General features: G+C 46.3%; 1 protein-coding gene across 1 annotated transcript; it reads right to left on the bottom strand.

Annotated features, from left to right (window-relative positions):
• Nucleotides 1-44,956: 44,956 nt before the first annotated feature.
• Nucleotides 44,957-108,455, bottom strand: GCA (grancalcin). The gene is made up of 8 exons (XM_069224260.1): nt 107,924-108,455; nt 101,496-101,654; nt 85,153-85,222; nt 76,984-77,027; nt 72,412-72,559; nt 70,523-70,636; nt 53,029-53,087; nt 44,957-46,173 (listed from the first exon to the last, which is right to left on the bottom strand). Exons 1-8 carry the CDS (start codon nt 107,945-107,947, stop codon nt 46,147-46,149), a joined length of 645 nt encoding a protein of 214 aa, XP_069080361.1. The 5' UTR covers nt 107,948-108,455; the 3' UTR covers nt 44,957-46,146.
• Nucleotides 108,456-144,179: the final 35,724 nt, after the last annotated feature.

Raw genomic sequence — 144,179 nt, 5'->3', positions numbered from 1 at the left:
GGAAGCATAATTTCACACTGTTGTGTATGTGACAAATAAATGTCTGCATGACCGTGTGTGGGATATGGGATGTGGGGGAATGAATTTGGCAATGGGCTACTGTTGTATGACAACAGGTAACTGAGGTATGCGACAAAGCATTGAAGGTGAAGTGGTATCCTCCTTGTTAAATGGTTACTGTGATTGCACAACTTCAGTCATGCAATTGTAGTCGTACAAGATCCAGATATTTCTGTGGGCAACTGTTGACAGTTCAGATGGCATGCATGCATGCATATGGTATGGTACATGTAGGGGCCACTATGATGGAGTTTGTTTCTGGGGCATATATGTTATTATGGTAATGTTTGGTAATCAGAGCTGTTTTTCAAGTGTGATCAGGAACATGTGGTGATCCTTTTTCTCTTTGTATTTTCAGCATCAGCCCAGGCAAACAAAGGAAACAGGGCACAAACAAGTGGGGAAGCATTTGGCAATGGGACCTCTGCCCAAGATACCACACAACAAGGGACCCAGTGGCCTGAATGGTAAGGGGAGTTCCACAAAGGAGACTGGTTCTACATCCTCATCATCGGATCCAGTGGCCACTCCCTAGTGGTGGCAGAATCATCAGGACGTACTCCTGTACTATCTTTATCTGCCACCCCCAGTTCTATCATCACCTTTCCTGTTGCTCTCCACCCAGTTGGCAATGGCCACTCACCCAAGAGGGTGGGAATCTCCTTTGCCTCTGGCACCTCCGCACAAGCCCATTACTCCTGATGCCCTGAGTGAGGAGACTATTGACCTCCTGAGGGACAGCTCTGTGCATCAAACTGCCAGTGTGGATGCCATCCCAGGGTTGGCGAGCCACCTTCAGCAGACAAATGCTTTCCTGGAAGGCATTCATAGTGCCATGTCTGGCCTCCTCACCAAAGGCAGCCAGTCACCCCCCACATTCCACCCCCCACCTCTCTCTTTCCAATCCTAATCCCCATTCCCCTACCTATCCCAAGCACACAGACACATCCACACACATCCACCTCAACACACAAAATCAGCACATACAAACACAAATGCCACAAGACACAACGGCATGCAGGCACTCACCATACACCTACAAACACAAAATCCGCCACCACTTCAGCAGACATCCCAACCACTCTCACACCACAACAAGGATACCCACAGGCATCACCACAACAGCCAGTGACACATACACTATACCCGCAGACAGTGCCACAACAGACACACAGACATCCACCATCATCCATCATACCCGCAGACACCACCCCAAAAGACACACATTAGGCCACCACTACCAGCATATCTGCAGACACCACCCCAGCAGACACAGATCTCCACCTCCCAGCCCCCAAGACACGCAAATGCTCACAATCACATGCACAACAGACACCACCAATACAGAAGCATACCTCACACATGCACACACCTAAGACATCTACACCAAACACACAAGACAACCACTCCCTCAACCTTCAGATCCCCAGGTCGTTCTGATGACCATCCCCGTGTTCTGAAGGAAAGTTGCCTTTTTGACATTGCCCTTTCCCCTGTGACCTCCAAACCCCCTCCCAACCCCAAGAGGCCTTGACCCACATCCCAACCCATCCCTTTGACGTCCAAGTCCTCCCCGTCACACCTGCCCCCCTGCGAGCACCCAAACCCCTACCCCAAGAAGACACCCACCCCTCCTAAGAAACAGTCCAGCCCTCCAAACCCAAACCCAGCTGTCCCAAATCTGCCCACTCCCTAAGGATGATTCCTGAGGTGCCTGCCTGACCACTTGATATCCCTTCCTGTGGAGGTTCCCTGGCAGAAATAGGAGTCAAGTGTGGGCACAGTACTGTCAGAGACTTTCAGATGGACTAGCCAATGGAGTTGGAGTATCATTTTTCTGCCTTTAATAAACCCAAGTTGTTCTTTGGGTACACATTTGTCCTGCAATTCCTGTTGTATGCCTACAGGTATGTGTGTTCCAGTCTGATTGCTGATCCAATTGCTGTTGTTATGAAAATCTTTGTGGCATTTTTGGTGTGACCCAGGACAAGGGTAAATGTTGACTGTATGGATATGTGTTTGTTCAAGCAAATGGGTTCTCACTGCAGTGTGTTCTGTTTAGTATGGTAAGTATTTCATCTAGTGTGGTCCAATGTCAGTATTTATAGTGTTAGTCTTGTCCCCCTGATATGGATTGTATATCGGTCCCATGTGTGTCAGCTTGAGTTTTGCTTGGGCAGACATGGAGGGTGGTTAGTTGTGCTAGCTTTCTTTGCATTTGCCCGTGTATGTTTTCATTACGCTGTGTGTACCTCACATCTACCTCATCTGGATGTATGTCCCATGCAGTTGCAGATGTATGTGCTTTCTTGACTTTCATTTCCACATTCTGCAGATAGGCGTATCTCTTGGCTTTAATATTATTTATCCATGAGATACACGTAGGGTGAGTTCCTTTGCAAATGTTATTTTAGGGGCATGTGCAAAATTATATGCACCCCAGTGCAGCATCCTTTCATGAGGGCTTGTGATGCCCCCATCCCTACTGTGCAGGTATTGTTGGCATAGTGAGCTTTGGATAATTGTATCTCTGACTATTGTGCATCCCATTGTCTTTCCATTGTGTTGCAATGTGGGTGATGTGTGGGTCCATTACAGGGCTTTTTAATGGGGGTGGTGTTTGTGCTCTATAACACATCCAAACATATGTGTGTTGAATCTGATGACAGTCTGTGGCATGTGTGCAATGTGAGGGTGCCAGTTGTATTGATAGATGTGATTTTGCTGTGTTGTTGGTGTTGTGTGACACAATGATGTGTACACTTCACCGTCCCAAAGATCTGCAGATGTGTTTTTTTGTGTAGGGTGGCAGTGTAATGTGAGTGACCTGCTCAAAGGGGGTGTTTCATGGCTGTGAATGTGCCCTTCTGTTTGAATGACTCCAACTGTGGACACAATGACACATGTACTTTGTGCCTGTAGCGTGAGCCCCATATCATGTGGATGACAGTGTGACAATCTGTTGTTGATCGTAATGGCACAGGTAGGTGTGTTTTCTTACTGTCAGCTGTGTCCATTGTGGCGTGGATTTTGGACACCATCGATGAGCAGCAGCAGTGGCAGGACGTGTGTGATGGGCTCCATGGCGGCACAACATGTGAGTTGCTTCCTTTATACTCTCCATTTCTGCCTGCTGGGACGTGGTGGTTGGACTGCCATGCTCACGTTGGCGGTGTGCAACCTCATAATGTGTGAGGAGGAAACACAAGCTCCGCCAGCCTGTTTGTCCAGCCTCGTGACCACAGCGGTCTGCGCTGCCTGGTGGTGCTGGCGGAACTGTGGCGGTCTTTGCTCCGTACTCCTGCATGTCTCATAATACAGTGGTCCGATCACCAAAGCAATGACGGTCAGACCTCCACTGCCACTACGGCAGTGCACAGACCGCCAAACTCGTAATGAGGCCCTTAGTGCCTGATTTAGATCTTGACGTTTTTACCTCCAATCCACTTGGCCGGTGGTACCACTGCCGTAGTTGGAGCTGACTTTTGAACCACCATCCACCTCAACTGAGTGTTCTCCGTTGCACAAGCTGTACCCCACAGCGAATGCCACAGACGCCAATGCTGACGAGTATTACTCCATCCCCAGACAGCGGCATTGCACCAACCATAGTTAGATAACATAGTCGTGCTGGTGGTGTACAGCAGCGCCATGATGGCAGGAGTCAGTCGCGGACCCACTCAGCTTTGAATTATGGCTGTGACTATTGAATTGATGCCAGCAGCCCACACCTGATGTATATTTGACGATTGTTAACACATACAAAACACACTATAAAACATACTCCATTTTAGATCATGATCCTTTGCCATTCCACTGCTGACCACCAATCTGAGGATGACCTTGCCACTGAACAGGCAGGTAATTTTCTTTTTTCCATGATTTTTCAAATCACTTTAGGAGTACCAGTACATTTTTTTTATCACTATGGCAGGGAGGAGGAGCCCACGTTTCACAGAGGGAGAATTAACATTCACAGTGGATGAAATTATTAGAGTAGAGCCACAATTGTTTGGAGCACAGGTACAAAATACTACCATATCTCAGAAAAGGCAAATGTGGGACGGAATAGTCAACTGAGTGAATGCTGTAGCTAACAATCTTTGCACACAGGAGGAAATTAGGAAGAGGTGGAACAGATTGCGGGGGAGACTCCATTCCCTGGCCTCCCAGGATCATCTGGAGGCCCAGAGGACTGTTGGTGGTTCTCCCAGCCCCCCATTACAACTCTTTCAGTGGGAGGAGGAGGTCTTGCAGATTCTACATCCCAAAGGCCTGATAAGAATCCCTGGTGAAGTGGAGACTGGTATGTTACAAATATGCATGTCTCACTGATCACATATGGAATACTTGCCCTTAACTTAAATATTCAGAATGTTTCTAGGCACCTAGCAAAACATATATTTAAACTTCAATTTCAAAAATATCTTGTGTTATCCACATTAGTAGCATCATGGCTATTTCTTCCTATTTAACAATAAACAATATGTATTGTCGGACTGTGTGTTGTTCTCCATGGATCAGCCATTACATTTGCCTAGTCTCTTGCTTTATCTCAATGTAGGTTGCTGTACTTCAAAAACAGGTTCCAAACTCCACCCATATGCACATGAAGGTATAGTGCTTATAAGTGGCATCATAACCTATTGACATTACACACATATGTGTGTGTGTGTGTGTGTACATATCGTAAATGTGTGTTCATGTCTCTGTAGTAGTTTATATAGGTGTTTTATTCAGTTTTTCACAAGTATTAGCAATAGTGTTTACAAATGACTACAACTTCCATGATGCCCTGCTTTCGTGTCTGCAAAACAATAGTGCAATACAATGTAGCTCAACCTCTCTTTTCTCCCACATATGCACAAAAGTCAAAGCTTTATGAAGTTGCCATTCAACATTTTGTGGTATGTAATAAATTGCCATCTACTGTGTTGTTCCAGTATGGTGTCACCTTCTTGTTACTCCACTGAATTGATCTACTTGCTTGCAAAATTCATAGTTTGTGTATTCAAAGGTTTCCAATCATGTTCTGTGACATGCTGATTATAAGTAGGATTGATACACAATTTAGTTTGCAGTGTTCATATGATGACCGACGCAATTAAATCCAATAACTGACACCATAGATTGTTTTTCAGGCAGTGGGCCATGAAATGGTTCAGCTCTCAAACCTTCTCTATACTGGGTTGAGTTGCATGTCTGTTACATGTAATGTACACTTTCTAAATAACATTTTACATTTCAGGACATCTCTCCATCATTGGTACTGAAGTCTGCATCTATGTACATTAACCTGCATGAGTTAAAAGTAAAAAAATCACACAAAGGCCTAAACGTCATTAATTATGTTTCTATTTTTTAGGTTGCTTCATGTGTGGCTAAAGACGCATTTGTGGTACTATACAGTCCTTTGATGTCTTTTAATGAAATTCATATTAGGGACAACACCCAGGGAAAGTAGGCCACCGTCTGCAACTGAAGACACCTCCACTCCAGGCCAGGATCAAGCCTACAGTGCGAGCACCACTCCCACAAGTCCGGATGATGAGGGGATGCCTGGCCATCTGGTCTGTCTGGGCAGATAACCCGTCAGTCACACTAGGCCCACACCTACACTTCTCACCCCAGCTGCTGCACCAACTCAGCATATGGATACCTCTACTTCCTGTGTTAAGAGGAACACAACTACTATCTTGTGCCCCCCCTAGTCCTAGCCACCTTTGAGTAACCACTACCATCTCCAATTGTGCCAGGACCCAGTGGGATGGGCCACACCACCTCAAGGGCACAGGGCATTAGGGGTACGGGTCATAGGAGGCAATCAGTGGGCCAGCAATGTGAGGCCACTGGCATCACTGTCACCTAGACCACCATTGACCAAGTCTTGGGAACACTACAACAGTCCCAAGACAGGATGGGGTAGGAGATCCTTTAATTTAAGCAGGTGCAGAGGGAGCCCATGGGAAACATCCAAAACCCCAACTCCAGAAGAACGAAGTAGTGAACAATGAAGCGGAACAACTCTTTCGTTAACCACAACTTCGTTCTTCTGTGCCTTAACCACGCATGTGCTAAACAACGCACATGCGTGCTTAAGGCACAGAAGAAGTGAGTCAGCTTCTGAGGAAGAGGCAGTCAGGTGAGTGGGGCTGGGCCGTTTTAGGGGCGGGATGGGTAGGGGCGGTATTTTAAGTTTTTAGAGGTGGGGTGGGGGTCGGGTACTTTACGTTTTAGGGGGTGGAGGGTCGCGGTAGCTTTAGGGGTGGGGTGGGGGGTCTGCAAAGTTTAGGTTTCAGAGGGGCAGGGGGATTTGCTGTAGTTTTAGGGTTGGGGTGGGTGGATCGGGTTGTTTAGGTTTTAGGTGGTGGGGACTCATGGTAGTTTTAGGGGCAGGGGTGAAGGTCAGGGTACTTTTAGTTTTAGGGGGTAGTTTTAGGGTTGGGGGTCGGAGTAATTTAGATTTTAGGGGGTGGGGGTCATAGAAGTTTTAGGGGTGGGGGGTCTGGATATTTTTTGTGTTTAAGGATAGTTTTAGGGGTGGGGTAGTTTAGGTTTTAGGGGGGTGGGAGGTCATGGTAGATTTAGGGGTGTGGTGGGGATCAGGGTATTTTTAGTTTTTAGGGGTGGGAGTTGGGGTAGTTTAGGTTTTAGGGGGTGGAAGGTTGCGGTAGTTTTAGAGGGTGGGGTGGTGGGTTGGGGTATTTTTAGTTTTAAGGGGTCGTTTTAGGGACAGGGTGGAGGGTCGGGTAGTTTAGGTTTTAGGGGGCGGGGTCATGATAGTTTAAGGGGTAGAGGGGGTGGGTCGGGTAGTTTACGTTTCAGGGGGTGGGGGTAGTGAGGTAGGGGTACAACTGTTTTTAGGGGTGGGGGTGGGGGTGGGGGTGGGGGAGTTGCGGTACAATTGTTTTAGAGATGGGGGGCAGGGAACGTCACATTGTGGAACCATGCATACTGTTCCAGGCATGCCTTTACAAGGAATGCCTTTACAAAAAAAATCATTGTTAAGGCATTCGTGGTAACAACACGGTTGTTGTTCCGACCGTGTTGTTTAGGCATGCGTGGTTCTAGCAGTCATGGTTCCGACATATATTCGGAGCCCATTCTTGAGCTGCAGAATCACAACTCCAATTTTGCGACTGGGGTGAAGTTTGACATTTATCTTCACCATCATTTTTAAACCAGTGAAACAATATGATATTACAGCAAATAATAGATACCAACTTGGTAATGTGTTTCCCATTTAAAGATATGGAAAAAGAAACAGTGAAATCACAATGTATTGGTGTCATAATTTTTATAGGTAATAGGTCTGTGACATGATAAAATATGCTTTTCACAAACGATGCAGAAGCCAAACACTCTGTGCCATGTAGAAGCTGACACTCCACAACCTTGACACCATGAAAGAAAAGGAATATTTCTTAAACTCAAATTAAATAGACAAACTATAAATGATTCATGACCACATCGAGAGCCAGACATCCAGCCCTCATAATAGGAATTCTACATCAATAACACCAATAGTGTACATCATGGCAGTGACAAACATGGAGGCCACATGACTATTTCAGGACACAGTGGCAGTATCTGGTGCAATGTCACAACCACCATTAACTGGTGTGCTAAAAAAGTTTTTTTCAACTATGAAGAGACACATCAACAGCTTCCTACACTGTACACAAGTTGAAGATTCAGCCAATGTGAAGGGAGACCAGTATGCTATGGCTCTGAAATACACATGTGGTTAGAGCAAGTTAAGCAGCACATATTGCCTTGGTGGCAACTTCCAACAGAAAACAGGTCTGATAAAATCTCAAGAACGTCCATTCAATCACAGTGCAAGTGGTCTCTGTACAAGATCTGTCCAACCAAAGAGGGTGTCTTTTCTAGGATCAACCCGTTATTTTGTATTTCCAACAGCAACATATCACTGCAAATGATACAACCTGAAATGTCCAAATGAAGATGACATCATGAAGGACCCTAAAAACAAATAACAAGGGAAAAATATTGATTTCACATATTAATTCTGACTCAAATGATAAGTTAGGAGGAGACATATACTTAGCACAAGCAAAGTTAATCTAAGTCAACAATCTCAGTAGTCAATGTAGGAATACCTTGATCTACAAAGATCTTTGACTTGGACTTTTCTGAACTGACAATTCCTACCAAATTACCATCACAGACTGATATGTTCAGTATGTCACAAGTGTTTCTGATTTTGGATGTTACAATATGTAAGGGTGCATTTAAACTTAGGTGAAGAATTAGTCAATGACATCTTCAAGTAGGTAAATTCCTCCCTCTTTACCACTGACATCTTCATTGGGCATTTTGACATCCTCACTCAGTGGCTCTTCGTGGTTTCCATCTTCTGCGATGATTGGGATGTTCTGTCACATGGCGATATTCTGCAGCATGCAACAGGCAACAGTGATTTGGCACAGCTTATTAGGTGAGTAGAGGAGGGCTCCACCGGTCTTGTCCAGACACCAGGAGCCCAAACACCTACTCCACTGGACTCTGTGTTCTTCCATGGGCCTCATTGAAGTAGACTTCCCCTGGCACTGTTGGATTCCTCAGCGATGCCAACAACCATGGTCGATTAGAATACTCTGAGTCTCCTACATGGAAGCAATAAATTGATAGATTAAAATCATATCAAGCCATTGCACAAACCTAACCTAGGATTACAGCAAATTATTCTCAAGTCATATTCTACTTACCAAGAAACCAGGCCTTCTCAGGTCCACGTAGTGACATTTGCAGGAGTGTGGTGCTCTTCCGCAGTACAAATGAATCATGTGTTGACCCTGGAAAGCGGGCACACACACACTTGATTTGTATAAATCCAGTAAGCAGACAACGTGCACATTGATTGAATGGAAGTTCTTCCAATTGTAGTAGACCTGTTCCTTGGAGCGTGGTGGCACCACGGTAATATGTGTGCCATCAATTGCTCCAACCACATGTGGTAGGCCATCCAAATCAAAAAAATATCTCTTCACATTGGCCAAGTACTGAGCTCTTGGAAACTGGATGAAACTGTTGATATGTCTCATCATTGAAGCAAGGACTTCTTGTAGCATACAACTGAACGTTGGCTGTGACATGCCTCCAGATCCTGCCAAGGGGAATTGAAAAGATGAAATGGCCACAAAATGAAGTACTGCCATGAGTTTTATTATTGATGTTATTGCTGATGTAGTCCTATTTCGAGGTAGCAGATGAGGTTCCAGCTGCTGACACAGACAAATCCAGTATAGTTTGCCCATTTAATCTGATTTTTTTAATATGTCCCTTTCCTCCTTAGTGGCAAGATCTGAAATGGTCTGAAGACTTGAGGACGTCTTCTTCTATCCATCCCTGGCTTCATATGTCTGCATGTAAGGAAATCAAGCTATCACAAAAAATTGTTACAGACAACTTTCACAATCAACACACATCTTATGTCTTGGTTAGATTAGTGATCTTATTGTGTCATACATGTACACATAATTTTAAAACATTTTTGCAACTTTAACTCCAAGGCCCTCATTGTAAACCTGGCGGTCGGTGATAAAGTGGCGGTAATACCACCTACAGGCCAGCGGTAATTACCGCCAAATTATGACCATGGCGGGAAGATCTCAGATAGACAGCCATTTTACCACACCGACCGACAGGGCGGAAACAACAGCCACCACGGCAGTAGCCACCTACAGCCAGCCGGAAGACAATGTTCCGCCCACCGTATTATGACAGCCTAATCTACCACCTTATCCGGGATGGTATCAACGACATCAAAAGCCTGGCAGAAACACTGCACAGAAGGGAAAGGAATCACCATTGGAGACACAGACAACAACCACACAGCCATAGAGCCAGAGTTGCAAATATTTCCGATGATCTTTTACGTCCTGCTCCACCACGAACACCAACGAAGGCGTAGACGACCACGGTGAGAACAGCACAATCAGATGCAGTAAGAAAACATATTTACCCCGTACGCCTCAGGAGTAATACAAGGACAACACCAATAGGTGAAAGTGAGTGTAATAATATAAATACAGTAGAAATACGCACATCCACTCTAAAAGTATATACATATGTACAATTCAAGGGACACTGCCCAGTCCTCAATGTGCGTGGGCCACAGGGCCACATGACAAAGTCCAAGACCCCACTTGTCTCCTGCCACAACACGGAGAGAACACTGGAGGGGCATCATTTGGAAAATAGGCAGGCACCTCAGGGTGACGGGGAACAGGTGGGGGGGCACATCAGCCAGCAGATGGAATAACACCACTGGTCTTGGAGTGGGCAACATGCCTATTGCTCTGTCCTGGGGAGTGCAAGGCCACAGTCTCTCAAGTGGGTGACTTGCCCACATGCTCTGGAGGGGCAACATGCCCTGTGATCTTTATCCTGGGGAGGATGGGGGTGAGTGGGTGGCTTCCCCACTGGTTCTGGAGGGGGCATTGTGCCCTGTGATCTTCATCCTGGGGAGGATGGGGTGAGTGGATGGCTTTCCCACTGGTTCTGGAGGGGGCAACATGCCCTGTGATGCAGACCTTGGGGAGGACAAGGTCACAGTCTCTCAAGTGGGTGTCATTCCCACAGGATTTGCAGGGGGCATGCCGCACAACAGCCCATGGAAGCAACTCTACAGAATGTCCACCAGCGGTGATGGCTGCTCAGTGTTGGTAGTGGTGTTACTGCTGCTGGTCGTGGTGGCAGTTGTGGGTGGAAGCTCCTGCCCATCCTCTGAAGCCCCGGGTGGCTGCCCACTGCTGGTGGTGGTGCTGCTGCTGCTGGCGGTGGTTGTGGGGGGAAGCTCCTGCCCATCCCGTGCAACCTCTGATGGCTGCCCACTGCTGGTGGTGGTGCTGCTGCTGGTTCTGGGAGGAAGCTCCTGCCCATCCCCTGCAGCCTCGGATGGCTGCATAACCATGGTTGGTGGTGGGGGCTCCGACTGAGTCCCAGCACCAGGCACCTTCTACTTCCTGCCTGCTGGTGCAAACCTCTTGCCCTTACTGGCAGCAGCTGGGGATGGCTCCTTGCTCTTTCTGTCAGCAACCGGGGTTGGCTCCTTGCCCTTCCTGGCAGCAGCTGGGGATGGCTCCTTGCCCTTCCTGGCAGGCACCCTTTCCGTGAGGCAGCCTGGTGTCCTGGATCCTTTCCCACCACAAATGAGTGTGGACAATACTGTGCCCGTGGACTGGCAGGCAGAGGTGCTTGCCTGGGTTTTGGCCACCCTGGCCAGACGTGAAGGACAGGGGGGAGAGGTGGGTAATAGGTCAATGGTGGAGAGGAAAAGCTGTTTAGGGACATTGGGGTGGGGAGAGGGAGAAGGTATGGGAGGGGAGGAAGAGGGAGTGGGTGTGGGAGGTGCCTTTCTGCTGTGTTTGGTTGCAGGTGCATGGGCTGGATCTGTTGTGAGGTGGATGGCTGTTGGGTGTCTCAGTGCTTGCATTTGTGTACATCAGGAGGGGAACAGACACAGTGGAAGAGGACACAGGGGTCGTGTGTATGGCTGTTGTAGAGGTGTCTGCCAGTGAGGTGTGTGTTCTGATAGGTGTGCTGGTGGTGGCAGTAGTGGATGTGGATGTAGTGCATGCAGGTGTGAATGTAGACACACCTCGGAGGGTGGAGGAGGAGGAGGAGGAGGAGGAGGAGGAGGAGGAGGACGGGGACACAGTGGAGGCAGTGGATGTTGGTATGTCTGCATCTGGATGGTGTTTGTGTGAATGCCTGTCGAAGGGTGTGTGGTGCTTGTGTTTGCCTGTGCCACTCTTGTGTGTTGTCTTGTGTGCATGCTCGTCTGCCTGTGTGCTTGGGCTAGGTTGGAGTTGAGGGGAATGAGATTGGGAAGAGAAAGTAGGAGGGGAGAGGGTGGAAACAGGGACAATGGCTGCCATCACAGAGGAGGCCAGAGCCTAGATTGATCTCTGTTGGGCCGCCAAGCCAGAGTGAATGCCCTCCAGAAAAGCATTGCTCTGTTGCATTTGGGCTGCCAGCCCCTGGATGACATTCACAATGGTTGACTGCCTAACAGAGATGGATCTCAGGAGGTCAATAGCCTACTCACTCAGGGCAGCAGGGCTCATGGGCCAGGGCCTGAGGGGCCTGGGGCGAAGGAGATGCCCACCCTCCTGGGTGAGCAGGCACGGGCAACTCAATGAGGGGCTGCTGGGAGGGCGGTGCTGGTATGGGGGTGGCGGCTGTACCTGTAGCTGGGGTGGGCACAGAGGTGTCCGCAATCACGAGTGAGCTTCCGTTGGAGGAGGTATCTGTGTCCGAACTGTCCCCTCCAGTCTACGCCATGGTGCTCCCCTCACCCTCTGTCCCACTGGTGCCCTCATCATTGCAGGTCCTGAGATGCCTGGTGCGAAGAAGATGTCCACCCTCCTGGGTGAGCGGGGAAAGGCAACTCGATGAGGGGATGCTGGGAGGGCAGTGCTGGTACAGGGGTGGCAGATGTACCTGTGGCTGGGGTTGGCACAGAGGTGTCCGCCACCACCAGGGAGCTTCCATCGGAGGAGGTATCTGTGTCTGCACTGTCCCCTCCAGTCTCTGCTGTGGTGCTCCCCTCATCCTCATCTCAGGTCCTCCCATCGTTTCCGACAGTGGGGGCTCCGCCTGCCGTAGGGTCCGCATGTCCTTGACGATGCCACACCATATACCCTTCTTTTGATGGGCTGCAGAGAAAATACACACAGGGAAAGGTATTAGTCAGACCGTCCTGCCTGTTACACTCATGGCCCACCACAATCCTTCCCATCACCATTTGCACAGACCTTGCACAGGACACAAGCAGCACGCCACCCAGGGGAGTTCCACCAACCCCCCCTACACGAGGCCTTCACACACACCACTCCATGCATCGTGCTCACAGTGTACTCACCTGTTAGTCTGGAGGCCCATACAGCAGTCCGTACTGGGGTAGGACCCCATCCACCAGTCGCTCCAACTCTGCCGAGGTGAAGGCAGGGGCCCTTTCCCCAGTCACACGCGCCATGGTAGGTTCCAGACACAGGTGTAGGTCCTCTCCTGTTGAAGGTCAGGTAGCAAGTGAGTGAACAAATAGAAAATGGCAGTGACGTCCACGGCGGTGCATACCGTCACTGCTAGCGTACATCACCATTGGCCACTGTACCCCATGGGGCCCAATATTATCCAATGAGGCGTTGCACGGCGGCTCCCGCGTGCCTCCCGCAACGGCGCACAACGTCAGCAGAATTACCTCACTTCCACCTGTCCCTCCACACAGGACAAGCGGACACCATTTCGGGGGGGCAGGCTCTGTATTATAACTGTGTCACAGTTCACAATTGTACATACAGGACAGATGCCACTTATACATTTAAAATTAACTTCATGCATTGTATGGTTGTGGCTACAATGTACAGTTTGTGACCGGCTCCTCACTCTCTTTCCCCATAGATTGCTACCACTGTGGATGAATAGGAGATGGAGACATACCCCGTGTACAGACCCCTGGTGGACTTGGCAACAATGGAGAACAGGCACATTATCCTCACCTATAGACTTGACACGGCCAGAATCACAGAGCTTTGTGCCCAACTGGAACCTGACCTGATATCTGCTATCCGTCACCCCACTGGGATCCCCCCTCTTGTGCAAGTCCTATCTGTGCTCCATTTCTTGGCCACTGTCACTTTCCAAGTGACAGTGGGCTTGGCAGCAGGAATGTCACAGCCAATGTTCTCAATAGTGCTGACAAGTGTGCTGGATGCCCTGATTAAACACGTGCAGCTACATTGTTTACCCCCAAGTGGAGGATTTGGCCACAGTGAAAGCTGACTTCTATGCAATGGGACATATCCCCAACATCATTGGGGCAATTGCTGGCACACATATTGCATTTGTTACCCGACGGCAAAATGAACAGGTGTTCAGAAATCGCAAGAGTTTTCTCTCAATGAATGTCCAGATGGTGTGCCTGGCGGACCAGTACATCTCCCATGTCAATGCTAAGTGTCCTGGGTCGGTGCATGATGCCTTTATCCTGAGGAATAGCAGCATCCCAAATGTGATGGCCCAAATGCAGAGGCACAGGGTGTGGCTAATAGGTGACCCCTGGTTCCCACCCAGTGGATGTTGGTGTACGGGTATGGTGTGGGCCATATGGAATAGTGTGTGGCTAAATGTTGTCCCTCAATATTTGCAGGTGACTCAGGTTACCCCAACCTATCATGGCTACTGACCCCTGTGAGGAATGCCAGAACAAGGGCAGAAGAACGTTACAATGAGGCACATGGGATTGTACAAGAAGGATTATAGAACGTACATTTGGCCTCCTGAAGGCCAGGATTTGGTGCCTCCATCTAACAGGTGGATCCCTGTGCTACTCACCAAAGAAGGTCTGCCAGATAATTCGTGGCATGCTGCATGTTGCATAACCTTGCCTTGAGACGCCATGTGCCTTTTCTGCAGGAGGAGGAGGCCGAGGATGGCCGTGTGGCAGCAGTGGACTCTGTGGACAGTGAGGATGAGGAGGCAGAGGATAAGGATGATGACAACAGACCTGCAGTGATTCAACAATACTTCCAATAACACACAGGTACAACATTGTAACTTCACATTTCAATGTAATTTGTTTGTTTCACATTGTCACTGGCAGGCTGTGATTTCCCACTTCTATGCCCTCTCGCTCTACCCTTTTTAATGCTCTTTTTGCAGATGTTGGTGCCACACTATCGCTTCTGGTGTGTTCACTGCAGCCAACTACAGGTCTATCATATGTGCACATTACTGTACAGTTGATTTGCAATGTTTGAACCTTGTTAAACGAAAACATACTTAAATCATTTGACATACTCCATACTTTTTTCAAAGTGTGTTTATTGAAGTGCTATGAAGAAAAGGGGGTAGTGCAATGGGCTGGGGTGATGATGGAGGAAAGTCCAGGGTATTGTTCCAGTCTATTTGTAGCACAGGTGCATTGCCCAAGGGGACATAGGAAGGGGAGCAATGGCAGTTCAAGGTGGGCAGGGTGACAGAGTGGGACACAAGGGTGACAATCAGGAGAGTCTTATTTCCTGGCGGGGTTCTTGGCAATAGTCTCTGGCTTCTGCCTGTATCGCAGGGAACGTTTGCATGGTGGTTTTCCTTCTGCAGGGGGAGGGGTGCTGGTGGCATGTTGGTCCTGTGGCAGGGCCTACTGGCCACTAGTGGCAGCGGAGGGCAGTTCAGAAGTCTGGCTAGTGGCAGGGGCCCGCTGTTGTACGACTGCCTCCCTCATAATGTTGGCCATGTCTGCCAGCACCCCTGATATGGAGACCAGGGTGGTGTTGATGGCCTTCAACCCCTCCCTGATCCCCTGGTAATGTTCCTCCTGCAGCCGCGTGTTCTCCTGCACATTGGCCAGGATCTGGTCCAGTGTATCCTGGGAATGTTGGTATGCTCCCAGGATCTCGGTGAGTGCCTCCTGGAGAATCGGTTCCCTGGGCCTGTCCTCCCCATGGCACACAGCACTCCTCCCAGTTTCCCTGTTGTCCTGTGCCTCTGTCCCCTGAACCTTGTGCCCACTGCCACTGACCCCAGGTCCCTGATTGTCTTGGGTGCGAGGTGTGCCCTGGGTTCACTGTAGTGGTGAACTCACTGCTGATTGACGTGTCCTGGGGACAGAGGCATGGGTACGCTGGGTGGGTGGTCTTTCCTGAGGGAGGAGTAGGGGAGGCTATGTGGTGGTGTGTGACTGTGGCTAGGTAACTGACTGTCCAGAGGTCCCTTATGGGCCAGGTTGGTGATCCAGATCCAGGCGACCAGAGTTGCTATCACCTCTGTGGGCTTCTTCTGTGGGGGGACTGGAGATTGCTGGCACCTCTTCTCCAGTGACATTGGCTGGGATACCTGTGGGGATATAAATGTAGTGTTATTGTTTCTGTGTGTGACATATGGTGCATGGGTGGCTGCCGTCTTTGGTTTTATTTGCCCTGGCAGCTTTCACTTGTGTGAGTTGTTATGTGGTGGGCTAGCTGATTCTCTCTAGTGTGCATGCTTTAGTGACAGGTGTCCATGAAGGTCTGTGAGTGGTGTTCATGCATTGGTATGGCATGCAGGGCTTGGCACTGGGATGAGTGAGATGTGATGGTTGGGGTGTGGGACTTGGTGATGTGATGGGAGCCTGATGTGCGCTGTTTTTTAACACCTGGGTGAGGGCAGGCGTTAAGGGACCTGTGGGCTCACTTCCATGGTCTCCGACCATGGAAGCAGTCCAGAGGTGCCCTTCCCCCAGGGACACCCTCTGCCACCCTTGCCCACCCCAGGAGGACACCCATCGATGGGGGGACTCATTGCAGGTAAGTACAGGTAAGTTGAGGTAAGTATTATTTTTTTGTTTTTTAAAGTGGCATAAGGGGGCCTAATTTGGGCCCCCCTACATGCCACTGTGCCCAATGGCCATGCCCAGGGGACAGAAGTCCCGTGGGCATGGCCACTGGGCAAGGAGGCATGACTCCTGTCTTTGTTAAGGGGTTGCGCATCAGAAAATGGCGCAAGTCTGGTTTGAGCCATGATTTTTGACTCAAACCTGACTTGCACCATTTTTTGACGCACAACCCCCCTTTTCCCCTACAGAGGTGCTGCCTGGTTTGAGTAGTTTTTTTTTACTCTGACCAGCCCGCAGCGCCGGCTAACGTCATTCCTTAAATAAAGCGCCCGCATGGCACGTAGGAATGGCGTTAGCCGGCGGTAAAGTTTTGGACGCAAACCAGCGCTTGCGCTGGTTTGCGACAAAAAGTACAAACATGGGCCAGTGTCTCTATCAGATAATGTGTTACTCAACATAAGTAACTTGTTCATTTGATAGAGACTTCTAGCTGCAGATTCCTTACCTTTGAATAGATACCCAAGCCATAACCTCCTGGTGGTGGGCTGTTGATACTACTTCTTACACTAAGAAATGATGTAGGACTGAACAGGCGAAGTGCCCGTCTCTTCCAACATGATTGTTCAGGCAGTAATGTTTTGAAAACGTGTGCAAAGATACCCACATTGCCGCCTGAATGATGTCCAGGACTGGTACGTCTCGAGCTAGCGCAGTGGTAGCATCTTTGCCCCTGGCAGAATGAGCTCGCAAGCCCTCAAGAGTCTGCTTCTTGGATAATGCATAGCAGATCTTGATGTAGAGAACAACCCAGGGTGAAATGGTTCACTTCTGCACTGCCGGACACTTCTTTGCTCCAACGTACCCCACAAAGAGTTGGTCATCCACCCAGAACTCTTTTGTGCTGTCAAGGTATAACAACAACATTCTTTTTGAGTCCAGTTGATAGAGTCACTCCTCTTCTTTAGAGGGATGCGGTGGAGCAAAGAAGGTGGGCAAACTGATGTTCTGACCCAGATGAAATGAGGTCACCACCTTGGGAAGGAAAGAGGCACGAGATCTGAGTCCCACTTTGTCTGCATAGATCGTGAGATACGGTGGCTTTGAGGACAGGGCATGCATCTCACACATCCTCCTGGCAGAAGTTATTGCCACTAGGAAGACTGTCTTGATGGTCAGCAGCCGGAGGGGACAATTGTGCAAAGGCTCGAAGGAAGTACACATCATAAATGTGAGGACCAGATTTAGGTTCCATTGGGGCATAACTAAGGGCGAAGGGGAAACATATGTGCAAGCCCTTTGAGGAATCTATGTACAATGGGGGATTTAAACAGAGAAGGTTGATCAGGCAGCCAAAGAAATGCCTATGAGGCAGAAACTTGAGAGTCCCCAAGGCAGAATCCTGCTTGGCAAGGGAAAGAATGAAGAGATGAATACCAGAAAGGAAGCAGAAGGAGAATCAATAGACCTTTCGGTACAATAATATACAAAGCGTTTCCAACGGCAGGCGTATACCATTGTAGTGGAGGGACTCCTGGCTGCCAAAATTACCTTACAGACTTTGGGAAGAAGGTCAAAAGCCGTCAACTGCAACCGCTCAATCTCCATGCATGAAGGCACAGAGTTGACAGGTTCGGGTGGAGAACCCACCCCTGCTGCTGTGACAGAAGATCCTCTCGAAGGGGCAGCCTGATTAGAGGATTGATGCTCATTTCGAGAAGCTCAGGATACCAGACACTCCATGCCTAATCCAGAGCCACTAGGATGACTTGGGCCCGGTCGTTTCTGATCTTCTTGAGAACTCTGGGCAGAAATGGTATGGACAGAAAAGCGTACAGGAGGCCTGACCTCCACTCACGTCAAAAAGCATCACCAAGCGTTTGCTACCTTGGAAACTCCAACGCGCAATACTGCTGACATTGAGTGTTCTCTGCAGAGGTGAACAGATCTAACCAAGGCTCTCCCCACTGCTGAAAGAGTCCTTACGCCACCTCCGGGTGGAGATACCACTCATGATCCACTAGGCATTGACGGCTGAGTTTGTCCGCCCTGGCATTCAGAGAACCCGCCAGGTGTTGAACCGCCAGGGTTATGCCCTGCTGTTCCAGCCATGTCCAGAGTCACAAAGCCTCTTGACAAAGGGTCCACGACCTCACACCACCCTGCCTGTTGCAGTACCACATTACGGTGGTGTTGTCCATGAACACCTCCACTATCTTACCTTTCACAACAGGAAGAAATGCTTTCAATGTCAGTCGGATCGTCCGGAGCGCCAACAAGTTGATATGGAGTCCAGATTCTACCTTTTCCAGGTGGCAGCCCCACCCCAGAAGTGATGCATTTGTCACTACTGCGAAATCTGGTTGGAGAAGGGAGAGGAGTCCCAACAGCCTCACAGTGTGTCTCACCGAAACCAAAGATAGAGGCCGAAACATCGGAATCATAACCTGAATATCCTGGACTCGCTGCTCGGGAGGATAAACCTGAAACTGCACTGTATCCAGAACAGCTCCGATGAAAGGGAGCTTCTGAGAGGGAGTCAGGAGTGACTTTGGCACGTTTGTAGTGAACCCTAGCAAATGCAGAAAGTCCACCGTAGTCTGAAGGTGGGTGACAAGAGCCTGGTGCCTGGGAGCCTTCAACAGACAGTCATTGAGGTAGGGGAAGACTGAAATCCCTAACCTGTGCAGATGAGCTGCTACCACCGACATCACCTTGGTGAATACCCAAGGCGCACTGGTCAGACCGAAAGGGAGCACAATAAACTGAAAGCGCTCGTGGCCCCCCTTGAACCGCAAGTAAAGTTTGTGGGTGGGCAGGATGGGGATGTGAAAATACTCATCCTGCAAGTCCAACGCTACTCTCTCGTTGGTCTAGGGCAGACAAGACCTGAGCCAGTGTGAGCATCTTGAATTTCTCCTTTTTGAGGAAGAGATTGATGCCCCTTAAATCCAAGATAGGGCGAAGATCCTTGTTCTTCTTTGGAATCAGAAAGTAGCTTAATAACAACCACTGCCTACTTGTGATATCGGGACCCTTTCTGTGGCTCCTTTGGCCAAGGGAGCTACCCCACCCATCTCTAAACCTCGAAAGAAGCAAAAGGCAGACTGCTGGTGAGTGGGCACCGAGAGGCCCAAGGATCTGGCCGTGGCTCGAGAGTTCTTGAACCACTCAAGCGCCGAGTCTGCCTTCTCTCCAAAAAGGCGTGAGCCATTGAAGGGCATGTCCATCAGATTTGCCTGGACATCCCTCGAAAAGCCAGAGGTACGCAGCCAGACGTGGTGACAAAGGGCCACGGTCAAAGAAATCGCCCTGCCCAGCGAGCCAGTCGTGTCCAAGCCACATTGAATGGTAAACTTGGCTGCATCTCTCCCATCCTTGACAGCTTGGATGAGAGTGTCCTGTATACCCTCCGGGACCTGGGGCAGCACCTGTGTCACCGCATCTCATAAAGTATGGGAAAAACGGCCCAATATGCATGAGGTGTTTACGGACCTTAATGGCAGGCTGGAGGAGGAAAACATCTGCTTCCCAAGTTAGACCAGCCTTTTGGATTCCCTATCTGGGGGAGAGGAAGGGAAGGCACCACAGGATGTGGCGGCTTGGACCACCAAGCTCTCCTGGGTGGGGTGTTGGGTGAGGAGCCTAGGGTCGTAGGAGCTGGTCGATGGCCGCGGACAATTGTCCTATTCACAGAAGACCCTGTGCTGGGTTTGGACTACGTCCCCAGTAGGAGATCAGTAAGGGTATATGTAGCAACCCTCGGCTGAAGCAAATCTGTCAGGATGTTAGCCCTGACAGGCACCGTAGACAACTCCAGGTCCACGACCTAAGCTGCTCTACGCACCATGCACCATGGCATATGATGCTCCCTTCTCTGTAGGTACAGAAGGAGGTGAGAGTATACCAGCATCTGGAGAAGTATCCAGTCCACTGGCTTCCACAGATCTCATACAACTCCTGCTCCTATAATCCATATTCCGAAGGGTTCTCAGACCCCTTCCACTCCTCACCTGTGTCTGGCTTATCAAAATAAGCCTCAGGCACTGATTTGGGCTGAGTCAGCGCCGAAGTCAGAATCAGTATCGCGCGATGTCGTTCCGGTTCTGGATCATCAGGTATGAGGATGGGGCTTCCACTATCAGTGGGCGGTGGTGGCGAGGGGGAGGGGGATAGTCGACGTTGGGTCCGGAGGAGTCCGACAGTGTGGAACCAGTGCCGGTCCAATAATGATCCTGGGGGCCCTGGTGGCGTCGAGGTTGAAGCCGCCAGTGTTGAACCCGATGGGGCCCCTGCTGACCCCGTGGGGTCTGAAGTCCCACCCACGGACACAGCCCGCTCAAAAACAAGGCACATGGCTTCGTAAAAGTCTTTTATTTGAGCGGGGTCGCTCTGGCTCCCAGATAAGGGGGGGGGAGACGCGAAGTCGGCCCTGGCAACGGCTCTGTGGAACCGTGCGTGGAACGTCAGTGTTCCTGAGACGCCTCATCGGCCGGCGGGCGTGAAAAAGTCGAAGTCCACTTGGACTTCTTCTTGTGCCTCTTCCCCGAGTGCCACGAGGACTTCGAGTGGGAAGAAGAGGATTAAGGGCTCCTGAAGCTGTCCCGCGACCTCCTCCTTGAGCGAGACTGTGACCTCCGAGGAGTCATGCGGACCGAAGTCGACTGCCAGACCGCCATGAGCTTTAGAGACCGGTCTCTCAAAGCCTTCGTGGCCATGGCCCAGCAGTCGAAGCACGACTTTGAGTCGTGGTCCCTGTTGAGGCACCATAGACATACCTGGTGGGGGTCCGTCACGTACATGGCGCAATGACAGGCGCCACACGGCTTGAACCCAGTCTTCCTGGATGACATCTTCCTTGCACAGATGAAAAAAAAAATAGACATAGGGTTGAAAAAAGGCTTGCCAAAAAAGGCAAAGGGAAACTCGATCCCAGACCTTCACTTAACTGGAACGGAAGGAAAATAACTGATCTACCCGTGCCAGGGTGGTGCCTTTATAGGTGACCATGACATCACAGACGGCTCCAACGACACTGACAAAGCTAAGCGGAGCCCGACAATGGACGCGGATCCGAACGATGCCACCCGACGGTGCGTGCTGGATATTGCTCAGCAAAAAGATTCAGGATTCAAAGCTGACTCCAGGGAATTCGAAGGTAAGGAATCTGGAGCTGGAAGTCTCTATCTGATCTAAGTGATACTTGAAAGGACATTTGCAGATGGAAGGTTACATCACAGATGTTGGAGTATCCCATCTTGATAAGTCAATACTAGGACCAAAAGATGACACTTTTGGAAATGTGGGCAGGTTTTTGGTCTGTACTGAAGTGGGTTAGGAATGTATCCTGGCATAATTTTTTACTCATATTGTCAAAGCCATTTGTCATACAGAGAAATGCAAGTAGATGAGACAAAGGGTATACGTGATATGAGAGCTAGCATGCTGAATTTCAGGACTGTGAGCAAAATGTTTGTAGAATTTTTTCCTACATCCATGAGATACTGATGATAAAGAAGCCACGTTTGAGAGCCTTTGCGCTAGTTTAATATGCAGACTTGGCAAATGTTTTGTGAGCAAAGTTCATGTTCAATTCTATTTACCCAGATACACTCAAACTGTTGCATCTGTCTTTTCAGCATCATCAGGCACATCGAAGGTGACAGCAGCCATGTCGGCAGGGAAGAAGCTGGGCACTGTGCTTCCAGTGCAGACACCACCGAAACCAAGGGATCTAGTGCCACGGAGGGTGAGGGGATTGACACGGAGGCCACCAGTGACTCTACATCTTTTTCGGAGGCCTTCACAGAAGATCAGTCCCTAGTGGTGACAGTCCCTAGTGTGTGACAATTCAACCTGCATTGTTGTCCGCCACCCATATTTCGATCTCCACCCTCCCTCTTGCTCTCCCCCACCCCAAGCTGGCCATAGCCACCCCCCTTAAATGGGTGGCATCACCTTTGCAGCAGGCACCAATCCTCCTAACCCTGTCTCGCAGGCAGCACTCAATGAGGAGGCTACTGACCTATTGCAGACTATCTCTGTTGGCCAGACTGCACTACTGAATTCCATTCAGGGGATTAGTGGGCAGATGACACAGATGCTAGCTTACCTAGATGGCATTCACAGTGCCATCTTTGGACTATAGAGGTCATTCCAGGGCCTGGCCTCCTCAGTGACCACAGACTCCGACCCATCCCTACCTCCTGCCCTTACTCCCACCCCTTACCCATACCAAATCTTTCTTCCCAGCCCTATCTAGGGCACTCCTATGCCTGAACCCACTCAAACATACACAAGCAGCACATCCACACATGGATAAAAACACAGCAAGAGGCACACACACAAACATACAGACACCATACCCCCACCACCAACTCAAGCATACCCACAGACACCACACCCACCATGACAGAAACATGCACAACCACCACCATACTTGCAGATGCCATACCCACCATGACACAAACATTTACACCCACTAACACCACACATGCAGACACCACACCCACCATGACACAAACATCCACATCTACCACCACCATATCTGCAGACACCACACCCACCACCACAGATGCAGACACCACAGCCACCAAAACACAAACATTCACACCCACTAACACAAAAATGCATCAGCACATTCACAGGCACCACAACCATACAAAGCATCTCCACAGCACACCCATCCACACACACAGCACGTTACACACACTGTACACAAACACCTAAACAACAGACACCCAGTAAGAGATGCATACCACGTACACCATAGGCACTAGTACCATCAACAGACACATGCACACCAGATATTACGACTCCATGTATCTCCTAAGCCCAAATCCCTGCCACCCATCCTACGCCTTTTCCCCAAGATGACCTTTCCTTTGGCCTAGCCCTGACGCCTTTCACATCCCAAACCACCCCTCCCAAATGTAAATCCACCCATACCAAATGTCTTGCTCCCATACCACACCCCAACCCACCCATTCCACATCCCAACTCAGCCCTCTCAAATCCAATCCCATCCAAATCCAAACCCATCCATCCCAAACCCAAAGACCCCTGCACCCTCTAAAGTAAGATCATTGAGGTGCCTTCTCTCTGCACAATAGATGTCCCTTCCAAAGGAGGTTGATTTGGCAGTGCAAATAGGAGCTAAGTTCTGGGCATGCAAACCAGGTTTGGGACATATGGGCTTTGACACTTTGTTGTTACATTTCTTATGAAAGTTAATTTTGAGAGACATCTCATTTTCATAAAAAAATCTTTGACAATACATTTGTCCTGGCATTATTTTCTGATTGTTACTAATTGTTTGCTGATGATGTTGTTTATGCTAATGTGGGTGCCATGCACTTACTCTCATTTGAGACAGTGACAAGCACAGGTTTTATTTTTTAGATCTTTTTAGAATACATACATTAGTGTTGTATATTTGTGGAGGACATTTTAATTTTGGTGCAAACATCCATCACGTTACTGGACACTTACACAAAAATGATATGCATTTTTGTTTCTATGACTGGAGAGTGGGATGTGGAATGGGTGGGTTGGGGTGTGGTATGGGAGCAAGACGTTTGGTATGGGTGGATTTACATTTGGGAGGGGTGGTTTGGGATGTGGAAGGGGTCAGGGTTAGGCCACTGGAGAGTGCATGTGTGTTTATGTTAACATTATGGATCAATAATATACACGTATGCATTACACAGGGAACCTGACACTTCAAAGTTAAACATCATTGAATATTTTCCATAAATTGGTTGGATGTGACCTTCATACATCTTTGACATGTTTTCAGTTTAGAGGTAAAATTGGTTGTACATTCTGTGTACACCCACTTGTAGCATTTTGTAGTGTAATTTCTACACTATCATGGATTTATGTAGCCACTATTGGGTATGCTGTTTATGTTTATACAATATGATAGATTAGGGAAAATTATTGCACACACCTGTATGGACACATTTTGAGTTGGCATTGATGTGACTTTTATGGAGGTGCTCATTGACATGAAGGCAGTTAGTACCAGATTGGTGTATATTGAGGTGTGTTTATACATTTTTCACAGTATAACATTACAGGCATATGCATTGCACTACTGCTTGCAAGTATTTGATAAACAAGCACAAGTCCAATGCTAATGTGCACCGACAATTCCGAGGATCACAGGTAAAACTGCGACTTACCTTCTGTTCTGGCGACAATGGGGTTGATTTTAGTCTTGGCCCAGTAGCAGCAGCAAAGGTAGTACTTGTACGAATGCATTCATGGCAGAAGGCAATGGGAAAAGGAGGAAGAAGGTAAGGTTTGCGCCTATATCACCAACCCAGGCTTGGCCATCCACTTAGGTTGGCAGGAAGGCAGGTTGTGATTGGCTCAGCAGTAAAAGGGGCTAGAGTCCTGCCACCAGCCACTTTTCCCTATGGCGGCGTCAACGTGGGCGGTCTTTTGTCTATGGAATCGCTCACATTTAAATAAGGTGGGTGGATGGCAAAGTCGACAGACAGGAAATCAACAGCGGGACCATTATCTGCCAAGATCTAAATCAGACCCTTCATTGCAGTGCTTCAAAACCGACTTACATTGTTTCAGCGGTTTTCCTTTCTAATACATGAGGGTGGTTTCCAACCTTTTAATCATTCTATACCTACCTCCGGAGGTGCCCTAAACAAGTAGTTTGTGACTCTATGGACATGCTCCACCCACTCTACCCCCAATGGTAGGACAGTTACCGTAAGAAAGTTAAGTGATGACATTCAGCATGATTTTTTTTTAAAAAACACTCAACCTTATGTTTACGCTTAATATTTTCTCACATTTGACGCATGGTGTACAACAATGGCATGAGAAACAAGGACCACAAATTGTGTGTATAATTGGCATTGAAAATCACGTAGTGTTAATGCACGGGGTGCTCAAGTGAAGTGGGTGGCTTGGCATCAAAAACGCATAGATATGGATGGTGTGGCACTTATAAGAATATGATCATTAACACCTTCATTTGTGTGCCTTGGAAATCAATCAGTCAGTGAGTCTTGTAAATCATGGCTTGTCACACTGGAGGGTCTCCAGGCACTGGTGGGATTTGCGAGCCTTGGTTGGAAGGCAGTGGTGGTTGAAAAGCCAAGTCTTGAGCTGCTTCCTGAAGTCCTTCAGAGATGAGGAGGTGTGCAGATGAAGGGGGTGGTTGTTCCAGGACTTGGTGGTGAGGTGGGAGGAGTGACCTCCGAGGCAGTCATGATGGATGCGGGGGATGTGAGCCAGGGCAAGGGTGGAGGACCAGAGCTCTCTAGTCAGTTGGTGGAATGTTAGGCTGTCTTTGATGTAGGTGGGTCTGAATTTGTGGAGGGCTTTGTAGGCATGCATGAGGAGTCTTTCCTGGATGGGGAGCCAGTGGAGAGATCTGAAGAGAGGGGCAATGCTGGTTCTTCTGGGGAGGTCGAGGATTAGTCTTGTAGCTAAGTTCTCAATGGTTTGGAGGCAGATCAAGAGCTGTTTGGTGGTGGTAGAGTACATTGGCGTAGTCGAGTTGGCTGGAGATGAGGGCCTGGGTGAATGTCTTCCAGGTTGAGATGGGGATCATCAGAAGATCTTGTAGTGCATGTTTAGTGTCTGGAAGCAGGCAGAGGAGATAGCGTTGACCTGTTACTTCCTGGTCAGTTGGGTGTCCAGGATGATTCCGAGGTTGCGTGCGTGGCCGAGTGCAGAGGGTCATCAAGTTTTATCCCAAGGGGAGGGCTTGTTCCTGAAGATGAGGACCTTTGTTTTGTCCGAGTTAAGTTTCAGGCAGTTGTTCTTCATCCAGGTGGCGATGTTGGTCATGGGGTTTTGGAATTTGGCTCTTGTGGTGACGGCATCATCTGTGAGGGATAAGGGTGTTGTCAGCGCAGGAGACTGTGTTGAGTCCGTGGGTACAAGCGATGTCTGCCGGTGGAGTCATGTAGGTGTTGAAGAGTGTGCGGGTGAAGGAGGAGCCCTAGAGGGCACCACAGAATGTTGTCTTTGGGTGTGGAGGCAAAGGGTGGTAGGTGGATCCTGTGTTCGGCCAGGGAGAAAGGAGGAGATCCATTTAAGTGAGTTGTCTTGGATGCTACTGAGGTGGAGTCTGGCGGCGAGAGTGTGGTGCAAGACTTTTTTTTAAGGCTGCCAATAAGTTGAGGACGATTAGGGTAGCTGTTCCAATTAGGTCGAGGAGGAGTCTGATGTTGTCCATTGCTGCGATCAAGGCAGTCTCTGTGTTGTAATCGAGCAGAAAGCCAGATTGGGATTGATCGAGCAGGTTGTATTCTTATAGGTAGTCCAGCAGCTAGGGCTTGATGGCTTTATCCAAGACTTTGGCGGGGAAGGGGAGAAGCGAAATGGGGAGTAGTTTTTGAGTTTGTTGGGGTTAGCTGAGGGTTTCTTCAGAAGGGGCTGGACCTCTGCGTGCTCCCAAGCGCCCAGGACAGTGGCTGTGGTGATAGAGGTGTTGAAGATTTCTGCAAGGGAGCATCTGATTACTTCCCTTCCTAGGTTGTAGATGTGGTGCGAGAAGGGCTCTGTCAGGGAACTAGAGTGGATAGAGCTCATGATGGAGATGGTATCTTCAGTAGAAAGCTGCTTCCCGTTGGTGATCTGGTGGGGGTGGGAGGTGTTGGTTTGGGTGCAGAGGTGGTTGAGGTCAGTCGGTTGGGGGTCGAAGTTGCTGTAGATGTCGGAGATCTTGTGGTGAAAGTCTGCTAGTCGCAGAGTTTTTGGTAGGAGTGGATCGTGAACTCTGTGGCAGAGGGGCAGGAGAATTCTGACGATGCTGAAAAGTTCCTTGGTGTGGTTGGTGCTCACCTCTATGTGGGTGGTGAGGGCTTCTTTCTTTGTCTCCCTGAGACTGTGATGGTAGCCGTTGAAGGCGCATCTGAAGGAGGTGAGGTTGGTGGGGGTCTTGTTGGAGCACCAGTGTCTCTCTAATTCCATAGAGTGGCATTTGAGGGTCAGTAGCACTGGGATGAACCACTTGGCTTGCTTGATGGGTTTGCTGTTGGTGATGTTCTTCAAGGGGCGATGGTGTCAGCGGCTGAGATCCAGTTGGAGAAATTTTGGGCACTGAGTTAGAGGGTGTATGAGGGGATGGGTCTTGCTTCTTTGAGGGTGGCAATCCAGAGGTATTCCGTGACTTTGCCCAAGTTACAGTGAGGGTGGGTGGGGGGGTCTCGCTGGGCTTCTAGCTGGCCGACGATGGTGAAGTGGACCATGCTGTGGTTTGTTCAGGTCACATTGGTGGTGTGGGAGAATCTGTAGTCTTATGCCCTTTCTGGACACATTTCCATTTGGTGATTCCTGTTCAGAGTATATATCTACATACATAGATTGATAATTTGTTGTTATCAATTTCTCTCATTTTTTAGCAACAGAAATCCTACCACATGGCGGGTAAGGTTCCTTACCTAGCATAAAATTTAGCATTGTGTGCCTTTTTATACACACATCTCAACAAGTAATATCGGGACATTAAATGTAAAGTGCATCCTGCCGAAAGCCCTGGGGCCTGAGAATCCTTAGAATAGGGGCTGAAACATGTTAACAATGGTTTCAGGGTTATATGATAAACATGTCCTAACCCCCTGGCGATAGGTTTTAATTCATACCCACCCAGACCACTAATAATGGGATACCTAGGTCTGTCTGAGGAATTTTTAGCCTTTTGGATACCCTAGTCACATAAATATCTAAAGTGCTCCCTGCAATGCAGTTGAGCCAATCCTGGATTTTAGCGGCTAGGATGAGACCTGGTGATGTAGCATGCCACTTATAGAGAGGGCGAGGATCTTAATAAAAATATATATATATTTATTTTTTGAGGAGTAACAGGTTATCCACGCAGGATATATCCTTTTTTCGAGAGTCAGGCATGGGATGCTCCATTGTGTGATGTGTTGTATTCTAGGGAGAGTGTATCCCTTGGGCCCATTTATTTCAAAGTATCCCCCTCCCTCATGCGAGTAGGGCCCCAGTTGTAGGCCTTACCTACTGACCAGACCTTAGAAACAGAAAAAGGCTCCAATCACCTTGCACCTACACCTTGACCCTACCCGAGTGAGTCTTGACAGTCTCCAGTCCTAGACCCTTGGAAGTGGTGCTAAATTAGCTCAGCAAGTCCAAATCCCAAATTTGGGACTTAGAAATATTTTGTTCAAAAAGTGCTCTGAGAACAGAGAGTAGACTGGGTCCTACCTGCTCATTGATCTGCACAAGTTACATCTCTGGCCAGCCTGACTTCAAGGCAGCTCTGGCTACATTGTTATCTTCAGCAGCAAATTCTGTTCAGCAGCTCTTCCCAAAACAGGTATCCAGCCTCATGGAGCGCTCGTAAGCTACGGCCTGCAGCTTTGTCCTGCTGGAGATTTTAGACTTCCAAACAAGAAACTAAGTACTAATGTAGGAATCTTCACTGTGATTTCATCCAGCAGCTTCCACCGCCGACGCCTCCTCTGCAGACACCACCAGCTTCTTTGTCACATTGAACTTTACCCACTTAGACATTTTCTTCCAAAATGTCTTCTAAAAGGTAGGGGGGCGTAGCCAGGACTTCAGCAAGATGGCCGTCACTTTGTGAGGCTCTGCCGGGCTTTGGGCCTAATTTTTATACTTATCATGCTGGAGCGGCCAATCGCACATAAATCCTGCTTTGAGGCCCCTTGGAGCCCTGGGTGCTGCTTTCTATCTCTGTGGCGGTCCCGGTGTGGGCCGCTCGCTGTGTTTTTTGCCAGCTCGGGGGAGACGGGCCTTGCCGCCTGGGTACGGCCTGAGGTGCTGGTGGTCGCGCTGCTTCCCGGCCTCGCAGCCCTTGCTGGCGGGCCCCACGGGACGGCGCTGCTGCCCACTGAGCTGCTGTAAGTTGGAGGGGGGCATTTCAGCCCACTCCCCCGAGGCCTGATCGGCGGTCGGGTCAGATCGTGGCCTCGCCATCTTTGTGGCGCCGGCGTGCCTGGCGGGGCTGGCCGGAGGAGTGCCCCCTAGACTGACCTTTGGAGCTGGACAGTTGCGGTGTGGGTCAGGCCTAGGATCTCCTGATTGGTCCCGGGCCTGGTCGGGCTGTGGGAGATCTGCTGGCTAGCTGTCTCCCCGAGTGGCCGGAGAAGGGAGAGACGGCCTGCGGGGTTCTTCGCGCAGGCTGGTGGCTGCGTGAGCTTGCTGCTGTGTGGGCTCGGCTCCGGGCCCTGCTAACTGGGGGGCCATCGCCAGTCGGATCGGACTGGAGGTATTCATCGGAGCTGCTAGGACAGCGGAATGCTTTTTGGCCACTGGATTCATTGGCTTGCTGACGGTCCCTTGGTGGGTTGTTCGGCACTGCTGAGTGTGGACTGTGTCAGGGGTGCCCCTGGCTGTTGGAAGTCGGACTGTTCATGAAGGTGCCCCATCTTCTGACCTATGTGTATGCCCTAGCTGTAAGGCATTTGCTGGGGCCTGGATTTGCCTAGCAGGTGTGATCGGTGTGCCTGTGCTACAAACCGGAGGCCTGTTCTTGCTTTGACGGGACACTGTCGTTCGGTTCTCAGGAGCTCCTGGGGTGGCTCCTTGGCATGAGGACTTCCCGGGCTGACCTCCTTCTGGAACTGTCGAGGGCAGGGAAGTCTTCTTAGGTGCCCTGGCAGCTGCTGAGCATGGGCAAAGCCGAGCAAAGACAGTCTAAGCTCACCTTCGATGGTGGGAAAAAGAGAGGTGGCACTTCTGCCTCTCTGCCCGGATATAGGCAGGTTGAGGAGGGGGGCCCGGATGCCTCGGTCAGGGCTATGTTCCTGGATCTTAAGAACAGCCTTGCAGCCTTGCAGCCTTGCAGGCATTGACCCAAAGCTTGATCATGTGACTGAGCAGCTGGACCATATTAAGGCCAGGGTGGACGATCACGACACCAGATTTGATCATTTGGAGTCGCAGACATCTAATCGGGTGGACCAACGCAATGGTGAAAGAGAGCAATTACTTCAAATGGAGCGAGTATTGGAAATTATACGCAATAAAGATGAAGGTTTGGAGGCACGGTCTCGCCACAACAACGTCAGTATAATTGGCCTGCCGGAATCCACGGATATGGGCTGAATGGAGGATTTTATGGAGGGTATGCACTCTGATCTCTTCCCTGGCTGCTGGTGGTTGAGAGGTTGAGAGGTTCATAGGTCCCTGGGACCTTGGCCCCCGCCTGGTACTCCTCTGCGTCCCATAATTGCTCACCTGCTGAATTGTCGCGATAGGGATACTGTCCTCGGGCTGGCTAGGGAGCGGAAACCGGTGGTTTACAAGAGTACTGAGCCGGTGTGCAGGCTGCGCGTCGTGCCTTTTTGCCGATTAAGCGCACACTGAGACAGACAGGCGCTAGATTCTTTCTTATATACCCCGCCAAACTAAAGGTGCAGCATGGGGGAAAGCTGCTCTTCTTTACAGACCCGAAGCTAGTGGCCAAATTTGCCAAAGCAGTGCCCAAGCAGTCGGAGGTTTCGGGGCTCGGATGGTTCTGGGTCTGAGCACGCAGCCTTGAGTGACAATGACTGATTGGGCATGGTGCTGAAGACTGGGGATGCTTTAACGTGACTGCTGGGGAGTTTACATGATGTGCTCCTTGTACTTTCGGCCACTCTTCTGTACAGCTTTTACGTTTGGCCCTTTGCCCTCCTTCCCAAGTCCTGTTTGGGATGGTGGGATGGATGGCTTGGCTCTCGCCCTTTGGATGAGTCCTCATACTATTCTATCTGTTACGATTGGGTCTCTTGTTGCTCTGGGGGTTGGGTCATCTGCTCTGACCCGTTTGGGGGGTCTGCGTGGGTGGGTGTTGGGGTCGTTAATGTTCTGTTTTTCTCTTTCCTCTTTCCAGTCACTGGCGGGCATGTTGGGTCATTGTCGACGTGCTATATTCTTGTTGGGAAGTTGCAATGGAGTTGAGAAATGTGACAACGGTTTGTTGTCTTACTTGGAACGTGCGTGGCTTGAATGATGGATGCAGGGTGCGCTTCATGTCTGCTTATGTCAAACGCCATGAAATCGATATATGCATGCTACAAGAGACTCATTTAGTGGCTTCTGCGCAGGGGAGGCTGAAGGCAGGCTGGATCGGTGAATACCTCTGTTCGGTGTTCTCGCGCTATGCTTGTGGTGTGGCGATATTGCTGCGTGAAGGGTTGCAGTGGCGCACTCAGAAAGTTGTAGTTGATCCTAATGGCAGATACGTCTTGTTAAGCGGCACGCTGATGGATAGAGCCTGTCGGCTAGTATCAGTTTATGGTCCTAACATGGATGACCCTGAGATCTTTCGTGAAGTGTGGCGCTTGGTGGAGTCGCTGGGCAGCGGTGCTGTGATTTGTGGGGGGGGGAGTTTAATGTGATTTTGGACCCAGTGGCGGACCATGAAAGCTTGGCGAAGGTGCAGCACGTTGCTGCGGCAAAAGCTCTGACGTAGGTGATGGCTGAGGGTGCTTTGGTGGATTTGTGGAGGGCGAAACATGGAGCCGGAAGGGAGGGCACTATGTTAGTTATGCCCATAGCAGCTGGTCCCGCATTGATCATTGGCTGGGTACAAGAGACGTGGAGCTCTGGACCCAGTCAGTGGACCAAATGGGTTGCACCTTACCGGATCACTTGCCGGTTAAATTAGTGCTGGTGGTGCCCTGTGGGTTGGAGCGCACGTTTATGTGGCGGCTGCCGCATGGGGTGCTTCGGGACAGGGCATTCCGTGAGGAGGTCCGCAAGGCCATAGTTCACTTCTTTGCTGAGAATTGTGGGTCTGTGAGCTCCGCCGGTACCTTATGGGAGGCTTTTAAGGTGGTAATTCGCGGAGTGTGCCTCTCGAAACAACATGGTGTATTGAACACGTTAAGCCGGTGTAAGGAAATGGTTCCCTGTTGCAGTTACCCCCCACTTTTTGCCTGATACTGATGCTGAACTTGACTGAGAAGTGTGCTGGGACCCTGCTAACCAGGCCCCAGCATCAGTGTTTTTTCACCTAAAATTTACAAATTTTTTCCACAATTGGCACACCCCTGGCACACAGATAAGTCCCTTGTAAAAGGTACCAGTGGTACCAAGGGCCCTGTGACCAGGGAAGGTCTCGAAGGGCTGCAGCATGTGTTGTGCCACCCTTAGGGACCCCTCACCTAACACATGCACACTGCCATTGCTCTACAAAAACCCCCTGGTTTGCCCCCTGAGGACGCAGGTACTTACCTGCTGGCAGACTGGAACCGGAGCACCCCTGCTCTCCATAGGCGCCTATGTGTTTTGGGCACCTCTTTGACCTCTGCACCTGACCGGCCCTGAACTGTTGGTGTGGTAAGTTTGGGGTTGCCTTGAGCCCCCAACGGTGGGCTGCCTATGCCCCAGGACTGAGACTGGGAAGTGTTTTACTTACCTCTAATCTAACCTTTACTTACCTCCCCCAGGAACTGTTGATTTTTGCACTGTGTCCACTTTGAAAATAGCTTATTGCCATTTTTACAAAGACTGTACATGATATTGTTTTCATTCAAAGTTCCTAAAGTATCTAAGTGAAGTACCTTACATTTAAAGTATTAACTGTAAATCTTGAACCTGTGGTTCTTAAAATAAACTAAGAAAATAAATTTTTCAATATAAAAACCATTTGGCCTGGAGTAAGTCTTTGAGTGTGTGTTCCTCATTTATTGCCTGTGTGTGTACAACAAATGCTTAACACTACCCTCTGATAAGCCTACTGCACGAACACACTACCACAAAATAGAGCATTAGAATTATCTACTTTTGTCACTATCTTACCTCTAAGGGGAACCCTTGGACTCTGTGCACACTATTTCTTACTTTAAAATAGCATATACAGAGCCAACTTCCTACAGCCGGGAACTGGCAGACATGGAGGAAAATATAGCGGATTTGGAGCAGCGCTTGGTGGTGGACTGGTCGGGCGCAGTGCTTGCGGCTCTGCGGAGCGCTGTTGGATGAAATAGTGTGCTTTGGCACCTTCTCTGGGATTGCGATTAATTGGTCTAAGTCAGTGGTGATGCCTTTGTCTGTGGGTGTGGCGGACTTCCCTTCCCAGTACCCAATTGTATGGTCGAGTGGCCCAGTACGATACCTGGGGGTTTGGTTGAGCTGTGATGTGGAGGCTATCTGGTTGGGCAACTATGGTAAGGCTATATCGTGGTTGGAGGATAAAGTCGAGGCGTGGCGCTCGTGGGCGCTCTCGCTTATCAGGCGTATTGCTATTGCAAAAATGGTGGTATTGCTAAAATTCCTGTATCTGTTTGTAAACCTTCCTCTTCTTCTTTCGGTGAGCTTCCTGTGGCGTCTTCGCTCTGTCTTGATATGTTTGGCCGGCAGGCAGCCTAGAATTGTCTGGGAGAAGATGATGTTACCATTTGAGCTGGGTGGCCTCGCTGCCCCTGACCTGGAGCTTTACTATTACTGTGCTCAGGCTCACTTTGCGTATTATTGGCTACACCCGATTTGCTACTTACCACATCTTGCACCCGAGAGTGATGCGGTGTGCCCGGATGGCTTGCCCCGTGTCCTCGGAAATCCCTCCTGGCCTAGGAGGTGCCGAGTTGACACCGTGACGTGTACCGCTCGTGCTTGGATTGCTTTAATGCATTGCTCTGGAGTGAGCGCGCCCTTTACCCCCTCAATGCCAGTTCTCTCCGTCATGATGTTGGGATGTTCCGAGATGTGAGGTTGCGCAACTTCCTTCATGATTCGAACCTAACTGAATTGGGTGACTGGTTCGTGGATGGTCGGCTGATCTCCCCCCGGGATGCACTCGGTGACGGTAGCGCTACAGCGTTGCAGCAGTTGTATGTTCTGCGTGTCTGCGAGTATGCTGCGTGCTAGCTTCTCTGGCCTTCCAGGGACTCCATTGGTGTGTCAGGCTTTGGAGGTGCTGTGCCGCGCTCAGTTGCCGCATAAGCTCATTACTAAATTGTATAATTGTATGCAGGATCAGTTAAGTGGCACAAGGAATGTCTGCTAGAACTCGATGGGTGGGGGATGTTGGAGAGACTATATCTGAGGAGGTGTGGTGGAGATGCTGTACGCACATGAGAGTTTTGTCCCCTAATTATAGGTTGCGTCCGATTCACTTAAAGTTCCTTTATCGCCTATACTATACCCCACGTGGCCTAAGTTCTATGGGCCTGCGCGCAGACGCATGCTGTGAACGGTGTCACACCCCTGATGCCGGCTTTCTCCATCTGGTGTGGGATTGCGCCGAAGTCCACTGGTTTGGAGCTGACCCTTTCCCCCAGTTTAGCGCTGCTTGGATGTGTTGATGAGGTGCGACTGACACAGGAGATTGGTGGGCCTGCTTCTCCTGCTGGCTAAGCGCAGAGTGGCAATCTGCTGGGGTCGGGCCCCTTGTGGATCTGATTGGCTGCGTGACACCTCCTTTTGCCAAGAGCAATTGATTATTTTCTGGGAATTAGCTCCTGAGGGGTCCCGGTCAAGGGATATATGGGCTCTGCTCCGCTCCTTCCTGGAGTCTTTATAGTGCGGCTGGGTATGCATCATATGTCTGCCCACGCGCAGAGTGGCTCGGATTGCCATCGCTCCTCTCCTGTGCTGTGACCAAAGTGCAAAGCTGGTTGGCTGCTGTGCGCTCCTGTGTCCCTTCTCTGTCTGCCTTCTCTCTTGCTCTTTCTCTCTGTTGGTTCTGTACTTGTTTCTAGCCCTACGAATGCTTAGTCTCATGGCTCACGTTCCTGGATTTATGTTTTGTAAGGTATACATTGCTGCGGTTGGGGCTCTTCTGGTAGTACTGGATGACTCCGAAATCGTGCACTGGCTGGGATCATTGCTGGTGATTATATCCATGGATCGGGCCTGGGTACTCGGTTGGGGACCAATCCTATATTGCCTTTGCTTTCTTGTTCTGTGGGCTTATCTTTTGTTGGCATCTGTTGTATGCTCATCTTTATATAACAATAAAAAATAAAAAAATAAATCCAAAGGTAAGCAGAGACTAGGCCCTATCCACTACATGCATCCAACCAGTGCTTCATTATGGTCGGCTCTAATTTTTGACGTTACACAGTTAGGCCAAGGTTGGCGCTTTTAGGGGCATTTTTTCCCCACTTTAAAAACTCATAATTCTAGTTCTAATGCTTGAATTTGTTGTTTTGGTGCCCCTTCCCTCCTCAACCAACAACCTTATTTCTCCTAGGGTGGCACAATGACAGCCCCCAGTCCAAAACGATAAAAATCGGTGACACGGGCCTGTCATTGGAAAGCACACACATGATCTGTGCTCATCTATGACAGCAAAATTCAGCATCAGGGATCCAGACATCATTACAGATTGGGCACTCAGGACAGGGCATGTGAGTAAACATTTCCATCCCTACAGAACCTTAAAGGATGATATTCACTGGGGACTGCACTTTAGCATTAGGGCTCCACACCATCTTTCAAAGAGGGTATCTTCAGAGCTATTTGTACAAAAGGGGTAAATTTAATAAATCTCAAAATTTGAATAACAACCCCAGCAAGAAAACCAGACCCAACCAGTAGTTGAGATACATTCCCTATGGGTCTGGAAAATGGGTAATAAGGGTGCCCAAGGAAAAAATGTGAGTCAGAGATGGCGCAAGTTTGCTGGATTGACAGACAGCTGGCATTACAGCTACACAACACAGATGATAATGGTCTTTCCTACTTTCATCTACAGGCCTGTTGGGCTACAACAGAACCTTAGCTCCTAAATGCTTTTGTTTCCTTGTGGAATTGGACTTGTGTAGGTTTCAGTATATTAAAGGAAATTCTCCTGGCAAGGGGAGCCTCTAATTCTTTCTGTGTATGACACCTTTACAGCTTATTGGCAAACGCCATTGTTAAAGCTGGCATCCTTTTTGAGGGTTCCAGTCTTTTGGCCTCTGCTTCCTATATTTTTGACTGTGTGCTGGATTTCGTTGTTGCTGTCTTGACCCGCGTCTTTGCTGTCTTGAAGCGCCGGATTCATTGACCCCACCGAATCATAAGGGACTGACACCTCACACTGGATCCAGCAATGCTGTACCTCCCCGACTCACTGCCCTGGCTTATTTTCCTCATTACCAAAGGTACTGTACCTGGGGGTCCGTCCGACACCGTGACTGGCACCGCCCTCCCAATGAGTGGCATCAGACTTTTGGGAACAACTCCTTCTACGACGTCCTGATACAAACACAATAACTCCAACTAGAGCTAAGTGTTTTTACTGGGATTTAACTGTTTAAAATCTTTCCTTGTGTATGTAGGGTTTTTGTAGTTTTGGTCTTGTTTGATTTAGATAAATATTGGCTATTTTTCGTAATTGGTGTGTAGCCCTTTTGTGGTGTTTTTAATGAGTTACCGTGTGTGTTTGTACAAATACTTTACACATTGCCTCTGAGATAAGCCTGACTGCTTGTGCCAAGCTACCAAGATGGTTAGTTGGGTTATCCTAGGTGTGTATCTCCCTTGCCCTAACTAAATTGGGGGTCCCTGCTTGGACAGAGTGCAAACTAACTGCCAGCCAGAGACCCCCATTTCTAACACCCATCATTAGCTATTGAAGCACTGGCAACTAATTAACCAGATTTTCAGTAGAAGCTATGTCTTTCCGAAGCTTGCACTATTACTGATTCTAGATCCATCAAATGAACTTTGAAATATCTGGCTGAGCCATCTCATCGGTGCAAACTCACCAAACAAGAACCACTCATTATCTACATTCTGATTTCTGAAAGTCAGGCTTATCACAGAAACCGAGCTAGGAAGGGATACGTCACTGCATGTTCTCAAGGCTAGCCACTCGAATAGCGTATACTCAACTGAAACTGACCCCTCCCCCCGATAAACACATTTAAATGGTGACGATTGGTAGTCCAAAACAATTTACAGACCACAAGCTCTCCATCACCTATCCTCTGCTAATTTCTGCTGACAGACTGACAGTGAACATAAGTGCCTGCCAAAATGTTGTTTCTGATGTTACAGTTAACTACATCTAACACTTGCCTTGTTTCCATCCCAAGGTGTCCCAGATCCCATCTAGGAGGATGCTTTTTGTCAGGCCTTGAATAGTATTCCACATGCTTTTTGTTCTGGACCCAATCTTCTCAGATTTAGCAAACATCTAAAAACCCACCTCTTTCAAAAATTGCTTCTTTGCTGACTTGCAAACGATAGCGGCAAGACACGCATAGTTGTGAGCTCCATAAAACTGAATAATCAAAATCAATTGTATTATAGACATAAACCTTGCAGGCAGAGCAGTTAGGCTGGGATATGGTCCTCAACAAGAAAAGATTAAACTTTTTGTGCTGCTCTGAACAGGTAAATTTGGAATTACCACTGAAGCAGAAATTTAAAACATTAATCGCCTTCCCCTAGGCAAATCATTCTTATATAATCAGCCCTACTTAAGTTTAAAAAAATCATTTCCATATTAGACTCCTCCTTAGCATTACCCTTCAAGGATATTTTCCTCCAGCGGCTGCTACCTCGCCAGCAAGAACCATCATTAACAACTTGCTGACTTCATTCAGCGTTCCCTCTAAATTCAAGACCTCCAACCTCAGATCACTAAAGAACAACATCTTCCACCCTGACATCTACTGAACTCGACAAACTCCAAAGGCAATTCCTAGGAAAGAGCTGCTTTCACTCAGACAACTAACTTCTTAGATGCAAAGAACCTCTTATCTCAGCACCAATGGATACTAAGCGAAGGTAGTGAACCCTAAAGTTTGGAAACCCAAAGGATTTAGACACCTCAGGACACAACTACTGGCTCTGGGCCCCCAACCAAAACAAATTGAGGAGTTATCCTAAACATAGCTTTTCCAAGCAGAGATCCTAACCCGTGCACAAAGTATGAGCTATCAAACTCCTACTATATAGCCACAGGAACTAGAATTGATTGCCAAAAATAGTACCCCTGGGCAACTTCTACACATTCTGCAATCAGAACAGAACGCAAAGAGAGTTATCAGATTATGTCAAGACTAAATATAACATCAACTATCAGGCATCAGTCTTAACATGTAGCTTAAAGATACCACATGTATTGTCATTTGTAGCATGGGCCTGATTGATGCCAAGAGGAAATGGTAACTGATGCCGAACACACATTTTCAAGGTGGTGGGTTAGTAATTTCTTTGAATGCTAAAGTGCCCTTGTATATAAGAAAAAAATCAGTAGGTAGCTTTAAAGGCTATTTTCAAATCCAAAAACCCTCAAGATATTCAAGATTCTTACAAACCTTTTTTAAGTTGGTCATGTTACATCGTCCTCGAAGGACAACAAAACATTAGGAAACATCTCGTTATCACAGTGAGCCAGAGGGAATACTCAGGCGCCTAGTCCTTAAAGGTTCCCCACCGTGTTTAGCTGCAAGATGGTGAAGAAACGTGATACATGTGTACAATTATTCTTTCATATACGGAGTCTTGTAGGAATAACACCTTAGTTTCAGATTTGTGGAAAAACACAAGTCAAGTACATGTCCAGTAAGCAGGTGACAATATAATGACTCCACCAGACCATACCTCAGACATTCTCCTTGAAAGAAAATGTAGAATCTCTAGACGCTGGAATTTTGGGAGGTGGGCAAACAGAACGTTTTAAAGCCTATCTCTGCATATAGCTGTCACATTGAAGAACGAAAACCATGCTTAGCCCCTTAACTGCTAGGCCTTTTCCCCCTCCTGTGCCAAGCCTTTTTTTTTGTTGGGTAATTTGGGGTAGTTCACGCTTAGGCCCTCATAACCTTTTGTCCACATAAGCTGCCCAAGCCAAATTCACGCCTAGGGATTCTAAAGTTAGCCAGAGTTTGTAGGTTCCCCTGGAGGAGACCAAGAAATTAGCCAAATAAAGCAAACATTTCGTTTTTTTTTTTGTTCTCAGAAAAATGGGGAAAAAAGGTCTGCAGAAGAAAACATGTAGTTTTTTTTTCTGAAAATGGCATCAACAAAGGGTTTGCAGTGCTAAAATCACCATCTTCCCAGCTTTCAGGAACAGGCAGACTTGAATCAGAAAACCACCTTTTCCAACACAATTTAGGCATTTTACTGGGACAACCCCATTTTTATTATATTTTTGTACTTTCAGCCTCCTTCCAGTTAGTGACAGAAATGGGTGTGAAACCAATGCTGGATCCCTGACAGCTAAACATTTCTCAAGAGTAGACACAATTCTGAATTCAGCAAGGGGTCATTTGTGTAGATCCTTCAAAGTCTTCCTACAGAAAATAACAGCTAAAATAAAAAATAAAATTGAAATGGAGGTGAAAAAAGAGCCATCTCTGTCCACAACTTTTTCCAGCTATGGAAGGTTTTTTTTAAAGCAATATACTGTTATGTCTGCTGGACTTTTCTGGTTGCAGGAATATATAGGGCTTGTAGGTTCATGAAGAACCCTAGGTACCCAGAGCCAATAAACAAGCTGCACCTTGCAATGGGTTTTCATTGTATACTGGATATACAGCAACTAATTCGGTGAAATATAAAGAGTGAAAAATAGATATCAAGGAAACCTTTGTATTTCCAAAATGGGCACAAGATAAGGTGTTGAGCAGCGGTTATTTGCACATCTCTGAATTCCAGGGTCCCCATACTAGCATGTGAATTACATGGCATTTCTAAAATAGATGTCTTTTTTACACACCGTCTTACATTTGGAAGAAAAAATGTAAAGAAACACAAGAAGCAATAACATTTCTTCTTCTATTGTGTTACCCCAAGTCTCCCGATAACATTGGTACCTCACTTGCGTGGGTAGGCCTAGTGCCCGCGACAGGAAAGGCAACATGGACACATCACATTTTTACATTGAAATCAGACGTGCTTTTTGCAAAGTGCCTAGATGTGGATTTTGGTCTCTAGCTCAGTTCACACCTAGGGAAACCTATGAAACCTGTGCATTTTTTTAAACTAGACACCTTGGAGATATCCAGGATGGGGTGACTTGTGGGGCTCTCACCAGGTTCTGTTACCCAGAATCCTTTGCAAACCTCAAAATTTGGCCCAAAACAAAACCCACTTTTTTCTCACATTTCAGTGACAGAAAGTTCTGGAATCTGAGAGGAGCCACAAATTTCCTTCCATCCAGCATTCCTCCAAGTCTCCTGATAAAAATGGTACCTCACTTGTGTGGGCAGGCCTAGTGACGGGGTTGGGGTGCACCTGCATTTTTGGTACTGGGCTCAACAGCCATCTAGGAAAACCAGACATTTCTGAAACGTAGACATCCGAGGGAGTCCAGGGAGGTGTGACTTGCGTGGATCACCCAGTGTTTTCTTACCCAGAATCCTCTGTAAACCTCAAATTTAGCTTAAAAAAATAAATAAATAAAATTGTCCCACATTTGTGTGGGTTCACCGCACTGCACAAATTCCCTAGTACCCAACATTCCCCTTAGTCTCCCGATAAAAATGATACCTCACTTGTGTAGGTGGTCCAAGTACCTGTGACAGTGTAGAGCCAAAAACATGTCTAAATTGAGGGGGATCCAAAGCAGGTCCAAAAGGGAAGTTTGAAAAAAAAGTGTTTTAGGCTGACAAGCGGGGCAGAATCTTTATTGGTATAGATGCAACAATGCTGGGTAGTAGTAATTTTGTGGATTCCTGCAGATTCTATCACAAAAATGTGGGGAAAATGTGTGATTTCAAGCAAAGTTGGAGGTGTGCAGGGCATTGTGGGTAAGAAAATGGTGCAGGTGCATGTGAAGCACGCCACCCTGAACTCACTGAGATGTTTAGTTTTCAGATGTGTCTAGGTAGAGATTTTTCTGCATGGCAGCTTACCAAAGTCCAAAAGGTGCAGCCCTCATGGCCCAAATGTAAACCCAGAACCCAAAATAATCAAATGCCCTCTTGCTTGCCGTTGGGATAAGATCTTTTAGTGTGTAGGGTGAGAGCTGAAAGACTATTACCCCCTTCAGTTGAGGTGTGGGCATAACCACGTGCATACTGGTTGGTAGCCACCACCCCACTGTTTTTTTGTTTTGTTTTTTAATTCCCTGCCATCTAGTAGGCTTTCCGCCCCGGAGTGGTTCAGGGGTAATTGCCCCCATCTGCCCACCAGGGAGCAGAACACCGTTGTCCCCATTTATATGGGGCAGGGGTCCTGCTCCTCTTACAAAAATAGCCCGATCTACCCCGAGGGGCAGAAATACACAAAACATTCACACACACCAATTCCTGGTGCCTAAATGGTTTCTATCCCCCTTGGGGGCAGATGGGCCTAATAGAAATAGGCCAATCTGAAATGGCCTAAAATAAATTGCCTGCCCCCCCCCCCGCGGAACAACCCTTGCCTAAGGGGTTGTTCCCCTTGCGTGAAATTGGCACAAAAAAATAAAATCCTTGGTGTCTAGTGGTTTCTGCGTGCCTTGGGGGCAGATTGGCCTAATAAAAACAGGCCAATCTGCCCCCAAGGAGGGCAGAAATGGTCCAAAATAAAATTGCTCCCCATCTATAAAAATATATATACATCCCTGGTGCTTAATGGTTTCTGCACCCCTTGGGGGCAGAAATGGCCTATTATAAAATTGCCCCTCAGGGGAGCAACCCTTGCCTAAGGGGTTGCCTCCCTTGTGTGAAATTGAAGTGATTGCCCTTCCATCCCTGCCCATGGCAGGGAAGTGGGAGGCCCTTGGCGGGGGGTGGGTGGATGGAACGCTAGCGCTTCCCATTGGGCCGGTCCCAAGACGTAATGGTTACATCTGTGATGCTCCAGCACTGCACCACTGGACGTAACCATTACGTCCTTGCTGTTGAAAGTATTAATGAAAATTAAGCCCATCCAGAGATCGGTTTATGAAGGACTCTCAGTACTAGAAATACTGATTTTAGCTACAGGATGTTCAGATTTTTCAGCACTTCCTGCCAGCTCCCCTGGACTCTCATTTGTAGTTTCTCCATGTGTGCAGTGCATTTGTTGTGACTGTCACTTAGGAAGACTGTTTTTAAAAGGCTGCCTACGGTGATATTCTCTTCCCTCCACCATGTCATCTCTCTGCATCTTCTCGCTGACAGCCACTAGATCCTCGGAGTCGCTTGGTGTCTGTGGCCGTTGTGCTCAGGCATTCTTAGATTTGTCCCATGTGGATTTTGGTGTTTGGGATCAGGGGAACACATTGCACCAACATGCCCAAATGTTTCATCTCAGTTGTTACTGTCTGAGATTGTCCCTTCTGGTAAAAGCAAACTTGCCCAATCAATGCCAAGACACTTTAGTAATGGAAAGATTTTCATTTCCATCAAGTTTAGAGTGCGTCCCAGATAAATATTCTTGCATACTGGTGTTTTCTCCCATGCTCTCAGAAAACCTCACTGTGTAGTGTTTGGATTGTGTATCTATGTTGTCTTTGCATTTCTTTAGTGAGCTGACCTTTACCAGATACGTCTCCAAAAAGAGATATACAGGTGTTCTGCTACTACTGCCAGACACTTCACGAATACCCAGGGTGCAGATTTTATACCAAACGTTAGCAGTTTGAATTGGTAATGTAAATAATTTCTGTAATGCAGCAGGATAATTTAGTAGGCCTACTTCAGTTCTATGACTGCCATAAAGTTGTTTCCTTACCCCCTCATTTTATGATTTCCTACAGGGTAGTCATTTGAACCTCCATCTCAGTCACTTCGTTTCAGAACCAGAGGTCTATTATCACCCCAGGGTCAAGTTCTATTTGGGAAGAGAATAGAATTAGAACAAACTCCTTGGTTAGATCTCCTTTTGGGACCTGCTCTAAAGCCCTGTTTTTTTTTTTTTTTTTTTTTTTTTTCAGTATTTTTCTTTTTAAAGGGGTTATATTTCTGGTCTTCAGTTATGTAGTTAAATGCAGTATCCAAGTTATATCTCATTCAGTACCCACTTATCAGTTTTCTTGATTTCTAAAATAACCTTTTTACTCTGCCCCCGCCTCCTTGCCACAAAAGTTGTGTGTCTGCTGCTGCTTTGAAAAGGGGCATCTCTGGTACTGATGCTACTACAATGACATACCCAATGGCTGTGTGCTACTTGATCAAGGAGTTGCGACTTTATGGGTGGCTGCTTTGGGCCTTCACTTGGGTGTTAAGTCCCTCTTGAAGGTACCCCTAAACTGTAGATTTCCCACGGCCTTAGTTCTTTTGTTGGCTTTTTTTTTTTTAATCTGCTAAAGAGATATCTACTGAGTTCCTGAATAGATTCTTGCTATTGAAGGGAATATAAATGATTGAGGCTTGCACCTACCATGTGAATTTCAATATCCTGAGCTATGTAGGTTCCACTACAGATGTGCTAGTGCACATTTGGCTGCCGCTATATCAGAGTTTGGGCAGATTTTAGGCATGAATTAATGACCGTCTTCGTGTGTTGTATGACTTTTTGTTTTTTTGCTCTTTTTGGTATTGAATTATGGGACATACTGCATTAGCTCTTACATTTCCTCCCACTGCTGTTGCCGTAGAAAGTTTGAGTTTGCTATGCCCCACTGTGTTCAGAAGACCTCCCTATCTTCCTCCCTAGCACACCTGGGTTCTAATTTTATGTGTGGGTGCTGTGGAAAACTGTGTTGGCTCTCTTCTAGCCCACTGCCTCAATGGTGGTTGCAGTATTGGCCCGGAGGTATACACATTCCTCTCTAATCTGTGTGATAATTTTAAAAAGAAGCTGGCTCCTTGAAAGCTTCTCACCCTTCTAATATAATGCTTGGTAGACCATGTAGGCAAAAGTTCCTCCTGAGAGCTGGGGCTAAGGTCTTCAAAAGGAAGTATGACTTGCTTTGTTCCTCCACCATACTGCCATGGAGTAGTGGGCCCACGTCTGGTTTTCCCCTCACCTTAAGTGCCCTCTGAACATTTCTTCCTTCTGCTATGTAATCTTTGGTTAGACAGAGGTTTCACACAAAAGCAAAAAGGCTTTTTTTTATTTTTTATTTTAAGATTCCCCCATGTCTCAGGCCCACTAAACTCCCATCCATGCATTCTCTGACGCATGTGATAGTTGCTGACGGTACGTGATCTTCAGTGTTCTTTGATGCTTTTGTTGTCTTTTTGCTTTATCAGATGGTCAGTGTCTGTTACAAAGTATAATTCCCTTCCTCCTCAGCATTTTCTCGGTATTTCCTCTGCTTTCCTGGTGTCAGCTCAGGATGGTCATTTCTTTCATCCTATTCCAATGGCACAAAAAAGAACCTGCATGTTGCAACATAGTGGTTTTTGGAGGCATACGTCCAATGTCACAGAAGGATGGAGAGACCCCACCAAACACTCAAGGCTAACACAGATGAGACAACTCCAGACCCAACCACCAGGTGGAGAATACGCATGTGAATTCAGAAAAGATTCACGATGCGGGGCACTATACTGTGTTACCATACAACTTCCCCCTTCTTTGAAGATCTCAGGTGCCTAAAAATATATAGTTTCTTTCATATAAGGTACGTAAAGAGCAATAGCAACAATTCACATTAATTTTAGCATTCATCTAAATTTTAGTTGGAGAGAAAACGGGACTCTGGGTAAACATTATCAACTGAAAATTGCTGTGCAGGAAAGTATTCTCCTCAACATACTGCAGTATTGTAATGTTTAAGGAGGTTCAGGACATCACAAGCAAAACTGAGATAGAAGGGATTTATTAGTTTCACAGAACATCTAAGAAATGTGTTTAATATAATATAACTGAAAGCAAATAAGGCAAATAGTAAATAAATCCCCTCTTTATACAGAGTGCAAGCTCTAATTTTGATCATTACTTCTACTTGGAAATCCCTTAGTAAACAAGATAAGAAAATCCATTAATTACCAATAGTAAATTATTAATTGCTTGTAATAAAAAACAATTGTTACCGGGAAGGCTCATCTGATTCAACATGGCACAGTTATACACCACTATATTAGAATGTACATAAACAGATACAGGGCAGGAAGGTCAAACCTGTTATTTTAATGAAGGAGGTAAAATTTCTCAAATAGTAAATTGCAGTTGTTGAGAAACTATAAATACCATATAAAGACAGGGGTTTTATAGATCAGTTATCTGAAGGGCATACATCATGGCCAGGCTAGCAGAGCATTTACTCCGCTGGGATGCAACTTTTACTCCTGAAATGGACGAACTACTATGACTAATAGAACTTGGTGAAAGATGTGAGTAAATGGACTTCACACTCTCTCCAATATGGTCTCAAGTTTAGGTATACAAACCTGTGTATACGAACATTTCAGGTAGATGTTTCACATATATCTGAATATTAAATACACGAATAAACAGTAAGAAAATGTGAAAGTAATAAAGATAAAATACCCCCTTCCCAAAACGAAGATTTGTTTTGGAACATTTACCAAATGGTTCAGGATAATGCATCATTATAGGCCACAAAAGGCTATTAATTCGAAAGTGGAGTTAATTCATTTAGAAAGAAGCATGATATGCATACTACTATCAACACCACGTCAGACACCCGTAGGGCTCTGAATTTAGGTAAATTACCATTATAACTAACATGTAGTTGTGTAAGATTTTGCTAAACCTGTGACATTATTAGAAGATGCACTCTAATTTGGCATTTTGAATATAAAAATGGCTATTAGTTCAGAAAACAGTAAAAAGCAAAACTAAAAATAATTTATTGCTCTGAACTGTGCACAAAAAACAAATCAAAACATTTATACAAATGGATGTCCCTTTGCAGGCATAACATGGAAAGGTCAACAACAATTTAATTCACAGAAGATTGTTCCTTCTCCGCAGAAGATTTCACAGACTCCTTTCTCCCCTACTTTCATATTTTGTGGGCGCTTGGTGTCTTAGATCGCCATTGTGCACTGCAAAAACTAAAAACAAAAGCATACGTATATGTTTTACATCACTATAATATAAAGTACGCATAATAATATATCAGGGCAGATCAAGGAACTGAGTATTTTTTAACAGTACAATGCAATAATTCAAAACAAAAAGGTAGTTTCAGAAGATGATCAAAGTGAAAAAACAAAAAAAATTGTTGAATGTATGTTAGCTAATTAGACTAGAACAGCTTTTTTTTTTTTATACCCAAGGATTTCCTCATTGAATTAATGAAAGGCGCTACTTACTGTAAGGTCCGGCGGTCTGCTATTGAAGGATAGGGAAACCATGGTATATGACAGAGGCCACAATAAAAATTCACAACTTTTATTTTTAAATTCAATGACCCCTATTTCACTGAAATAATAAATAAAAAAAACCACTGACTGTGCCAAACCGATTATGTTTTTATAGAAACCCTAAAGACATACAGAGTCACAGTACCTTGGCAATGGACAGACGGGAGTATTTTCATTACAGTATTTCAATCTTGTGTGATTCCTCCATCAGCTATGCTCAACAACTTGAATTTACAAGCTACTACTGCAATAACTTTAAGGGAACTTGCAAAAAGATCGAAAGAGAAGTCTTTAAGTCCTCTTAATGGCTGATCTATTCAAAAGAGCAGCAGTCATGTGTGCAATATCTATGAAAAGAAGTGCTAGTGCAGGCATGGATGCAAGCAGGAACAGACAATCCAATTTTTCATATGGAAAATGTGCATGAGATGAATTGTTATTTACTGAAGAGGAAATTACCTTCAAGTGGCAGTTGGAGACCGTTAATGTGGCACAGACCACTTTGGGTTTCCTGGTGCCTGCTGCAACATTCAATTAAAAAAAACTTTCCAGACCTCAAAGGTTGCACGATGGTGTGCAGTGCTCCATCTAATTTGGTTGTCCAGCCAGCATCAATCAAAGTCAGAGGTTTTTCAAATGTTGTGCCTGGGGGAGGGGGGGGGGGAGGGGGGAGTGGGGGGGGGGGGGGGGGGGGGGGGGGGGGGGGGAAGAGGGGGGCACCAGACTCTGGCCCAAAGAAGCCTTATACAGATAACAGGCCTTAGTTTTAAGCAGAAGCATGTTATTGCATTTTTAAAAAGGCAATGGTACTTAACTGTAATGTTTAAATAAGTCTAGACATATGATTTGTATTTTCAACTGGGGAGCGCAGCATTAAAGTTTAGAGACCACTGGTCCAAGTGGTGTGAACGTCCAGATTCTAAATAATTAGCATGGGGGTTCTCAAAACACACTACCTGGTACTTGGCTTTTGACTGCTCAGTCTTCAAATAAATCAAAACAAAAAAGAAAGGTTACCTGTACAAGTATTTTTTCCTGAATTCACCTAAGAGCAAGTTACTTACCTTCGGTAACGCTTTTTCTGGTGGATAGACCAGCTACCTGTGGATTCCTCACCTAATGAATCTCTCCCCCCCCCCCCCCCCCCACCCCCATGCGTAGCATTCAACTGAAACTTCTCTCCAGCTCTGCACGTCAGCAAGGACGTCACAATTGCCCGAATCCACACGGCTCCGCCTGGCGTCATTGGGGCAATAAGAGGCCCTCACCGGCGTGCTGACGTCAGTTTATGTCATTTTTGACGTGGCTTTGAGACGAATAGATAAACATTAATATTCCAAACACTTCCTAACTGTATCCAATAAACCTCTTTGAAAAAAGGAACCTCCAAATAATAGAAACAATACCAATGCACATTCCTAAAAGTTCTGCACCATTATGAACAAAAATCAGAACTTGTAAAATAAACAGAAATACAACTATATATACATAAATAAATGTTTAACCCCATAATACTGAAAGAATAAAATACACAAATGCACGCCCAAGGAAATCTCGGCATGACCAGACTGACAACGGGGAGGCAGGAGGGACCGTGAGGAATCCTCAGGTAGCTAGTGTATCCACCAGAAAAAGTGTTACCAAAGGTAAGTAACTTGCTCTTCTGATGGATACAACTACCTGTGGATTCCTCACCTAATGAATAGAGTCCCAAAGCAGTACCTTCTCGGAGGAGGGTGTCGGTCTGGTCATACCAAGAACTCCTGCAGCACAGAGCACGCAAAATGGTCATCCCTCCTCACCTCTGAATCCAAGCAATAATGCTTTACAAAGGTGTGGAGGGAAGACCAAGTCGCGGCCTTACAAATGTCCGCCACTGGAACACCTCTAGCCAGGGCCGATGTGGTCGACTTGGCCGTGGTGGAATGGGCTCTGACCCCCTCAGGAGGATCCTTCTTCGCCAATGGATAACATATCTTAATACAAAGAACAACCCACCTGGATAGCATTTGTTTGTGGATAGCCTTCCCCTTCCTCACGTATCCAATAAAGAGATGGTCATCCAAGCGGAACTCTCTTGTTCTGTCTATATAAAAGCTGAGAGCCCTCCTAGGGTCCAGTCGATGGAGTCTCTCCTACTTAGATGGATGCGGAGGATGGTAGAATATTGAGAGAGTGATGGATTGTCCCAAATGAAACGGAGTCACTACCTTGGGGAGGAAAGCCACCCTGGTCCTCAGAACCACTTTGTCCTTATGAAAGGTTGTAATAGGTGGGTGAACAGAAAGCGCCTGAAGCTCACTCACACGTCTAGCCGACGTGATGGCTGTCAGAAACACAGTTTTTAGAACCAAAAACCTTAAAAGGGCAAGAATGAAGTGGCTCAAAGGGAGAGCCCATCAAAAAGGTTAACACCAGATTTAAATTCCACTGGGGCATGATAAACGGAGTGGGAGAAAACCTATTGGTAAGCCCCTTCAAAAACCTCAACACTAAAGGGGATTTGAACAAAGAAGGTTGATCAGGAAGACATAAGAAGGCCGAAAGATACCCTTTGACAATGATCACAGCACAACCTCGCCGCACCAACGGCAAAGCAAACATCAATATATCTGACAGATGGGCACTTAAGGGATTAAATTGTTGCTCTCCACACCAATGAACAAATTTAGTCCATCTGTCCACACAGACTTGGTGGAGTGTCATCGGGGCGATTAAATAACTTCCACCACATCCGATGTGAGAGAAAAAGCACTCAGATTGACCCGTTCAATCGCCAGGCATGAAGGTGCAGGCTCTGGAGGTAAGGGTGTAGAACCTGCCCCTGCGACTGCAAGAGGAGGTCTGCCCTGTGAGGGAGACGGAGCGGAGGGCACAGTGAGAGTTGGAGTAGGTCTGCGTACCACACCCTTCGCGGCCAATCCGGAGCTATCAGAATGACTCAGGCGCGTTCTCCTGAGTGGCAAATAGGTCTATCCGGGGAAAACCCAGCATCCGAAAAATGTAAAGAACCAGATCCGGGTGAAGACGCCACTCGTGATCGTCTGAGAATAACCGACTGAGAATGTCCAAACGCACGTTTTGAACCCCGGCCAAATGTTTTGCTATTACGCAAAGCCAATTGTCCTGTGCCCAAGACCAGAGCCGCAGAGCCTCTCTGCAGAGAAGGTACGACCCTACTCCTCCCTGCTTGTTGATGTACCACATTGCGGTTGTGTTGTCCGCCAGGACTTGTACCGCGAAGGGAAGAGAGGAAGGCCTTGAGGGCCAAATGAATCGCCTGCAGTTCCAGCGGATTGATATGAAACATCTGCTCCACTGGAGACCAACGACCCTTGATCTCCAGTTCCCCCGGATGAGCTCCCCACCCCAAAGTGGAGGCATCCGTTATCACTGGAGGAGGCAGCGAAAACAGCTTTCCTTGAGACAGGTTGCCGCCCGCAGCCCACCATTGTAGAGCAGCAGCAGTGTCTCTGGAGATCTTTATCGACTCCTCAAGATCCCCTTTGTGTTGAAACCACTGCCTGCGGAGGCACCATTGAAGAGCCCTCATGTGCCAGCGTGCATGAGTGACCAACAGAATGCAAGAAGCAAAAAAAACGAGCAACCAAAGGACCCCGAGGACCGGAACAACCGCTCCTTCTTGAAACATCAGAATCAACACCTGAATGTCCTGAATTCGCTGTAGCGGAGGAAAGGCCCAATTTAATGTAGTGTCCAGTACTGGCTCTATTAACAGGAGGCGTTGAGAGGGCTCCATGTGAGACTTGGGCACATTTATTGAAAAGCCCACACTGAACAACAACAACTGGGTTGCCAGTTTCAGGTGATGCAGCACAAGCTCTGGAGACTTGGCTTTGATCAACCAATCGTCCAGGTAAGGGAATACTGCTATCCCTTTCCTTCTGAGGTCTGCTGCAACAACCGCTATCACCTTTGTGAAGACCCAAGGTGCAGAAGTAAGACCAAAAGGAAGGACCGCAAACTGGTAGTGTTGCGACCCTACCACAAAACGGAGATACTTCCGGTGTGACTTGAGAATGGGAATATGGAAATAAGCATCCTGCAAGTAGACGAACACCATCCAATCTCTCTTGTAAGCCCTTTTTTGGATGGTGTGGGTGTCTTGGTGATTAGCCCTTCCCCTAGTGACAAGACGTACACCCCACAAGTACCTGTATGTGGTTGTCCTCTTTAGAAGCTTTCCTTCTCCTTTCTGACTTCATGATATGGCTATGAGTTTCCCCTGTTTCTTCCCCCGAGGGTGCCTCATTTTTAGGGAGGTTGGCAGGTCTAATCCGAATCCAGAAATTTTTCAAGCTGCAAGACTACTGATATTTTGTAGCATTATTCCTCCACAAGGATGTTGCACTGAAACGAATAGTGTGCTAATGTGTTTTAAACCTTTCCATCCCACCTGAGCCTCTCATTTGGCTTGAACAGCCACACAAGAGTTTTGTTTAAGTATGTATGGAGTGACATGTCATTGCCCTACAAGTCATTATTAGATACATTCGCTTAAACGGCAAGAGTTGCCATTTTTTCCCCTTGTGGAATGAGCTCTTGGCTTTGCCTGGAGAGTCACTGTTATACATATATCTCCCTCTCTCCCTCTCCCCCTCTCTCCCTCTCTCCCGCTCTATAGTTTTAGGCCACGGGTGAACCTTTGTTCACGGGTGCAAGGGAAACAAAACACTGGGTTCTCTTCCTGATTGGTTGCGTTTATAAAAGGTAGTATATTACTGCCCTTTGCACATGCAATGTAGTCAAAATGATATCAGCATGTGTGTTTGGGTGATGCAAAAATGCTCAGTAGTTGAATGAACAGGTTAACAGGAAGTGTGCATTGAACTCTGCAAAGATTTGTTCTTATGAACACCCAGCCCATGTGTATTTGCAAGTTAGGATCCTCCTTGGTCACCCTTGTAAGTCACTGACTTTTCACAGTGACTTGATAGCTATAAAAAAAAAAATATATATATATATATATATATATATATATATATATATATATATATATATTTTCATTCTTCAATGTCAAATATTGAGTTCTGTCCTATTCAGTAGCTCAAAGGGTTCCTTCATTAGATAAATGAACACCAAGTTAAAGTTCCACATTGGTGCTGGTACTATCTGCAGTGGAGCTCTTCTCTTTACTCCCTCTACGACCCTTCTGCTTATAGGTGTCGTAAAGAGGCTTCTTCCTGCCTGCTCCCTGGTGCAAGCAACAACAGCTACTGGATAGACCGTGAATGATGTAGAAATTAAAAGTTAAGTATGGAATCTAACTACTGTAGTGTCTTGTGTTAGAAGGTCTACAATACATTTCTTGTCACTCCAGTGAACACACCTGTTCCAGCGAGAATGGTAGTTCCTATACCGCTCCTCAGGACATCTGAGGTCTAAAAACCACAAGTGCCTTGCCCCTTGTGGTGCTATTACATTTAGGGTAATTGATGACTGCCTGCACTTGTTTACTTTTCACTAATGGAATCAAAATATTGTGGGATGAAAGCATATGCAAATGTCCCTGACCAGTTTATTAATGGAGCACTCCCTTTTGGCTGGTGATGTGGGAACACTGACGCAAACCTTAGACATTTTGTGTTTTCTGGTGTTGGGAAGAGATCTGCAAGTGATATACACCCCACCTTTGGAACACCTGAAAACTCAGTTCTTGATCTTTTACCTCCAGCTTGTGTGTGCAAGTTCCTTGTCTGCTTAGTCTGTCTGCTTCTACATACAGTACCTCAGGCAAGCGTACTGCCAAGTCTGGGCCAATTCTGAAATTGTTCCAACTGTTTGGAACCCTAGCCTCCAATCTGTCACCCCGGCACGTTTACTGAGATGGAACACAGTGGTCATGTTTGTTGTACCTGAGCTGTTTTCCCCATTATGGGATTCTCTAAGCACTCAATGTTAGAAGCTTTCCTTCCATTCCAACACATTTATGTGCTACACTGCCCTCTACAGAGGTCCATCTTCCTCTGATGTTGAGGTGGCCCATGTGCACTCCCCAACTTGCGTGGGACTGCTCCATAGAAGATAAAAAAACATACAATGTGCTTCATTTAAATTTGCAGATTTGTTTTTATGTCACAGTAAGAATCATTACATTTGGTTGCCCAAGATCACACACTAACACAAACATAAAAAGAAAGTTTATAAATGCTTTGTGGAGAAAACCTTCTGTTGAATGGGCATTAGTAATACAAGACACAAAAACTATTTATAACCGCACACATGTTTTTCATCAATTCTTTTTCCTTTTTATGGTGAGGGTTGGTGGCAAAGAGATGGTAGCAAGATACACTACTGTCCCTTCATTCTGTAATAGCCTTGTGTAGGGTAGGGCCATGTTACAGCCCAGATTATCTCCTGCTGACCACTTAGGCATAAATAATACTATGCTGCTTTTGTCGTCTTGAAAAAAATAAACATTGACTAATGTCTAAAAACTTCTTTAGAACTGTACAAACGTGACAGATCTGCTAAACGGTGGACACCTTATGGTTCCACCCTGTTCTGCATGGGTTTACTTACATCGTCATATGCAAAATTAACAAATCCTTGCTGCATGTTATCTCTTCTCCGCAAGACATCTTTGGGAACAAAGGAAAACACAATCAATTTTTAAAACATGTGCATACAACACTAATACATAAATACTATACCTTCAGAAATTAAATTAACATGTGGCATTAGCATGATGGGAGAGGTGTTATATTCATTATCTACAGCTAAATGTACCATATATGTGACAATAAACAGGAATCCTCATGGCACTGCGGAAACATGATGCTTTTTATATCATAGATTGCATGTTAGAATGACTTTACACAGAACGTTTCAAGAATACTCCCAAACTAATTTTTATCTAACTAAATGGATTTATACCTTTGTATACTGGTTTTGGTTATGCAGACCATTTTCTAGCTACAAGACAGCATGCGTAAACCAGATGTAGATCTAGATCGCATATTGAGATATTTATTTGTGCTGCTTGGGAAGGGGAATCAACCCAAAGACTCCTCACAAGTCAGGACTTTTTTTCCCCAGATCTATACATTTGAGTACATATCCCTTTTGAAATACAAAGATGATTTGGGGATGCCAGAAACATCAGTCTAATGTAAGTGAAGCAAATACAAAGGCAGGAAAGAACACCACGCACACTTAACGTCAGATGTGGTATTTTTCTTAAGAAGCGCAGTAGCACAACATGTAAATTTACTAAATACAAAACGTAATAAATAAGAAAAGCCTGGAAGACTATGTGGCTATCTCCTCTGAAGTCTGTTGGCAGAAAAGCAGCTGAATAATATGTAGTGAACAGTAGAGGGGCACTCTGAGGAAGAGGAATTTCAATTTAGGTAACGAGTATTGCAGACACTGCTTATGGCTGCCAGGACTGGAGCACAGGCATTTCAACAGCCGCTGCTACACTTGGCTCAATGAATACCCTGGAGCACAGGCCCTCCCCATTCACCAACCCACATAGTTGCTATGGTATCAACAGTCCTGATTATCGCACTTCTAAGGCCAGGTATTAGTGCCCGTCACCTAGGTTTCAGTGGGTACCGTGGCATCTTAAGACCTACAACCAACATCCCTCCCAACAGATGCACTTAGTGTGATTTCAGACCTAGGAAATGCAGTAGACATGTCAGAGGACATCACTGCCAAGTAAAAGCCCAGGAAGAGAAGTGGTCAAGTTAGAGGCAGGTCCTAACCTAAGGCCATAAAATCAGTGGATCACCATACGGGACATAAAAAATATGAATCTATCTTAACCAAATGAGATCATCTGGTAGAATATTGATACAGCACAATGGATTTGCTCCTCTTATGCTAACGAGGTTCACACAGCAATGCCAGAATTGATTAATTCAGCTACTGTCAGTCAGGATCTACCTCTAAAGAGGCTTAAAAGTGCACTCCTTTGTAGTGCTTCCTCACCCCAATCATGCTTGTTTAACAGTCCAGAGCTTTTAGCTACTCTCCACAGTGGATCAATCTGAAGCTTGATCCAATAAATAAGACACTTTCTAAACTAACGCTATGAAAACACGGCAAAGCACAGACAGCCACGCTGAGATAACTGCAACTTTTGAAAGGATGTATGTATTGGTGTTTCTTAAGTGCAAACCTAGCTAAGGAACATCAGAGAGCTGCACATTTCAGGAGGTTGCATTATGATCTATAGCATCATGCACCCCAAGAGAGGAATTCCACAATACATCTCACACAACACATTTCACATTTTTAGGCACAGGGAAGTTAGGGGACTGACCCAGATTTACACAAAGCTGAATCAAGCACTGAGGCTGAAGTTCAAGCCTGGGCCTCCAAGTTACAAAGTTGGCAGCTCTGGCCACTAAGTCACTATTGTTATATGAAATAATCATAACTAAATGATTACTTACTAATAGGAGTAGTTTTGCAGCTTGAAGAATTTTCTGGATTCACAGGCTGTGCATTGCTATTATTATTATGATTAATTCTCCCTCTCTTCTTGTGTCTTTGTTTCCTAGAAGAAAGCTGGCAGTGGTATGCTTTGGTTTATATGGAAATGTGCTACTATCTTTGGTATAAAGTTTGGGCTGGTTCTAAGGACTACCTTGTCCTTGTGGAATTGCAAATACAGTTCCTGAATTGTCCGTGCTTTTTTAACTCGCTCACTCTGCGTAAAGATGTAAATGATATAGGAAAGGCTGTTTTTAGGGTTAGTGATCTTTGATCCAACTTGTGCATGGGTTCAAAGGGCTCTGACATCCGCTGTCTTAATGCAGTGCTCAGGTTCCTTAATAGAGTTGGAACAGATCTTGGCAACACCACACTTTTAGTGCCCTATAAGAATCTCTCCACTACTGGAGATGTGAAGAAGCTGGTGCCCAACATACATCTAACGTAGGACATTACTGCTGTTAAATGCACCTTCAGTGATGTGTAGATAAGGCACTGTCCAGCAGATGGTTGAGGTATATTAGCATCAACTTCTGTGGTCTTCAGAGTCCATTATGTTGCTGTTTGGACACCAATGGATGTACCTTTTCCAGTTGTCCGTGAAGCATTTTTATGTGCTTGGTTTTCTAGCTTCCTGCAGGATTTCCACCATAAAGAGGTGGAGTGCCTGAATTCTAGGTATTCAGGAGCCATGCCGCTGGGCTGAGTGTGGCTGGCTCGGGATTGTACACCTTCCTGTGGTGTATCTGGTTTGATTGTGATTACCGTACACTTGGATATTTCGTGTAGATCAGAGTACCAGGTCACCCTTGCCCATTGAGTATGAGTCTTGTCCTCGATTGGTCGGCCTTCTCCAGTACCACCAGGATGAGGGGGAATTGGAGGAAAGGTATGCAAATTTCCCTGACCAACTGATTAACAGGGCATTCCCTATTGACTGGGAGTGAGGAGACCTGGAGGTGAAGTGTTGGCATTTTGCACATGTTGGTGCAGCGAACAAGTCTATGCTTGTTGCGCCCCAGATGCAAAAAAAAAAATCTTTTGTAGAACTTCCTGCTTTATCTCCTACTCGGGTGAGCTAGTTTTCCGTCTGCTAAATGTGTCTTCCTCCATATTAAGCTCCCCCACACGTGTATTGCTTGTAGAGTTATTTGTCTTTGTATCACCCATTGCCACATCTCTCGGGCTAGCTTTATTAGAGTGACGGTTTTTGTTCCCCCTTGTTTGTTGATGTAGAGCAGGGTGGTTGTGCAGTCCATTTGTATCAGTACATTTTGGCCCGTCAATGTGCCTGGAATGACCTTCAAACTAGGCAGAAGTCTTCATCTCCAGGTCACTGATATGCTTCACTGCATCTGTGTTACTCCATAACGCTCCTACTTTTAGGTTCCAGAGTGTGCTCCCCAACATTTGTGGGGTGAGTCCTTTACACAGTCAGAACTGGTGTTTTGAATGGTCTCCCTAAATTTGTTTGTCGAGTTCCACCACTGTATCTTCTTCTGTAATCTTGCTGCAACAACCACTAGATTCTCGGAAATCTCTGCGGCTTGTGATCATTTGGTGTGGATGTATTCCAGGATGGGTCACATGCCCATTCTTGTGTGTGGTATCAATGGGATGCATGATGCCATCAAGCCTAGGAGTTTCATAACAGTCCTCACTGTCACAGACTGACCCTTCTGGTAGGGAGAAGTTTTTTTTTTCTTTTGCTCCTGTTCTCCGCTGTCTTCGGAGTTCAAGGTGCCTCCTAGAGAGACCTTCACTTGCTATGGTTGTGGTGATGACCTCTTGTGGTTTATTGTGAAGCCTAGGAGTTGTAGCATGCACATGACCCTTTGTATATCCTTCAGACACGCCCCCATTGATTATGCTTTCACTAGCCAATCGTCTAGCTATGGGTAGACATGAATTCCTTGTCTTCTTTAGGTGTGCTGCTACTGCTGCAAGGGCTCTTGTGAAAGCTTAGTGCAGATTTTATGCTAAAGGACAGCACTTTGAATTGGTAGTGCTTTCTGTCTACGATAAATCAGAGGTATACTTTCGGTCTTTGATATTCAGGATTATTTGAGCCCTTCAGACCAGCCCTCCGATCTCAGAGGGAGACGCTGTGCATCCAGACGCCGACACTGCTGCACCGATGCCGTGCCGCTCTACTCTGCTCTGCTCCACTGGTGCTAGAGGTGCTGTTGCTCGTTTTGTGCTGCAGTGGATGCCATGTGCTTTTTTGCCACTGGTGCTGCCTGGTGCAGCCTCATTTGCCTCAAAGCTTTCAGCTCTTAGCCCTCCAACCCTTACCCCCAAGACCTAGTTCTCTTCCAGGGGTATCCTAATCAAAGTCATAAACATTGAATATTCCCGCCCCCGTGCGGGCATCCTGGAGCATATACACAAATGTAATGTGGCCTTGCGAGACTGGAAGAGAGGACGCCCTTGTTTTTGTTGAGATCTTTGAGACCAATGAGGGGTTTGAACCCTCTGTTGGAACGGGCGCCTGTCGTAAGGCCTGTACCTCCTTCTGATGTCTTTTCTTCTTTCTAGGCCCACTGCCCTCATTGTGTCGACCTCCACCTTCATACGTGCCATCTCATCATCCGTGTGGGTTCCAAATAACGAGTTTCCGTTAGACGGAAGATTCATTATACGCTGTTGCGCTTCCTGCTTTAAACCTGTGAGCCTCAGCCAGGAAGATCTTCTTGCGCAAACCCCATGCGCGTATCCATGCGCCGCCAAGTCTGCCCCGTCTGCTGCTGCACTGATGATTTGATTGGACACCAGACTTCCCTCCTGAAGGATCTCCTGAAAGTCCTGCCTATTCTCTCTTGACAGCTTTCCCGCAAATATGCTCAGCGAGTCCCAGAGGGATCGATCATATCTGCCTAGGAGTGCTGAGGCGCTGGAGACCTTCGTCATAGACGCCGCCGTGCCACACATCTTCCTCCCCAGAGAGGCCAGATGTCTACTCTCCTTGTCCGGTGGAACCGTCGAGGATGACGACACTGAAAGCGTCTTGCGGGCTGTGGCTAATATGCTTGAGTCTGGTAGTGGATCAGCCCTGAGAAAAAAAGGATCCTGATCAGGGGCCTTGTACTTTTTCAAGATCCTAGCGGGAGCTGAACGGAGGTTCGCTGTCTTTTGGTTGGAGAAGGCCAGGCACGAGAGGTAACAACTTCTTTGAAACCGTCCTGTGTTGCAGGGTTTCGAAGATTACTGACGAGGAAGTTGAAGGTTCCGGGACATCAATATTAAGCTTTTGTGCTCCCTTGAGCAGCACCTCATTGAAAGTTGTGTCATCCACCGGGGAAACTCTAGCTGGTGGAGAATCCGTCAGTCGGGGAGTAACCGCTTATGGAAGACCTCGACGATGTGGACCAAGAAGGAGATCTTCTGTGATGGCTCAACCTTGACCTCCTCTGGGAGCGTGACCTGCTCCTATATCTTGATGTAGTGCGTCGAGGCCTAGTGGCAGACTGGAGAGACGTAGAACGAGCTCGTTCTGTATGCGCCGTTGGCGTCCTCGGAAGCGACGCTGTTGGTGAAAACATCCGCGAGTATTGAGAGTCTGAAGAAGCAGCTTTGTTAAGACTCTCCAACCACCTTGGCGATAGGTTTATGGGCGAGATGTGCCCTGACGATGCCCTTGATCGCGATCCACTCCTTATGGAGACCACTGGACTTGGTGGAGTGACATTCTTGTCAGCTGGTGGTTGCGGACGCTCTTACCCTTGAGAGATAGGCAGTACCGGCCTCGACGTCGAAAGGTGTACCGACGTCGAAGGAAGTACCGTGGACTGCTCAGGTCTCGACGTCGAGCACCTTGACGGCGACAGGTGGTCCCTTGTATGTGCGTGGCTCGGCGTTGTATGCTTCGCCGTTGAGTGCTGGACCGCTGACGACAGAAGCCTCTGCTCTCCCCGCTGAGGCGATCTTGACGTCGTCTTCCGTGCCGTCGAGGGGTGTGATGCCTTCTACGGCGTACGAGCACGGCAGTGCTGGCTCGACGTTGATCGGTGGATTGTCGTCGACGGAGATCTGTCCCAATGATGGCTGTGCGCCTTCGATGTCGGTCGGGTCGCCGCTGACGGCGATATGCGATGATGCAACGGTGGCAGCGATGACGTAGACTGGGAACAGACAGGCACCTTCTTACCAGCTGACGTCGACCTAGCCTGTCTCTCCATAGAATGGCTTGTTGACCGCCTGGGAAGCAAGGAGGACAAGGTTTTCTGCCTTTCATGAAGTCCATGAAGTCTGATCTTCTGTCTGTCCTTCAGTCCTTTTGGACATGTTTTTACAGTGCCTGCATGTGTCAGGGCAGTGACTCTGAGGCAAACACACAATACAGAGAGAGTGTGGATCAGACTGGGCCTTCTTCCCACAGGAAGGGCACTTCACAAAAAGAGAAGGCATTTTCCAGTCAGGAAAAAAACCCTCAATCAGAAAAAGGTGAAAAACGTCGAGTGAAGGTAGATAATGAAAATGTCACTTACCCAGTGTACATCTGTTGGTGGCATCAGTCGCTGAGATTCACATGGTCTGCATAGCTCGCCATCTGGTGTTGGGTCGGAGTGTTACAAGTTGTTTTTCTTCGAAGAAGTGTTTGAGTCACTGGACCGAGTGACTCCTCCTTCTGTGCTCATTGCGCATGGGCGTCGACTCCATCTTCGATTGTTTTCCCCGCAGAGGGTGAGGTAGGAGTTGTACTATAGTAATAGTGCCCGCGCAATGAAATGTGTAAGTATGTACCTATTAAAGGTTTAAATAATATATATACACAAATGTACAAAATTGAAGGTAACTTCTGGACTGCTACAGGCTTCCGGGGAGGTGGGTGGGCCCATGTGAATCTCAGCGACTGATGCCACGAACAGATGTACACTGGGTAAGTGACATTTTCAGTTCGATGGCATCTGTCGCTGTAGATACACATGGTCTGCATAGACTAGTAAGCAGTTATTTCCCCATAAGCGGTGGTTTAGCCTGTAGGAGTAGAAGTTGTCTGAAATAGAGTTCTTAATACAGCTTGACCTACTGCAGCTTGTTGTGCGGATAGCACATCTATACAGTAGTGTTTGGTGAATGTGTGAGGCGTAGACCATGTGGCTGCCTTACATATTTCATGCATTGGGATGTTTCCTAAAAAGGCCATTGAAGCACCTTTTTTCCTTGTTGAATGTGCCCTGGGAGTAATGGGCAGTTGTCTTTTTGCTTTAAGGTAGCAGATTTGGATGCATTTAACAATCCATCTGGCTATACCTTGTTTTGATATTGGGTTACCTGCATGAGGTTTTTGGAATGCAATAAATAGCTGTTTAGTCTTTCTGATGTTCTTTGTTCTGTCAATGTAGTACATTAATGCTCTTTTGACATCTAATGTATGTAGTGCTCTTTCAGCCACGGAATCTGGCTGTGGGAAAAAAACTGGTAGTTCTACCGTTTGATTTAGATGGAACGGTGAAATAACTTTTGGATTAGGGCGTAGGACGACCTTATTTTTATGTATTTGTATAAAAGGTTCCTGTGTTGTGAACGCTTGAATTTCACTTACTCTTCTCAGAGATGTAATGGCGATGAGAAAGGCAACTTTCCAGGTTAGGAATTGTATTCCGCAAGAGTGCATGGGTTCGAAAGGTGGGCCCATGAGTCTTGTTAGGACCACGTTTAGGTTCCATGAAGGAACAGGTGGTGTTCTTGGTGGTATAATTCTTTTAAGACCTTCTATGAATGCTTTGATGACTGGTATCCTATACAAGGAAGTTGAATAGGTAGTCTGCAGGTATGCAGATATTGCTGCAAGGTGTATTTTAATAGAAGAGAAGGCTAGCTTTGCTTTTTGTAAATGGAGCAAGTAATTTACTATATGTTTTGGAGTTGCGTCTAGTGGTTGTATCTGATTATGATGGCAGTAACAAACAAATCTTTTCCACTTACTTGCGTAGCAGTGTCTAGTGGATGGCCTTCTGGCCTGCTTTATGACCTCCATACACTCTTGGCTAAGTTGTAAGTGTCCGAATTCTAGGATTTCAGGAGCCAGATTGCTAGATTCAGCGATGCTGGATCTGGGTGTCTGATCTGTTGGTTGTGTTGCGTTAACAGATCTGGTTTGTTCGGCAGTTTGATGTGGGGTACTACAGAAAGATCTAGCAGTGTTGTGTACCAGGGTTGTCTTGCCCACGTTGGTGCTATTAAAATGAGTTTGAGTTTGTTTTGACTCAATTTGTTTACTAGATAAGGGAGGAGAGGGAGAGGAGGAAAAGCGTAAGCAAATATTCCTGACCAGTTCATCCATAGGGCATTGCCTTGGGATTGCTTGTGTGGGTATCTGGACGCGAAGTTTTGGCATTTTGCGTTCTTTTTTGTTGCAAATAAGTCTATTTGAGGTGTTCCCCAGAGTGTGAAGTAGGTGTTCAGAATTTGTGGGTGGATTTCCCATTCGTGAACTTGCTGGTGATCTCGAGAGAGATTGTCTGCCAGTTGATTCTGGATCCCTGGAATAAACTGTGCTATGAGGCGAATTTGATGGTGGATTGCCCACTTCCATATGTTTTGAGCTAATAAGCTTAACTGCGTTGAATGTGTTCCTCCTTGTTTGTTTAGATAATACATCGTTGTCATGTTGTCTGTTTTGACAAGGATGTATTTGTGGGTTATGATTGGTTGGAAAGCCTTTAGTGCTTGAAAAACTGCTAATAATTCTAGATGATTTATATGCAGTTTTGTTTGATGTATGTTCCATTGTCCTCTTGTGTTGATTGAGATGTGCTCCCCACCCTGTCATGGAAGCATCTGTTGTTATTACGTACTGTGGCACTGGGTCTTGGAAAGGCCGCCCTTTGTTTAAATTTATACTGTTCCACCATAGAAGCGAGAGGTAAGTTTGGCGGTCTATTAACACCAGATCTAGAAGGTGACCCTGTGCTTGAGACCACTGTGAGGCTAGGCACTGTTGTAAGGGCCTCATGTGCAGTCTTGCGTTTGGGACAATGGCTATGCATGAGGACATCATGCCTAGGAGCTGTAGTATTGTTCTTGCTTGTATTGTTTGATTTGGAGACATGTGTTGAATGACTCTGTTGAAATTGTGAATTCTTTGTGGAGTTGGCGTTGCTACTCCTTTTGTCGTGTCTATTATGGCTCCTAGATATTGCTGTACTTTGCTTGGCTGAATGTTGGATTTTGCAAAGTTGACGGTGAACCCTAGTTTGTAGAGGGTTTGTATGACTTGATTTGTGTGGTTTGAGCATTGTGTGAGCGAACTGGTTTTGATTAGCCAGTCGTTTAGATACGGGAATACATGTATTTGCTGCCTTCTGATGTGTGCAGCGACTACTGCTAGGCATTTTGTGAATACCCTTGGAGCGGTTGTTAAACCGAAAGGCAATACTTTGAATTGGTAATGTATTCCTTTGAATACAAACCTTAGATATTTTCTGTGTGATTGATGTATTGGTATATGGAAATATGCGTCTTTGAGGTCTAGGGTTGTCATGTAGTTGTGTTTTTTGAGCAATGGTAACACTTCTTGTAGTGTGACCATGTGAAAGTGGTCTGATTTGATGAATGTGTTTACTACTCTGAGGTCTAGAATTGGTCTCAGTGTTTTGTCCTTTTTTGGTATCAAGAAGTACAGTGAATAAACTCCTGTGTTTATTTGTGTGCTTGGTACTAATTCTATTGCATTTTTTTGCAGTAGTGCTTGAACTTCTATCTCTAGAAGCTGTGAATGGTGTTTTGATAAATTTTGTGATTTTGGTGGTATGTCTGGAGGGAATTGCAGGAATTCTATGCAATAACCATGTTGGATAATTGCTAGGACCCATGTGTCTGTAGTTATTTCCTCCCATGCTTCGTAATATTGACCTATCCTTCCCCCCACTGGTGTTGTGTGGGGGGGGGGGGGGGGGGGGGGGGTGAGTGACGTGTGAGTCACTGCTTGTTGGTAGTGGTTTTGGGGCTTTGAAATCTTCCTCTATTCCTAGGGAATTGCCCTCCTCTATACTGGCCCCGAAAGCCTCCCCTGTACTGTCCCTGGTAGGTGGACGGTGCGGACTGTGAGGTACTGGCGTGTGGCCTGACCCCGAAACCCTCCTCTAAAAGGTGTTTTGCGGAAGGTGGTATAAGATCCTCTGCTCTGCGGGGAGTAGAGTGCGCCCATGGCCTTGGCAGTGTCAGTGTCCTTTTTGAGCTTTTCTATGGCTGTGTCGACCTCCGGACCGAACAGAAGTTTTTCGTTTACTGGCATGTTAAGTACTGATGGCTTGAATCCAGACGTTCTGAGCCATGCGTGCCTACGGATGGTAACCGACGTATTAATGGTCCTTGCGGCTGTGTCTGCTGCATCCATAGAGGAGCGTATTTGATTGTTGGAAATGTTGTGACCCTCTTTAACAACCTGTTTTGCTCTTTTTTGTAGATCTTTTGGGAGATGTTCAATGAGATGCTGCATCTCATCCCAGTGGGCTCTGTCGTATCGCGCTAGCAGCGCTTGTGAGTTTGCGATGCGCCACTGGTTTGCTGCCTGGACAGCGACCCTCTTCCCGGCTGCATCGAACTTTCTGCTTTCTTTATCTGGGGGAGGTGCATCCCCAGAAGTGTGTGAATTTGCCCATTTTCTGGCAGCCCCTACCACCACAGAATCTGGTGGCAGCTGAGAGGTGATGAATACAGGGTCCGTAGGAGGCGCCTTATACTTTTTGTCCACTCTAGGCGTTACTGCCCTACTTTTAACTGGCTCCTTGAAGATCTCCTTTGCATGGCGTAGCATGCCTGGGAGCATAGGCAGGCTTTGGTAGGAGCTGTGGGTGGAGGAGAGGGTGTTAAATAAAAAGTCATCCTCTACTTGTTCAGAGTGTAGTTCCACATTATGGAACTGAGCTGCTCTAGCCACCACTTGTGAATAGGCTGTGCTGTCCTCAGGTGGTGATGGCCTAGTTGGGTATGTGTCTGGGCTGTTATCAGACACTGGTGCATCGTACAAGTCCCACGCGTCTTGATCTTGGTCGTCGTGGCTCATGGCGGTGTGAGCTGGCGAATGTGACGGGGTGTAAGTTGGCGAAGCCGGAGTTACAGGTGGAGGCGAGGGAGGAGGTGTTACCGTCTTTGCTGTTTGTTGCTGAGGAGCCTCTCGTGCTACAAACTGAAGTGTTCTCTTTCTTTTGACAGGTGGAAGGGTACTGCTCTTCCCTGTCCCCTGCTGAATAAAGATACGCTTTTGCGTGTGATCCACTTCAGTGGATTGCAGTTCCTGTTCGAATCTGTGTCTTTTCATTTGTGAAGACATAGAAAGTTCTTCAGTATAGGAGCCTGAAACTGGGTCTGTTGGTGCTTTTTTCGGCTCCGAAAACCCTGTTGTTTGTTTTTTCGGCTCCGAGGTAACCTTCCTCTTCTTTTGTGCCGAAAAATCTTGGCCTCTATGGTCTTCGGCGCCACTGTCTCGGCGTCGATCCGTGTCGACACCGAACTCTCGGTGTTGATGCTTCTCTTTAGCACTCTCTCGGTCCCGAGGAGGCTGTGTGCCGGTGTCTCGACCGGAGTCGGACGATCTCGACACTGAATGGGCCTTTTTCGGTGCCGATTGTTGGTCACCGTGAATTTGGGTTGAGCCATGGCCGGTTGGCAGTGGCGTCCCCTGGGCCTTTTTGCCTTTTTTAATTTCTGATCTCGACGTCTTACTCACAGTTTTTGTATTGTCGAGTTCGTCGGAGTCTGAATCCTGGATGGAAAAGGATTCCTCCTGTTCCTCTTCTGTCTCGAACTGTCGATGCTCCTTTGGCGTGGATGCCATCTGCAGTCTTCTCGCTCGACGGTCGCGCAGAGTTTTTCGGGACCGGAACGCCCGACAGGCCTCACAGGATTCTTCGCTGTGCTCGGGTGACAGGCACAGGTTACAGACCGAGTGTTGGTCCGTATAGGGATATTTGTTGTGGCATTCAGGGCAGAATCGAAACGGGGTCCGTTCCATCGGCGTTGTTCTCCACGCGGTCGGGCCGACTAGGCCCCGACGGTGTGCCGAAATCTACCCCGAAGGGCACTGAAGCGCTTCGATGTTCAAAGCGTTGTCGTATGTGTTTATCTCGAACCGGATCGCAACGATACCGTCGAAAATCTTCCGTTTTCAGCTATCTTTCCGTTCCGAAACTCGGAGCGACAGGAACACGTCCGAACCCGATGGCGGAAAGAAAACAATCGAAGATGGAGTCGACGCCCATGCGCAATGAGCACAGAAGGAGGAGTCACTCGGTCCAGTGACTCGAAAACACTTCTTCGAAGAAAAACAACTTGTAACACTCCGACCCAACACCAGATGGCGAGCTATGCAGACCATGTGTATCTACAGCGACAGATGCCATCGAACATAATGTTTTTGAATATTTTTCTGTGAAAAACTCAAAAATTGAGAGCTCAATGCTCCAGGATCCTCTCAGAAGAAGCCAGAAAAAAGAACTGACCTAGCTGTGAACCAACTGTCACCTCTCCTTCACCCCTGAGGCATGGTGGGATACTGGAGGTTCTCAGGGTCTTAAAAGGCATGGTGCCAAATTTTGTGTTTTTCTGTATTAAACCTGCATGCAGCCTATTGGCTAATAATGCTCTATTGTTTTCAATGTAGTTTTTTTTTTCTTTTTTCACATGTGTTGCTGGTACTTCTTTTTCTCTGCCCGGCTATGGGGCTTTAGAACGTTTTTTCTTGTAATTATAAAGGAGAGTGTTTGGAAAAAAAAAGGAAAAAAACTCCATAGAAATAAAGCATTTTAGCCTGTTTATCATTATAGTCTGCATTGCTGTTATACCCATGTATACATGAGTCTGGTATGAAAATTGTCTACTAAAAAATGATATATTTTTCATATATATTTCATACTTATACATGTGTGTTTGTGTATATGCTCCGGGAACCCCGCACGGGGGCGTGAATATTCAATGTTTATGACTATTGATGAGGATCCCCTGGAAGAGAACAGTTGAACCCACCAAGTCCCGTCAACTTTTAAGTTGGCGGACTTGCCGGCATTGTTGGACTAATTTGCTGATTGTCGTCCTTCCTTAGCCAGCGCTATATGACTTCATTCTCTCCAACAAGTTTGTATTGGACACTGGAGGTCACTGGATTGGTGGCCCCAAGGACTTTAAGGATTCCGGTGGAAGGTGGACGTAAGGTGAGGCGTGGTGGATTTGGCGAAGTGAGATATGCAGTGGCTATTGGGTTCTGCATGGGTCAGGAGTGGCAAGGAACGGTCTATTGCGGTCATTTGCAAACATTTGTGGATTTCTGCCCCCCGCCCCCCACCCCGTGTCTCCGGTCCAGTTTTTAGTTTTGTCACAGGAGGGTGCAACAACTTTGGAGGGAGGTGTGGTAACTAAGTCTGAGGTATCGGACAAAAGTAATTGGAAGTGCCCAGTTGTTTTCTGGATTGGATTGGATGTGGTGTTGCAACTGGGTCGCCAAGGACTTATATTTAGGGAAGACTGTCAGAGGCTGTGGAAGCAGCTAGTTTACAACAGGTGCAGACTGCGGTCCACGTGCTCTCTTCCTGATAGTGAACTGATTGCAAGCTGAACTAACTAAATCATGGATCATGTCTAAACATATGTAACTCTTGATCTGACAGATAAGTCAAGTAAGTGGAGACTAGTTTCCGCAGGCTTTCCTACTTTGTGGCCGTGACCCTCAGTTTAATGAGGTGTGGCAGTGTGTTTTCTAGTTCTTAAAGGCTGGATGATATTTTAAGGACTGTAAAAAAAAAAAAAAAAAAATTTATAGATCCAAATATTCCTTGACAGAAAAAAGACACTCAGGAAAGGAAAGGCCACCCAACCATTAAGAGAAAGCGAGAATCGCCATCTTTCCTTTCAGCTAAGAATCAGAAGTTAAGAATGAATCCGGAACATCAGACTCATTTCTCCCATCTCGCGAATGTTTGAGAAATCAGTGAAAGTTCCTTATAAATTTGACTTCTTGAAGGATCCTGTTGCCGCTATTTTTACTATTCCTGAAGGAACAGTGGCCCTTCCACATCCAATTTCCCCAATAAAAAGTTAAAGTAGTCTAGTATGCAAGAAACGGTAAAAAGAAATGGGCTTCAAGTGGAAGGGGGGGGGTGGAGGTTGAGTCTCCGGGAAATGTTTCTGAAACAACTAAGCTGACCTGTGCTCCAATAATTAATAAGCTTGCTACACTCCCAGAGGTTCTAAAATACATTAATGGGCGATTTTAAGGTGAACCTTAACATAGTTAAAAGTGGCAGAAATGTAGCCTACTCAAAACAAGAGGCTAGTGTTTGTATTAATGAGCGAAGTGTTAATGATGTCTGCTGTACTGGGGGAAGATTTAGTGAATCCTTGTTGTTCCGAGCCACTAGAAAAGGGGCAAGCCCATAACCCAGTAATTTCAACTGAAAAGATGTCTTTAGGCCAGATCCTAGTCCAACCCCTGCAACAAATTAAACACCTGGATGATCAATCTAAGCAACTAGATGCGCAAACTACTAAAAGGCAAAGGAAAAAAACAATGTAAAGCCCGAAATAAGATAAAGGGTGCCAAAACAGTTACTTTTGATGCTTGTGTTACTACTCTAAATATCTCAGCCACAGGACATGGGAATAAAAAGAGCTCTGAGCAATCTCAAAATAAAAAGTGTAGCCCCCTGGGCACTAAGTTGTACCCACTATAACACTCAAAGGGGTGGATAAGATCTCCTGGAAACAAATGAGTTTACTTAACGTCGGGGAACAAGTATTTAAGGAGCATTATAGTCCCCTTAATACTATGGAATGAAAAAATGTGAACCTGGAACCACCAATTTCCAAAATACAACAAAGGTCTCTGGGGATGTCAAGACAGGTAGTAACCGAGGGGTTGAAAAGTGAGATCATAAAAGTTGATGGACAAGGAATGATAAATAGCAAGGTACCAACTGAAGGTGTTTTTGCACGAAGTGCACATAATGTAGAGGACTCTGAGAATAAGGGAACAAGTCCTGTTACAAAACAATTGGACATTGCTGTGCAAAGGGTGAAGGGAGACGATGTACATATAGGGACTATATTGGAGGCTAAATTGGTAAACCGGTCTGATGAACGGATGGATTTGACCCGTCAGTGGTGGTCTGATTTGGAGCTTAGCTCCAGAGCCCCGATTATTAATCCAAGTGGCCCAGTTTTGGCTGGCAAAGAAGTCTCTAGGAGAAAACATGCTCCCTCCTCCTCCTCCTCTAGCTGGACCCCCATACATCTCTGCCACTCTCTTTACGTGGTTGTAGTACATCAAAAGGTAATCAGGAGGCAATAGCCTCGAAGAGTATTTGTCTACACTCTCTTTGGGTCATTCTACGTCAAGGTCCTGCCATGTGTTTTGAAACCGGCTGGAGTGGAAGGCAGGTGCATACTCAACCTCCTTGAGTTAAAAAAAAGAAAACAAAAACAAAAACAAAAAAACCTCCTCCTGCTCCTCACTGTGGGGTTCCGGGGTTAACAGTGCAGATTGGTCATCCTTGGCCTCGTAGCCTTTGAAGGAATGCCAAATTTCCTCAAGGAGTCGCTGAACTCCTTTTTCCTCAGTATGAGGGCAGACATTTTCACCCTCAAGACTCGTTTTCTTCTCAACCTGGAGCTCTTTTGACCAGCGTCAGCCATAGGTGTTGGTTTCTTTTTTGCGTTGATGGTTCCCCAGTCTCCAATGCTCTTGCCTTCTCATTTGCCTCCTCTTGAGCAGAGGCTTGCGTCAAGACTTTCGGTGGTTCCTTTGGCCCTGCGGTATCCTTTGCTCTGGATCTGTGTGGCTCTTTTGACCTTTAGTTGATAACTGCTTTGGCGCCAGGGCTGCTTTATGAGGCTCATGGTCTGAGAACTTAGTGTCCGTGCCTTTCCGCAGCTTTACTTTTTCCTTTCCGCAGCTTTACTTTTTCCTTGTTGTCGTACTTTGTCCCCTTTTAAGGCACCTGAACTTCTTCGGGTCGGCCTCAAAATATTTCCATGTCCTGGTCTTCTCGTCTTGCTGTTTCAGCCTCCTCAACGTTCTCCCCCCCTAATCACTTGAGGCTGAGATGTCCGAGCGATTCCTGTTGGTGTTGTCGTCACAGTGTAATGCTTCATCCTGTGTTGGCTTCATACCTTGAAAATCTTTGGCACCAATTCCACACAGGACTCGCAGTCTTTGCTTCGGCAAAGTTGCCGACCTCATTCTGGGAAAAGGGGAGGAGGGGGGTCTCTCTTGGCAAAGTTATGACGGCAACTAGGGGAAAACTTTAAAGGGGTTTTTCCATGACCCTTCTCTCTCCATTATCCATCGATGGTGAGGTTGCTGGTGGGGTCCACTGCTGGGCCGAGAAGGTTTCCCCTCTCTAATCCATAGGTTTTCCTCTCCTTCCTCTATAATTTTAGCTTATTCTACAACTTTTGGAAATATCTGGAAAAAAAAAAAAAATCAGAGCTCCTATATCGTGCTTAAGAATCTTAAGATAACAACTACGCACAAGAACATTCAGGGAGCCATCTGACATCACACAAAGAACTGGTCTAGCACCAAATGGTGGTCTACAATGCCCAGAAGGGGAAAAGGAAAAAATATCTATATATTATATTTAAAGACTAGACCCAACCAATAGTTGACTGAATAATGCACAGCGTTTGTATCCAGATAAGGATTCATGCCCACTGTAAAACGTATTGTTGCAAGAATGAATTACATTGTTTAAAATAGGAACATGAGTAGGGAGAGACAAGTATATGGACTGCTGGCCCGAAGCTGCACCTTTGTTGGAAGAATATTTCCATGAGTAATCCTTACAGGTAGCAAGCACAGTGGCCCAAGAAGCAGTCTAAAAATGTATGCAATGTCTATGTGAGTCTAGAATGCCACCTGTGCTGCCTTACATCTTGTGGAATGGGCAGTAAGTGTTAGACATAGCTAAATTATTTTCTTTCGTAATCTTTCAATATGCACAACCTATCCACCTAGGAATAAACGCCTTTGATCACTTCTGGTGATTTTAGTCCAAACAACAAAGTATCACCAACACTTTAGGGTCCTGCAAGGATCCCAGTTGCTTATATTTTCCACAATGAGGAAAAGAGTTACTGCCTCGAACATGGAATTTTATCAAAACCTTAAGAATTTAAAAAAAAAAAAAAAAAAAAAAAAAAAAGACTTGACTGCAATAATTTCGTTACGGATGAATGGATCCTTAAAGTGGAAACTTAAAGGGTGCCAATCCTTCCTGCAAGGGTATAGACAAGTACAATGATAAAAGGTCAAGTTCAAAAGATACCAGAGGCTTAAACAACCTCTGCATGGAGGAGGTGGGTGGGGGGGTGGGGGGGGGGGAGACCCAGTTTGAAATTCCAATGTGGAGCAAGATCTCCATCTTTGAGGCGCAAGTGTAGGACAAAAGCAAGCTGCAAGACTGGAACTATGGTCATTGTATGGAGGTTGAGTAAACGACGAAAATTATATCCAACTATTTTCAAATTAAGTAAAACATTAGAACCATTCTGTCAGAAAAAACACTTTACTAAATTAGCATTAGTGGTGACTTTGAAAAATATGGGAATGTTCACCGATAACAGAAAACAGTACCTGTCAGTGCTCTTAGCTTCACAGAGCATGCCACATAATCATCAAAATAGATGCGGCCATTCTTGCTGTAACGCTTTACAATAGCATTTAAAGTCTGATGACTTAATCTATAACCTAAAGAAAAGAAAAAAACAGAAAGGGAATGCATGTGTTAAAGCTAAACAAAATAATTCAATATTCCTCAACCCATCCACTATCCTGTGCTCTTTCGAACTAAAATACCCACACTCACAAACAATATGAACTGGAAGAGCTAATAGAAGCCCAAGTTCATACCTTTAGACATGTAGCATAATCGTTTATTGAAGTATGTACAACAGCATTTCTTTTATCTTGCAATGTTGGCAATATTCTACTTGAAACCAGTTGTCAAACTCGGTATCCAGTGACTTCAGCACTGGAAACCACTTTTCAAAAGTATCAACTTTTCCTCTTTATTTTTTTACATCTTGTTTATAGACATTTTATATAAAGAAGACAGTAACATACAGTTCTTCAATACACAATATTGTTACAAGACTGTATTTTACATTTTCTAGTCATGATCTTGTAAGGTATTACAGTGGCTGTTTAGTTAGCATGTATCACATCCTAGACTGAAAATATATTGACTCATTGATATGCAAGGACATGCAGAGAACAAAAAAAGGGCTGCAACACTAAAACCTATAAAGTTAAACTAAAACCAAATATCCTGCTGTGGTTCAATTTGAGTACCTATGTCTGAAGTACACATATTTGACTCCTTTAATAGTGAAGCTGCGGGTTAGATAGGAATTATGGCACAAGGATGAGCTATACCATAATTAATTTGCAGATTTTATTGGCCCCATCCTTTTGTATGTGACATTGCACTTGTGGACATAAACTGTCTCATGTAATACAATTCAGTGGTTGTGGTTTGCATTAATGGCGTAAGGGGGGAGGGTGCGTGGGGGAGGGCGTTTTGGGGTAGTGCATCATCCTTATTAAGCTCATCCAGTTTGGTCCATAGTTCAAACTAATAATCAGATACTGGGATCTTCAAAGGTGATTAATTTCTTCTGTATGTAGTAGAATAGATTAGACTTCTGTCCGTTGTTTGGAGCTCTAGTTGCCACCTCTTGATAGAGCAGGACCACTGTGGCATTTAATTTCATCATGATCATAACATTCGGTAAGTAGAAAAGGGAGGTCCAAGAACTTTGAGGTGGCTCTTCCAGTCGCAGGCTGGAGAACCTGTCTCAACATGCAGCACTGAGATTTATTTATATTCAAAAGTTCTGTGATTTGGGTCGGGTTGTCGGTGATTTGTGGCTATTGCCCATTTAGGCCTGGACTTTCCCATAACATGTGTCAGAAGCTGGCCCTATCTCAAGAGCCTGACGCGGAGGTAGTGGGGGTAAATCTTATGTAGTATATCCAGGCCAAAGATGCTCTATGGAGGATACTGAATTGTATGTACTATTTGTGGGTCTTCACAGACACCAACTCCTCTTGCTCATGAGAAGATGGTTTTCTCTCTGAATGAGCAAATTCTTCATTCTACAGTGGTGTGACTAGGGCTCCTTGCTGCCTCAGCAGAACAACCACCTAGTCTGATTTCCCTTCTCCTCATGCCACACACAAAGCCTCAAACCTTCACTCCACATCCAGCTGTGGTGATACATGTTGTGTCCTAAGGTCCTTCAGCAATTTTGATAAATAAAAAAATAAATAAGAGTTAATCGGTAACAGTCATTTGCAGATCTCAAATCAAAGCTGTACTTCATCAATTACAGGGCCTAAACTGCTCAACAGCAAGAAATGAACTAGCTACGGATGACTACTACTTTTTTCTTAGAAGGCCTATTCAGATATATCCACACATAAAATAATATTTGTATACAATTTTCATGTTTGTTTCATACCCATTGCTGTGATTGCTTGACCTAGTTCATGCGGCTCCACTGTACCACTTCTGTCTTGATCAAACATTATAAAGTTCTGCTTCCAGGCATTTAGTGCTGCCCACAGCTCCTTGAACTCATTAAATCCCATTTTCCCAGTGTGATCCCTCTGATGTAAAAGTTAAGAAAACATACATGGAAACGGCAAAAATAAATAGCATAGAAGTCCCATTTCCCAACAATCTGCCACCCACCAACTATGCATCCTTACATCTGCTGATTGAATTTTCATTTTCTTAGCCTTCACAGGTGAGTCGAACAGAGGAAAGAGTAAATCAACTAGGGTTTGCGAAGGGTGTTCATTTTGCATTTGAGACAACACTTCACCAGATTTGTAGACGTTTAGCACCAATATTGAAATGAGTGGTGAAATTGAATCAGGTAGTATAGGGTTGGCAAATAGTACTACAGGACACAAATTAATAGAATTAACAAAATAATAATTAGAGGGATGTTTACTCCTGCAATGTCCAACATATGTGATGACTGCTGTCAAAAGATGTGAAAGCCTTTGTCAATTCGAGAACAAGTGACTAACCCAGATAAGCAGGTTGTACAAGGTTCTTTCAGCCTCCAACATTACTTGGAAAGATAGACTTTCTGATCAAAGGGCATCTTAAACTGAACTTAGATAGAATCTAAGAGCAAATCATCAAAACTACCTTTCGTTAAAACTTTATCTGTTGGAACACTGGAGAACTGGAACCTAGACATTGCCCTCCTTAGCATGTCTGCAAAGGAGGAGCTTGCCTCCCTAGCAAGTTTTGGGGGTGAAAGTAGGCCTAGGGCTGGAGAAGAATCCAAACCACTAGACGTAGTTGGGTCAGATAACCAGCTGTCCTCTCTACAAGGTTCCAACTCATCTAACGCATATCCATCATCTTTCTCAGCAGGACCAACACGAGAGGATTCTTGTGGCAGACGATCAGAGACAACAGGCATGACTGGAGCCGTTCCAGACGTTGAGATGGCAAATCGTGGGCATCACCAATTTCAGATGGAGAGGGATTGGACTTTGATCGGCTCCACCAGTCATCCGATACCGGCACCAAAGGTGTAAACCCTGAAGGGCTGTGTACAGGCACTGTAACCGCTTTGCCAACTGACACCGAAGGCATAACTGAAGCAGAGGGCATAACTGCTGGCGTGGATACAGTCAAGGAACTTCGCACCTCCTTGGGACCCTGCCGACGCTCCATGGGGAGGTGACTGACCAAAGACCGCATGAAGGGAACCAGAATATTCATGCAGCTGGTCTAGACTCCTCCTATCTCCTGGAAAGGCGGGGCGGGAGATGCATGGCAGACTCCGACCTCGTCTTTCAACCAAGGAATGATGGGATGTCTAATGCAGTGAAGTCTGCAACTTTTGTTACTTCAACCTACTTGCAAGACTTACCTTTGGACGTCGATGTGGTATTGCGTCCACGAGAAAGACTCCTTGAACTGCCCTGTGAACGGACATTAGTCTGAGAAAGACCTCATTCAATAGGAAGACCGAGATGACTCATACATTCGTGCTGCTAGCAGCCTCAGCCGATACTCTCGTAGACCTTTTGGCCAAAGTTACAGACAGGAGACGCACTCGTCGGCGTCATGGTGCATGCCAGGCACTGGGTCTGTAGCCGACATTTGTCCTCCACAGTTTTAAACCCCCAAGACACAGAAAGGACACTGTTCTAGTACGACAAAAACTAGAAGTAGGCCAAAAAACAACCTGATCAACTGTTACTAGACCGCGTTGCAAGCGCCCAAAAAAAAAAAAAGGGGAACTGCCGTCAGCGAGGGAGTTATTTGGACTCAAGATAGTCATATTCGGGGGACAACGTCGATACGGAGTCATGCGAAGCCCTCTACTGACCCACAGATGAACTGTGGAGGAAGTTTCTAGGTCCAGGCTCACGCCTGGGGTGGGGGGGAATAATAAGGAGGGAGTCTGTGGCTAGATGTCTCTATAAGATATATAAAGTAATTGGAACTGCCACCAGCGTGTGGGGAGGAGGGCGGGCGCTTGTGAATCTACACCACATGTCATGAACAGATGCTTATTGGGCAGGTAACATTTTCTGTTCTATGGCATGTGTGGCTGCTGATACGCATGCTCTACATAGACTGTAAAGCAGACTCTCCATGAAAGTGGTAGCTAGCCTGTGGGGAGTTGTTGTTGACTGGAAAAAGTGTTTGTAGCTCAGCCTGACCAACATTGGCTTGCTGACATGCTAGTTCATCTACACAGTAATGTTTTGTAAATATATGTGGTGTAGACCATGTAGCTGCCTTACAAATGTCAGCTACAGGTATGTTTCAAAAGAAAGCCACAGTGGCTCCTTTTTCCTAGTAGAATGTGCTCTAGGAGTAACAGGTAAATGTCTTTTTGCTTTAGCATAGCAAGTTGGTATGCTGTTTTTAGATATTGGATTGTCTTTGGAAGGTAGTGAAAAAGGTACAAAGCGGTTTAGTTTTCCTAACGTCTTTGATTCGGTCAATCTAAAACGCAAGTGCTTGTTTAACATTTAGAGTGTGTAGAGCTCTTTCCACAACGGAGTCAGGCAGCGGACAGAAGAATGGTAGTTCAATGGATTGGTTGATAAGGAATTGGGAAACCAACTTCAGGTTTGTGTGAAAGAACACACATTGTCACTAGGAATCTGGAACAAAGGTTCTTTCAGGGTTAGGGCCTGGAGCTCACTAGTACGTCTGAGTGACGTGATAGTGACTAAGAATGCCACTTTCCAAGAAAGACACTGAAGGGGGCATGAATGAAATGGCTCAAAAGGAAGGCCCGTGGGCCTAGTAAGCACAATATTGAGGTTCCACGGGGGTGCAGGAGGCATGCTAGGTGGAATAACCCTTTTTAAAGCCTTCCATTAAAGTTTCGATGACTGGGATTCTAAACAAGGAAGCAAGATGTCTGTTCTGTAGATCTGCAGCTATAGCTGTGAGATATAAGTGGATGGAAGTGTAAGCTAAATGTGGCTTTTGTAAATATAGCAAACAAATGATGTCTTGGACAGTACGGATTAAAATACAGGATGCTTTCAAGGAGTTTAGGGAGGCAGCAGACAAAGTAGTGTTCTAAGGCAAGAATGAACAGAGCCTTCAGTGAAGGGACTCAAACAAGTAGAACCTTCTCATGGGTGTTAACGACGTGCACTGATAACACATAGAAACTGGGCATCTTTGGAGGTGATGGCAAAATAATAACTTGGCCATCTGATTTTTTAGACATCTTCAAGCAATTTTAATGAGAGGCTATATGCAGTTTGCTTACGTTATCCTTCTTGCAAAAATAGCTGTCTTGGTTATATTTGCCATGCGCACTAAACCTCTGGATTGCTGGCTCTGAGAGTTCAACTCCCAATGCAGAATTTTTATGGGGCTGAACTCTGTTGATAATCACTAAACAGCGATTGTATTGTTGCCTACGCTTTAAGGTATGTATAAAACTTAAAGACCAACATAGCTCCTATTATCAAAGATATTAAGGTTCATAACTACTGTAGCTTAAAAATCAACTGGCACAAGTCTAAGATATTTCCACTTACAAATGGTGCCACCATTTTCCACACAGGAGTACCCTGTCAGATGGAAAGAAGGCAGGTAAAGTAATCTGGCATCCATGTGACCAGAGATACAGAAGAACAGTGGTTCTTCCTTAGAGGGGCAACAAGTGCGAGTTGAATACTGGCTCTGGCATCCATTATCAAAGAGGGTGCATAAAATGATTGCACTACTAAAATTTCTATATTTAACCACATTCCAAATTAATTTTGTTCCACCCTAAACAAGTGTTTCTATTTGCGGTCTTGGGAGCCAAACACCCTCGTAAAAGAATGGAAGTTCTGCCCAAATCTGTGACTAAAAGGGAGTTTTGTTGGTGCCAGATCCGCAGCTCTACTTAATTGCACAGGTACAATTATGATAAACATAGGTTCAGTGATCCATATTTGCTAATACACTTCTGGATAAAGGGGACGCTGGTCATGCCCCACTTCCTGTAAATGACTCTGTGCAAGATGCCGCATTTTCACTGTGTTGATGTGGGCACTAATGAAATCCCGAGTTGGGCCTAGTGGGTAATTGCAAAATGGGTTGGTGTTGATATACGAAGACCAAGAACCTAGCCATCATGCACAGGACTCATGAATGAAAGAAGTATTCTATTTTGATCAAGTATCCAAGGAGCCGTTTTAGCAAATACAATGTTTCACCCCATCTATTTCTTGCAGTTTTATCTACTTCAGCTCTAAAGTGGATACAACATTACTCCTACAGTTTCCAAAAAAAGCTTCATTGCAACAGAAACAAAAACATGAAATCTGAAGCTGTGTTTTTATATCTGAAATAGGTTAAAAAATAGCTAATTTTCCACAATAGTTCAAAGCAGGTGGCATAAATAAATTTAAAAACAATAAACAAAATGTTAAAAATTAAAACAGACACTAAACAGTCGCCTGGGATAATATGACCTTACAAGGAACTAAGTATTTAGAAGAAAAAAAAAAAAATCTTCATATTCATTATTTAAGGATACATCCAGCATGGCTATCATAACTCTGCACGTCTCCAAGCTGAAAGCTGAAAACAAACAAAACAGGCATTTTAAACATGAATTCAGCTGCAATTTTTACAACCTTTTACATAATTTAAAGAGAGGAAGTTGAAAAGCAAATGAGTTTAGACAGACATAGAAGTTCATTTGGCAAAAAATGAAAAAGAGAAGGATCTTTTTTCTAAAATTACCCTTTTTGTCAGCTGGTGAACTCTGCTATTCAACCAGGGTAAGTAGAACAGATGATGTGCACTGACAAGTTGATTCAATCTTACTATGGACAGCCTTTGTTTTTGTTGCAGGAAGCACTAAATTCCATGCTTTGTGATGTACTTTTGGCTCTTCCATAGGACAGATATCATGTATATCTGAACGTTGCTTTTCAATATATGATCGCATTGGCAAAGAACCAATGTACTGGCCAAGACAACTGGCTGCTTTCCTTTCTAGTCTGTTTATTGTGCTCAAGGACAAATGACAATAGCAGCACCCAGCCATGTTAATGGTATGAAAAACAAAATAATGTCTTCTAGACTTTTAGGATGGCCTCTCGGTTTTATGATGCATGGAGCATCAATCTATGCACAAGCCATCTAGAACTTACAGAAAACAATGGCCTAATCTAGAGTTTGGCAGATGGGTTATTCCGTCACAAATGTAACTGATATCCCATCTACCTTATTACAAGTGATGTAGGATAAAACATAATTGTAGTAAAAGCAGACGGGATATCTAACGTTTGTGACGGAATAACCAGTCCGTCCTGATGTTTTCTAAAGTAACATAATGGCTGAAACATTGAGGGTTGTGGAAACAAAATGCACACTATCACGCAATGCAGCAGATACCTTACAGAATATTTTGTATAATTTTCAAACAGTCAGTCTTCCATTGGTTAAGCCAATGACGTTGCTTGCTCAGCATTGAAAAATCAAGACCAACTGGCTTTGCTAGGACTTGTAAGAAAGAGCTGACATTCTTAACATAAGTCCTCATACGAAATGTTTATCTACTGCAGAAAACCCATATTCTCATACAACAGATGCAGTTCTTTGAAGAAAAAATAATAATAATAATTCTGAATCAAACAAATACGTAATATAATGATGGATATGTTAAAACGTAAAAATTGCAGAACAAAAAGGCTTAACATCTTAGTTAAGATTACTTGGTGACACTTTATTCACAGAATATTTTCATTTAGGACACACAATGAATCTAAATACTTCGCAGAACATCTTGGTGTGAATCAAGCAAAATTAGCAAGGCTTTAAACAGTAAGCAGTAGGAATTTTAAAGAGAAAAAAAAAAAAAAAAAAAAAAAAAAAAAAAAGAAGAAGTACAGACATACCACAGTGAATATTGCTTCTACACAAAATGAGGAGCAAGCACATACTACGTCCACGCTCGGGACCCAAGAACTGACTGCACTAACCCATCACCACAGGACTATTACTAGCATCTAGAGAAATAATGTATATAGTTGTGAAACAATTTAGGATATTTTTTTTTTTTTTTTTAATTAATTCTTGTGTGCCCCAGATAGTAACTTCAACATGACTAAGAGTCCAGAGCGTTACATTTCTAGAACGGTGGCAGCTCTTCAATGACACCTGAACAAGCCAATTATGGAGCACAGACCTCACATCAAAAGCAGTGAGAGGAGCCGTACTCTGAGCTTTTTTTTCTCCCTTTTTAACAATTAAATCAAAGGACAAGGAAGCTGACACACATGTACCCCGTATGCATAAATTATTTGAAGAAACTGCAAATAAATTTGTCTGTGTTCGCAAGATAGCGAGACATGCATTCTTAATAATGCGCCAACCTAATGTGTCAAAGAAAAAAAAAAATATATCAAAAAGCCACCCAACAATTGCAAGTTCACATTGACCTTTGTTAACGTACACCATTTTCTTTACAGAAGATATTCCAGGAAGCAGGCTTTGTTCACATTCGAATATTCACATCTAAAAATCCAGTGAGTAACTGCACCTCAGAAGAAAAAAAAAAGGCAGTGGTCGCATCCAATGTTCTGAGTGTTCCCTACTTTTTATATATGGACACGTGAAGGCTTTGTTTTCAGAGGAACAGGAGAGGAGGTTGCGTCACGGACAGAATGAAATAAAACAGATGTTTCAATTGAACAAGTTAGTTACATTCAATAATGCTTCTCGTGGTGGAGATCCTATACAGATTCCTCACCTTTAGAATAGCCTCAGGTGCCAGACTGGATCCAGAAGAGCTAGATGTAGTCTCTACCCGATAATGCATTACTGAAGGTAAGTAACTTGTTCATCTGAGAGACTTCTAGCTGCAGATTCCTTACCTTTGAACAAATACCCAAGCCTTTTTCTCCTGGCAGTGGACAAAATTTCTAAACTAGAAAGTCCCACAGGACTGAACGGGCGAAAGGCCCATCCCTGTGGATCTAAATGTCCAGGAAGCAGCATTTGGGAAACTTATATGGACACCCACATTGCTGCCTGACACATGTCCAGTACCAAGACTCCACGAGTTAACACTGTGGTCGCATCATTTCCTCTGGTGGAATGGGTTCACTAGGCTGCTTTTTAGCCACAACGTAGCAAAGTTTTGAAAAGAGAACGAGCTAGCATGTTTCTGTACTGTCCGACCTTTCTTTGCACCCAGAGTTGGTCATCCACCTGGAACTCTTTTCTGCGGTCAAGGTAGAACGGCAATCCTCTTTTTGGGTCCAGATGAGCAGAGGGAGCGGGGGGACTTCGGGGGAGCATCTCTTTCTTAGAGGGATGCGGGGGAGCCAAGAATGTGGGCACAGCGACAGCCTGTCCCAAATGAAATGGAAAAAAGAGGTACAGGCGCAAAGCACCCTTTTATCAGGAAACCCTGAGGTATGGAAGCTTGGATGACGAGACCTGCAGTTCACTCACCCTTCGGCCAGATGTTATAGCCACAAGAAAGGCTGTTTTGATGGTGTGCATCCAGAGGGGACAGTTGATAAGTGGCTCAAAAGGAGCACACATGAAGTACATGCAAACCAGATTCAGATCCTACTGAGGCATAATGAAGGGCAAAAAGCGAAACATATGTACAAGCCCTTTTAGAAACCTATATACAATAGGGGACTTAAAGAGGGTTGGTTAAGCAGCTGCAGAAAAAGGGACAAAGCAGTTAGCTAGCCTTTAGGAGTGCCCCGTGCAAAGCCCTGCTTGGCAAGGAACAAAATAAATAAAAGAACAGAGAGAGAAGCAGAAAGAGGATCTAAAGACTTCTCTGTACAATATTTTACAAATCTTTGCCAAAGGCAGGCATATACATTTTTAGTGGAGAAACGTCAGACTGCTGAAATAATATTAGACTTCGGGAGGAGGGTCGATGGCTGTCAACTGTTGCCGCTCGATCTCCACACATGAAGGCGCAGAGTTGACAGGTTTGCGTGGAGAACCCTCCCCTGCTGGTGCAACAGAAGATCCTCCCGAAGGTGCAGTCTGATCAGAGGATCAATGCTAATTTTCATAAGCATGGGATACATACTCTCAGTGCCCAATCCGGATCCCGGTCGTTCTTCTTTTACTTGAGAACTCTGGGCAGGAGTGGTACGAGTGGAAATGAGTGCAGCAGGCCTGGGCACCACTTGTGATGAAGTGTCCCAGAGCGATTGCCGCCTTGGAAAGTCCAACATGCGATAATGCTGACATTGCACATTCTCGTCGGAGCTGAACAGACCTAACCAAGGCTCTCCCCACTGCTGAAAGAATCCTTGTGCCACCTCCGATTGGAGAGACACTTTGTGATTCACTAGGCATCGATGGATGAGTTTGTCTGCGCGGGCGTTCTGAGAGCCTTCAAGGTGTTGGACCACCAGGATTATGCTGTTCCAGTCATGTTCAGAGACGCAGGGCCTCTTGACAAAGAGTCCACGACCCCACCCCGCTCTGCTTGTTGCAGTACCACATGGAGATGGTGCTCGTGAACAAATGCACTAACTTCCCCTTGACAGAGGGACGAGATGCTTTCAATGCTAGCAGGATTGCTGGGAGCTCCAGCAGAATAATTTGGAGTTCATATTCCGCTGGAGACCAGAGTCTATGGATCTCGACCTCTCCCAGATGACCATCCCATCCTAGAAATGACGCATCTTTCTCTACTGTGAGGTCTGGTTGGGGAAGGGAGAGGAGTCTGCCTCAACTGCGGTTAGTAATCCAGCCCTGCAGGACTTTCACAGACTCTCCGAGATCGGAACCATGTCCTCCCATAGCTTGGGGAGCTTGCGCAGAACGGTGGTGTGGTGGCACGCCCCTTTTGTGGCCATGAAAAAGGTGAAAAGCAGACGATGAATCGGAAATGGAGGGAGGTGCAGAGCTGGACCTAGCGTTGGTTCCAAACTCAGCAAATCAGCTGACAGACTAGGTGAAGTCAGTCAGTTTAGACTTCTTCTTGTGCCTCTTTCCTGAGTATCCCAAGGACCTCGGGTGGGAAGACTAGGACTTGGTGCTCTTGGAGCGTTCCGCAACCTTCTCGGAGTTGCGCAGTATGGCTTTGACTGCTGAGCCACAAGCAGCTTTAGGGACCGCTCCTTCAAAGCCTTTGGCACCATGCCCCAGGAGTCAGAGCACAACTTGAAGTTGTGATAGCACTCGAAACACCATAGGTAGATTAGGTGACTGTCTCTAACCGACATGGTGTGGCGACAGTAGCCACACAGCTGCAACCCTACCTCCCTAGAAGTCATCTCGACACATTCTTAAAAAAAAAAAAATATATATATATATATATTCCACCCAGCGCCAATGATGCAGACACCACCATGCGGAACCGAACGGAGCCACCTGACTGCACATGCCTGGGAAACACAAAGATAATGAACCTGCAGCTAGAAGCCTCTCTCAGATCTAATACTAATAATGCAATTTATACAGCTGCTTACAGGAAGCATCCCGGTGCTTAGCAGACTTTAAAAAAAGATAGATTACATACATATATATACAAACTTTTGGTACCTAAAATTTTATATCATTAAAAGCTAATGAAAAAAATATGTTTTGAATTGCTTTTTATGAATGGATACAGTAAAAGCCTTCTTTATAAATTAAAAAGAAGATTGTTTTAAAGTGTGGAAGTGAAGTAGGTAAAAGATCCACCATCTCCCTCTGGCCTTGCTTATATTGGGCACCTTTAGCAGCATATGGTTGTTGATTTAAGAGATCTAGATTGTCGGTAAGGCTTAAGTCTTTTCCTAAAATAGTCATAGCCATTCTGAAAAAAATGCCTCTGTAAGTGAAGGTTAATACTTTAATTTTCATACTTTTAGACATTGATAACAGGTGCAAACATTTCACAGACCTATGAACAGGAGGCGTTGAGAGGGCTCCCGGTGAGATTTGGGTACACTGATCGAAAAACCCAGTCTGAACAAAAACTGAGTTGTCATCCGCAAGTGACGCAACACAAGCTCTGAAGACCTGGCCTTGATCAACCAATCGTCCAGGTAAGGAAATACAGATATACTTTCCCTTCTGAGACTTGCTGCCACCACTGCAATCACCTTTGTTAAGGCTCCAGAAGTACCTGCGCTAGAGTCAGCATCTTGGATTTCTCCTGTTTGAGAAACAGATTCAAAATCCTCAGGTCTAGGAGTAGCCTCAAACAACCGTCTTTCTTGGGGAGCAGGAAGTATCTTGAATAACAACCCTGACCCCTTTCCTGCTCTGGAACCAACTCCACCGCACCTTTTGACAATAGGGTCTGAACTTCCTGTTGCAACAGGAGATGGTCTTCTGACTAAAACGAGGGACGGGGGATGGGAGGAGGAAACTCCTGAAAAGGAAAAAGCATATCCTTTTCTCACAATGTTTAGCCATCCACGAGTCTGATGTAACTAACTCCCACTCGTGGAGATAAAGACGTAATCTTCCCCCTACAGGAGAAGTATGGTCGACAAAGGGGAGAAAACTAGGGCTGCTTCCCTTGCTGTTGTCCTCCAGAGGAAGAGGATGACTTAGGGTGCTGCTGGGTGGCCCCCCTCGTTCTAACCCTCCGTGCCCTCTAAAGGTCCGATGTGGGAGGCTGGTAGGCTGCTGGATTGAGGACTGGGTCTCCCTCAGTAAACTGCCCCACATCCAAACCCCCTGAACCTACGAAAAGGACCTAAAAGTGGTAGCAGAGGAGGCTTGCAATCCTAAAGACTTTGCAGTGGCCTGGCTGTCTTTAGAGCGCTCTAGGGCAGAGTCCGCTTTATCTCCAAACAGTTTTCCCCATTAAATGGCAAATCCGATAAGGGGATCTGTACATTCAATGAAAACCCAGAGGACCTTAACCAAGCGTGCCTCCTGGTAGCAATAGATGTACCCCTTGCCCTGGCCCCAGAGTCCATAGAGTCCAGGCCAGACTGAATTATTTGTTTCACCGCAGCCTGCGCATCAGACAGGAGTCCCCCAAATGGCCTCTGTATGTCTTGCGGCAGATCAGGTACCATGGCTTTCGCAGAGTCCATGAGGGTGTGGACATACCTACCCAGCACACAGGTAGCGTTTGCAGCCTTGAGAGCCATGCTGCAAGAAGAAAAAGTCTTCTTTGCGGATTGCTCCATCCGCTTGGAGTCCCTGTCAGATGGAATCACAGGGAAAGAGCCAGGAGCAGACCTTGTAGAGCAAGAGGACTGGACCACCAAACTCTCCGGGGTAGGATGTCCCGATAAAAACCCCATATCACCAGGCGCCACTCTATATCTTCTTGCCACAGCTCTATTCACCGCAGGCGACGAAACCGGCTTCCTCAAAAGTTCTAAAATGGGTTCAGTAAGAGCCTCATTGAAAGGAAGCAATGGGTCTGCAGAAGCCGAAGGAGGATGCAGCACCTCTGTTAATATGTTTGTTTTAACTTCCGCAGCAGGCAATGGAAGTTCTAAGAAGTCTGCTGCTTTCTTGATTACCGAGTGAAACGAAGCTGCCTTCTCTGTAAATTCCCCCGGTGAAGACAAGACCCATTCCGGGGAAGTATCCAGCCCACTGGCCGACTCCAAGCCCTGATACTCTCCCAAGTGCTCAACAATCTCTCCTTCAAACTGCCTTTGATATTCTTCCTCTTCCAAGAGACGCAAGGCCTTCCTGCGTGACCTCAATCGAGCCCCAACCTCGGCGTCGACATGGAATTTGCCAACATCAAAGACACTGGCTTCAACACCTGACAAGGTACCGGAGAGGAGGGTTGACTCTGGGGTTTCAGAGTCACTGGACTCACCTCCGTCACACAGCACTGACGAGATTAAGACCTCGATCATGCTCGGCTCTTCGCCGTTTCATATGCTTCTTCAAAGAAGCGTGGGAAGAGGATCTTCTATGGCTCCCATGACCCTTCGTTGCCTTGGCCAAAAGGAGTTTGGCCTCTCTTTCCTTTAAAGCCTTAGGATTCATGCTCTGGCAAGACGCACACTCCTCGACCTCATTCTAAGAGCTAAGGCGCCAAAGACAATCGTCATGAGGGTCAGTGACCAACATGCGACCGCCACACTCTCTGCAAGGCTTGAAACCGGACTTCCTCGGGGGAGACATTGTAACCACAAAGAGCAACAAGATGAAACCTTCAACAGAAGAGAGAGCGTGGAGAAAACAGTTAGCGTAGAAAGCACGGAAAAAAGGGAACTGACATCAGCACGCCGTCGAGGGCCTCCTATTGGCACAGTGACGTCAGACGGAGTCGCGTGGAGCCATGCAATTGTCACGCCTGTGTCAACGTGGAGAGTTGGGAAGAAGATTTTCCATTGGATGCTGGCGTAAGGGTGAATTCATAAGGTGAGGAATCCACAGGTAGTTTGTGTCCATCAGAAATACTGTGTATGCAAGTGATCTTTGAAGTGGCACATGAGTGGGCAGCTCCAGGCGTTTTGCAGCAGACTGGATGGGAACTGCTGGGTGGGAACAGATGATTAAAACTGATGAACATCCAGGAAAATGTTGAGTCGGTCATGTTCCAGAAGCAAGGGCTAAACCAAAACAAGGGCCCTCACGTCTGCCTCATATCCTTCACTGCTTTGCTATGAGACGTCTCCCTACTTAAAGTAGTGAGTCAAGCCTTTCAGATGCAGATACTCGACCAAAACTGCTAATAAAACAAAGGAACCTTTAGAAGAGCAAACATTAACAAATGTAAACATTACAACACTGTTCTTACGTGAGTAAGATCCATGGATTCCAGACTGCGTTAAACATCTTTGAAGTTCTTCTGCATCAACCTCCCCATCCTGCGAGACAAAAAAAAAAAAAAAAAAAAAAAAAAAACACATTAACATTCGTGCTCACTTTCATATACATGCATAGCATGACTGGTTTGGCTCCAGCATCTTTGCACACTACAGGGACAGACTAAATTGTAAAAATGTCTTGCAATACACCCACAAATTAAATTAACCTGAAAAATTCAATTAATTTAACTGCCCTCAATTTTTAGAGATGAGAAGAATTCCACTTTTTGTTGCTTGAACCTTGTAAAATTATGCATGCTAATTCAATCGAGAAAACAAAGAATATGCACAATAATTACTGCAGAATAATAGTTTATGTTGCACTTTATCTTAAGAAAAATCCCACAATCGGATCACTGCCCTTCAGTGGGCCAGAAAACTTTACTGAAAAAAGTCCAGTTTTTTTCACTGGTTTCCCAAAGATATCTTAAAATTCCAACCCATAACACATCAAACGGGATATGGGGGAGGGGGAGGGCTTGTTAATTGGACCCAAGCTTTATTCTGCTTGGGTTTCCCCAGAGACACACACATACAGGTTCTAAACTATGGCATTTCTAGTAGCAACAAAAGAAACTGCAAGCGATATCTAAAATGGGAAAGGAGTGACTAGCTCATGGCATTCTTGGGAAGTTGAGATGGAGAGGTACGTGGGTGGTGGTTGGTGATGAGAAGTACAAAGACAAGCGTATAACAATATTTGCAGATTCTGCCTGTCCGTCTGAACATCAAAAAATAGATAACCCATGATCTGAGGGCAAATGGGGTTTGTGGGGTTCAAAATAGACCATAAAAATTGTTAAACACCTAGACAAGTTAGGCTAATAGAATATGGCACAGTCGGTGTGAAATCTAAAATAATAGCTTCTGGCTCATTATTTGCTAGAAAGGCAAAAATATAAAAACATGATGTGAGACAATATTCATATTGGTAAGTTTCTATGAGTGGTAGCTTCAGTGTGCCTTTCTTATGTTATGGGTGATGGAAGGGGATAAAGCAGCAGGGTCATATTTATAACTATTTGTCATTGACCACTTTGGCGTAAGTGGTCTTTTGCAATTATGAGCATATATCTATGTAACCAACTCCGTATAGCATAAGGTTCATATAAAAAAAATCTATTTGTAGACTGCAAGATATAGCCAATTTGTATGTGTGGGCGACTGGTGGTGTGGACATTAAATTTTTATGAATTTCTACTACCGGTAAACTGCTGCTGGATGTTTCAGAATGTTCTCAGATCATGCTCTTTAATGACCAACTGCAATTCGTGACTGACAGGGTTTCATCTTGTGTTACTAAGGCAGGGATGTGTCCACCATGCTCTTGCTTTAAAGAGTCTTACAAAAAGCAATCCAAAGAATATTTTTATGGTTATCATTAGCAGTTACTGAGCATATGGAAATGGTCAATGTGTATCTAACAAAGACATCCCTTCTCTCCTTCACCAAACCCCTGTTACTCCTTGCGCCACCCACAAAAATCAGACAACTGCAACACAGTTGTCAAAACAATAAACTCTCATACAGGTGCTGCACTAGCGTAAGTATCAGTGGATACACTTTTGCACCCGCCATTATCTGATCAGCATCTACGCAAATGACTTCAACAAGCTTGTGGAAGATCTCTCTAACAACGACTTACTTCTTGGATAGGTGAAACATCACAACCACTATCAGTGTGCAAAGGGTCCAAAGGAAATACGAGAAACGTCTTCAAGAGGGGTTAGTTTCCTATCATTTAGTTTGCTCTTAGTGATATTCGAGACCATGGGAAAATATGCACTGAACTGGACCAAATAAATGAATCACATGGGTGAGGAAGGCTAAAATAAGATTACCAAAAGTGCCTTCCACCAATGAGGTTTCTCCAGAACTCCTTTCTTAAGGTGACAGGAAGCCTATTTTCAAGACAGTTGATGCAGTGGTCTGGTTTTTATTCCCAATAGACAACGGTAAAAAAAGAAAACTATGATTAAATGAAATGCACAACTGAAAATGCAGAAATTGTGTCAACTTTGCCAAACTCGAAAAAATAAAATCTTAGGATTGTTTCTTGGGAGTAGCCAATGGTCAAGCTGAGCAATAAACGTTGCATGGCTCTGCATTACAACCGCTGATCAAATGTCAAAACCTAGTGATGTCACAAATGATTCATAGGATAACAAGTAGGAGATGAATCGAGTCCATCTGGATAATGTTTGCTAGGATTGAGAATTATCCAGTAGCTGAGGGACCCTAAAAGGAGATAATGCAGAGTATGAGATTTGCCAATGCCATTATCGTATTTTAATAGGCTTCAATGTAGCACAGATGCAATTGTGGAAGCACTTATTTGGAGAGAAATGGATTGCACCTCAAAGGGTACAAAGATGATTTTAGAGAATTACTCAACATGATACAGGCTAGCAAAAGCTTGGGAAGGAATCAGTCTTCAATGCAGGGTCTGAAGAAGTTAATCAATAAAAAGGTATTCAATTACAGCTACAATACCAATATTACAAATGCTGGTATACTGAGAACAGGATCATTAGTATAGACGTAGAGCACACTACTCCCACAAATCAAGTGTTTTAAAGCCTATAACACAGCACATCAGAATAACAGAAAGGCAAGGCAACTTACTAGGCCTACAACTCCTTATAAAGGTCACAATTTTTCAGTCCACTTCTATAATTCAACATTCAAGTTAATGGTTTCCAGATTTTTTTTTATAATTAATTATTAAGATCAGCTAAGGCTACTTGACATTTCAATGGCTGCTTCGGATATTACTTACTGCGTAACAATCAAACTGCAATATGCAAACTGGCAGTTCAAACAATTTCTTATCCAAGCAAGGTGAAAAAAGCAATGTAAAAGTTTAAATCACAAAAAGTAGGCACTCCACCCTCTTTTGGAATGCTGACTTTCAAGCTGTGCCGTTGTATTTTTTAGTCTGCTAGTCTGTAAAAATGTAAAAAAAAGTGAAAAGGAGACAGTCTGCATTCCACTTTTTAGGCTGCCATTATGACTATATTTGGGTCTCAGCCTAATGTCAGCATGCATCCCTTACAAACAGTACTAGTTTTTTTAAAAGTCTCGACTCAAGACAGGCAATTATTCCTCCAGAGCAAAATGCAGGACGAACCATTAAAATGAAATCAGTGTTTGATAAGTTCTTTATAGCCTTTACAAACTAACATATTAATGCCCCATACTTTGTAAAGCAATCCAATGTACTTAACTACAAATTGAGAATTACTATCTATAACTTCTACTTGATAATCCCACCTGGTGTCCTCTTCACACCACTCAACTCATGAAGGCTGAAGTCTCTCCACCAAATGATCGTGATAAAAGATTCTCTGCAAAGCAAATCAAATCTAATAAGTAGACTGGCAGTAAAAAAAAAAGAAAAAAAGAAAGAAAAAAAAAAAAAAAAAAAACACTAAATACGAATCAAATTAATACCAGTACTCTGTGTTTTAAAACCTATTCAGGGCTCAAACAAACGTGCTACAGCAGCAAACCAACTACTGATAGAAACTCTGGCCAAGCAGTAGATTTGTAGTCAGTCATTCTTTACCTGTTTTATGGTTAAAACATATCCGGCTCCTGGCAAGAATATATTTAAAAACTGGTCAAGCTGGATTATCTGCACGAGTGTCAACATTTCAATCGTTATGCAAAGGGGTGGAATAGAGCACACAGAAGAAAGGGCACAATGTCCCTGCTATACACATAAGCTAGACACCTTACCTGTCAGGAAAACAAAAACATTGGACAAAAATGTTTTTCTTTGTTAATGCAAGAGCATACCAATAAAGAGAAATGAAAAGGGGAATAAAGGCGGAGATAAAGACATGTACAAAGGCCAGACGTGGTCTTAATGTGTTAATCAATTCTTTATATAAATAACCTACAGAACGGAGAAACTAAGGAAAAAGCAAAACTGAAAGTTAAATCAGTGACACAAATAATTTGCAGTCTTGGACTAGAAACGTTTAGCACAGCTTGCAAGGAATTTCCTCAGTGGATCATTAATACAGACTACTGCATCAGTAAATTAGGGGAAAAGGTAAGTTGTCAGTTATTGATCAGATTAAACTAAAAAGAATGAACGGCACTTTAAACAATGGAACGGTGTAAGGAAATGTCTCCTTGGCATGGTTACCCCCTAACGTTTTGCCTTTGCTGATGCTAAGTTATGATTTGAAAGTGTGCTGGGACCCTGCTAACCGGGCCCCAGCACCAGTGTTCTTTCCCTAAACTGTACCTTTGTCTTCACAATCGGCACAACCGCCGGCACTCCGGTAAGTCCCTTGTAGCTGGTACCAAGATCCCCGATGCCAGGGAAGGTCCCTAAGGCATGCAGCATGTCTTACGCCACCCTAGGTACCCCTCACTCAGCACATGCACACTGCCTCACAGCTTGTGTATGCTGGTGGGGAGAAAATAACTAAGTCGACATGGCACTCCCCTCTAGCAGGCCGTACAGCCCTAAGGCAGGGTGCACTATACCACAGGTGAGGGCATAGTGCATTAGCACTATGCCCCTACAGTGTCTAAGCAAAACCTTTTAGACATTGTAAGTGCAGGGTACCCAAGAGAGAATATGGTCTGGGAATTTGTCAAACACGAACTCCACAGTTCCACAATGGCTACACTGAAAACTGGGAAGTTTGGTATCAAACTTCTCAGTACAATAAATGCACACTGATGCCAGTGTGCAATTTATTGTAAAATACACCCAGAGGGCATCTTAGAGATGCCTCCTAAATACCTACCCGACTTCTAGTGTGGCAGACTGGAACCGGAGCACCCCTGTTCCCCATAGGCACCTGTGTGTTTTGGGCACCACTTTGACCTCTGCACCTGACCGGCCCGGAGCTGCTGGTGTGGTAACTTTGGGGTTGCCTTGAACCCCCAACGGTGGGCTGCCTATGCCCCAAACTTGAGACTTGTAAGTGTTTTACTTATCTTCAAAACTAACCTTTACCTACCTCCCCCAGGAACTGTTTATTTAAGTGTCCACTTTAAAAACAGCTTATTGCCATTTTTACAAAGACTGTACATGATATTGTTTTCATTCAAAGTTCATAAAGTATCTAAGTGAAGTACCTTACATTTAAAGTATTAACTGTAAATCTTGAACCTGTGATTCTTAAAATAAACTAAGAAAATAAATTTTTCAATATAAAAACCATTTGGCCTGGAGTAAGTCTTTGAGTGTGTGTTCCTCATGTATTGCCTGTGTGTGTACAACAAATGCTTAACACTACCCTCTGATAAGCCTGCTGCACGAACACACTACCACAAAATAGAGCATTAGAATTATCTACTTTTGTCACTATCTTACCTCTAAGGGGAACCCTTGGACTCTGTGCACACTATTTCTTACTTTGAAATAGCATATACAAAGCCAACTTCCTACAGCCGGGAACTGGCAGACATGGAGGAAAATATAGCAGATTTGGAGCAGCGCTTGGTGGTGGACTGGTCGGGCGCAGTGCTTGCGGCTCTGCGGAGCGCTGTTGGATGAAATAGTGTGCTTTGGCACCTTCTCTGGGATTGCGATTAATTGGTCTAAGTCAGTGGTGATGCCTTTGTCTGTGGGTGTGGCGGACTTCCCTTCCCAGTACCCAATTGGATGGTCGAGTGGCCCAGTACGATACCTGGGGGTTTGGTTGAGCTGTGATGTGGAGGCTATCTGGTTGGGCAACTATGGTAAGGCTATATCGTGGTTGGAGGATAAAGTCGAGGCGTGGCGCTCGTGGGCGCTCTCGCTTATCAGGCGTATTGCTATTGCAAAAATTGTGGTATTGCTAAAATTCCTGTATCCGTTTGTAAACCTTCCTCTTCTTCTTTCGGTGAGCTTCCTGTGGCGTCTTCGCTCTGTCTTGATATGTTTGGCCGGCAGGCAGCCTAGAATTGTCTGGGAGAAAATGATGTTACCATTTGAGCTGGGTGGCCTCGCTGCCCCTGACCTGGAGCTTTACTATTACTGTGCTCAGGCTCACTTTGCGTATTACTGGCTACACCCGATTTGCTACTTACCACATCTTGCACCCGAGAGTGATGCGGGGTGCCCGGATGGCTTGCCCAGTGTCCTCGGAAATCCCTCCCGGCCTAGGAGGTGCCGAGTTGACACCGTGACGTGTACCGCTCGTGCTTGGATTGCTTTAATGCATTGCTCTGGAGTGAGCGCGCCCTTTACCCCCTCAATGCCAGTTCTCTCCGTCATGATGTTGGGATGTTCCGAGATGTGAGGTTGCGCAACTTCCTTCATGATTCGAACCTAACTGAATTGGGTGACTGGTTCGTGGATGGTCGGCTGATCTCCCCCCGGGATGCACTCGGTGACGGTAGCGCTACAGCGTTGCAGCAGTTGTATGTTCTGCGTGTCTGCGAGTATGCTGCGTGCTCGCTTCTCTGGCCTTCCAGGGACTCCATTGGTGTGTCAGGCTTTGGAGGTGCTGTGCCGCGCTCAGTTGCCGCATAAGCTCATTACTAAATTGTATAATTGTATGCAGGATCAGTTAAGTGGCACAAGGAATGTCTGCTAGAACTCGATGGGTGGGGGATGTTGGAGAGACTATATCTGAGGAGGTGTGGTGGAGATGCTGTACGCACATGAGTTTTGTCCCCTAATTATAGGTTGCGTCCGATTCACTTAAAGTTCCTTTATCGCCTATACTATACCCCACGTGGCCTATGTTCTATGGGCCTGCGCGCAGACGCATGCTGTGAACGGTGTCGCACCCCTGATGCCGGCTTTCTCCATCTGGTGTGGGATTGCGCCGAAGTCCACTGGTTTGGAGCTGACCCTTTCCCCCAGTTTAGGGCTGCTTGGATGTGTTGATGAGGTGCGACTGACACAGGAGATTGGTGGGCCTGCTTCTCCTGCTGGCTAAGCGCAGAGTGGCAATCTGCTGGGGTCGGGCCCCTTGTGGATCTGATTGGCTGCGTGACACCTCCTTTTGCCAAGAGCAATTGATTATTTTCTGGGAATTAGCTCCTGAGGGGTCCCGGTCAAGGGATATATGGGCTCTGCTCCGCTCCTTCCTGGAGTCTTTATAGTGCGGCTGGGTATGCATCATATGTCTGCCCATGCGCAGAGTGGCTCGGATTGCCATCGCTCCTCTCCTGTGCTGTGACCAAAGTGCGAAGCTGGTTGGCTGCTGTGCGCTCCTGTGTCCCTTCTCTGTCTGCCTTCTCTCTTGCTCTTTCTCTCTGTTGGTTCTGTACTTGTTTCTAGCCCTACGAATGCTTAGTCTCATGGCTCACGTCCCTGGATTTATGTTTTGTAAGGTATACATTGCTGCGGTTGGGGCTCTTCTGGTAGTACTGGATGACTCCGAAATTGTGCACTGGCTGGGATCATTGCTGGTGATTTTGGTCCATGGATCGGGCCTGGGTACTCGGTTGGGGACCAATCCTATATTGCCTTTGCTTTCTTGTTCTGTGGGCTTATCTTTTGTTGGCATCTGTTGTATGCTCATCTTTATATAACAATAAAAAAAATAAAAAACCAAAAGGTAAGCAGAGACTAGGCCCTATCCACTACATGCATCCAACCAGTGCTTCATTATGGCCGGCTCTAATTTTTGACGTTACACAGTTAGGCCAAGGTTGGCGCTTTTAGGTGCTTTTTTTCCCCCACTTTAAAAACTCATAATTCCAGTTCGAATGCTTGAATTTGTTGTTTTGGTGCCCCTTCCCTCCTCAACCAACAACCTTATTTCTCCTAGGGTGGCACAATGACAGCCCCCAGTCTAAAACGATCAAAATCCGTGACACAGGCCTGTCATTGGAAAGCACACACATGATCTGTGCTCATCTATGACAGCAAAATCCAGCATCAGGGATCCAGACATCATTACAGATTGGGCACTCAGGACAGGGCATGTGAGGAAACATTTCCATCCCTACAGAACCTTAAAGGATGATATTCACTGGGGACTGCACTTTAGCATTAGGGCTCCACACCATCTTTCAAAGAGGGTATCTTCAGAGCTATTTATACAAAAGGGGTAAATTTAATAAATCTCAAAATTTGAATAACAACCCCAGCAAGAAAACCAGACCCAACCAGTAGTTGAGATACATTCCCTATGGGTCTGGAAAATGGGTAATAAGGGTGCCCAAGGAAAAAATGTGAGTCAGAGATGGCGCAAGTTTGCTGGATTGACAGACAGCTGGCATTACAGCTACACAACACAGATGATGATGATGATGATGATGGTCTTTCCTACTTTCATATACAGAGCCAACTTCCTACAAACGGTATGACACTTATGGGGTGGACAATTGCCTCTCATTGATTCATGATCATAATGGAACAAGTCTCGTCAAAAATCACTCAATGATTGATCATTAAGAATTCTTCACAGTTTTAGTACTTCTGAGATGGATATGCTGTCCTTTAATAATTCTTATTGCAAGCCCAAAACTGGCAACTATCAAAACACTCAATATTAACACAGTGATTACAATATACACTTCTTGGAGGGAGGGGGCCGGAGGGGTAGGGTTATAAAATAATCTTTAACACTGCATTCGTGAAGATTGGGGTGGGGGGGGGTTATAAAATCATTGTTAACACTGCATTGATGAAGATGGAGCGGATGGCAAAACTACCAACAATTAAGGCCCTCTGAACTCAGACCCTTTCCATGCATTAGTGGAGGCCGTTAAAATGGAAGTTCTCAAACTAGAAACCATTGTGCCTTACCCCTTAAAAATAATTTACAGTAAACATATGTTTGCATGTCATACTTAAAATGACCGTTCTGTAACAAAACTTTTACTTCAAGACTATGGTAAAATCACACAGTAACTTGTTAACAGCATTTACCGTTGCCTCCCCATATATGAGAATTAAATTAGTGGACCTTCAAATCACCACAGTTCGCTCACTTTCAAAAAGAAAAAACACTCCACAACTGAGTACATTTCAAGATCCTACACTGTGACTGCTCTCCTATCTAAAAGGCACATAGCCCATATTTGTCTACCTCACTTTGATTAGGTCTTAAGACATTTCAATCTTGCCTTTTCCTCCCCGTTTTAAGAGTTGTAGTACGGGTGGTCACGGTGAAGCCACTCTGCAGATAAACATTCACCGCTTCAATTGCGCTTGATTTTTAAGCCCTCTCAATGACAACTAAAACAGAACACACGGTTTTTCTTCACCACTCATGCTATATCACTGGTAAAGACATTCCAAACTAGCTCACAAGAGAAAAAATATCCCACAGTGCTTTTCTTTTTGCACTTTTATCTAATACCCAGGCTTGTCGAGCCACTACTTTATGCTTTACATGTAAAGAAGACAAATGGTTCCTTCCACAATATGTGTATACAATTTATAGTTACACAACAAAGTCAACTTCTTGCTCTATATCCTACAGAACTACTACACAGATACCCTTGCCACTGTTGCAAAACAATTTCACAGGGTAACTTACAATAAAACTTTAAGAAGTAGGTTTATCATTTAAAATCGTGAATGTGGAAAGAACAGAGAAGCTGCAAGTGTCAAAACGTCATGGAACAGTCTGTATAGCCATAATGCCATATTTACTATGGTTCTGGAATCTATTTCCGACAAAAGTTATGGCCTTAAATCATCAACAGAAACAGTCAGACATTAATCTAAAAAGTGAAACGCCTGGTGTAATCCAAACCATTAAACCCAGATAGCACTTTCAGGAAAACAGTAGCCACGTTCAATGAGGATTCTCGATTTTAGTAACACTTGCAAGCGGCAATGGATTCTTCTGCACACGTTCCCTGTTGTAACAGGAGTGGAGAAGATAAACCGAGTATCTCTGTAAATTGGCATCCTTTCAGAAAGCAGAAGAGGCAGTAGCCTTTCATAGAAAGTCCTTTCCATGCAAGTCTAAAGGCTTCTTACCTCCTAGACTTTAGATGCTGCCACAGAAGATAAAAAAGCTTGCACTTGCATCCAAAAGTGATCCAGCGGAAGACGATTAAAGTATACATAGGTGCAGTCCTTGGAACACTTTGTGATCAGTTTTCTTCAGTACTGCGTGCACTGAGGTAGATTTTCATACCTCAAAAGTCAATCCCATGACATGCGGAGATTCAGTACAGGCTTAGGTGTGGAACATCAAGTCTGCATTGGAAACAACGGGAAGGACTTTAGCCTTTGTTGAAGTATGTTGGTTAAGAGCTACAAGAGCTTTCTTAGAACTTCTTCACAAAGCCTATATCTCCGGTTCATATTCATACCCTGTGAGGTTCTTAAGTCACAGTTCCAAGTATTTGGTGCTTGCAGAAGTCATGTACATCTTTGGACACCCCTTTTCCAGACACCAACTTGAAACACTAGGCAAAATTTTAAAAAGCACTTGCAAAGCAACGGGTCTCGCATTTGCTCGAGTTAGAGCTATTAGAGTCACAGAATCCTAACCGGACTTTTCTTGATACACAACTTGAAAATCAAAAGCAAAACAGCTTCACATAAGCGAACCGATTCACAGCGCCATGGCCACCATGACCATTAGCGATAAGGAGAGACACAAAAGTAAAAAGAAGTTTGCTTGCAGTCAAACTTATCGGCAAAAGTGCAATTAGCTATGTAACAGGGGCGATAGCCAAGGCGGTAACAAAACCTCCCCAAGGAGGGAGGAGCGTAAACCATTTACCAATGGAAAAGGAAGTTTAAAGGGCAAGCCCACAAACGAGAGGTAGTGATGGGTGCGAGATGGATATTGTTAAAAGTCCAGATACATACCAACATGTCGGAAAAGCAGCGCATGCGCGCTGCTATGCTCGACCTAAAGAAAGAGCAGTGATTAGAATGCTCGTTCGGGACCCACGCAAAAAAAGATTTTTTTTTTTTAAACTGCAACCTGCAAAACAGTGGAGATGGGTGTGCCCTAAAATCTAAAAGTTGTACTCTTCTAGCACTAATAGGGCCCGAGGAGAAGGTTATTTGTTGATTATTGGTTAGTTTATAAATAATCAATATTGGCTTTCTATTACAAACGTTAATACCAAGTGTACTGCTTTGGCATGGGTTTTTTCCATGGCAACAGTAAAAAAAAAAAATAAAAAAAAAAACCACACACATCTGGTCAACTATTTACACTTTTCTCCGCCATATAAAACAATTCTAAAAACATATTACAAACGTTCAATTTAAAAACTCACATTTATTTAAATGCACACTTCCCCATGTTTTTCCATTCCAGAGGCTTTCAGGGAGTCTGCACTATCTCCACCACCTGCCAAAAGGCCTGTGTCACGCTAACGCACTGTCAAGAGTCTGCCCTTCGTCCCTTACAGGGTGTGAACACGTTCTATTTCCCGTGACCACGCTTCCAAAGATTTCTGCTGAAGTCCTTCTTAAAAAGATTACCAAACGGCTCCTCACTCTCTTAAGAGGCCTGTGCCCCTTTCTTCCAAAAGATTCTCATTACCATCTTGGGCCTCTCAGGCAATTCTGGTTTCAGGGACCTGCTTTGGCCTTTTGAGGGCTCTCAGCAAAAATCGTAAGTGCCACCCCCTGGACTATAGACTGATTATTGCCCTGGGTCGGCAGAACCCCCATTTTGTGTCTCTGTGACGTTACAAACTTTTGTCACCATCTTCAAAAAATTTTTTTTTTTTTAAATCCCATATTCTTGGTGAAGGTAGGTGGGTCGCTTCTGAATCCAGAAAATTCTTCAAGCTGCAAAAACCACACCTGCAGTTAAGAAACAATGTTTTGCAGTGTGAATCTTTTCTGAATTCACATGCTGTGGATTGATTTTAAAGCGGTTTTAACTACTGAGTAGGCTGGGTTGAAGATTGGCACTGATCTGTAAAACATTTTAGCACCTTTTGTCCCACTTGAGCTTCCTTATTCATCTGAATGTACACACAGTAATGTTTAGTAGTGCGCACCTATGATCAAGTTGCTGCCATGCGGATCTCCTGTAATGGAGTGTTTAACATAAAAGCGATGGTTGCACCTTTTTTCCTAGTTGAGCGTGCTCCAGGTGCTATTGATAACTCCAGCATTGGTATAACACCACTGAATCAATTGTACAATCCATCTTGTTATTGTGTTCTTTGCAACTGATTTTCTCCAGTAACGTTTTGAGAAAGATACAAACAATTGCAGAGTTTTCCTAAACGATATGGCCTTTTCAATGTAGTACATAGTACAGAGTCTTGCATGCAATGTGTGTAATGTTCTTTCCACATGAGTCTTTGGAAAAAACCGGGGATTTGAACAGATTAATGTGGAACTGTGAAAACCTTTGGTAAGAAATGTGGATTTGTCTCTGTGGATTTGAAAATAGGGCTCCTGTATTGTGAGTGCTTGAAGCTCACTAACCGTGCACAGCGAAGTAATAGTTACCAAGAAGACAGTCTTTAGGGTTAACATCTGTAAAAAGGCTTTGTGTAGTGGTTCAAAAGGTTTCTTCATAAGCTGTGTCAGTACCAAATTTAAGCTGCATGTGAGTGCTAGTCTTTACGCACCTTCCAAGAATCTCTTGACTACCGGTGCAGTAAAGAAGCTTCTTACCATTTGTCTTGTTGTGAATGCCACATTAGATGTCGGATGGACATTTAAAAATGCATATATGAAATCTCTTGTAAAAAGGTGTCAGAACCCTTGTAATCCTTTTGTTTAGCTTATTTTTCACACCACAAGATGTAAATCTTTTCCATATAACAACATTTCCTGGTTATGGGTTCTCTCTCTTTCTTCAAAACTGCCATTCTCTTTTCTGGAAATTTCATGTGGCCATATTCTAAGTCTTCGGGAGCCATGCTGTCAGTTTGAAATATTCACAATCTGGATGGAGCACCTTCCTATTTTCCACTGACAGCAGATCTTGACGATTTGGTAATCTTTGAAAACTTCCCTGAGCTTATTGTACTATTGCCAAGTATCACATTTGTCTTGCCCATACAGGTGCAAGGTTGTGTGACTTCTTGAATTTGTTGATGACCCTGTGTAGCAGTGGAATTGTGGAGAAAGCGTACACAAATGTCACTGACCAGTTTATTGAAAGGACATTGAGAGTGAAGATGTGGTTGCGTCGAGGTGAAGTTTTAACATATTGCGTTCCCAGGTGTTGCAAACAGATTTATTGTTGGTGTGCTCCACATCTTGGAAATCTTCTGTACCACATTTTGATTGGGACCCCCATTCATGCGGGCATGAGGCCTGACTGCTTAGCTTGTCTGCCTCACCGCTGTCCTTTCCTGGTAGATGTATTGCCTGTATTTCTATGTTGTTCTGAATTGCCCATATCCAGAGTTGCTGGGATAACCTCCATAGTGGTGTAGATAGAGTCCCCTCCCATGTTTGTTGATGTAAAATATTGCTGTTGTGTTGTCCATCTCAATTAATATTGTTTCTACCTGAACGCGTTTCTGGAATGCATTTCAAAGCTAGAAAAACATTCTTTAATTCCAGAAGACTGATGTTTTGTACTGTGTCCCGATTCTTCCATTCCCTGTATTTTCAGCATGCCCGCATGAGCTCCCGATCCCATAAGTGATGCATCTGTGATTATTGCTACTGAGTTGGCTGCTGAAGAAGTCTTACCCGTGCAATGTTTTCTCTGTTGAACCACGCAATTTACTCCTGCACCTTTTGCGTGACATCTACTAGATCTTTCCGACTCTGTTGTTCGCAACCATTGATTTTAGAGCCTTTCCTTTATTGGTCTCATGTGCAGTCTCAAAAATGGATTCAAGGGCATGCATGATGCCATCCTTCCCAGCAGTCTCCCCACAATCCTCGCTGTCAGAGCTTGCCCCTTCCAGTAACGGTGAACATCCTCCAAAGGGAATGAGTCCTCTCCCCGCTTGGTAACAGCTTCCCCAGGATTGTATTCAGTCTTGCTCCCAAAAACACCTTCCCCTGCTCCGGTTCTGGAGAGGACTTCTCTAGGTTTAATGAAAATCCGAGGGAGTACAATGTTTATCATAATTTGAATGTCCTGCTTGCATTGTAAGTAGGAGTGTGCCCTCACTAACCAGTCGTTGAGATATGGACTCGATCTGTTTTCTCCTTTGGAGGATTTCTCTTCTTTGGACCACTTAAGAGGAAATTTGTCTAGTTTCATGCAATATCTGTGTTGTATCAAATGTATTACCTAGTTGTCTTAAGTTATTTTCCTCCACCCCTGGAGATTTTTTTTTTTTTTAATCTTCAACCCACTGGTTATTTGTGAAGATAGCGAGAGTCTTTGATGTCTTTTACTTCTGATAGATTTTCGGATGCTATTGTTTCAGCAATGCAGTCATTTATCAGATGGGGTTGCACTTCCTCTGGTAGACTGTCCTCTTCCCCAGAGTCTACCCTGAAAGGATGCTCTTCCTTGTTGTTGAGGGTATTGCAAGCTTTTTTTAGATGCAGATGTCCAAGTACTGCTGTGGAATCCCTGCTGAGAAATCCCTGCCTGAAATGTGCCTCGAGCTTGGCATTCTCAATGCAAAGGCTCCTCTTTACATTCCTCCTGTAAATTGTAGAGGCCCCATTGACTTTGCTGTCTCATTGTCTTTTTACTGTCTCGTTGTCTTTTTAGAGTTGGCTGAGGTTTTCATCAACTGTATTCCTGAATAGTTGCTGGCCATTAAAAGGGGTATTTATTGTATTCACCTGGACCTCTGGCTTAAATTCAGAAATTCGTAGCTATGAATGGCACCTTAAGGTAAACCTTCGGACTTCTATGCATACTTGGTCTTCCCTCCTTTTATTGCCGTAAGTTTTTTTTATAGGAGTTTTTAATTAACACACTTGTGTGTACTGAACATAAATTTTAAAGACTCATGAATCCCATGTTTTAATATCTATTCTGCCTAACGCATTAGATTATTGGCCCTCACAGTGATCTCAAACACAATCTCATGATCATGACTTATCTTCAGGCATGCTCAATTTAAGGCGCAATCCCTTAGAATATGCATAATTTAATAACAAATGGATTCACAACTTATTTAAAATGTGCTCAACAGAGTTACAGTAAAGTCTGTTTTACAAATCTAGCATCCCTAGTAAGATCAAGTTCTACTGCTCACATTTAATTGGGCAACATCAAAGTTTGTTGGTCATAAAGTGCAAATAGTGGTAATGACATATCAAATCACAAGACAAAAAAAACAAACTGAATTACATAGCCCTCCAACAAAATGATAGGGTACAGCATCCTAACTGGTGGTCCACTAGGCGGGCAAGTACATAGTAACCCCCTGATAGTAAAAAAAAAAAAAAAAAATTAATGAAATATTATTATAATAATAATAATAATAATAATATAAAGAAAAAAAAACTATTCAATTGGAGGCTGACAGAGCAAATGCGCTGGCGCCAAACTGCCATCAAGAAGCAACTTACTGCAAACAAAGTCTGAGGTGTCAGTTTTTTAAATCCTGTAGTCCACAAGTTAACAAGTCGTTCCAAAATACAGCCATACAGGACAAATCCATCTCTGTCTAAGGCTACAGTAAGCTGGACCGAAACACCAAATAAGCTCTATGGTCTCCAGATCAACCTCACAGCTTGGACAAATAACCAAAACTCCAGGAGGAGGTAAAGGATCTCAGCTGTCAACAGTCAAATTGGAAACTGGGGTATTCGCTCTTTGCCTGCATAGGAATATTGTCAACCAAATAAGACTCAAAAGATGGGAAAAAAATGGATTCTAAGAACTAGTTCAACACTAGATAGAGTACTCACGCGTTTCATGCCCAGATCATAAAAAAGTGGTACCAAGGGAGTATATATGAGCAGGCAAGTAGCTGTCTCGCAAAACAATTTTCAATAGTAGCTAATAGTCTGGTGTTCACATAGCCCCTTATCTCCGCCCCAAATAAAGCAGCACTCTGCACTTTCACGCAATATACCTCAATACCTGGCAACACTGATCGAGAAAAGGTAGTTTTAAATAGATGCAAAATGGCCCTAGATCTGTGCTGACTAAGAAGCGCACTCTTATTGATTTGAGGATCCCACATTAGGTCTCAGAGATCCGTACCCCAAATAGCCAATGCCGTTGACTCTCTCCAGAAATTCTCCCCCAGCTTTCACAAGGCATGTTTTTTTAATCCTCCTACCAAACACCATAAACTTAGTTTTTGTCATATTCAGCTCCAGGCCTTGCGACCTGCAAAAATACAATTAGTTATTATTACCCTAAAGAAGCAATTAGAAGAGCATTCAAATTAAAGTATTTCAGGCCCCACTGAAAAAAATACTTGGTAAATAGAGGAGGGAAAACGCCTCTATTGGTGAATATCAAAAACCCATTAAACTTACTTGTCCTGCCACAGCAGTGAAGTAACTCCACATAGGATCTCCAGTAGAATATGGGTATCCGGGGTAAGCACCAGGAGGTACGCCTTGAACTGCACCAGACATTGCTTGTCCCATCTGCATCTGCATTCCAGACATCTGTGCTGCACTGTAGCCAGCATACTAATCAAAAAGGAATACATGTCAGTTTTTATTTTGTTATAGTTACAAACGTAGCTACTGCAGACAAAGAAAAATACACTACAGAAAGGGTTTGTCATCAATGCTCAGTCTAAAGGCTACTGGATTAATTATTCCAATCAGAGAAAGGTAAACAATGTAATCATTATTAATTCATTTGCTATACATCTAATAGCTATGGAAATGGTAAGAGAGGTGTGCAGGGTAACAGTATAAGTATAGGTTAAAAGTAAAGATTAAATAACACACCTACAGGAATATGCTGGCCAAGTCACCTGTATGAGAAATAAAGTGCTTCAAACACAACAAAGGGAGGTTGGGGGGGGATGGGGGGAGAGAAGTCAGTTCAGCACTAGTTTGGGCCTATAAAAGTTATGATCAGACACCAACTGACCTAGGGTGAACCAATAGGGTGGCTACAAAGGGATATATCTTGATAATGTTGAGGGCTCCCTGCTTACTAGTTGTTCCGCACAGGGAATCACTCTAGATTGGGTTATAAGGCTGTCATAGTACAGCAGATGGCCGAGAAACGTGTGCTCTGCAAGACAATGAACAGAAATATCTGATCGTTGGACAACATGCCCCTGGGACATGTAGATAGGCGGTAAACACTTGAATCTCCCAAACTTTGGGGAAGGGGGTGTTAAAAGGCCATCAGAAGAACATGGAAAAAATGAAAGGAAGGAAGCAACAATGGATCAACTTGGCATCTGGTCCTACCCCTAGGCACCAGGCCGTATTTCTGCCCCAGTGGGAGGCAGAACAGGGGATTTTACTCTTCTCTACCATCCCATATGCCAAAACGATCCTCAAAGAAATCTCAATAGGACATGACAGCAGTATTTGGGCTCCGTGCCATCCAGGGCACATTAAACTACCAAACCTGGCCAATTACGAAACCTGGCGATCTGGGGGAATCCAGGGTGATGTGCCTTGCCTGGATCCCAGTATGGGTCAAAAATCATTTTTTGTCCCATGTTTATGGACCAGAAAACTCAGGTACTACAAGCCAGTGGCCGAATTTTACCAAAATGCATTTTCACACTTCTCCTAAAAAATACTGTCAAGTACATGTCAAACCACATTGTAGATGGTCCAAATTTTGAAAGGTTCTTGCGTGCAATGGGCATACCCACACAACTGGTGTACCTTTTGCTGATCTCCGTACATTCCAGAACTTTCCCTCACAGACATGACAAAGTTCTGTGACTTTAGCCAAGGTTTGACGTTTGTAGGGCATTCAAAGTAGGAAAAAGCAGTAGGATCCATGTAGCCACACCCTTCTCAACTCCCCCAGGTATCCAGTTTTCCAGAAATGTCTGGGACTGGTGAGGTTCACAGGGTGCTAACTGACTAAATCACATCACTTTATGGGTGACCCCTGTTTCAGAGTCTGATGAGTAACCACCATTACTATACCCAGATTCTTGGGCTCGATTCAAAACTGCATAGTTTTTCTTCATATTCATTTTTCGTTCTTAAGGTATTTTCTCATAAGAATTAATACAGCATCAGAATACAGTAAAAAAAAAAACGTTAGTTCAATGAAACCAGTTGCGACTATTGTTCTTAGAGAAGTCAATCGTATGGTCAGATATGGAAATAAAGCTATGTAAACAAAGACTAGTTGGATATAATTCTAGCAACCTACAAGAAGAAGCGTATGAAGCATACTGGGAAAGAATGCATAAATAGCATGTACACAGCTCAATAGTATTGCATTCAGTAGAAGCAACCTGTGACAACATATGTAATGCCCAAAGCTAACCTGAAGCATACAGGATGAGATAGCCCTAGCGAACAACCTTAACACAAGTAATTTGAGAAAGTACAGAACAAGGAGCAAAATAAGAATTTAGAAACCGAATGAGTGCAGCAGACCAGCAAATGTGACTACAGTCACTCATGTGACAAGCTGCTCAACAAGGTCAATACAAAAAAAACCACCAGGGTGTTTTTGGTGGGGGGGGGGGGGGGGGGGGTCAGCCATTCATGGAGTGAAAGGCAATCCGAGAGCTCAAATCTGCCTAGCTCTGTCCGACCTCACCCTGTATGATACTGAAGTCTTTGACTGCGCGGTCATGACTGTCCCAAACCCCTCCGTACCCAGTGAGGCCCCACAAAACTAGTGGTGCCACCTGTGCTCAATCGAATACCACGATCTAAGTACCTCCCTCCAAAAAAATAAAATAAAGAGAAAAGGAGCTAACTGCGTACACGCAACGGGCAGGGGATGGTCACCTTACTCTGCCCGCTACACCATCAGAGTCCTCCAAAGCAGCGGTGAGCCCATGGGCTGCTATTGGTGATAAGGCGCCCACCGCTACAGCCCTGCAGACAAAGCTGACAGCAGTAAGTGGAAGATTGGCCACCAGAGAAGACAAGACGAGAAGAGGCCTCTTCTTTTTATGCCTGTAACATCATATAGATGCTGCATTCTAAAGTGGTGGGCCCACAGACCGAAGTAGGGAGCCTGCCACTGCCATTCTTGCCTATACCACTAGCTGGGCGCCAATATAGTGCATACACCCCTAAGGGCTGAATGATTGCACTCCAGGGCTGCGCACGAAGATGTAAACTGAGGCCTGGAGATTACTCCCTGAGAACAACCTGCACTGCAGCTCCCTAGGAGCAGAGAGTCCCTTCTCCTAATGTCAGCTAACTCTCAAGCATTTTGCACTGGAGAGGATATCCTGTGGGCTATGACCAGCAATAAGAAGCTCCATTGATGGAGTTGTAGCAACATGACGGAGGTGGGCGGGCCACCCTATGAAGAACTTTCTTGATAAACAGGCAAGAAAGACTATATGACAGACACCAACTGGCGACCCCTAAGGAAGCAATTCCTCTCTGCCTTGACTCAGCTTTCCTGGAAAAGACACCTTGGCCGCAAGAGGCAATGGATGGGCACCCGAGGACTACCCTACTTAGCGCTACTGATGCTCCTTGACATATCTGGGAAGAGCACACTGCGGCTGCCTACAGGTGTATTCTACCCTTAATACACAAACCCAGGAACACTTCCTTTGGCAACTCTGTTGTGCACCCCCTTCTGTCCCGCGGGCGGTGATCACTGTGCTGCCTTAACTGTGCTGCAAAAACCCTCAAAGACACTTAAAAAAACATTACCTAAATCATACCTTCTGTGCTCAGAAAGGTCCAATGTCACTCGCTCACTACTGACCATCAAGCATTTGCAATGCAATTAGTCTTGCATTTGCTCGAGTTAAAGCTACTAGCGTTGTAAACTCCTAACCGGGCTTTTCTTGCCACATAGCTTGAAAATCAAACGTAAAAAAGTTTCACATAAGCGAGCCGATTCACAGTGCCACGGCCGCCATGAGTATCGGTGATAACGAAAGACACAAAAGGAAAAAGAAGTTTGCTCTCAGTCAAACTTATCGGCAAAAACGCAATTAGCCATGTAACAGGGTCGATAGCAAAGATGGTAACTAAACCACCCCAAGGAGGGACAAACGTTAACCCTTTACCAATGTCAAAGGATTTTTGAAGGGCAGGCCCAAGAACAAGTGATGGTGATGGGCGTGAGGTGGGCGTTGTTAAAGGCCCAGATACATACCAACACGTTGGAAAAGCAGTGCATGCGCGCTGCTATGCTCGACCTAAAAAAAACATGCCCAATGACAAAACTATTTTTTTAGCTAAATGTGAGGTTTGATAAGGATTCTGGGTAAGAAAACACTAGGGAAGCCACGCACATCAGACCTCCCTGGACTTCCTCGGGTGTCTAGTTTTAATTTCTTGGTCTCCTCCGGGGGAACCCACAAACTCTGGGTACCCCTAGAATCCCAAGGATGTTGGGGGGGGGGGGGGAAAGGCGCAAAATCGGCGTTGGTAGCTTATGTTGACAAAAAGGTACAAAGGCCTAAGTGTGCACTGCCCCAAATAGCCAAAAAAAGGCCTGGCACTTGAGGGGGAAAAGGCTTGGCAGCAAAGGGGTCAACCAGCCAGATCAGGGTATTTAGTTCACAACTTGTTGGGAAGAAGAGCAAGGATGATGAGAGAGTGAGACAAGGCAATCTGATGGCGAGTAAACTGGGCACAGAGACATGTCCTGGAGATTCAAGTTTAGGCAGAACTGCACAATAGGTAAATTTATTAACTAGGACATGGATTGCTAGGTAAGCATCAGACCACGCATCAACATGCAGCTACTGGGGGTTTCCTCAGAATGATCAGAGCACCTGGAAGCAACCAAATTATCATACAATGTCAAGTAAGATCTGTGGAGGCCCCATTGGCACCCATCTATAATTCATCTCACTAGAGGGCTAGGAGCTCGGATTTTTTTTTTTTCAAACCCAGATCATGGAAAAACAGACGAAGGTGAAGTTGTACCTTCAAACCATTTAGCAACTTGTTCCTTTTGAGCTTAAACCACAAGTCCAACCATCATAGATACCTCTTATAGTATTTTTTTCACCAACAGCTGTACATCAACTTATTTCCCTTTTATCTTGTGTCGAAAATTGATTATGGGACCAAAACCTATTTCTCATTAAATGATGCTCCTTTAGCGTTCAGTCCCTTTTACAAATTTTAAGGTAAACTCCCCTACTCTGTTCAAGTGATGCAGGACTGCTACACAAACAGAAAAGAACACTGAAAAAAATAATTAAAAAAGCACAATAAATCAATAACTCCCTTACTACTTTTCTCCCAAAAATCTGATTGTCTATCCAAATGTTCATTTTGCTATCGGTTTAACCGTGGCTCTCATACTTCCTTCAGAGTTATTTTCCGGATTGATTACCTATCGTTTTGCCTTAAATGAGTCCTAGTAGCCACAGAGCATTACCTAAACGAGAAAAGAAAACCATGTAATCGCTATAAAAGGTCTTTAAATAAAACTAAGCAGATGAATTATGCGTGCCTGATAGAGGACCAACTTACTCATATATATCTCGAGCCTCCTTACCTAAGGGTATATATAAACTGCTGGTAACCTGGCCGCAGCACCTAAACAATTAACTAAGACAAAACATTAAACTACTAAGCGGTTCTTTTATTAAAAAGAAGAAAAAAAACACTTTATGGAGTAGTACTGGTAAGTGCGTGCTTAGGTGTGTCACGCCCGAGAGGCTGGTTTTAAATAGCTTTGACAAACAATTTGTAATAGTACACCTGCATGACAAAAGCGGCCTAAAAGGGGGCAACTGGTGGCAGCCTGGAGCAGTTAAATCATTATTCGTCATGTCAAACACGGGCTGTGTCTGTAAACGCCCGCAGCGGCAACTAAACGGGCAGTGTTTGGCATTCGAAAAACTGAGTAGAGTTACTTGGTCGTGCACAGGAATCTGGCACCAATACAATATGCTGCAATTTCCTTTTTCAAAATACTAGTTCGCAGTTTGGTACACTGACAACTCCGCCAAGGTACGTGACCCTTAGGTAAGTGCTGGAAGTTCACTACGTGGATCCCAGACGGCGACAACATGGGCGAAACGTATGCCTCCTTTTGTTAGCCGAGAGGCGGGGAATTCCTTGCAGTACTCACGGACGTGGAGGAGGGCAATTTGGATTTTTCCTGCTCATAAATAATGTTCGCGACTATCCGATTCTAGAGGTTCGTGCCGATTGCACCGTGACCAGCAAAGCACTCACTGCATCGAACTAGCGTCAGGCAGTAGCTTTAGTGGACGCTCGCAGCCACTCAACCGTAGCATTCAGCTACGGTGCAACAACACTACACCCCTACCATAAACCAGGGGCATCTTCGCATGGAGGAGCTGTCAAAGAACAGGCGCATGCCGCTACCAACCTGGCATGCCGCCGTATCCCAAACCACTGCATCGCGGAGTCCTCTTAAAGGACCTCGGCCCTCTCAACGAAACAGGTCATTTGGCTCCCTCCAAAAATAACAGGCCCTCGTACGGCTTCTTCGTGTGACAAAACCATTGCGCCACCCAGAGAACAAGGCCATATCCCCTGCTTTACAGACACGCGTTGCCAAACAATGCCACACTGCACAAGTCTTGTTGGACCCGACCCCCCCACCCCCTTTTTCCAATGCACACAAAATCAAGTCATCCAACATCCCTCCCCCAACAGCAGCCATGGAAACTGAGCTTTAATTCACCCCTCCTCCTTTTCTCACCCACGGCACAACACTCGGTATGCACCCCACAATGCTCCAGGAAGTGTGGAAGACATGAGAGGCACTGCAACGTACAAACACAACGCACAAAAACAACCCGGTCCACAAACGGCAAAGCTTAGGTACTCACCCCTCCGAATCCCTGGTATGCCATGTCAGATGAAGGCCGGGAAGGACGTAAAGAGGGTTGTACTGGGGCGGGAGAAGTCGCTGCTGCCGCGATGCCTACTGTGCCTGCTGCTCGCCTCTTGATATCCGAAAACTCCTCCAACCGCCCGGGTTCTAGTGCTCAGCACCCCTTTCCTGCCCTCAGTTGCGAGCCCCGCTCATTTATTATTACAAATCTCGGAAGTCCCAACTGCCCAAAGAAAGCTTCTAAGCAGGGCCGGCGAGTTCTGATTGGTCGGCGGAAGCCCCGCGAGCTTTGCTTCCTCTTCTGTCAGCTTGCCTTACTCCCCCTCCCCCACGTGACGTAATAATGGCCTCTCTCTTCTTCCCGTAAGAGAGTGTGGGGAGGGGGGAGAGAAGTCACAGAGACCGGGTATTTCTGGTTTAAGGTGGAAACAATCGACTTGGAGGTAGTAGCCTCTGGCCCAAAGCAATAGCAGCGCGGGATAAACACCACTTGGTGCTGGACTACGAAACAAACGACCCTCCTCCTTGTGATTGAAGGTTCTTGCGCCCTGTGTGGCTTAACGACATACTGAACGCACTCTCGGGAATGTTACGAAACGAAGCTGCTGAAGTCACACCCATACATCGGAAATTCTCGAACCGTAAATAGCTTTTATTCTCCGACAGTCACATCGTCTCTGTAAACGTCCACTTTGTGCTCTACTCGAAACGCCCATAATGACACGTCAACACAGGGTTCCAGATTTTCCTTTACGTAATAACATTGTGATGTATCTGTTGTTAAACAATTACAGCCTACTGTTCACCAACGGTCTTGGGTACTCCACAGTGCTGTTTTCTCAACGTGAATTTATTTTGTTTATACAAGAGCAGAAGGCATCTATATGGAATCATGGAATTCTTTGTAAAAATAGGGCCTACACAGAGAAACGTCTGGTACGCCAGTCGTGTCCAAGGTTTCGTGATTACAGGTCTAAAAGTGGAAGGCGAGTTGTAGCTCTGGCTAAGCCCGGTTCTCTTTGTGGGGTTTGTTAGACCGGTCCAGATAGAATCGGATGGTAACCAGGACCGGCAATGGCGGATGGGCCAGGCCTACCCCAACATGGCCTGTGGCCTTCCCAGTATCAGCAAAAGAGGCCACACAGAAAACACCAGTTAAGGGCTTCCTGCATGTCGGCAAATGTGATTTATTTTTCGCTATTGTTTAATTATCTGCCAGGGGTCAACGAGAAATCTCTAGAATACATTTTATAGTACATTGTTTTAATAATGCTGTTTTACTTGTGTATCACAGGCCAAGGAGTTGTTTCCACACATTAGAATCGATTCCACCACTGCTGCTGACCGTCCACGTTCTGAGAGGATAGTGACACCTTAATTACTCAGGTAGCTGGAGGAGGCCATGGATCGTATTTTTGGTGACCCCCCCCCCCAGATCCTTCTGGGGCTCCTTTGTGTCATAAGAATACAAGGTAGCTTCTAGCCAGGTTACCACTGGCAGATCCATTCCCGATACCAAGTTGTGCCACTCGACCTCAATCCAAGGTTGGTCCCTTCCTCAAGTTCGGCTCTGCAGGCACTTGCCCAGAAAAATACCACTTTTAGATGATTTTCGCTATTTTTCATCTGTCCGAGACAAAACTCTGGGCATACCAGTGAAAAGAAAACAGCCTGTTGCGACCTTAGTGCATGTCTGAGCCAAGATGCAGTGGGGAAGAGAAGGCAGGGGTTTACATGCCATTGATGCAGCAGGTGCAGTGGCACACAAAGACCAGGTTGTAGGCTACCTCCAGAATTGTCGAAAATTGGGCACACATTGGCCCACCCAAGCGCACCCTCGGACCATCCAGAAAAAATTTCTTGGAACCGGGCCTGATGGTAACATTACGTGAGCTTCCACCTCACACTTGCAGAAGGTGTAGACAAATTCACATTTGAAGAGATGGACTGTAACAAATCAGCCAGGCTCTCGGTAATCTAGAACCAAATCATCAGTAATATTGGCAAGTGGTGCCGAAGGAAAATCAGAAATCCTCATAGCTTGACCCAGAAAGACTTCACCGTAAGACAAGCCTGTAGTCTTGTTGGATGTGCTTCTCATACCATTCAAAACTGATGGCAGGGCATCTGGCCATTTCAGTGTTGTTGACACACAACGTTTGTCCAGCTTTGCTTTCAGTATACCAATGTCTGTCTTTGATTCCTGATGCTTCTAGATGTTATCCATATTGGGATTTCTGCTCCACTTTCATTTGCCTTGCAAAGGACTACCAAGACATTTTTAGGATCAAATCTTTTTATTGGTTTATTAATTAAAACATACAACATATAAAGTTCAGAACATCGTAGCGTGGTAAATGAGATACACCAGTGTGACACAAACAGAACCAATTTGGCATACAGAAGCCCCTCCACTGCATCCGTATTCAATGCCACAAGAGGACCTCCCTGCCAACCACCTCCCTGCAACCAGAAAACCAGGTGCTCAACTCACAAAGTTCTATAAAGGTTTGAGTTCCAAACCCAATAAACAAGACATACAAAAGAATAATAAAACACCAACAGTGCTTCCCTTCTAGAGTCCACATCTTCTCCCAGCTCTCCACTCCCCCTCCCCCCCCCACCGCTCTCACCCCCCAAAGATCCCCCAACACAAGCACTCTCCCCTGGGGTCAAGTCAGCCCTAAAACTCTCAAGTAGGCCGGATAAGTCAACTCATTATATTCTGTGGATAAGATCCGGAGAAACGGTCTCCAAAGCACATCCAGGTCCCCCACCCGCTGCTGAGATGCCAGGGTAAACTTCTCCATTGCCAGAATAAACCACAGTTTCTGAAGCCAGGACAGATATGTCGGCACCCTGTCTGTGGCCCACCAAGCTAGCATTGGCTGCAAGGCCGCACTGAGAGCCAGGGCCATCTGCCGTCCCTTTAGCGATCGCAAGGGAAAGGTGAGGGAATTGGGCAAGCCCAACAAGATGTACAATGGAAATCTAGGGATCTTAGTATCAAACGCTGAGTCAATACCATCTATAATACTCTCCCAATATCTATGGAGCTTGGGGCAATGCCGGAGTAGATGCACCAGTGTACCCGCACCACCACACCCCCTCCAACAAAGGCCAGACTTGGTAGTGTCCCATGCGTGCATCCTTGCTGGGGTGTAGTACCAGTACGAAGCCACCTTATATGCTGTCTCCGTTCCCGCAGCATTATATGCAGTATGATGTACTCTATAAAATATACTATCCCATTCCTCATCTGAAAGCTCCCTTCCCAGCTCCCTCTCCCATCTCAACTGCCCCTTAGACTTAGGCGGACGCCCCCCCCCCTGCAGGAATTTATAGAGGTCTGAAATTACTCGCCTATCATCCTTCCTAATCAGCAGCCATTTCTCAAACAGCATGAGCGGTCTATCTATTAATGCTCTATTAGCCAGCATCAAGGCCCAATGCCGGACCTGATAGTACATCAACCTATCCGCCTCTGTCAAGCCATATGTCTCCTTCATCTGATCGAAAGGAATAACCCCTTGTTCGTCAAAAAGGCTCCCCACCCACTTACAGCCCCCTTCATACCCAACGTTGCAAGCCTTCCACGTGCAGCCCAGGTACAAAGTCAGGATTCGCGCATATGGGAGTCATCGGAGATGGGAACGTCGTAATCCCCATCCGACAAGCCACCGCATCCCACACGCGTAGCTTTGCTCCAGTGACCGGGGAAGAGTAGAGGCCTCCCGCCCTGTGCCGCAGACGGAGCCAAGGCTCCTTCCAAATATGAGAGCCCGCCATCGCCTGATCCATAAAGCACCAATGCTTCTCAGTAAGTGGGCGACTCCACTCTAAAAGAAAACGCAGCTGTGTCGCCTGAAAATATCGCAGAAGGCAAGGTACCGCCAACCCCCCTCCCCCTTAGGGCGATAGAGAACCCGTCACGGGAGGCACGCCAATTTACCCTCCCAAACAAATCGCAGAACTGCCGATTGAAGAGCTGCTACCACCCGTGGGGGCGGAGTCAGGGGAAGCGCCTGAAACACATAGAGTATACGCGGCAAGACTGTCATCTTCACCGCCGCCACCCTGCCTAGCCATGACAATTTAAGTTTCCCCCAAGACTCCAGGTCCCGCTGTACTTCACAAACCAACTTCGTGTAATTCAAGCTCGCAGTCTTTGCGGCGGAAGGGGCCAAGTCCACCCCCAAATAAAAAAGCCGCGAGGTCGACCAAAGGAAGGGATATCGAGCTCTCAAATCCTCCTCATGGTCTGAGCTTACAAACAAACTAAGGACCTGGGACTTGTGCATATTCACCCGGAATCCAAAGATCCTGCTAAACTCAGCAAGTATAGCCATTAACGCAGGCAACGAAGTCATGGGCTCCGACAGGGTAAAGATCACATCATCCGCTTACAAGGTAATGAGGTGATAATCGCCTCCGAACTTCACACCGGAAACCAGGGTACTATCTTGCAGCCGCTGCGCCAAGGGCTCCGTATATAGCGCAAACAAGAGAGGAGAGAGCGGACACCCCTGTCGAGTCCCTCGTCTAATGGGGAATGGCAAAGACAACGTACCATTAAACCGGACCGCAGCCCTAGGAGACTGATATATACATAGAATCCACAACCGAAAACCGGGGCCTAATCCGAAACGCTCCAGCCCCTTAAAAAGATACAGCCAATGTACCCTATTGAATGCCTTCTCCGCGTCAATAGAGAGGAAAAGTGCCTCCCTGCGGGATCGACCAGTTTTATCTAACAAATGAAGAAGCCGCTTCTTATTATCACTGCATTGTCGGTGCAGAATAAAACCTGCCTGATCCGGATCAACAAGACCTGGCATATAGAAATTAAGGCGATGGGCGAGTATCCCCGTGAATATCTTGGCATCTATATTCAGGAGAGAAATCGGCCGATACAAAGCGCACTCCTCTGGGTCCTTCCCCGGCTTATGTATAACTGCGATGGTAGCGTCCAACATACTGGGCTCCAGGGCCCCCGACTTCCGAAAGGAGTTGAAGAGCCGCACTAAAACCGGCGCAATTTCCGCACCAGAAGCTTCCCACACCTATTACTCCCAATATAGTATTTATGCTTAAGACGCGCTATCGCATACTCCGCCCTGTCTCAATCTAGCCGTTTCAGCTGTTGCCGTGCCTTCTCCATCTCCCGCCATATTCTAGGCACCCCAGTGGACTTATGGGAGCGCTCCAGTACCGTCACCTTCCGTTCCAACTCCTCCCTCATCTCTCTCCTCACTTTATTATCTCTAGCGGACAACGACATAACCTCCCCCCTGACCACCACCTTCAAAGCCTCCCATAAAGTCTCCAGACTGGTGCTCCCGTCGTCGTTAAAACTAAGATATTCAGTGATCGCACGCCGGAGCGACTCCACCGTTGCCCCGCTCTGCAGCAATGAGTCCCTAAAGCGCCATCCCGGAGTGCCCCCCCGGCCCACGTCCATAGTGACGTCTACAGTAATAGGGGCATGGTCTGTCAAAGCTCGAGGCTCAATCGTGGCCTCCCTAACTCGGGAAATGAACTCCTGTGAGGCCAAAAAAAGGTCGATCCGCGCCTACGTCTTAGTCGCCGCTGAGTAAAAGGAATAATCCCTACGTGTGAGAAAGTAGCCTCTTTCTAGCCTTGTTACCCCCACTTTTGGCCTATTTGTGAGTGTATGTCAGGGTGTTTTCACTGTCTCACTGGGATCCTGCTAGCCAGGGCCCAGTGCTCATAGTGAAAACCCTATGTTTTCAGTATGTTTGTTATGTGTCACTGGGACCCTGCTAGCCAGGACCCCAGTGCTCATAAGTTTGTGGCCTATATGTATGTGTTCCCTGTGTGATGCCTACCTGTCTCACTGAGGCTCTGCTATCCAGAACCTCAGTGGTTATGCTCTCTCATTTTCTTTCCAAATTGTCACTAACAGGCTAGTGCCCAATTTCACCAATTTACATTGGCATACTGGAACACCCTTATAATTCCCTAGTATATGGTATTAAGGTACCCAGGGTATTGGGGTTCCAGGAGACCCCTATGGGCTGCAGCATTTCTTGTGCCACCCATAGGGAGATCTGACAAATCTTACACAGGCCTGCCAGTGCAGCCTGAGTGAAATAACGTCCACGTTATTTCACAGCCATTTACCACTGCACTTAAGTAACTTATAAGTCACCTATATGACTAACCTTTACCTGGTAAAGGTTGGGTGCTAAGTTACTTAGTGTGTGGGCACCCTGGCACTAGCCAAGGTGCCCCCACATTGTTCAGGGCAAATTCCCCGGACTTTGTGAGTGCGGGGACACCATTACACGCGTGCACTACACATAGGTCACTACCTATGTTTAGCTTCACAATGGTAACTCCGAACATGGCCGTGTAACATGTCTAAGATCATGGAATTGCCCCCCCCCAATGCCATCCTGGTATTGGGGAGACAATCCCATGATTCCCCGGGTCTCTAGCACAGACCTGGATACTGCCAAACTGCCTTTTCAGGGGTTTCACTGCAGCTGCTGCTGCTGCTGCCAACCCCTCAGACAGGTTTCTGCCCTCCTGGGGTCCAGCCAGGCTTGGCCCAGGAAGGCAGAACAAAGGACTTCCTCAGAGAGAGGGTGTTACACCCTCTCCCTTTGGAAAAAGGTGTTAAGGCAGGGGAGGAGTAGCCTCCCCCAGCCTCTGGAAATGCTTTCATGGGCACAGATGGTGCCCATTTCTGCATAAGCCAGTCTACACCGGTTCAGGGATTCCCCAGCCCTGCTCTGGCGCGAAACTGGACAAAGGAAAGGGGAGTGACCACTCCCCTGACCTGCACCTCCCCTGGGAGGTGCCCAGAGCTCCTCCAGTGTGCTCCAGACCTCTGCCATCTTGGAAACAGAGGTGCTGCTGGCACACTAGACTGCTCTGAGTGGCCAGGGCCAGCAGGTGACGTCAGAGACTCCTTCTGATAGGCTCTTACCTGTGTTGCTAGCCTATCCTCTCACCTAGGTAGCCAAACCTCCTTTTCTGGCTATTTAGGGTCTCTGCTTTGGGGAATTCTTTAGATAACGAATGCAAGAGCTCAGCAGAGTTCCTCTGCATCTCTCTCTTCACCTTCTGCCAAGGAATCGACTGCTGACCGCGCTGGAAGCCTGCAAAACTGCAACAAAGTAGTAAAGACGACTACTGCGACCTTGTAACGCTGATCCTGCCGCCTTCTCAACTGTTTTCCTGGTGGTGCATGCTGTGGGGGTAGTCTGCCTCCTCTCTGCACTAGAAGCTCCGAAGAAATCTCCTGTGGGTCGACGGAATCTTCCCCCCTGCAACCGCAGGCACCAAAGAACTGCTTCACCGGTCCTCTGGGTCTCCTCTCAGCACGACGAGCGAGGTCCCTTGAACTCAGCAACTCTGTCCAAGTGACTCCCACAGTCCAGTGACTCTTCAGTCCAAGTTTGGTGGAGGTAAGTCCTTGCCTCCCCATGCTAGACTGCATTGCTGGGAACCGCGTGTTTTGCAGCTACTCTGGCTCCTGTGCACTCTTCCAGGATTTCCTTTGTGCACAGCCAAGCCTGGGTCCCTGGCACTCTAACCTGCAGTGCACGACCTCCTGAGTTGTCCTCTGGCGTCGTGGGACCCTCTTTCGTGACTTCGGGTGAGCTCCGGTTCACTCCACTTCATAGTGCCTGTTCCGGCACTTCTGCAGGCGCTGCTTGCTTCTGAGAGGGCTCCTTGTCTTGCTGGGCGCCCCCTCTGTCTCCTCACGCAATTGGCGACATCCTGGTCCCTCCTGGGCCACAGCAGCATCCAGAAACCCTAACCGCGACTCTTGCAGCTAGCAAGGCTTGTTTGCGGTCTTTCTGCACGGAAACACTTCTGCACGACTCTTCACGACGTGGGACATCCATCCTCCAAAGGGGAAGTTTCTAGCCCTTGTCGTACTTGCAGAATTCACAGCTTCTACCATCCGGTGGCAGCTTCTTTGCTCCCACAGCTGGCATTTCCTGGGCATCTGCCCACTCCCGACTTGATCGTGACTCTTGGACTTGGTCCCCTTGTTCCACAGGTACTCTCGTCAGGAAATCCATTGTTGTTGCATTGCTGGTGTTGTTGTTTCTGGCAGAATTCCCCTATCACGACTTCTGTGCTCTTTGGGGAACTTAGGTGCACTTTGCACCCACATTTCAGGGTCTTGGGGTGGGCTATTTTTCTAACCCTCACTGTTTTCTTACAGTCCCAGCGACCCTCTACAAGGTCACATAGGTTTGGGGTCCATTCGTGGTTCGCATTCCACTTCTAGAGTATATGGTTTGTGTTGCCCCTATCCCTATGTGCCCTCATTGCATTCTATTGTGACTATACATTGTTTGCACTGTTTTCTATTGCTATTGCTGCATGTTTTGGTATTGTGTACATATATCTTGTGTATATTTGCTATCCTCATACTGAGGGTACTCACTGAGATACTTTGGCATATTGTCATAAAAATAAAGTACCTTTATTTTTAGTATATCTGTGTATTGTGTTTTCTTATGATATTGTGCATATGACACTAGTGGTACTGTAGGAGCTTCACTCGTCTCCTAGTTCAGCCTAAGCTGCTCTGCTAAGCTACCTTTTCTATCAGCCTAAGCTGCTAGACACCCCTCTACACTAATAAGGGATACCTGGGCCTGGTGCAAGGCGTAAGTACCCCTTGGTACTCACTACAAGCCAGTCCAGCCTCCTACATTGGTTGTGCAGCGGTGGGATAAGTACTTTGCAACTACTTACCACTTTTGTCATTGTACTTTTCATAAGAGAAAAATATACAAAACAAGTTCAGTGTATGTACACCTAACCAAAAAGTTTTGCTTTTCTCCTCTCACTTCTTTACTAAGTGCTGAAAAGTACTTCTAAAACTTTCAAAAAGTTCTTAAAAAGTTAAAAAAGTTTCTTTCTGTTCTTTAAAAAGTTCTGAAACTTTTTCTGTCCCTTAAACTCTTGTCTATCATGTCTGGTACAGGCCAAACTCTTGATCTGGCCAGCATAGCTTATGACAACCTTAGCTGGAAGGAAGCAAGGAGTCTCTGCTTAGATAAAGGTTTAGGGGTAGGGAAGAATCTCTTAAGACAACTGTTAGTAAATATGCTCATTGAACAAAATAAGACCTTAGTTGGCACTTCTGGTGAGAAATTAGCTTATGGTTCACACTCTGATTCTGGGGCACCCCTAGGAAAAGGGTTAGAAGGATACCTTCCCAACCTGCCCCTTAGCAGGCCACCTAGCATAGCTGGTACTAATGTGACTTCACATCACAGTAGGAGTGTGACTTCTGTAGGCCAAGCTGTTAAGAGTGCCATCTGTTAGGGACAGGTCTCCCTCTGTTCATTCACACCATTCTTCTGTGTCAAGGCATGCCCAACCCACCCTCCCTGAAGACAGATTGTTAGAAAGGGAACTCAATAGATTGAGAGTGGAAGAGTCCAGGCTGAAGCTTAAAAAGCAACAGCTGGATCTAGACAGGGAAGCATTTGATTTAGAAAAAGAAAGACAGAGGTTGGGGTTTAGACCCCATGGTGGCAGCAGCAGTATTCCAACTAGTCATCCTGCAAAAGAGCATGATTCTAGGAATCTGCATAAGATAGTTCCCCCTTACAAGGAGGGGGATGACATTAACAAGTGGTTTGCTGCACTTGAGAGGGTCTGTGTTGTACAGGAGGTCCCTCAAAGGCAGTGGGCTGCTATCCTATGGCTATCTTTCAGTGGAAAGGGTAGGGATAGGCTCCTTACTGTTAAGGAAAGTGATGCCAATAATTTTACAGTTCTTAAGAATGCACTCCTAGATGGTTATGGCTTAACCACTGAACAGTACAGGATGAAGTTCAGAGAAACCAAAAAGGAGTCTTCACAAGACTGGGTAGACTTTGTTGACCATTCAGTGAAGGCCTTAGAGGGGTGGTTACATGGCAGTAAAGTTTCTGACTATGAAAGCCTATATAACATAATCCTGAGAGAGCATATACTTGATAATTGTGTGTCTGATTTGTTGCACCAGTATCTAGTAGACTCAGATCTGACCTCTCCCCAAGAATTGGGAAAGAAGGCATACAAATGGGTCAGAACAAGAGTGAACAGAAAAGTTCATACAGGTGGTGACAAGGATGGCAAGAAGAAAGATGGTGAGAAATCTCAAGATAAGCATGGGGATAAGGGTAAAACCAAAGATCCCACTTCAAATCTTAAACACTCTTCAGAGGGTGGGGATAAAACAAATTCTTCCTCTTCTTCTCAACCCACACACATTAAAAAGCCTTGGTGCTTTGTGTGTAAAAACAGAGGCCATAGGCCAGGGGATAAGTCCTGTCCAGGTAAACCCCTTGAGCCTACCACCACTAATACATCAAGCTCTAGTGCCCCTAGCAGTAGTGGTACTAGTGGTGGGACTGCTGGCAACAGTCAAGTTAATGGTGTAGTTGGGTTCACTTATGGGTCCATCATAGAAACTGGGGTAGTCAGTCCCAAGACAGTTTCTGTCACACCTAGTGTCATTGGCCTTGCCACACTGGCTGCTTGTCCCCTTACAATGGATAAGTACAGGCAGACAGTTTCAATAAATGGCGTTGAGGCCTTGGCCTACAGGGACACAGGTGCCAGTATCACTTTGGTGACTGAAAACCTAGTGCATCCTGAAAAAAACATCATTGGACAACAGTATAAGATTATTGATGTCCATAACTCCACTAAGTTTCTTCCCTTAGCTATAATTCAGTTTAGTTGGGGTGGAGTTACTGTCCCTAAGCAGGTGGTAGTATCACCTAGCTTACCTGTAGACTGTCTCTTAGGTAATGACCTAGAGGCCTCAGGTTGGGCTGAGGTAGAGTTTTATGCCCATGCAACCATGCTGGGCATCCCAGAGGAATTGTTCCCTCTCATTTCTACTGAAATGAAAAAGCAAAGGAGAGAAGGCCTGAAAACTCAGGATCCCTCTCCAACAACAGGTAAAAAGGGTATCACAGTATCCCCTAACCACCCTGCCAATCAGGATATCATTCCTGTGGTGGGAGAAACCTCTCCTGGGGTGGCACCTGTTCCAAGGGAATCATCAGCTGGCAAAGCTGTACTCCCTGAGGTAGAAGTACCTCTCTGTGGTATAACTAACATTGGTGAGAAAAATAGCAACATTTTAGTTAACACGGAGCATCCCTCCAACCCTCCCAGAGAAACCTTAGTGCAGAAACCCTGCACTGCCTCACAACACTTAGGACAGCATCCCTGCCCTAGTGTGGAGCTCATAGGACAGCATCCCTGCCCTGCTCCAAATCAAGAGAAACAGCATCCCTGTTCTCTCTTCCAGCCATATGGACAAAGTTTTTGCCCAGCTATGGCTTTACTGAGACAGCATCCCTGTCTGGCATTCTCATCACTAGAAATAGGTTCAGTGGATAATCCCCACTGCTCTAAACTAAAACTTACTGATAGAAACTCTGAAAATATATCTTCACATTGTTGCTTAGCTAAAAAACTTCAAACAGGGTGGTTTACATCCCCACAGGGAGGTAACCATATAGTGGATGATAAAGGGAGTAACCAGTCTATTGCAGAGCTACTCTCTACTTATCACCACTTAGACAATAAAGTCTCAACTGGCCAAGGTTAGCCTTATTGTCCTTTGTTTGGGGGGGGAGGTTGTGTGAGAAAGTAGCCTCTTTCTAGCCTTGTTACCCCCACTTTTGGCCTGTTTGTGAGTGTATGTCAGGGTGTTTTCACTGTCTCACTGGGATCCTGCTAGCCAGGGCCCAGTGCTCATAGTGAAAACCCTATGTTTTCAGTATGTTTGTTATGTGTCACTGGGACCCTGCTAGCCAGGACCCCAGTGCTCATAAGTTTGTGGCCTATATGTATGTGTTCCCTGTGTGATGCCTAACTGTCTCACTGAGGCTCTGCTATCCAGAACCTCAGTGGTTATGCTCTCTCATTTTCTTTCCAAATTGTCACTAACAGGCTAGTGACCAATTTCACCAATTTACATTGGCATACTGGAACACCCTTATAATTCCCTAGTATATGGTACTAAGGTACCCAGGGTATTGGGGTTCCAGGAGACCCCTATGGGCTGCAGCATTTCTTGTGCCACCCATAGGGAGATCTGACAAATCTTACACAGGCCTGCCAGTGCAGCCTGAGTGAAATAACGTCCACGTTATTTCACAGCCATTTACCACTGCACTTAAGTAACTTATAAGTCACCTATATGACTAACCTTTACCTGGTAAAGGTTGGGTGCTAAGTTACTTAGTGTGTGGGCACCCTGGCACTAGCCAAGGTGCCCCCACATTGTTCAGGGCAAATTCCCCGGACTTTGTGAGTGCGGGGACACCATTACACGCGTGCACTACACATAGGTCACTACCTATGTTTAGCTTCACAATGGTAACTCCGAACATGGCCGTGTAACATGTCTAAGATCATGGAATTGCCCCCCCCCAATGCCATCCTGGTATTGGGGAGACAATCCCATGATTCCCCGGGTCTCTAGCACAGACCTGGATACTGCCAAACTGCCTTTTCAGGGGTTTCACTGCAGCTGCTGCTGCTGCCAACCCCTCAGACAGGTTTCTGCCCTCCTGGGGTCCAGCCAGGCTTGGCCCAGGAAGGCAGAACAAAGGACTTCCTCAGAGAGAGGGTGTTACACCCTCTCCCTTTGGAAAAAGGTGTTAAGGCAGGGGAGGACTAGCCTCCCCCAGCCTCTGGAAATGCTTTCATGGGCACAGATGGTGCCCATTTCTGCATAAGCCAGTCTACACCGGTTCAGGGATCCCCCAGCCCTGCTCTGGCACGAAACTGGACAAAGGAAAGGGGAGTGACCACTCCCCTGACCTGCACCTCCCCTGGGAGGTGCCCAGAGCTCCTCCAGTGTGTTCCAGACCTCTGCCATCTTGGAAACAGAGGTGCTGCTGGCACACTGGACTGCTCTGAGTGGCCAGGGCCAGCAGGTGACGTCAGAGACTCCTTCTGATAGGCTCTTACCTGTGTTGCTAGCCTATCCTCTCACCTAGGTAGCCAAACCTCCTTTTCTGGCTATTTAGGGTCTCTGCTTTGGGGAATTCTTTAGATAACGAATGCAAGAGCACATCAGAGTTCCTCTGCATCTCTCTCTTCACCTTCTGCCAAGGAATCGACTGCTGACCGCGCTGGAAGCCTGCAACAAAGTAGCAAAGACGACTACTGCGACCTTGTAACGCTGATCCTGCCGCCTTCTCGACTGTTTTCCTGGTGGTGCATGCTGTGGATGTAGTCTGCCTCCTCTCTGCACTAGAAGCTCTGAAGAAATCTCCTGTGGGTCGACGGAATCTTCCCCCTGCAACCGCAGGCACCAAAGAAATGCTTCACCGGTCCTCTGGGTCTCCTCTCAGCACGACAAGCGAGGTCCCTTGAACTCAGCAACTCTGTCCAAGTGACTCCCACAGTCCAGTGACTCTTCAGTCCAAGTTTGGTGGAGGTAAGTCCTTGCCTCCCCACGCTACACTGCATTGCTGGGAACCGCATGCTTTGCAGCTACTCCGGCTCCTGTGCACTCTTCCAGGATTTCCTTTGTGCACAGCCAAGCCTGGGTCCCCGGCACTCTAACCTGCAGTGCACGACCTCCTGAGTTGTCCTCTGGCGTCGTGGGACCCTCTTTCGTGACTTCGGGTGAGCTCCGGTTCACTCCACTTCATAGTGCCTGTTCCAGCACTTCTGCGGGCGCTGCTTGCTTCTGAGAGGGCTCCTTGTCTTGCTGGGCGCCCCCTCTGTCTCCTCACGCAATTGGCGACATCCTGGTCCCTCCTGGGCTACAGCAGCATCCAAAAACCCTAACCGCGACCCTTGCAGCTAGCAAGGCTTGTTTGCGGTCTTTCTGCACGGAAACACTTCTGCATGACTCTTCACGACGTAGAACATCTATCCTCCAAAGGGGAAGTTTCTAGCCGTTGTCGTTCTTGCAGAATCCACAGCTTCTACCATCCATTGGCAGCTTCTTTGCACCCACAGCTGGCATTTCCTGGGCATCTGCCCATTCCCGACTTGATTGTGACTCTTGAACTTGGTCCCCTTGTTCCACAGGTGCTCTCGTCAGGAAATCCATTGTTGTTGCATTGCTGGTGTTGTTGTTTCTGGCAGAATTCCCCTATCACGACTTCTGTGCTCTTTGGGGAACTTAGGTGCACTTTGCACCCACTTTTCAGGGTCTTGTGGTGGGCTATTTTTCTAACCCTCACTGTTTTCTTACAGTCCCAGCGACCCTCTACAAGGTCACATATGTTTGGGGTCCATTTGTGGTTCGCATTCCACTTCTAGAGTATATGGTTTGTGTTGCCCCTATCCCTATGTGCCCTCATTGCATTCTATTGTGACTATACATTGTTTGCACTGTTTTCTATTGCTATTGCTGCATGTTTTGGTATTGTGTACATATATCTTGTGTATATTTGCTATCCTCATACTGAGGGTCCTCACTGAGATACTTTGGCATATTGTCATAAAAATAAAGTACCTTTATTTTTAGTATATCTGTGTATTGTGTTTTCTTATGATATTGTGCATATGACACTAGTGGTACTGTAGGAGCTTCACTCGTCTCCTAGTTCAGCCTAAGCTGCTCTGCTAAGCTACCTTTTCTATCAGCCTAAGCTGCTAGACACCCCTCTACACTAATAAGGGATACCTGGGCCTGGTGCAAGGTGTAAGTACCCCTTGGTACTCACTACAAGCCAGTCCAGCCTCCTACACTACGCGTAGGGTGCGCTTTCCACCACACGTCCTCCAAACCCCCCTTTTCCAACCACAGACACCCCGCCGCCGTCAACGCCCCAGTCTGCCCAAAGCGATGACCTGATCGATCCAGCTCATTATCCTTCACCAAGTTAAAGTCCCCACCCACCAAAAGGGCGCCATCTGGCGAATTAAGCATTGGGGAAACAGCCTGCCTCAAAAAGGTTTCCTGCTGGGTATTAGGGGCATACAAGGAGGCAATCGTAAAAAACAAGGCCCCCACCTTTATTCTAAGCGCCAGAAATCTGCCCTGCAACTTATGTATTTTTGTCACTACGTCCCCTGGAAAGGACCGTGAAAGCAATATTGCTACCCCAGCGTGTTTCGTGGAGGCCGAAGACCAGAATTGCCTAGGGAACCACTTTGAGCGCATGCAATATGTGTCCTTTTGTAATAAATGTGTCTCCTGAAGCAGACAAATATGACTCCCAGACTTTTCAAGACCCGACAGAATTGCCAACCTCTTAGCTGGGCTATTAAGCCCGCGGACATTCAAGCTAAGACATTTAAGAGCCATGCATCATAAAGGGGAGATCGTACTGGAGGAGAGGAGCCCCGTGGGGAAACCGAGGCTCAGAGCAGGAACAACATGGCCAAACTGCTATGACACCTAGTGAACAAACACCCAGGGAAGCACTCCAACGAACAACCATAACGCACAACAGGTGCTGACAACATAAAAGTCCTCTCGTACTCATCTCCGAAGAGGCACAGTCTCAAAAGGGCAGTAGAACCACACATGTTCAGCAAACAAAGTCCAGAGGCCTCGCCGCCCAGGCTCTTCTCAAGCGGCCGTTAGGCCTAAAGTAATGCGACCCCCAGCCAACCAGCCACCCCCAGCCACACTTCCTTTAAGCATTAGTCCCAGCGAATACGCTACTCAATGCCGCCTGCCGTTCCGACTGCTGCTCCAGTGTAGTGGGGCGCTGCTGCTTCCTCTCCTTTTGTCGCCAGCGCGGACGATCCCCGCCAACCGGATCCACACTCACGCCAGCATCCTGGCCAACACCCTCCAAGCGCAGAATCCAGTTCGCCTCCAATATTGACTTTACTTGCTGGTCCTCCCAACGGAAGACAAGGTGGAACGGGTGGCCCCAGGAATAAGGCACATCGTGCGCTCGCAAATGCTCTGTAATGGGCTTGAATTCTCGGCGCCGCTGCAAAGTCCGCATGGACAGGTCCAGAAATAACTGGAGCTTGTGCCCACGAAAGTGGACCTGCAGAAGATTACGGGCCCGTTGCAATATACTTTCTTTAAGCCTATAGTTGTGAACACATGCTAAAATATCTGGCGGACGGTCCCCAGCCCCACCAGCATGGCCCACTCAGTGAACTCTATCTAGCGTGATCTCCCGGGACTCCTCTAGGTCAAGAACCGAACGGAACAGCGCCACCACAAAGTCTCCAATATCCTCTGTCTCAGCCCCATTCGGCACTCCTCAGATGAGAATATTATGCCGTCTCGACCGGTTCTCAAGGTCCTCCACCGCAATCTGAAGGAGACCCTGCTGCTCCCTCAGGCATATAATCTCCTGCTGCATGCCAGCCACCTCCTCACCCCGAGCGATCTCGCCATCTTCAACCTGAGCCACCTGCTCGCCCAGGGACGCAACCTCCACTGGCAGCTCCTTTACCTCTTGAGAGATGTCCCTATGGAGTTCCTGCAAGTCGATCCGAAGCGAGTCGAACAAGGAGGTAAGGAAGCCCTTCGTCACGGGAGCCCCCTCGTCCTCCTCCATCTCCCCCCGTACCTCTGGAGGCTTCGCCGCCAGTAGGCCGTTAGCTGCTCTGCTCGACACCTGTCAGCATCTCTCGCACCGTCCGATCTCTCTTGGACTTAGAGGCCGCCATAATTTCCAGCCTCTTGCCGCAACCGCCCAAGCACTCCAACAGGGTCTCCTCACGCCGTCTCCGGGGGTCCCGGCCACCCCAGGACTCGAGTTTGACCAGTAGCCACTGACCTCTCCGCTCCCAGGGTTTGGAGGCCCCACGCTACTCAGCTGCGTCTTTGCTCCAGCTATGGCCACCGCTTGCCGACCACACCGCCGGCTCGTGGCCCAGCCTCGCACCACCGCCCTCGCACCGCACCAGCTCCACCCAGGAGCGGCCGGTTCCCCCGTCGACTCAGCCCAAGGCCCAGCCTTCCAGAAGGGCCAATCGAAATGACTGCTTCAGGCTCTCACCTCAGCACCAGGCCCCTCACGGAGCCAGCAGCACCGCGCTGTCCTCCCGGGCTCCTGCCGCGTCTCCCCGGATGGCCTACAGACCGCCAAGGCAAGGGCCCGCCACGTGGCACACTCCTCCTCCAACCGCGCGGGCCGGCAGCCGTCACTGACCCAAGCCGCGCGGCCGCGCACCTCAGCTCTGCGCCGCTCCGGGCCTCTCCAACTCCTCAGAGCCCCCTCCACTCTACCGCAGCGGCCGCCGCTCCAGGGGGCCCGAGAGCATCCAAAACGCAGGGTCGCAAGCGAACACACAGGCCTGGGCGGCGGAGCTCGGACAGACGCGTCCGCTCACGCTGCCATCTTGGCCACGCCCCCTACCAAGACCTTTTTAAAACAAGTTCCCCTATATGACTCCAAAGAAGTTGGCAAATTGAATCTTCGGATTAGTTCCCTCAATAAAAGGGCTACAATGAGAACATCACATCTTCTCAGTGCATGCTTCCAACCTCCTGCTAAACAAGCTAAGAACCACAAGGATACATTTTAACCTAGTGGTTCCCAACTTTTGACTTCTGTGGACCCCCACTTTATCAATACCGGAACCCAGGGACCCCCAAAGAATCACTATTGGAATCTGGGGACCCCCCCCCCCACTGAGTCATTAACCAAAGGCTGGGTACCTAGTCTGTTAACACTATTTAATTTTCTCAGCAGTCACTGACCCCCTAAGGAGGCTTCGTGGAACCCCAGGGGTCCCCGAACCACACGTTGGGAACCACTGGCAGTTATGTCATTGAGGGGTGGAGCTGAGTCCCTCAGAGTACATGTGGCTAGTGACTCCTAGGTGACACAATTCTGAGCTATCCCAGAAGACTGTGTAGGGTGGTTGGGATGGGGCGGAGAGGTGATGTGGAGCCCCCACTTAAAAGGTGCTGCACAAGGGGGAGAGCTCTCCTGTAGAACACTGGGACTAGTGCCATGGATAGTTGGAAGGAAGAACCTCCTGACTGGCCCCTGCCTCCAGTTGTCCCCAGGTCCAGTGGGGCACACTCCAGGATCTGGGAAGCTGGCCTCCTTTTGCCCCCCCGGATAACCAGGGTGTTGGGAGATAGACTGGGCAAGGAGGGCACTGCCCAGGCAGGCAACCAAGGAGGCCCCAGCACCAGTGTTCTTTCATTAAAAATGTACCATTGTTTCCACAGTTGGCATACCCCTGGCACACAGATAAGTCCCTTGTAAAAGGTACCAGTGGTACCAAGGGCCCTGTGACCGGGGAAGGTCCCTAAGTGCTGCAGCATGTGTTGTGCCACCCTAAGGGACCTCTCACCTAACACATGCACACTGCCATTGCAGATTGTGTGTGTTGGTGGGGAGAAAAAGGCAAAGTCGACATGGCATCCCCCTCAGGATGCCATGCACACAAAATACTGCCTGTGGCATAGGTAAGTCACCCCTAAAAGCCCAAAGGCGGGGTGCACTATACCACAGGTATACAGTGTCTTAGTCTATTCTTACACATTGTAAGTACAGTGTGGCGATACTAAGTATATGGTCTGGGAGTTTGTCAAAACGAACTCCACAGTTCCATAATGGCTACACTGAACACTGGGAAGTTTGGTATCAAACCTCTCAGAATAATAAACCCACACTGATGCCAGTGCTGAATTTATTAAAAAGAAATGCACACACAGGGTATCTTAGAGATGCCCCCTGTATTTTACTCAATCCTTCAGTGCAGGACTGACTGGTCTGTGTCAGCCTGCCACTGAGACGAGTTTCTTACCCCCTGGATTAGGGATGTGACCTCCTCCCCACAGGGAGGAGGCACAAAGCGGGTGTAGCCACCCTCCGGGACAGTAGTCATTGGCTACTGCCCTCCAGCCCTAAACACACCTCTAAATTTAGTATTTAGGGGCGACCCTAAACCCAGGAAATCAGATTCCTGCAACCTGAAACAAGAAGAAGGACTGCTGACCTGAAAGCCCTGCAGAGACAACGGAGACAACAACTGACTTGGCCCCAGCCCTACCGGCCTGTCTCCAGACTCAGAGAACCTGCGCAGTGACACATCCAGCGGGACCAGCGACCTCTGAGGACTCAGAGGACAGGCCTGCACCTAAAGGACCAAGAAACTCCAAAGGACAGCGTCTGTCCAAAACTACAACAAAGAAACCATTTTTAAAGAAGACTCCAGTCTCACTCCGGAAGCATGAGTCTTCACACTCTTCACCCGATGCCCCCGGCTCGTGTCCAGAAAAACCAACACCACGGAGAGGAGCCCCAGGTGACTCCAACGATGTGGACACCTGAGTCGACCTCCCTGCACCCCCACAGCGACGCCTGCAGGGAGGATCCAGAGGCTCCCCCTGACCGCGACTGCCCGTAACAAAGGAACCCGACACTTGGAAGAAGCACTGCACCCGCAGCCCCCAGGACTGGGAGGAACCAACCATTGGTGCAGGAGTGACCAGCAGACGGCCCTCATCCTAGTGCAGTCGGTGGCTGGCTCGAGAAGCCCGCCTGTGCTCTGCCTGCATCGTCAGAGTGACCCCCAGGTGCCTCCATTGACTTCAATACAAAACCCAATGCCTTGTTCAAACTCTGCACCCAGCCATCCCTGTGTCACTGAGGGTGTATTTTGTGTGCCTGTTTGGGACCTCCCTAGTGCTCTACAAAACCCCCCTGGTCTGCTCCGCGAGGACGCAGGTACTTACCTGATAGACTGGAACAGGAGCACCCCTATTCTCCATAGGCGCCTATGCTATTTGGGCCCTCCTTTGACCTCTGCACCTGACTGGCCCTGTGTTGCTGGTGCTGGGTATTTGGGGTTAACTTGAACCCCCAACGGTGGGCTGCCTATTCCCTGGAGACTGAACTTGTAAGTGCTTCACTTAACTGAAAAAATTAACCAATACTTACCTCCCCCAGGAACTGTTGATTTTTGCACTGTGTCTACTTTTAAAATAGCTTATTGCCACTTTTGCCAAAACTGTGTACATTACTGTTTTGATTCAAAGTTCCATATTTACATATGTCAAGTACCTTACAATTTATGTACTTACTTGAATTCTGAATCTTGTGGTTCGAAAATAAATTAGGAAAATAATATTTATCTAAAAAACTATTGGCCTGGAGTTAAGTCATTGAGTGTGTGTTCTCATTTATTGCCTGTGTGTGTACAACAAATGCTTAACACTACCCTCTGATAATCCTACTGCTCGATCACACTACCACAAAACAGAGCATTAGTATTATCTAATTTTGCCGCTATCAACCTCTAAGGGGAACCCTTGGACTCTGTGCACACTATCTCTCACTTTGAGATAGTATATACAGAGCCAACTTCATACAATACGGTACCGGTGGTAACCAGGGCATGGGTTTCGAAGGGGTCACTAGCACCTGAAGCAATGTTCGTGCCACCCAGAAGGGCCCAACTAAACTACTTACACCAGACCTGCCATTGCAGACTAAGAACCAGGGATTATATGCTCACACTCGACTTTGCCCACACCATGTGTGGGAGAGTCAATGCATACATAATATATGCCATTCACCACTAAGGAAGGCCTCCTGAGTGCAGGAGACAGAAGTGCATTATATTAAAGGTGTGGGCATATAAGTGCAATCTTATATGAGCTTATAGTGGCCCTTTCCATTACATGCAGCTGTAAGTGATAGGCGGTCCACTGGATAACATGGGCTAGAACAAGGGCTCCATTATGATACCTCCCAAATACATCATGTTTGGTATCAAACAACATTCCTTCTCACCTCTGACACAAATCTCCTTTTGAGGGCCATGTGGCATGCACCCAGGTGGCGACCTTAGCGGTTGCCCACCTGGTTCCCCCACATTTCCTGTGCTCTGGCTGTCAGCTCATATCTGTTGCCTCCAAGACAGGATTATGACCCACTGCCAGGAAATATGAACACTCCAACTTCCCATGGACTCCCGGATGTCGAAGTATCCCTGGAGTCAAGAACACTGGCCTGGATGGGAAAGAGGTCACACCTCCCTCCCTGACAGGATGGCTTGTGAAGTGGCACATCAAGGCAGTGAGCTTCAAAGGGCACACTGCCTCTGATATGCAAGTAGGCTGTATTCCAGAGGAGGACAAAGTCATCCCCGTACCCCAGAAACATTTGTGTGTAGGCAGATGGGTAAAATAGGTAGTCAGGAGGCGTACACCACCTAAAAGGCTAGCCATACCTCTGAGGTGGACTACCCAGTCTGTACAGCTGAGGATGGGTTTTGCCATCTTCAAAAGTGGCAAAATAGAGGGTTCTAGGTAGCAAAGGTGACACACATCACCGGATGTGGTCACCTTTGACGGATTTGCTGCAGGGACTAGTAGCCCATTGGCCTCTTGTTCCCACACCCATAATGCCCCTAAATCTTAGATTTAAGGGGCACCCCTGACACCAGACCCTCAGATCTGCTCTGAACTGCAATGAAGGATGAAGAAGAGACCCATGTGTGCACCGCCAGGACTCCACAGAGTTATCTGGCATCCACCCTGCACCTGCACAATTACTACTTGTCGCAGACCAGAGACTGGTTCCAAAAGGAAGGAGAGCCCCTCTGCAAAAAAAAAAAAAAAAGATATCAGAACTCCCTTGGGCTAGAGGTAATAGTAGGTACAAACTGCACTCCTGGAATCAAGAAAGTACTGGTCATCGGGCCTGCAGAGGGATTGCCCTAAAGTAAATGGTCAGGTGCCTTCTGGGAAACGTAGTCCTGACCTCCAGCAAGTTTCAGCTGACTACCACCTTCCCTTGGACAAAGGGACATTGAAGTAAACAAGTGCTGTATTTGCTGCTGCTTAGGCTTCTTGGTGGCCAGACCAGCTACTGACCCCTTTGTTCTCCTCTGCACCATGAGGAAACACCCCTGCAACTTCAACCCATCTCAGTGGCTCAGATATCGAGTGTTTGCATCTCTTTCCTCTCCAGCACCGTCTGAGTGGTAAAACCTCCACGGAATGGACCCATTGAGCACCAAAGGTAGACAAGCACCCCTTTGCATCTGAGACACCTGAACTAGGCAAAGCTGCCTCCTGAGTGAATCCTGGTCCAGAAGCTGACACCAGCTTTACCCATTTGGACTCCCCCGAACTCGACCTGCAAGTGACTGAGTGTCACAAATATGATTTTTTTAGCACACTTGGCTCCAGCATTTAAAACCTAGGACACCTCTGCACTCGGGCCTCATGAGCCAGGTAAAATTGGTCTGACTATCGATGCTTGGTCTTGAGATACGCATCACGTTAACTTCAAGTGGGTTCCCCTGCAAGTGACCAAGTGTCACTTGTGATTTTCCCCATTGACCACAATGGTAAAGTTTGATAGCTTCTAAAGTATTAATATATTTTCACCCTAAAATCCATAACTCAGGTTGTATGTATCTAATTTACTTCATTTTGGTGTCAAATTTAATATAAACTCCACTCTATTTTTCTTTATTTGTGTCAGATTTCTTGTGAGTCATGTCAACTACTTATCGCCTATGTGGATACTCTTAAATGCTAAACACACGTTCCTCTAGTAAAGCCTGCCTGCCCTTTACCACACTATTAGGACTGATCCAAGGATTTATGATTGCGAGTCCAAGTACCATCTATTGGGTATTCTGAGAGTTTTATATAGTGAAGCCTAACCAGCATTACTGCATAATCCACTTTGGTGCGGGGTCTGCGCGGCATTGCTTTGCATCATTTGGCGTCTGTTTTTATGAGGAGCTGCAAGGATCTGTGGCGAGTTACGTATGGCTGCATCAGTTCCAATGAAGTGCTATGATGCATGGCCCTACTTCAATTTGCTTTGTGCTGCATCAGTTCCAATGAGCTGACAGCTGTGTGGGGAGGCTTTACGCCTGATTTGGTTGAACCTTCAGTCATGCCAGGAGGAGGTCTGTCTGATACCAGCCAAAGGTCCAGGACCTGGGGAGGCACCACTTGGTAATTAAGAACTTACTCCAGCAGAAGCCAGCAGGGCTGAGGCAGATCCGGTTGCGGGTCCAGGCAGGTCCAGTACAGCAGGGCAGTTGCATGAGGCCACTGGGGTTTGTTATGTCTCTGTAGCCTTTAACAGACAGTCAGTCAGTTGACCCTTGGAATCACTTTAGAGAGCCTTGGATGAAAGCAGCAGGTTCAGTCTTTTCAGCAATCAGAACAGGCCTCTGGCAGTAGGGTAGTAATTCTGGCAGCAGGGCTGCCCTTCTTCTGAGTATCCACAGTCCTGGAGTGTACTGAAGAATGAGTCTGAGGGTCCCTTTTTTTACTTGGTGCCCAGTATGAAATGGAAGAAATGTTTGGAGTTTTCCCTTCCACAGAAGTTTCCAGAATTTCCTGTCTCCCCTGCCCTCATCCCAGGTCGCCTGGGGCACAATAGGCTAGTGTGAAGTCCCTTGTATGTGAGTTGAGGTAGTTTTGTTAAAGTGAAAAGGTGACAGGTGAAAGCTCCACCCCTTTCGTCAAGTCAGGATGCCTCATCCTGCTAATACATGTACCCTCTATTGTGTGACTTCCTGGGAGGAATACATAAAAGACCAGCTATACCTAGTCATGGGACCTAAGAACAGACTGCAGAAACCAAATGATTAGGGCAAGAAAAAGCCAACTTCATGACATTTTCTCAGCTTTGTCAGTTATACCTTAGACCTACAATTTCTTATAATCTGGTGATTACTACAAGAAATGAAGATATTTGACTGCATTTCCGACCCCTAAGGGTATACTGCAATATAAAAGAATGCTGTTTTTCAATGAGAATGGGGTGTGACTTTCAGAGAATCAAGAGACATTTTAACTTCCTTAGTGCTGAGGACAGTCTGTAGATGCCCTCCACAATGATGTCAATAGCTTTCCTCCATAATGAAAAAGACAATGCTTGTTTTAAAAATCTGAATTTTCTTTTTTTTTTTTTTATCAAAGTCAGGATACTAGGAAACAACTTCCTTCTTCTCCCAAGTTTAAGGATTTTTATTTTTGTTTTGTTCTAATGCTAGCATGCACGATGTGCTGACGTCACAGCAAAACAAAAGTTAAAGCAGACCATGCTTGCTGCATGGTCTGCTTTCACTGTTGATTGGTGCAGGGGAACATAACTCTAACCCAACTACAGACCAACACAAGTGAGTCGGCATTGGAAAGGGGACAACAGACGAAGGTTTGGCAAAATAAAGTATTGTCCCACAACCACTGGCACTAAAGTTCCAATCTCTTTATGTGGATGTTCACACGTCATCAGGAAAATGCATTTACTCGCATTGCAACAGAGCCAATGCCTCCAATGGAAAGAACCTTTGCCCCATACTGTATGCTGTACTTGTTGGAAGCAAACTGTGAATGACAGTAAGAAGACCAATGGGTAAGGCTAACCCAAAGCCCTTCTATGTATGCCTTTTTAGCGGATGAGAATGGTGAGACTGCTAACGTTGTCCTTAGGCCAGTTCTAAAAAAAAGTCAGCAGCTCACTCTAACATTAACACTATACCAGTGTGGATAGAAACACTTATTAACTATTTAACAATGCTTTGGAGGACTGTGAGCCACATATAGTTCCCAGCCACATGAAAGAATAACATAATTATAATGAAGTCTGCCACAGCGGCCATAGCCCTCCAAACCATTGATTAATACAGTACTGTAGCCTGGAGCACAAAACAGATGGTTTTGTATGCTTCATGTCTTTGTTGTATTGTTAATATGATTGCATCCACTAAATACTGAGTTTGCATTTATTTCAGCTGAAAGGACATCATACGCAAACATCGGCTGCAACATGTCTAACTGTTCATCACAAAACATGGGAAGATAAATCCTTTGTCAAGCAATAACATTGTCTAGATCGTGCATAGAGAAAAACAACAAAGCATTAGAAAAACATGTTCAATCTGTTTGGTACAGTTTATAAATCTAGCTAGAGGAATATCCTTCTCACCATGGATTCAACTGTGAAGCACAGTTGCAAGTTTGATAACAGACCACAGTGGACATCCTACCTAATAATTCTCACAGCACAGGATTATGTGAACTCTGCATAATACTGTTTCATGATTAAAAGTGTAGTAGATCGAGTCATTAAGGTTTCAGAAATGCTTCTCAGCTGTTCATATTTGCTCCTCTTGGCACAACATGGCACCACTCTCCAGTCAATATAATTTAATTGTTGCACCTCTTTTTGATACTCATACTCATTAGCTTTCTCATTCCCTGTTTCTCCTAACATTTTGCCATACCTCTGAGTGCTTACAACCCCTTCCTAATTCCAAGCACTTCAAGCACAGGCTTAGTCTAACACAAGATAGAAACAATAGAAAGAGGAAAAAGCTACTATGGTGATAATGGCTAATATCCATTTTTCCTAATTATTCAACTACCCACTTACTTTTCCCCAAGAGCTTGGACTACTCATGTAATATTCTTTTTGCAAGACTTTTGAAAGATCTAATATAAGGTCCTGCATATTCTTTGTATTATCTGGGATGCATGTATAGCACTGAGTATTCATTATCTTATATACCACACAATTTTAGGATACAATAGAGATTCATACTAGTCTGTATGACCATACTATGCAGGGCAATAATTTCATCTGTAATATAGGAAAGTACAGCAGCCGGGTCATTCAACAATCTATCAACTACCTGAGCCTATTTGTGGACTCTCACGATATTTAAAGCATACCCTACAAAATGAACTGTTGCTGAAAATATGTTGATGGGGTGTCTTCCCTCATGTACCACATCTATCTATAAAAATGGGTACGCAACAGCCGTTTAGTGTGATATATACCGGGTACCACCAAAGCAAAAGAACAGGAGCCATTCCACTTGACTGGAATTGAAAATTAAGCATTCTTCACACAAATGTGACGTGCCTTCCTAAAGCTCTAATCTAACCCAAGGTCTAACGTCCTCAGGTATGTCAAATGTTCGATTAGTTACTATTGTTTATGCTAATTAGCCCTTTACATGCTATGAAAGGTGTTTCTACTCTCGCACGCCAAATGTTTACAACCGGATTCTTTGGCAGTGAAACATTCTCTTGGGTACCCTGTTTGATGTAAATATGCAAAACCCCTTCTCCTATATTCATGTAATGTCTAGTGTTAGGCCTGGCTTCCTTGGTGTGGTTTCCCCTGTCTTTTTGCCTCTGCCTCATGTGTTTTTGATGTGATTTAATTTTTACTGATTTTGGTACTCTGGACTCTTTACCACCGCTGATCAGTGCTAAAGTGCAAGAGCTCCCTGTGTAAATTGTGATTATGTTGGTTACCCATGATTGGCATATCTGATTCACTAATAAGTCCCTAGTATAGTGCAAATCCTGTGCCTAGGGCCTGTAAATCAAATGCTACTAGTGGGCCTGCAGCACTGATTGTGCCACCCACATGAGTAGCCCTGTAAACATGTCTTAGGCCTGCCATTGCAGTGTTTGGTGTGCAGGTTTAAACTGCCATGTCGACCTAGCAAGTGCACTCACTTGCCAGGCCCAAACCTTCCCTTTTAGTACATGCAAGGCACCCCTAAGGATTACCTAAGGTGGCCCCATGGGCAGGGTGCAGTGTATTTAAAAGGTAGTACATGTACTTGTGTGATTAACATGTCCTGATAGTGAAATACTGCCGAATTCGGTTTCCACTATTTCAAGGCAGATCCCTCCCACAGGTTAACATGCGGAATGCCTTGAAATATCGCCTAAGCATAATTTTCCATTGGGAGCAGTTCGAGATTTGGAGTATGGGGTCTCTGAGCTCACAATTCTCAGAAGCAATGTGTAAAGTATTTGCACCAACACACACAGTAATACAGTGAAAACACTACACAATGGACACCACACCAGTTTAGAAAAATAGGTCGTATTTATCTAAATCAAACAAAAGCAAAACAACAAAATTCCAACATACACAAGTTAAAATATGAATTTTCAAAAGAATAAGAGTATTACTCCATAGAAAACAATGCAAACGATGATTTTGCACAAAGTACCTGGTTAGCGTAAAAAAATAAAGCTGCATGGGTGAGTGTGCGTCTGAAGAGGGCAGCAATACGTCGATTCCTTCCTCGCAAGGTAGTCCGCCGTAGTTTCTGCACCAGTCGGGTCGGCGATGCGTCATTTTTCTCCCTCGCAAGAGAGCGATGCATCGATTTCCGGGCAGGGCATCTTGGATCTGCGCAGAGTCTGGTTGACTTTAACGCCCAGGGACGATGCGTGGAAAATCCAGTTGCACAGTGTTAGAAAACCTGCGCGGCTTGGGCTTTGCATCGTTATCAACAGCCGCAAGCGGGTGTTGCGCGTTTTTTCTCCAGCCTCAATGTAGGTGGAGTGTTGATTTTAGCCGCGAAGCCAGCAGCGCGTTGTTTGTCACCCACTTTGCAGATGGTGCATCACAAATTTCCCCGCACGGCGTTCTGTGCATGGATTTTCAGCTCTTGTCTGCCGACTTCACGTTTCAAGGGCCCATGGACTGGATAGGACACCACGTGGCAGGGCAGGAGTCTCCGCAGAGAGTCCAGATGTTAACAGAGGAAGCCTTTGATGGCCCTGAGACTTCAAAACAGGAGGCAAGCTCAACTCAAGCCCTTGGAGATTCTTCACAAGCAGTAATGCACAACAAAGTCCACTCTTTGTCTCCTTTCACAGGCAGAAGCAGCAACTGCAGGATAGCCCAACAAAGCACAGTCACAGGCAGGGGTAGCACATCTCATCAGTTCTTTAGCTCTTCAACTCTTCTTGGCAGAGGTTCCTCTTGGTTCCAGAAGTGATCTCATTTTCAGGGGTTTTGGGTCCAATACTTCTACCCCTTTCTGCCTTTGAAGTAGGCAAACACACCAGGGGATTAGGGACTGCATTGTGCGAGGGCAGGCACAGCCCTTTCAAGTGTGAGTGACCACACCTCCCTCCCCTCCTAGCACAAACAGCTCATCAGGATATGCAGGCTACACCCCAGCTCCCTTTGTGCCACTGTCTAGAGGAGATTCACAAACAGCCCAACTGTCAAGCTGCCCAGACAGATAATCCACAAGCAGGCAGAGTCACAGAATGGTTTAAGCAAGAAAATGCCTAATTTCTGAAAGTGGCATTTTCAAACTAACAATCTAAAAAACAACTTCACTAAAAGATGTATTTTCAAATTGTGAGTTCAGAGACCCCTAAACCCCACATTTCTATCTGCTCTCAAAGGGAATCTGCACTTTAAAGTGATTTAAAGGCAGCCCCCCATGTTAACCTATGAGAGAGATAGGCCTTACAACAGTGAAGACTGAATTTAGCTGTATTCACTGCTAGGACATGTAGCACCCACAGTACATGTCCCACCTTTAACATACACTACAGCCTGCCCATGAGGCTACCTAGGGCCTACCTTAGGAGTCCCTTACATGTATAAAAAGGGAAGTATTGGGCCTGTCAAGGGGGTGCTCTTGCCAAGTCGAATGGGCAGTTGAAAACTGCACACAGACACTGCAGTGGCAGGTCTGAGCCATGTTTACAGGCTTGCTATTGTGGGTGGCACAACCAGTGCTGCAGGCCTATGAGTAGCATTTGATTTACAGGCCCTGGGCACCTATAGTATAATTTACTGGGGACTTACTAGTAAATCAAATTTGCCAATCATGGATAAACCAATTACACATACATTTGAGATAGGAGCACTTGGACTTTAGCACTGGTTGGCAGTGGTAAAGTGCCCAGAATATCAAAAACATCAAAAACAGAGTCCAGCACACATCAACATCCTGGGAAGCGACACAAAAAGTTAGGGGAGACCCCGCTGAGGATGCCAAGTCTAACACGTGTCCCCCCAGCCAAAAGTGTGGAGAAACTACCCAACCTCATGGGAACTCTCATCTCTAAGGCGGAAGACTCTCTACAGACCATCAGCACTGGCGTGTTCTGTACTAGGGCAGAGATCCACTGTAAAGTCTATTCCCTGTAGGGAAATGGACCACCTCAACAGTTTTGGATTCTCACCCCTCATCTGCAATACCCATCTGAGGGGCCTGTGGTCAGTCTGAACCCGGAAGTGAGGCCCAAACAAGTAGGGTCTTAGCTTCTTCAGCGCCCAGACCACAACAAAAGCTTCACACTCAATGGCACTCTACCTACGTTCCCTGGAAAGTAACCTCCTGCTAATGAAAACTATAGGTTGATCTAGGCCCTCTTCATTTGTCTGTGATAATACTCCTCCTATACCATGCTCTGAGGCATCACTTTGCACAACAAACTCCTTGGAGAAATCAGGGGCTTTCAGCACATGTGCTGTGCACATGGCTGCCTTTAGGGCATCAAAAGCGGTCTGGCAAGACTCTGTCCAGATCACCTTCTTTGGTTGCTTCATAGAAGCCAACTCATTCAAGGGGGCAACAATGGTGCCATACCCTTTGACAAAATGTCTGTAATAGCCAGTGAGGCCCAAAAAGGCCCTCACCTCAGCATGGATCTTGGTAGGCTCCCAAGCCAGAGTGGTGTCAATTTTCGGCTATAGGGGTGCCACCTGGCCACTCCCTTCCTGATGTCCTAAATACACCACTGAACCCTGCCCTATCTAGCACTTACTGGCCTACATAACGAGGCCTGCCATTTGTAGGGCCTCCAACACTCTACAAAGGTGCTGCAAGTATTCTTCCCAATTGGGACTGAACACCGCAAAGGCATCCAGATAGGCTACACTGAAATCATGCAGTCCAGCCAACACCTGGTTGACCAACCTCTGAAAGGTGGCAGGGGCATTTTTCATCCCAAATGGCATCACTTCAAACTGGAAATGTCCATCTGGGGTAAAAAATGCTGACATCTCATTGACACCCTCAGTTAAGGCAATGTGCCAATACCCAGATGTCAAGTCAAAGGTGCTAAGGTATTTGGCAGCTCCCAACCGATTAATGAGCTCATCAGCCCGGGCATGGGGTGCGCTTCAGTGACCGCATTGAGACCCCGGTAGTCCACACAGAACCGGAGTTCTGGTGTGGCACCAGGAGCAGCAGCCTTTGGGATCAAGACCACAGGGCACTTCATCTTTGATGCTAGCCCTGACCTTATCAGTCACCCTGTAAACCTTCTGTTTAACAGGTGGACTGCCCCCAGTGTCCACATCAGGTGTACACAAGTGTGTGACCCCTGGGGTCAGGAAGAACAGGGAGGCGAACTGACCCAACGCCTGGCTACAGTCCCTCTGTTGTGCTGAGGTCAGGGAGAGGGAGAGGTTCACTTCCTCCACAGACCCATCCTTCTCTCCAGCAGACAGAAGGTCAGGAAGAGGCTCACACTCTTCCTCCACACCATCATCTGTGCCTTGGAGCATGGACAATTCAGTCTGCTCAAAGTGTGGCTTGAGGCGGTTCCCATGCAGGACCCTCAAGGGGTTCCTGAGAGTGCGCAAGTTCACCAAGTAGGTGACTTTGCTTTTGTGCCCCACTACCTCAAATGGCCCAGTTCACTTTTCCTGGAGTGCCCTAGGCTCCATGGCACCATCACCCACACCTTCTGTCCAGGTTGAAACTCCACCAGAGTGGGATTCTGGTCATACCACTGTTTCATGTCTTCCTGGCTTGGTTCTAGGTTCTCTTGTGTGAACGCTCTGAAGGGGCAGTCTGGTTTCTAAAAGTCAGCATGTAACTGAATACATCCTGGTGGGGGGCGTTTATTTGGGCCTTTCTCTAAGCCCTCCTTCACCAGACTCAAAAGTCCCCTAACAGGGTGGCCATACAGCAACTCAAAAGGACCAAATCCAAGCCCCTTTTTGAGGCACCTCTCTGTAGGCGAACAGAAGGCTTGCTAAGAGGACGTCCCACTTACGCCGCAAGGGCTCTGACAGGACCATAATAATGCCTTTCAAGGTGCGGCTGAACCTTTCAACCAGACCATTGCTTTGGGGTGGTAAGGAGTGGTGAACTTATACGTTACCCCACACTCCTGCAACAGAGACTTCATATAGGTAGATATGAAGTTGGTAACCCTTTCAGATACCACTTCCTTGTGGAACCCCATGCAGGTAAAAAAAAAACATCAGTACATGTCCCACCACATGGGGAGGTGATTGACCTCAGCGGAATGGCTTCCGGGTACCGGGTGGCATGGTCCGCCAAGACCAAGATAAACATGTTGCCCATGTCTGTCTTGGGATCTAGAGGCCCCACAATGTCAATACCATTCCTTTCAAAGGGGGTACTAACCATAGGGAAAGGTTGGAGGGGAGCCTTGCATTTTCCCCCAGTATTGCCATTTGCCTGATAAGTTTAGCAAGGCTTACAATGGGCATCTGAGTGCCTGCGCATTAGGGGCCAGTGAAAGTGGGTGACAAGCCGTTCAAAGGTCTTGTACAACCCCAAATGTCCAACTAAAGGCACATCATTAGCCAGACCCAGTAGGAAGGCTCTGAAGCACTGGGGTATCACCAGCACACGGGCTGGCCCAGGCACAGCACACGGGCTGGCCCAGGCTCAGCACCCTTTAGCTCACTATCTAGGAGGCCATCCTCCCAATAGATTGGGTGTGATCCTGGCTCCTTGCCAGCTGCCTGGTCTTAAGCTTGCTGCTTCAGACACTCCAGTATAGGGCATACTCTCTGTGCCTCACAGAATGCCTCCCTGGTGCTCCCCCCCCTGCTGCTACTGTGCCCGCTCAGGGACCTCTCCCAGCTCAGCCACCTGTTCCCCTGTAGGCTCTGGGGCATCACCCTCAAGTTCAGCCTCCTCCCGGGCCGTGGGAACTTCTGGGGCCGGTTTCCCACGCTCCTTGCCCTTCCTCTTACTGGCAGACCTCTGGGCCAATGCTTTAGGCTCCGGGGGCTTCTGACCACCCTAACAGGCTGCCTTTGACTGGGTAGATACACATACCCCCTCATGCAGACCCAACATCTCCAAGTGTGACCTGTGTTCCATCTCCTTCCAAGGGGAATCCTCCAGGTCACTGCCAAGCAAACAATCCACAGGCATGGTTGGACTCACATCTACTTTCAAGGAACCTGAGACCCCCCACCCCATTCAAAGGGAACCTGTGCCACTCTGCACATGTGCTCTGAGTTGTCCACTGCAACTACTTGGTGAAGTGCACAGGGATCTATCTGCTCTTCAGACACCAGGTGACTCATCAATGTAGTCTCACTGGCTCCTGTATCTCTCAGAGCCTTGACCCTCTAACCATTGATGGTCACTGTTAGACCTGACAGCCTTAGGGTGGACACCCCTAACTTTTTTTCCTGCCTCCCTCCACTTTTTGGATTCTGTTTTTGCTGATTTTTAGACTCTGGGAACTTTACCACTGCTAACCAGTGCTAAAGTGCATATGCTCTCTCCCTTTAAACATGATGACATTGGATCATACCCAATTGGATTATTTAATTTACTTATAAGTCCCTAATAATGTTCACTATATGTGCCCATGGCCTGTAGATTAAATGCTACTAGTGGGTCTGCATCACTGATTGTGCCACCCACTTAAGTGTAGCCCCTTAACCATGTCTCAGGTCTGCCATTGCAAGGCCTGTGTGTGCAGCTTCATTGCCAATTTGACTTGGCATTTAAAAGTACTTGCCAAGCCCAAACCCCCCCATGTTCTACATATAAGTCACCACTAAGGTAGGCCCTAGGTAACCCATAGGGCAGGGTTCTGTGTAGGCAAAAAGCAGGACATGTACCTGTGTAGTTTACTTGTCCTGGTAGTGTAAAACTCCTTAATTCATTTTTACACTGCTGTGAGGCCTGCTCCTTCCATAGCCTAACATTGGGGCTACCCTCATATACTGTTTGAAAGTTAGATGCTGATCTGAAAGGAGTAGGAAGGTCATACTTAGTGTGGCCAGGATTGTAATACAAAATCCTGCTGACTGGTGAAGTTGGATTTAATATTGCTATCTTAGAAATGCCACTTTTACAAAGTGAGCATTTCTCTGCACTGGAATTCTTCTGTGCATTACAATCCACGTCTGGCTAGGTTCATTTGACAATTCCCTTGTGCATTCACTCAGACACACCGCAGGCACAGGATGCTCAGCCTCACTTGTATACACCTGCATTTTGAATGGGTCCTCCTGGGCAGGGAGGGTGGAGGGCCTGACACTTATATGTCAAAGGGCAGTAGCCTGCCCTCACACAAAGGACTGCCACACCGCCTACTGGGATCCTGGCAGACAGGATTGAACTGAAAGGGGACCTTGTGCACTTCTAAGCCACTCTTTGAAGTCTCTCCCACTTCAAAGGCGCATTTGAGTATTTAAACAGAGCCTCTACCCCTACCAACTCAGACACTTCCTGGAGAAGAGAACCTGAACCAGAACCTGCATCCTGCCAAGAAGAACTGCCTGGCTGCCCAAAGAACTCATCTGACTGCTTTCTGTGAAGGACTGATGCCTTGCTCTTGCCCTGCTGCCTTGCTTCTCTCTGGCTGTGGTGAGAAGTACTCTCCAAGGGCTTGGATAGAGCATACCTCCTGTTCCCTGAAGTCTCAGGACAAAAAGACTTTATCTCTGAAAGAAGGACTCCTTGTGTGGCGAAAATCGATGTACAGCCTGCCAGAAATTACGCACAGCCTGCATCGCTATGAAAAATTCACCGCACACTGAACTGGAAAGACGCAGCCTGACTTCGCAACAAGAAGATCAACGCAGCACCAGCGTAGCGCCTGGAAATTCGACGCATGGCCCACTGGATTGACGCATAGCCGAGCTGGAACGACACAGCCCGACTTCCAGAGAGGAATCTGCGCTGTGCCTGCCATGCAGTAGAAATTTCCATGCAGCCCCTGTCCGGATCGACGCAGCCTCTGTGACTTCGTCCTGTCGGCACCGGAAATCCACGAATCATCCCCGGAGCGTCCGAAAACCCCACAACCCGAAGAAGATCCGAGCGCTGGAAATCAACGCAAAGCTTTCCCTGCGTGAAAACTAAACAACGCATCTCTGTGTGCGGCCCAAGAAATCGACACACACCTCCCTGTTTTCCACACATCTTCTCCTCTGTGGTTCTTTGCAGGGATTTTGAACGTGAACCAGTTACTTTGTGCTTGAAAGAGACATTTATTGTTTTGTTTTTTAAGAGACTAAAGACACTTTTATCCTTTTTACAGTGATATTCCTAAATATACTTATTGCATTTTAATCGTTTTGACCTGCATCTTATCAGATAAATATTATATATTTTTCTAAACACTGTGTGGTGTATTTTTGTGGTGTTCTACTGTGTTATTGCATGATTTATTGCACAAATGCTTTACACATTGCCTTTTAGTTAAGCCTGACTGCTCAGTGCCAAGCTACCAGAGGGTGGGCACAGAATAATTTGGATTGCGTGTGACTTACCCTGACTAGAGTGAGGGTCCTTGTTTGGACAGGGGGTAACCTGCCAACCAAAGACCTAATTTCTAACAGTCACCCACTGCCTGTACTTCTTAGTGTTCTCAAGCACTAGGGTTCTCTGAACCATCTCACTGCCCCCTAGTAAGACAAGGGTCATCTCAGCTGGCTCCCATCCACCTGGATCCAAGCGCTACACTGGCCAAACCCTTTGACTGAGCACCAGTGGGTGCTGGTGTACCCTTGGGACATTTGGGGTCCTCCCTAACGTGACCCACCTGGTCACATGCAAAGCACTTGCGGGGACCCCCCCTCTACAGGTTTCCCTTTGGAGAATCATGGTTTCTACTCACTGGGGGGGCTGGGAAACCTTACCCTGGGAACTAGGTTGGGGCATTTTAGAAAACTCCCCCCGTTTACCCTTACCCCCCCTTTCTTCTGAGAGCTACCCTGCCCACCCTTGGAGTGGTCTCCCCCATACCTCTTCTGACCCTGGTGCTCTTGCAGGAGTCTGCTTCCTGCTCAAGCTTCCTGGGGTCAGTAAGCTTGCTGTCAATCAGCTGCTGGCGTAGTTCTGGAAAACATACTATACAAATGCTCCCAAGCAATCAAATTGTACAGCCCCTCAAAATTAGTTACCTTACTGTCCTTCACCCAATCATCCAGTGACCTGCAAAAAGAGTCAACACATTCCAACCATGTTTGGAATTCCTTCTTTTTGTATGACCAAAACTTGTCCTTATACTGCTCAGGGGTGAGACCATACCTTGTGAGTAGGGTGTCCTTCATGATAGAGTAAGTGAGCCCCTGAGGATCCCCTAAGGATGTCAGAGTATCCCTTCCCTCTACCTCAAAGTGCTTCCACAGACCCCCCCCCCCCCCCCCCCAATGTGCTTCTGGGACCAGATTCATGTGGAGAGCCGACTCATACCCCTTAAACCACAAGTATGTCATCCTCCCTCTTGTAATCCATAACTAGGTCTTTAGGAATGTGCACCCTCCTTTCAGGCTGCACTGTGGTATTGCTGCCACCATCTCTACTAGACTGTCTCCTCTGATCCAGCTCCCTTAAGCTATAACTTTGTTGTCAATGGCCAGCCTCCTCCATTCCATCTACATTTTGAGCCTCTCTAAATACATTTGGTGACTCCTCTCTGACTGTCTGTCCTTTACCTCCTCATGAGTCAGACCCTTAGATAACACACTTCTATCTGTCCCGGAGACTCTCCCCTCAGGCTTAACATGTCCACCCACTATACCATTGTGTATACTGTGCACTTCCTCATCCTCATTCTCAGACTCATTGGCTGTCACCCAGGCCCTCAGTACCTTTTACAAGTCCTCCTTCCTGGTGGAGCCCTTATTGGGATAGGAAGGATTCTTACAGAACTGTTTCAATTGAGCAACTGTGTAACTCTCCAGTTTCCCTAATTCAAAAACACCTCCAGCTGGTGCACCTGCAGATTGAGACGTGATGGCAAATCAAAAAGTGCAAAGTTCCAAGGTCGAAAAAGAGTTCCCAAAGAGAAGTTCAAGAATCAATAAAAAGATCACCAAAAATATGGAAGTAGAAAAAAAACACAAGTCAGAAAAGAGCAAAAGCAAAAACAAGTAGTATGTGGTTTCGTAATAGTCTGCACTGAAAACAGTAGTGTTCCCTTAATCACTGTATGTCAACTACAAATACAAGTCCAGTCCTCACCGCTGATCACCAATGTTAGAAATAAGGTCTTTGGTTGGCAGTCAGGGTACCCCCTGTTCAAGCAAGGACTGTCACTCGAGTCGGTGTAATGGCAAAACATTTGGATAACCCCTGTATACCCCCTTGGTAGCTTGGCACAAGCAGTCAGGCTTATCTCAGAAGCAATGTGTAAAGTATTTGTACCAACACACACAGTAATGCAGTGAAAACACTACAAAATGGACACCACACCAGTTTAGAAAAATAGGTCATATTTATCTAAATCAAACAAAAGCAAAATGACAAAGATCCAACATACACAAGTCAAAATATGAATTTTCAAAAGA

This window comes from Pleurodeles waltl, chromosome 3_1 (genome assembly GCF_031143425.1).
Source record: "Pleurodeles waltl isolate 20211129_DDA chromosome 3_1, aPleWal1.hap1.20221129, whole genome shotgun sequence".
NCBI lineage: Eukaryota > Metazoa > Chordata > Amphibia > Caudata > Salamandridae > Pleurodeles > Pleurodeles waltl.
Note: the sequence above shows the minus strand (reverse complement) of the source record. Positions and strands in the feature narration are given on the sequence as shown.

Coding starts and splice junctions, on each gene's coding strand:
- GCA (XM_069224260.1), bottom strand. CDS start 107,947: ATGGCATACCAGGGATTCGGAGGG. Junction 72,560..76,983: donor TTATGATAGCCATGCTGGAT/GTATCCTTAAAT, acceptor CTTTTACATCAG/AGGGATCACACTGGGAAAAT. Junction 46,174..53,028: donor TTAATTTTGCATATGACGAT/GTAAGTAAACCC, acceptor TTTTGTTTTTAG/TTTTTGCAGTGCACAATGGC.